The 121896-nt window shown below is 37.1% G+C and overlaps 1 protein-coding gene across 1 annotated transcript; it reads left to right on the top strand.

Moving 5' to 3' along the window:
- Positions 1–24605: 24605 nt before the first annotated feature.
- Positions 24606–105192, top strand: LOC126367309 (trissin receptor). Its single transcript, XM_050010776.1, has 6 exons — positions 24606–24908; positions 34729–34873; positions 41138–41297; positions 51705–51902; positions 102075–102245; positions 103910–105192. Exons 1-6 carry the CDS (start codon positions 24674–24676, stop codon positions 104402–104404), a joined length of 1404 nt encoding a protein of 467 aa, XP_049866733.1. The 5' UTR covers positions 24606–24673; the 3' UTR covers positions 104405–105192.
- Positions 105193–121896: the final 16704 nt, after the last annotated feature.

Raw genomic sequence — 121896 nt, forward strand, 5'->3', positions numbered from 1 at the left:
AGAATGCTACACCGACAAGGGCGTGACTCTTAAATTAGTATTTTACCTACCTAACTTAACGTAATCTTAACAGTGGTTGTTCTTGTCTAGCGTGTGTTGAATGGAAGGGCGATGACCGACCACACCAACCGTGGTGTCAGGGTTATTATTTAACAGCCAGAAGCCTCTAACATGGCTCCGGTATTTTATAAAGTAAATAGTATAGCCGGAAACAACGGAATCATGTTACTTTCGTATAATGAGGCAAATAGCTCTTTAGCCAACGCCCGGAGTCGAGGTTTGCGCTCAAGGTCACCTTCAAGAGGAGGTGGGCACCCTCAAGTCTGTCGTCTTAAATTTTGTACCTGGTGAAAGCGCTCAGCGCTCCGCAATTCCGCCCAAATAATTAATGCCATCTGCGGCAAATCTACAATAAGTTACGTCAAAATGAAGAGTAAATAGCCTGCAATGTCATCATTAGGTAAATATTCGTATAAGTCCATTGAACTTATAAAAAGGTACTTAAGCAATGCCTTCCGATAGAGCTTTCCGTCATGCCATTTTCCTCGATACTTATGTCAATCGAACCTGTGTACACAATGGTGAAAAAAAATCAACACAAGTTTTGTAGGAAAATGTCATCATCATCATCATCATCAGCCGTATGACGCCTTCACAATAGTTAAACAGTGGGATTTGAATTTTAGAAGGACATTTTACGACTTTACAGTAATAATGACATTACATAGCATTACAGCCGTATCTCCGAAAGGGTAGGCAGAGATGAATAGTATTTATAATACAACCACTCCACGTCAGCAAATAGGTATAGTATTTAAGTTCCGTGTAGGTAATAGGAGGCATAGTCTAGGGGCGAGCCTATTGCCATTAACCGGTACAAATCCTGGAAACCACGTGATATATCAATTATACAAAATATATTTGTCTATAGTCCAAACATAAATTAAAGTCGAATTCAGTGGGTACGTAACTCAGTCAGTGACACTACGGTCATTTTTCTAAACGTCCGATAATAAAGCTTAAGTTGTTTTTTGATCGCCGTATATTGGCCAATAAATTCCACAGGGATTTTCCATCCTACCTTGCAATCACGTGGCTTGGTTTTATGCTTTTTAATATAAGACCATTTGGAGGACTTTCCTAAAAAACGCTTGATTGAATTCTTGCTCACAGATGGGATATGACTTGAATAGAAATGTCCAAAGATATTTATGAAAATGTACTTATATTTTCTCGAACTCTTACCATAATTTTAAATTTGACGCGGTTGATGGAGCACGGTGAGTGAACCGTGGTAGCCCAGTTGATAGAACGCTTGCTTCTCACTTTGAGGTCGCAGGTTTGAATCCGGCACATACCTAAATTAATGATTGTCGAATTTGTTTTCGACTTCATGTTTGTATCATAAATGATTATACGTGCTGATAGACTTTCAATACATCTCTGTGGTCACACACCCAAACGCAACATACACACACCTCTCTTAAATTGTGCCTTGTTTGATTAATAAAGAGTTTTATTATTATTATTATTTATTAAGGTATAAACACGTGTTTTTTAAATAATATTATGATATGACTTTCCTCTCTAATTGTTTTAAGACTTCTTGAATCCAATAATAATCCCGGTTTTGTGAGGTCGGTCATTGACCTTACATCCGTGACTAATGAAGAAGAATAACTTGCAACTGGTCAGAGACGAAAACGAGAATGAGAACGCATAGAAACGAGACACATACACCTCAAGTACATATTTTGAGCAAGTATTTCACAAAAACAAAAACAAGTGAGCGCAGAAATAGAAAAGTAACAACAAAAAGTAACAATTGTAAAAAAATACCGGCAGGTATCGCTAGCGGAAAAGAAATGATAAAAACAATCAGACACAACTTCAAAGAACAGTCTGTTTCCTTTCGTAACTCATTAAGTAAATTTATTTCTAGAAATTACTTGTTTACGTGGGTTGGTAATTTTTTCATTACAATATGAATAATCTCACTCGACGACCTGATTAGAGACAACCAATCAGGCCATGAAAGCAAACACTAGCTGCCCGATTACGCCACCTCAGGCATATTTTTTTGAGCCAGAAGCGCTGCCCATTTTCCCGGCCATTTGGCATTTTTACTTCAATCGGAATAAAGGAAAAAATTGTTCACAATAAAGGAGTGTGATGGTTAAACAAGTACCTAGGTAATATCCTCGTGCTCCCTGTGACAAGTTACTCTTAAAACTTTATGATATCACAAATAACAACAAATAAAAAACAAACTAAATAAATATAATTAAATAACAAATGTAGGTATAAGTATGAAGTTCTCGGAAGCTAATATGTGGAGCCAATGAAGGGTTTCACTTCTAACCCAAAGACAGGTCCGATTTTGATGATTTGATAAAGAAAAAAAACAAAATCGGACCTGTCCCTGGCAAATTAGTTCCGGTAGGTTAGTTTAAGCTCTGGCTTAATTAACTCCACCAATAACGGCTGTTTATTCTCCTAATAAGGAGTGTCTGTCCTTTGAATTTCACCATAAATGTTTATAGCCGGCTGGCCGACTCATTTGAATATAGAAACTGTAGATACTGATAGAAGTCAGGAGTCATCGTGAGGAAATCCACATTCTTGAGAAATTTATTTCGGAGGTATGTGACCTCACCTTTATTGGGCTGGTTTTCTCTTCGCGGGTTGGTAGGTCAGATAGGCAGTAGCTTCTGTGAAAAACCGGACCCCCTGAAAAAACGGGATGACGATAGGGAGATACTGATAGAAGTTCGTAATACTTTTTTATTAAAAAAGCTGAGACCATAGAATGACTTCAAAAGTTAACATGCCTACATCCGAAATATTTGAAACGTGGCGTGCTACACAAGTGAAATTTAATTTCAGTTTCGAATTCACGTATAGAACTTATATTTTCATGCACGTACTGCAACAATTTTCTTGTTTTCAAAAACATTCAACAACATTGAAATTCTCCAACAACTTGGTATTTAACATCAGAACGGCGAAGTATGCTCTTTGTGTTTATCAGTTTACAGTTGATGAGAGTTTAACAGTGCCCAGTAATAAAATATAATAATAAAATAAAAATTGATTATTTACAGATAATTGATATAACGCCTCCAAAGTCTATATTAAGTATTACCACACCCTGGAAATTTAATGATATCTGCGGCAAATCTACAATAAGTCACGTCAAAACAAAAAACCCGCCATAATACACTCTAGGTCTTGCTTTCGTCGCAAAAGTATGGAACTGAAAATATTAAAAAAACACTAAAATTTTCATACATTTTCAGACAGGAAAAACCATTTGATATTAACTCAAAATCATGGTCTGAATCATGCCCCTTAGTATTTGTTACGATGTTACTAGCACTATACAGATAGTAGGTATAGTTCTATGGTATTGCTTAAGTTAATAGTTTTCAGCACGCTCAACCTCAGGCTCACAAAAATAATATTTGGATAGACTTTCCTTACAAATATAATTGCACTGTACTGGTTCTGTGCCCACGTCCACAAACCTAACTACTACCCCACAAAAGAGACAGATAATTATAGCGCCATGTTTACAAAAGCCGACGTTCAAAATGTTTTAATGATGCCCACACTATTTCATCTTTTTAGATGTGAACTTGTTAACTTTGCTTCGTTGTAAATATTGAAAAAACCTTTAATATGTGTTGGATTTGTGCAGAGTAAGTACTGTGCAACCACGCAACACTTAATTGACGTTCTCATAAAAAATGCATGTTAGGACCTTTCCAACCACTTTCTTCTATTCCGTGGCACACCGGCCAACTCAGAACAGTCCTGTTTTGTAGTTGGAGGTTAAAAACCGCATCAAATTCAATCAGTGCTTTTTCGAGATTAGTCCGAACATACAGGGGACTGATTTCATTTATGTACTATTGATTGATTTGTTTTATGCACAATAGGTATTAGAAAGTAACTGATATGTTATGAGGCGCGTGACGTTTTGCCAATTCCTTAGCAAATATGCAGGAAATTGTTACTCGCATGTCAGTCACTCGGCGGTAAGTATACACAACAAAGTCACGTTTTCAAAATGCCCTCTTGTACTATAATAGGCTACTTGACAACCTAGTTAAATTAAATGCTTTTTGCGAAACGTCAAAACGAAAGTTTTCTTCGTAGTTTGTATGGAAATACTGTCCTCTGACGTCATCAATGAAAGCGGTCAAACGTCGTACTCATTGTTGCTAGATTCATAAATAAAATAAGAAAATAACTCGAAAAGTAAAATGGGATTGTTATTTGATCAACTTAGATTAGCTTCTATTTCTAGATTAGCATTTTATAATTTATCTTTGACCCAGTCAAATACCCTATTACGTGCAGAAGTCGCAGTGATCTTGTAAATTCCAAAAATATTCTGGTATTTTATGTGTTATTCTAATTATATAATAATAACTTAGTTGTTATTATCATAATTTATGTGTAGTTATAATAAAACTCAATAGACCTACGTTGGTACCACCTATACAATGGAAACTAAGTAACATTGGGTCAACCTTTTCAGTTACATATATAAGGCTTCAAACGTCTTTTCAATATGATGTAGGTATAAAATAAGGTAATAGTAAAAGGAAACTATAAATGTAAAGGTACAATTTATAAAGGTACTTACTTATAAAAATGTTAACGAATGGAAATTTTCTACGAAAATTGATTTCACTTTATTCCTTATTTGTATTTAAATTAAGCTTCTACATTTTTAATACACCTTAGATAATGTTCATCATCATCAATTGAAGAGCCATGCTCTTGTCGGTGCAGCATTTTCCACGCTACTTTTTTAGGGAAAAATAGGGCAGTGGTTTCTCTCTTGCCTTCCGCCCCGCAGTACTCTGTCTGACGCAAGTGGGATAATGTTAAGCATGAGAATATTGGTTATCCTTCAGACAAAACCATCGGCTCGTTGTTTCATTCCTTGAAAGGCTCAAAGGTAAACAAAGCCCTTTATGTGTCATTCTAATAACTTGAATAGAGAATAAGATATGTAGGTACATATTGGTGCTGATTCTAGTAACCACCGAAAAGGATAGGGACCGGTGATCGACAGGCATAAATTTTATGGAACACACGTCAATTTTACATTGGCCAATAACCCAACAGAATTAAGTTGACAGCACACGTCAAACGGATTGCCTATCAGCGAGATGCCTATTCTTTCCCCCGGAGTATTCATTCCTTCACATATTCATTTTAAAATTAACTGTTATCAATCCTTCGTCCCTTTCCTGTCGGCGGATAAGAAAATAACGGGTTTGACTTAAAATAAAATTAGGAGGCGTCTGCAGGAATCAGGGCCATTATTAATATTTTGATTACATTGACCAAATTGAACATATCCTTAGAAACGGTTGAGTATGATCTACTCTGAATCGGCGTGCATCTATGAAACGATTGATGCATGTGGAGGAAGCAAGAGAAATACCTATGTCATGATCGAAACAAATGGAATTCCATAGTCTCTGCTTACCCCGGTGGGAAATAGGTGTGAGTATGTATGTAATGTATGTATGTTGATTATTATGTCAATAATTTTACACGTGACACATTTGGAATGGTACCTAGTTATCCCTTATTCTATGGTGGCGGTACTAGATTTAAGGTAGTACTAGATGCAAGTTACAGATTTAGAAGTGAACTAAAATATTTAAATAATGTGTTCTCTGATGATCCTGCATCGAACATAAACTTTTTTTTTCGTGTTTCGCTTGTGACAATCTTTTCTTTTTAGCGTGACTTATTTAAGTTTTGGCCGGACGCTGAGGGCTCTCACCCGGTACAACAATTTAAGACAGCAACTAACCAAGAAAACATGGTAGCATGTTAGCTATTTGAAGATAATGGTGGCTGGGTGGCCATTGAGTTGTAACATAAACACCAATAATACCAATAATTTCCATGAAAGGCTACTCCCATCGAAATATGACAAATGTTTCTCCATTCACCTCTCCCTTGTGAGCCTTGTCCCGTTTCGATTACGAAAAATATACCCTTTTTGAGGAAGCGGTTCCTAAAAGGTGTCAACTACTGTTACAATAATAACAAACATCTATTTTATAATATATAGAAATGTTAGTATTATCGTCATCATCATCAGCTGTACGACGCCCACTGGGCATAGGCCTCCCCCAAGTTAATATTAACTAATATATAACTGTATGTATATTTATTATATCTGTATCTGGGGCCCCAAAAAGCATATTTATCTTATATATAATTTATTTCATATATCAACCCCATATTAGGCTGTCCATTGCAATGGTATTCGAAGTACCCATGCCTACTGTATGTTCGAATATATTGACTAGTCTGCGAGATTATAATACCGTTATGGAGGTTACACACGCCAGCTGTGACATCATGAATTTCATACTAATATAATACTGGTACAGTTCTAAATAAAATACAATACAAATTCTTTATTGCTCTAACGCACAAGAAAAATATCAATTACAAATATTTATTAATATTAAGAACAAAAGAATATATATCACACATACCTACCATTGCGGAGAATGTCGTAATTAGGATGTGCCTGAATATTCTTGGAACTGCTATACCAAGATGTCAGCCTGTAATGCATTCAAAAGTTTTTTTCTTTGTGAAATTATTATAGCCATTATGAACCGCAGAGTTTTATCACACGTACCACAAAATATATTCATATACCTATTAAAAATGCACACAGCTAACTTCCGCGTACTTTGTCAGGTAAACAAATTAGTCTCGTGTTTCTAGTAAAGTGAAAGAGAAAGAAGGCCAAAATTAACTTAAGTACAATTTAAGTTTCTGTAGAGCGTAATAATTTGAACCTATGTCATCGAGTAACCCTTAGCCTATGTACCATGTTGATTGGATTCGATCTACAAAGTTAAACAATTTCGGGCGTACGCAAGGTTTACGATCTCAGCCACTGGCTCAGGTTAGCAGCTACTAAAGCTAATAAAGGCCGTAGAAACTGCTGCTAAACTGCAGTGCAGTAACGTGGTTGTCAAAAATTATATGCCCGTGCAGTTCATGGGACAGCTTAAGTTTATAGACCGTTAGATGTACCTTCTAATACGAACTGCTTTTAGCTCTGTAATAGTACGCTACTGTTATAACATAAACTCACGAATATTTCCCAATTGGTATAGTCTGACAGAAGTAGACTGATGAACTAAGTACCTAACCACGCCTCAACGAGCTTTCTATTAACTATCGGCGTCTATAATGGTCGAGTCAAGTGTGTTAGTGACAACTGCATAATAAATTAATAACTCATTGGTCATATAAGGTATGGCAATTTTGGCACCGGGCTGGATCCGGCGTTCCCCGTTTCAACCACAGGACCACAGTGAACCACGTGACTATTGTGAATGTTTATTTGATGAATGCTGTAATTATTATAAATGTTTGTATAACATGCGAGTACATGAGCAGAGCGGATGGGCTGCCCGAGATTGTTTCCGCAATTAGCGCCCACTGCCCTCTCAACGTGTTTATTTACGGGACGCATCCATTCCACTTCACAATGGTAATTTCTCTGCAGAAACCATCACAATAAGTTCGTATAATATCCTCAATAACTTTTACCCTTCAAGGGCTAATCATTAGTAAATTACCACACACATTTTTCTCGACTACGGCGAAACACAAAGGTATATAAATAAAGGTAAAAAAAATAAAATAATTATAGGTAGGTCATTAGATGTACTTAAAAACCTACCACCTACATTATTTTTTGTTTGTAAATAAGTAATATAAGTAACAAATAAGTATTTTCTTGTTCCGTACTTTTTAGAGCGCGATATCGATTTTTCTGGAGTCAGGTTTTAATATCTATTTTTATTTTATTATCTTCTGTTTAAACGACTCAAAAAACGTTTCCTAAACTGTTGAAAATGATTATAATACTTATTTGAAGTTGACTGATTTCAGAGTCCAAGCATTCGATTACTTCAAAATGTAATTTTGATCACAAGTAGAATGTGGAAAGACGCCGTTACATTTCCGTGTTATTAACCTTTTCTCGTAAGTACGTTGGTGTAGCCATAGCAATCAGACAAGTTATTGTCAAATGCCTCTTGTTACTGAGAACTTGAGGATAAATTTCGGCAAATATTATGGCTTGTGTTGTGGCTTGTGTGTTCGGCACGCAAATAATTATGTCGTCTTCCTGGTGAGTGTCGAGAGAAGATTTTAACGTTACCATGCCAGAAATTAATTACAAGAGTATTTTACAATTAAGAAAGCATTAAAGCTTTGTTCCACTCCCTTTATTACATTTAGGTAACGTGATAATATTATAAATTCTGACGATGAATTTGTCTGCTTAGTTTCTTAGCTCGTAACTGACTTTATTTTAATTTTATAGCACGTTACAAATGATTTACTCAAGAATAAATTATCATTAGCGCACAATCAAATGGAACTAATCTTATGATTATTCGATAAGTCTATCTACATATCCTTTTATTTTTCAAGAACAGCTGTTGATATTGCGTACAACATACACATCTTCTTATCGTGTGAGGTGGAATACCAACCTCATCAACCAGGGTAATAACTCTGACACCAGGGTGTCAGAGTTATTACTGAGCCGCCAAAGGCCCCTGACATGGCTCAACATACACTAATACATGATACAGACACCATGGAATTCCACTTAACGCGATCCTCACACATCGCTTTCGCTTCTTCCATTCTCATCAAAGATTTCATGCATGCTCGCCGGTTTAGAGAACCTTTGACCTGACCTTTCTTAAACTTTCTTAAATCTTCCTGGATAATATGCCTAGCCTTCCTCTTTCAACGCTACCACTTACGCCCGTATCATAAATCTTTTCGTAAGTCTACTTCTCTACGTGTTCGAACCATAAGAGCCTTCTTCAGTTCCCATCCCTTTTTCAGTTCTCGTCACACATATTCGTCGACATATTCACATTCTCATCTATCATCTTTAGATAAAGAATGTGAATATGTCGATTAGACAATCAACAAATCTTTGTTGATCTTTGTTTGTCTTTGTCGACATATTTTAAGGTATACTAGTTAGTGTATTCTTGAGAAGGTTTATGTACATTATGAAACATAAAAGTCGTTTCATAACACGTTACTCTACTTTGGTGAAATTGCCTTTGAACCTTTTGTAATTTTTCCTCTTTTGACGAAGTTAGAAATAGTTGTCAGAAGCGAAAGCTAGTTACAATATTGTTGACGACTTTTAAAGTACCTACGAACTCGATATCAGTAATCTACCTCCTATTATAGGTATTTGATAAGCTTCTCTATTTATGTGCCGATCTATTTAAGTATTATGCAATCGTATCAAAGTTTATTATTAATTAAGTACTTTATTACCTTTAATATCAGCAATCTACATAAACCAAAAATATTCACATCACAAACCGGTAAATTAACATACTTACATTTAAACGAATTATTTACCTGTGGGATGAATTTTTTATATACTTATATAAAAGGAATCGTCAAAAGCTTGGCATTTGAAGAGACGAAATACATATTTTTTCTATTACTTCACTGAAGGCAATCCATATTCGATATGTTACATTTACCTTTCAACATAAAATTACACCGGATGTTTTTTTATACCAACATCAAACGTTTTGTGCCAAAAAGCCTGTAATATTATCTGTACATGTGGATAACTTTTAGATATTTGTGGAAAACGTTAATTATATCCAGTAACGAGTTTTACGCTCGTAATGAAATCAGTTTGATGGTAGCCACTTGTAAAAATAGCAAAAGTTGCGTTTTCCTACTGAACATTGGGTTTAAATAAACTATGTTAGAAACTACACCTGTTCTTAGAAGTACAACTGAAACAGGTGGTATTTCAGAATAACGATAGCTGTAAATACGAGTACCATAAAATAGTTAGGTTGTTAAAAACAAACGTGCTCCGTAAATACGTTTCTAACACTCTTCCGTAAGTGAGTTCGTTGAATTTCAAACTTTCTGTATACGCGTATCACAAGAAACTAAGTTAATGATTTCCGATAAGTTTTTTTTTTTTGATAATAGTTCGCTCGATATATTGAAAATAAGAATAAACAACTTATCTACATTATTATACAAGATTGTAGGTACCTAAGAGCCTATTAGAAAGTGTAGAAACATACCAACTCTCTGTCTGAGGGTTACTGCTTAAATATTGATAAAGAACTTCTTTACTTTCGGCCCTGACTTGCGTCAATCTTGCGGCAGGACAAGAGAAGTAGTTTTTTTTATTATTTATTCGTAGGATTTTTCACATTTCAGCAATTATTAGTTTTACAGGTGAAGGGCATAAAAATAATTGACCTCATCACACAAATAAAGTGAATGCGTAATATTTTCGTTATTTAAACGCTATAATATTGAAACAATGACGTTACATGTATAAATAAGTACATGTATTTTCGGGTATTTATTGCCAATGTGGTTTCATTTATTTATCTCTTGTTTAGCCTGAGGTGGCCTACTGCTAGGCAAAGACCTCCCTCCTTTTCTTCCAGGCTTCTCTCTCCAGTGCTTCCTCCGGCCAGCCTTCCAGGAAAGCATCCAAGTTGTCATCTCCGCTTGGGTCTGCCACGCCATCTCCGTCTCGATCCGCCACGTCTGCGTCTGTCTCTACTCGGTTGGTTTTTACAGGTCCTTAGGTCGTGATGTGTTATTTATCTACAAAGTCGTTATCACTACATAGTATAAGACAAAGTCGCTTTTTCTGTCTCTATATCCTTAAATCTATGTACGCTTAAATCTTTAAAATGACGCAACGGATTTTCATGCGGTTTTCTTTGATAGATAGAGTGATTGTTTAAGAGGAAGGTTTATAATAATATGTATTCATTAAATAGAGGAGAAATACTGTTATTTTTGAGGCTTTTAATGTGATTTTGTAAATAATTTCATTATTTTTCTCAGCATTGCACTCGGGCGAAGCCGGGGCGGGTCGCTAGTTAATAATAAACAGGACAACCAGCTTTCATGTTTTTGAAATACCTTAATACTTACTGTAAATGCTGCGACCTGTAACCCCTCTAGTGACTGTACCAACAGATAGGAAAAACATTATTTTCGGGCCAACACTCGACATTTATCAAGACAGTCCAGCGGAAGTAATCGAATATGAAATATACTTATTTAATATTCACCTACATATTCATTGATTTCTTGTCTACAATACCTTTAGGTACTATTGTATCAGACTTTAATCTAAGCATGAATATGAATATGACTTTATGGTTTAAATAATGACTATAATTAATAAAAGACATGTAAGATTATTTGATAGACAGAGTTCAGAAAAATTGATAAAATTAAATACGTAGGGTACTTGCACTGTATATGGACCTTCCGGCCAAGTAGTTAATGCCATCTGCGGCAAATCTACAATAAGTCACGTCAAAAAAAAATATGTATATGGACCACCTTTATTAGAATCGTTATAGAGATAAATTGAAATGATAAAGACATTTCTACTTAAAATCTTTAAAATAATAAATTTAATTTTATGAAGAATCTAGCCAAATACTTGCACAAACTTTTATGTTTAGCTATCGAAAAAGCGTCCTAAAAAAGTCTGTGTTTGGCTAAATTAGGAACCCGGGTTGCTAATAAGGGCTGTTATAAAATTATAGTATTTAAATTATTTTACTATTAAGTATACCATTATTACTTTAACAGAATTATTTAAATATAACTAATTAGTTTATATTACACACGAATATTCACCAAAAGAGCAGAAATTTTAAAGTGGGCTTCATTGGGTATATGAAACGGATAAAGAATAAATCGAATTTTATTGCAATAATAAAAAAAATATTCTTTTTAAACAATATTTAAACGTTTTTAGTCATTTACTATATTTTTTTTTAAAAAAACACCCATATAATTTTGATCAGTAGTATCAATACTCATGCTGGTTCATATTATGGTTAAAAGTATTAAAGATACATTTTTAAATTGTTCTGACATTTGAGTAGAAAATTACATTTTGTAGCAAAAATTGTTAACACAGTAGTTTCTTGGCAAAACTTTTTTAGAACAAAAAACTTTATTTTATTATTAATACTATTACCAAAACGCAGGTATTTTCACCAAAATAAACAAAAGAAGGCGCATCAATTTCCTAGAACGGTCGAAAGACCGTTCGAGCAGCTGATTGAAAAATCAGCTGCTTTGCACAAAACCCAAAGCTACTGTCAAATTGGTGGTGCTTAACCAAAATACCGCGACTGCATTTTTGCAACGGGTGGTTTAGGATATTGCGAGGGAAATTTGATGCAGTTTTGAAAATGGGAAGTGTGAGTTTTCGCTCATGGTCCTTATTAGAAGCCGGCCCTTATATGGTGCAAGCACCTTATAACGAAATAAGACCTTATTGTATCTTGAAAAAGATTTTTTAAATTGACCATAAAATTTAGGTACATAATTGATTCTTTTCCCAGAATTCGACTGGGAAAGTTTTATAACTCCTCCGGGGTTGCTCATTAAATTAAATAATTCCTGGATGTCTATCTTTAAGTTTGAAGGGGTACTTAATTATGCTTGTCGATGTTTCGAGTTGGATGTTTCCATTTACAGAACTAATTCAATTTAAATGGCGTACTAATTAACTCAAATTAATTTTGTTTTGCTTAAATAGTTAGAAACGGTAAAAAAATTAAAGGGACGTTGGTATGGCAAAGTGATGCTGAGGGAAAATGGTTATGTGACGAAATGTTTTTCTTGTACATGAACAATTAGCGGGCTTTTTATTTTTGCGCGTGCGGCTCATTTTACGTCTTCTTGTTCTCGAGATTTTGCGCGAGATTGACATTGAATATAGTGAGTTGATAGTCTTGTGACCTTATCATCTATTTTATACAGGTGTTAGTGATTCCGTAGGTACTTACCGAATACGCAGGGACATGATTCAGCTGATCATTCTGAGTTAATATCAAGTGGAATTTTCCGTCGCAAAAGTATGGAATAAAGTATTAAAGGTTATTGGTATAAAAAATTCCAGTCAATTGCGAGTCGCGCACTGAGGGTTTAGAGGCTTTGACTAAGTAATTTAACAACAAAGTGATCCAACCTTTAAGAATTCCGTTTTTCCTTTTGAGTTTCGGAACCCTAAATATATAAAATGTGAAATTGTCCACAAAATCATTTTTTTACCCAAATAAAAATAGGAGAAATATGGTTCATTTGTGTTTATTTACACTCTCCTCACGTATAAGATGCTTTCGTGATTCAAATAGGACTTCCTTCCAGCGGTTAGATAGTTTCCCGGATAAAACGGGAGTTTTATATTTGAGAGAGCTTAGATAAACGTCCGAGCTGGCGACAGTTGCATGTCAAGGAATAAAATACCTAAGTAGAATGCCACTGCATCTGATTGAAGTTTCTTCGTGAAATATATTTTTCTATAAGATAAAATTTTGCTTCACGTTTTATGATTATTGTTAGATGAAGCAAAATCGATCTACTAGGTATAACGCTTCATAAGTAGGTTTGTCCGGCCAAGTTGTGAATGCCGTCCGAAGTTGATCTTATAAGATATACATAAAAATTTCGTTGAACTATGGTACTTCCAATGCTAAATTTTACAATGCGGCTAAACGTGGGCGCTATGATATATCTGGCTAATTGTAGGGTAGCCAAAATAACCCTGTTTCTGAAAACGGCTAGCGGCGGCTATGTAACAATCAGGGTTATAGGGGTAGGCAGAGGAGTATAATATATACACCCACTCTTCGCTAGCCAAGGGCGGATCCAGGGGGGGGCTGTCATTGGGTCCCTGGGTGACAGGTTGGGTTATGGGTGGCAACTGCAATTTTATCTAATTCTCTACGAAGATAAGCTGTCTGCGACCTGGTGACACACCCCTCCTCTGACAGACATAAAAGCTGGATCCGCTCCTGTCGCTAGCTATGTTTAAGTCCCATGGAGTGTGAGACTATTGTCATTGTAACAGGGCACCTGGGAATCACGTGATATCAATTACTTATTATCCAAACATGAATTCAAACTTATAAAGTCAAATTCAAGCACATAATAACAGGTTCTTAGCGCGTTTAAATCAGGGATATGAGACTCCCAATCTCGTATCCGATTTAAACGCGGTAAGAACTCGTTATTATGTGTTTCAATTATGATAATAACCGCGTTAACCTAAAACAATCAAATTCAAGCGTTTTCCGAATACGGCTATCGGGAATTTTCACCGACATTATAACAATGAATATTTCAAAATAACTTACCTTAGTCCAACCTGTCTTGACTTGCCGGCTTTTCTATTTGTGTTCATGTATTTTTAGAACTCACTCAAAATTAGACATCGACCGCGTTCTTGTTCGTTAGTGGGTTTTGAAGTTTTGTATTCATTCTTTACAATAACTAGTCGAAACTAGATTTATATTTAAGTATGTAAAACTATCCAATATTCAAACGAACCCATTAATATAGTATTCTATATATAGTTTTGAATAATGAGACCAATGAATCTGTTTTATGAAATTACGAGGATAGTTTTGAGAACATGGGAAATCATTTAAGAGTAAAGTTGATACCGCTAGGAAATTACTTTCAGGGGCGTTAAAAACGCCACATCGAAGCAATTAATCTAAAAAAGCAATATTGTAGTTTGACATTTGCGCATATAAAGTGCGCAATGCAAACAAATGTCAAATAGCACTAATGCTTTTTTTAGATTATTGATTTGATGTGGCCCTTTTAACACCCCTGGTACTGTTTACACGCACAAATAAAGCCATTGAAAAACGGTAGTCGGCGATTAAAACGAATTTGGGAAACGATTGAGTCTATAGAGACGTGATTGGGATAATAAGAGGACGTGAAAGTGTTGAAAATGACCAAAAAGTGACCAAATCGGATTCCGGCTGAATTCAATTTACTCAATAGATTCAGGCGTTATTATGCAGAAGTCCATTTTAAGTATATATATCTCTATTTACATAAATAGCATTAAAAATTTATAGGATTAATACACCTTATAATAATAATGCTTATAGTCACTTATATTATATTAAAATATAAATGGTGCCAAATCGTTACAAAACGCATTAGGTAGGTAAGTAAGGTTTCTCGTTAACTGTTATAAATATGTATATATTTATTGGGTATATTAGTCTAAACAAAAATTACTTTAGCAATAACATTATTTGATGAAGAATTGATGACAGATGATCAGTCCATTACTTACTAAAATTTGTTTATTTATATCTAACAGTACAAACACATCAACATTACAGGCGCACCCAATGCGTTGAGTGAAAAACAAGGTTCATTTGAATAACCTAATAAACATTAATACAAAATAAACAAAAATGAATAAAAAAAAAATAGAAATTATCAACTTTAAAAAGAATATTAATAAAATATATACAATCACTCCAAAAACATATATAACATAACATACATAAAACAAACACATATCACAAACACCAAAAACATATCATTAAAAATAAGGAAACGGTTTATTAAATCATATATTTGGAGCATTGCACTCTATGGAAGTGAAACGTGGACTATGACACAGAGAGACAGAGAGAGGTTGGAAGCGATTGAGATGTGGTGTTGGCGAAGGATGGAGGGTATAAGCTGGACTGAAATGGTGTCAAATGAAAAAGTGCTGGAAAGAGTTGAAGAAAAGAGAACCATATTGAAGACTATAGAGAACCGGAGAGGAAATATGATTGGCCACCTGATACGACACGATTCATTTATAACAAACATTATAGAAGGAAAAATTGAAGGGAAGAGAGGAAGGGGTAGACCTAGGATAACATTTATAAACAAATAAAAGAGAAGGTGCAGGTCGTGTCGTATCGGGAGGTGAAGGTTTTGGCGGGAAGAAGAGAGGAATGGCGGTTACTCCACCGACAAGAGCGCAGCTCTTAAATAGAGAGAGAGAGATATACAATCAAAGATTATTTAAAATTATTTAAAGTAGAATTAAGAAAAATTGAAAATCTAAAATATTTTTTCTAAAGAAAGTTTGATCTCAGATTTACAAGTTTGTCTCAGACGTATCGATTTTTTTATTACAATCCATTATTCAGCAAATACGAACACCCCTGAAAGAAAATTTACATGCGGTTGAGAAAATTCAAAATAAATTCAGGATTCGCGAGGATTTTACTACTGTGCAGCTCTACTGCAAAGTGAAGGATAAAATGTATCCCCTCTGTTAATTGCGTGATTAATATTTACTCACTCACGCAAATAATAATTAATAACTATTTATTACAAGACAGGACGAATATTAATCCTAATAAATATCCTATCGATCCTAGTCACAGTAGTGGGGTGTTTCCGGTTCGTCGGATCTCGATAATATTTATAAAGCAGTAAGATAATATTAAAAATATACAGGGTGTTAGTGACATCGAAAGCATCTCAAGAATAAGGTCCGATGTCACTTGAATTTTGATGTAAGGATTCGGTCAAGAAAGTAGTGATTTTCAACCGTGGCCAAACTACATTGTTACATGGTGTCCAAATGTACAATGTTACGTCAAAAATAAATGTAAGAAGAATAACATTAACGATCACATTGCGTGTTTGAAAGCGATACAAAGGAAGACAAAAATAACATATTTTCGTTTCCGTCGAAGGTTTACTACTAACTCTCATAGCGCAAAGAAAGTGGACATGACAGGTCATATTTCGATAACATTGTGAGAGGCCACTATATTCAAAATTCAAATTCAAAAATATCTTAATTCAGTAGGTAGCATAGTTACACTTTGAATCGTTATGATTATCTACTTAATTGTTTTGAAATCCGATCAAAAATAAATTAAAATTCACAAATCCATGAACACACAAGAAGTTGTTATGATTATGACTAAATATACCATTGAGAGAAACGGTATAGTAGGTATACCGGGTTAGAGCCTTCAGCGCTCCCCATTTGTCGGACCAAGTAGTTAATGCCATCTGCGGCAAATGTAGAATAAGTCACGTCAAAAAAAAAGTATACCTTACGACATAATGATCCTATCACGTGATAACGTGAAGCACCGTCATCGTAGATGGGAAGACAATTTAATTATGGACGTGTCCGACTCGCACTTGGCCACTTTTTCCTATAATCTGATGTACCATTACATTTATTTCAGTAGACATATGAGGTCATGATACCTATGATATTTTATAATTTAATTAGGTAAGTATGTAGGTACTTAGGTAGATATATAATTATGCTTACATAACAATATGTTATTATTGGATCTCATGCCGTTTTGTTTTGATCACCATTTTATCATAATGGTGTTAAAAGCGAAATTTTTATTTTATTTATATAATATACTTATCAACGGAAATACGGATGGCGAAAATTGTAAGGATCGAGGAAAATGGGTATGTGCAGTGGAACAGATTGAGATAAACGTCGACACTAATTCGATGGGCATATTACAAGCGATGGCTTGGTTATCTACTAGATATAAACCCCATAAATCATATTTATCGCTGGGCGCCTGTGTCGATAGGTACTAAAAATAGCTCGTTATGTTTTATGATGAATATGGCTCCAACGCATTTAAAGTTGCGGCACGCTCCGATGGCCGTTTTGACATAATGTAGTAAATATAGCAACTCGCTCCGTCACTATAGTTTTTAATAGAAAACTTGATGAACACAATAAAGTACCGCTATGCTCCTTCAATGTTTTAATACGAAAAGTTACGTACCGCTAGTTTAGGTAATAAATAGTTACTACGTAAGTTCAAACTGTAATACTTAGGTAATTACATGTAAGAGAGAAATGTGCGGAGCTGCACCTAACGAGTAGTCCTTGACATAGTCCAGAGAGCACGTGACACTGCTTTTGCAAGTATTTTAGGGTCACATCACAAACTTGCGGAATTGTTCGAACTATTTTATTATCTCGTTAACTTGTTGATGAGGGATTATTCAGATCTCTCGACCGCGCCGACGTTATTTTATATACCTATTCTCATCAAAATAAAGTGAAGTAATATAGGTAGCAACATAATTCTATACACATCTGATCGAAATATCAAGCAACAATATTTTTTATACAGGATATTAGTGACATCATCCTAACGAAAACTTTGAGGGATGATTCAGACCATGATTCTGAGTTCTTATCAAATTTTCATGAATTATCCGACAAGAAATTCCACTTGATATCAACCCAGAATCATGGTCTGAATCATCCCCCTCAGTATTCGTTACGGTGTCACTAACACCCATAAGTACTTGTATGTCTACCTATACGTAGGTACTTGTACGAGGTGTAAGTGACATCGTTACGAATACTGAGCGCGCCATCTATATTATTTTTGGGGATCGTAGCCTGCAAAGTCCCTCATTATAAGAGCGCGTCTACGCCATGCATTATGGTCAGAAATGAAGGAAAAAATATCCGTAAAGAACATGTCTAACTTCAAATTAATTAGTAGTTTTAGGCCGGACAAATGGGGAGCGCCGAAGGCTCTCGCCCGGTACAACGTTAGAGACTACAGGCCTGAGGGTGCCCAGTTGGGCGCGAACCTCAGCTCAGGGCGTCGCCTGAGAGGAGGAGCTCGGTGGCGCAGCGGTTAACGCGCTCGGTCTGCGATTGTTGAAGTAAAGCAACATTCGCAAAGGCCGGTCATAGGATGGGTGACCACAAAAAAAAAGTTTTCATCTCGAGCTCCTCCGTGCTTCGGAAGGCATGTTAAGCCGTTGGTCCCGGCTGCATTAGCAGTCATTAATAACCATCAATCCGCACTGGGCCCGCGTGATGGTTTAAGGCCCGATCTCCCTATCCATCCATAGGGAAGGCCCGTGCCCCAGCAGTGGGGACGTTAATGGGCTGATGATGATGAGTGGGTCGATAGCGATAAACGCTGATTGAGGGAAATCGTCGACCACGCCAGCGGGGTCTGTATCGGGATCCTGAAGTGTTTGGTGTCGCAAGCTAGAGTAATCGGGTCGTCGAGAAAACTAGCAGTTCCCTTAAGTTATTAGCTTAACTAGGTAGTTCCCTTAAGTTATTAGCTTAAGTAGATACGTAGATAGTATTCCCTGCGTTGATTGGTCGGAACCCTCGATACAATTCACGGCGTGCGCGGCGCGATTGTCGTGCCGACCCTGCTAGTCGTAACTCAATGCGACCCTCATTCTTAACGCAGCTTTAATTGCAGTCAATTAAAATTTTCACTAAGTAATATAACTTGGTAAAAGTTAAATAGGCAATGGAACGTTTCATAATCATTTATTAAATAAAAGCGTAAGTATAATAATAATTGATGGCGTATAAAAGGAGTTTTCAGCATAAAATTAAGTGAAGTTTTGATATATTACATTACAATTTTGTTTTGTTGACATTCTTATGAAATTTACCGGCAAAGTTTTGTAGTAGAATACTTGCCAAGAGAAAGTCTACGAGATAATTTCACACAATTTCACTAAAACCTCTTACGAAATCCACGGTGACTCCACTGTCACCACGCGCAAATTGGAATTGTAGCGTTGACAGCGACTTTCCGAACGGCGACCCGCGCTACGGCGACTCTCTTTACGGCGAGTGGCCTTATTTTCCCTTTACGTCGAGCGAGTTTTGACGTTTTTGTACAGTTATGGTAAAAACTGTTTTGCTGTTTTCTTATACTTTTCAGTTCGTTGTTTTTATATAAGTAGTAGTATTAGACCTATTCTTTTTATTTATGATTTGGTTTAAATAGACAAATACTTACAATTAATTTTCCTCTTATTATTTTCCTAGCTACTTACCTTTTAAGAAACATAATAATTATAGGTACTTATGTGGAGAAAATGGCTGCAACTAATGAAACTCCATTTTGATATAATAATATATTTTTATAAACATTGTTTTAAAAAGACCTATACCTTCTTTATATTGTGAAATAATACAATGGTTCTACGGTAGAACTGATCAGTTAGAACTACAGGGAATAAAGGACATAACATAGCATCACGTCTGTATCCTCGAAGGGATAGAATATTGAAAAAAAAATAATAAGTACATTTATCATGTATATACAGGCTGGCGCAAACATAGGCCTCGTTAAGTTAAATTCTGCTTTAAAAATTTTGTAATGGATATTTCGAAGGATGAAACTTCCTGCTTAGCCTCTGTGTGGGGATGAGCCCACCCTACCTCTAGGACGCCGTCGGCAGGGCATTGAGAAAGGGTTGGTCCCAGGGCATGGGTGTTAGTTGCCGAACTCAGAGAATAAAAGGGATCTTAATAGAGTGCAAAAAATAGAGAGTAGGATTGGGCGCCTTGAACATGATACTCTCCTATTGCAAGCAAAGCAAAGGGGATGGAATTAAAAATTTCACTTTTAAAAAATGTATATTAACATTACTTCTTCTTATACAGCAAAGAGTTTAGCATGTCTAGGTTATTTCATGATAACACAAATTTAGGAATAATCCTGTTATTACAATCAAGCAAAGCTTAGTCAAACCACTTAAACGCTAAAGTTTCACCCAAAAAGTGATATATTAAGTGCCTGGACGGCAGGTCTTAGGCAAAATCATGAAGCAAACCGCTGGATAGCAGGTCCTAGACGAACAGCATGATGTAGATGTAGAAGACAATTACTCCGAGTGTAAGCACAACATTATCTTAATGGGGAACTCCCCAGGTAGCCCTTGAAGATAGACATCCAAGTTGGACTTTGAACCCTGCAACAAAACGACATATTACAGGTCTGTCTACCCCGTTAAGTCGCGGAAACATAGGTAAACCACATTACGTGTGACGGTATAACAGCATAATCGATAGTCAATGTACTAAGCCAATAATTTTTAGGTGGTTTTACAGTTATTATTATTCTGAGGGTTTTACACTGAAAGAAAGATAGTGAGATTAAGCCATTGTCATGGACATGTGGAACTTATTTTAGCCAAAGTTCAGAGATAATAATCACAAAAAAACTCACCAAAAGATTTTAACATCATTTCAACATCATTGACGTGGCACACCACTTTAAAAATAAGGCATGCAAAGGGAGCTTAACCCATACAGCCTAGTCTTTGGTCATCTTAATCTTTTTTAAGTTGCCATCGTCATTCGATAAATGTTAATTTGACACAACTTTTTCCAAGCGCGGAGGCACACACTCGCATGCGATTACCGGGTGAGAGCCTTCAGCGCTCCCCATTTGTCCGGCCAAGTAGTTAATGCCATCTGCGGCAAATCTACAATAAGTCACGTCAAAAAAAAAACTTGCATGCGATTCAGCCTTGTCGGAAGTCTAAAAACAGGTGTTACAAGAATACCAAACATAACTATTATGTTTAAGTAGGTACCGTGATTATAATCATTAAACCCGTTGCCTGAATAATATAAAATGAATTTTGATTTAGATAAGTAATAGGTACCTAATAAGTACCTAAAATATTTGTCCCTGGCTCCAAACGCGTGGAGAGTGTTTTCTATAGGTAGTACTATTTATTAGTTATTGCTGTGCTGTAACGTAACACACAATCAAACTCACATTCGAATTTATTCTGTTCTATTTATTAGTTAGGATCAAATAAAATTGAACAATTTTAATAAATTATCATAGCATGTAATCTTCTTTCAATCTAATTTACAGTTTTTGGTATGTATGTTTTGACTGTTTAGTATATTATAAGTAATAAAATTACAAATAATAAATAATGTTCCTGTCATGTCAAGCATTTGTCATGTCTATTGTTATTTTTATAGAATAAATTTCAATTTCATTGTAAAAATTCAATAAAGGTATCAAAAAATTGTGAAACAAGGATGAAACAAAGTACTCCTATTGTGTGGTTATCAGTGTTTGGAATTATTCGTTGATAAATTTTGCCAAATAATCAAGAAAAAGATTGGTCGATACTGGACTGGGCGAGTTACCTATAGGCTAAGGTTGAACTAAATTCATAGAACGTTACTCTCTGATGTGAAAGTTACCTATACATAAAACAGTTTTTCAAAAATTTTCGAAAGTTGGAAGACAACGAATATCGTTTACCAATTTCAGAGTTGATCAGAAGGAAAGGTTTGTCAACAAGGTAATTCGGCTATACTTACCTTTGCTATTAAAATATAATTATGTAAATACCTAGGTATCCACTTTCATTTATTTTTACATAAAAATACTCGAATAATCGAAATAATCGAATCATTGCTGCTTATCATCGTTATGTATCATAAAGAGTGTCACTCTTCCCTAGTAACACAAGTTGCTATTGATCTGTTAAAAGCCACCAAGATTGCTCATGATCCAACTTAGTGCGAACCAGTGCGAACTTACTTGTATGCTGAGGTAGTGAGGTGAAAAGTCTTAGTCCGGGATAAGAATTTAGGCAATGCCTGAGAGTAACCACGTGGGCGCAGGATGATGTTGAAGCGATATCGGGCCTGAGTGGACCTATAGCAGCAAGCACCTAACAAGTACGGTAAAGTCGTCTGTTTGAGGAGTGCTTCAGGTGGGATTCATCTATTTTTACGTGTATAAGTAATTAACGAGGTGATGTTCTCCCAGCGAACCCGCTGCAGAGTTTATAGGTTCTTCGAGTACTAGAGAGATATGAGAACACGCCACACAGTGTACGAGAAGAACGCGAAAGGACGTCGAAGCTTATGTGTGTGCGCCTGTTCTATAGACACAGATATTGTACTAAGAATTATTAAAAACATAAAACGTTATATGTATAAATAAGAGTCTATTGGTGACAATGTGTTTTATTAGTTTAAACCTCTCCACATCGGTTCTTAAAAGTTATCACATCATCATCCATCATTGCTGCTACTAAAACTATCATTTATATATTATTTGATAAACTTAATTATATTCTTAATTATACCTAACAGTATAAAGTTCTAGCTACGCAATAAGGCCGCTTTTGTAACAACTATTACTCTGAGATTGTTAAAATAATGTGTTTCTTCAGTATCCAATAAGCACTTTGTATTGTATTGATGACAGACTTAAATGAGGTTGGGCCGGACATGCTTGTCGCATGCACGCTGAGCGGTACGCACGGATCGTCACGCGTTGTGTCTTATGATGGCGCAACGACATGGACGCTTGCCGGAGGGACTGGCTGGAATGCGCTCAGGATCGCGATGATGGGAAGAGGAAGAGGAGACCTTTGCTCAGCAGTCGGATCTTGTAGGCTAGATTAGACAAGATTGTATTGATAATTGAGAGTAGGTGCCAGTAACCAGCCATCCGAAAAGATATAAGTATATATTAAAAAAAATATCGAGATAAGATGTAAATATATATACCTAGTAGCTTTGTATCACATATTTAATCCCATAAGATTACTGCATTTATAAAACAGGCTGGAAGGTTTTCAATATTATGAAACAAAAATGAACCAAAAATGCAATTATATCAGTGGAAAAAAATATTGTATGTAGCGTGATTAAAATTGTGTTTTGAACTGTACATGTAAATGACAGATGTGATGTCAAGCAGTCGCCGTTCCGGGAACCGCTGTCCACGCTACAATTCCGGCCCGGAACAAGGGTGGATTATAAGAAATATTTGTACTTAATCATAGTTTAGTTATGATTACCATTCTTTTTATTTAGAAGGAATTTTAATGTTTCTCTTTTTATATTGTCACCAGGTGTTAATATTTAAGTGTGAAGGAGTGATGTGTATCCGGGTATCCTCACCGCAAATATTCATAGCCAGTAATAAACTAGCTTCCTTACTAACCGGACGTTTCATTGCGCTCACATACATCTATCTCATTTTGCCGTACGCGTGTTTTTAAGATAATAATAATGTGAACGATAAATCATCAAAATCAAATATAGATCTATTATAAGCTTCGGAACAATCAGTTCGGAACTTCTAACAATCAGTGTGGCGTATGTTTCTATAACCACCTTCCAGCGAATTCTGAGTCTATCTCAACTCTCAAGCAAGTCATTCTGAAAGTTGCGAGCATTGCATTAATAATACATTTTGAATTCGTACTCGAAATGGGCTGTGATCGATATAATTACAACTTTAGAACTCTTAAACCTAAACAGGACAACAGGGAACTCACGCTGTAAGGCTGAAGATAAAAGTATCTCGTCTCCGTATTATAATGGAAATCATTTCCATCCTGAACACTGCCTTGGTCTCGTTTCGTAGCACGGTTCTCCAAGACAATAGTGTATTATAGCTCAATTTGCATAGCTTCTCTGTTACTGCACAAAGTACAAATGGCTTGAACATAAACTTGTTACAAACAAGTCTACTATATACTTAAAACTATTATAAAACGTGCGACCGCCATGCGCCATTTAACAGATTATTGTTAATTACATAATCGATTGAAGTCGTATTTTAAACTTAATTATAATCAGAAAGAAACTTAAATACTACACGAGTAGGTAAATAAGTATTTTTTTAATTATTTATTATAGGTACCCATATTACTTATGTTTACAGCGTACCTATCTATCTCTAATAATTTTATCTGTCTGCCGAGTACTGAACTAAGCGTCTTCAAAATTAACGAATTTAGGACGTCATATCTCAAGTTGAATTTTACATACCTATGTTGTTGTGTGGGAATGAACGTGTAATTATTATTTGTTTCAGGAGATGGGCGAGATACACGAAAAAGTTGTCAAGAACGCCTTGAGGTTGGTTCGAAAATAGTTGATGAGGTTGTTAAGATGACGTCGCCAAATATGGACGTAATGAACTATTTAGTGGCTACAAATGTGAAGACGAACAGCGTATGGGATGCTGTCAATAAGTCGGAGCCTGGCACTGAAGACAATCTCAATGTCTCCAAGACAAATATCACTAATTACCTGTTACAAGATGACGAGTACATTTTTGACAGAACCGACGTCAGAGCCATATTCATTACCCTGTATACTCTTGTGTTCTGCTGCTGCTTTTTTGGTAAGTACAAACTCATAAAGTAAAACCTCTATTTATGTTATACTCGTTCTTGCTTACTCACATATTCCATTTGCGAGATAAAGTCCCGTCACATTTACTTTAGTGAAAATAGAATGTCACTTTAGAAAGTAGGGTACCTATTACAGAAAATTAAGGTGTCTGTTCTAAATATGTAAGAGCGGTGGAAATGTGTGGATAATCGGTATTACTAGTACATTATATCGCACACGTTTTATCTGCTTATCTACGAAATTTAAGTACTATATGGATAGAAGACACATGAGGGTACCGGAGTACTCTCAAATAAATTAAAGACAACACGCCCGATGTGGGCGGAAACCACGCATAAACCTCGATTTGAGAGAAACGGCCTGAAGTCAGTCGGCTGCTATAAGCACAGAAGGAGGTGCTTTCGGGCATATTTTACGAACTGGCTGAAAGCAATTCTGCAGAGCACAACTCTAGTGCCTTCCATCTCTATAGAATTAAAGTTCTTTGGCTTAATAATCATAAAGGAAGATTCGCAAAATAATAATAGAATCAAGTCTTATCTGTTATAAAGCTGTATTCTGTTTGTTAACGTTCGGTTTAGCAGACTTAATAGGACTTAAGTAGCCGGTGGAACTTCAGAGTTTGATCCTACTTCGCAGTTGACTTTAACAAGACTTTAAAAACAAAGAGCTTGTCGCATGGACAGTGACAGGAGGCGAGCAGCAGCAGCTTATATAAAATTAATTTGTACATGTGTGCCATTATGACTAGTTATAATTACGGCCTGGTACAATATGAAAACAGTATAATGTTTTATAATAGAACTGATCACTGCTTTACAACGTTCTAAAATCAGTTGATTTATTTAAACTGTTAACGTACATTGATGCACTTAACATATACAGCGCTTGATTCTGCTGTGTCGATTTGCGGGGCTGTTCTACCTCCTGTTCGGGAGTTTAAATCAATATAAGTACGAAAAATTTGGCTTAAGTTATTACCTTGAGGTTTTAGGTCGCAGAAATGTACATTTAAATTCGTTATTTTTGTGCCTACTAAGTAGATATCTGTTGATTTAATTTGGTTAGTCCGTCTGAGACCTAGTTTGAGTAACGGATGATTATAATATTGTATACACTATACTAATACTTACAATACGATTATTATACAGAAATAGTAACAGACGACAAAAAGGCCACAATCTGTCAGTCTCCGTGATTAATTATAAGATTGTTACAGTATAGACGCGTGGGTAGGTATAAATGTGATAATGTATTTCACGGACCGTATCATCTATATTAGATGTCCATGACATAATGGACACATAGACATATTTCTACGTAATGTCTAGACTACGTAATATTTATAGTTGAACTGTTCCGATTTCAAAAATTTTTCGCAGTCGAGATAAAACTAGAACAGATTAGGTACCTGTATATCGTAGCCTTATACCTAGTGAAAATCACGGAATAGAAGAAAGAGGTTGGAAGGGCCAAGTGAGCGCGAAACGCGCGCCGTACAAGTATGAGCAAATATTTCTTCAACTTTGAAAAAGAAAAATAAAAAGAAAAAGAAAAAGAGAAAGAGAAAGAGAAAGAGAAAGAGAAAGAGAAAGAGAAAGAGAAAGAAAAAGAAAAAGAAAAAGAAAAAGAAAAAGAAAAAGAAAAAGAAAAAGAAAGAAAGTATTTATTATTAGAGGACGCCACAGTAGTATAATATAAGGTATATTATAAGGTCGTTTTATGTATTATAATATAACCTATAGGACAATAAATCGAATATCGACTATCATGCAAGGAGATCCCTCTTTATCACAGGAAAGCTAAAAACCCTAGTAACAAAACAATAATTTTGTATGCAGTATCTTACGAAAAATAATGATAAAATTGCAGCCTATCACATAAAATATACATTGCCGGTAAAGTGGCTATGGAATTTGAATTTAGTAATCTGTTTGCGGGAGTAGTAGTAAAAGAGTGTGGGGTTGATCCGGCGACAGCGATCTTCATACAAAATGCGCGTTAGGGTCTTTCCAACTTCTTTCTTCTATTCCGTAGTGAAAACATACATACATACATAAACTCACGCATATTTCCCACCGGGGTAAGCAGAGACTATCGAATTCCATCCTGACACACTTCTCTTGCTTCCTCCACACTCATCAATCGTCCCAAACACGCACGCCGCGCCGGTTCAGAGAAAACATCGCAAGAGCCTTTTTTTAAATCACATTATGATGTCATTTTCTTCACAAAAACCTCGTTTTCATTCAATTAATTTCAATCCGGCTTTTTATACTTAAAGTTATTCAAAGTAACAATATAACATTTCACAAAAAAAATATGGTTTCTCAAACTTATCTACAGGTTTTTTTAGCACCGTAACTGTCTGTCATTACATTTTGTAGACAGATACAATAAACAATATAATATTAAGGATAGATAAGTAAACAAGGTAAGTGAAAATGTAGGTAGTTCGCTCGTGGCAGGTATAACTTAAAAAAAATAGGATGTGTCTGCAGGAATCGTGAATATACAGATACGAAGGTCGAAATATCCACCTGAAACGTGTGTTACCTAAAAGTTAAATTAAAATTGAATATGCATATTTTCCTTTACAGAACTTGTAATCGGATATTACACATGAAAACACCTAATTAATCCAACCAAATTCGAATGGATACCAACTTGCCTCTATAAAATTTTGTAGTATTATTAGATACCAATTAGGTAATATGGTCGTAAGGCCCAAAGTCCTTTTAAAATCCAAATCCCATTATTTAACTATTGTGTCTGGAAATCCGGGCCTTACAAGGATATGGAAAAAAAGCTCTCTGAAATTAAAAAGTATTTCTTTTTATGTTTACCTACTATAATGATGTTAAGCATATATTCAAATATAAAAAAATGACCTTTTTTACTGGAAACAATCTGACACATGCCTACATAAAAGCTCCACAGCTTTTTTGTTTTCATTTTGGCTATTCCGCATAATAGAAGTCCGCTTTGTAGCCCATTGTCACTGCGAACCCAGAAATGTTGGAGTAGGCACTTGTACATTTTTTATCCGTTCAGCTAGCTTTTTTACTTACTTGCTGCTAATAAATTTGTAGTTCAATCCTAAAATTCTTCAGGGAGATTGCGATATAGAACAAAAAATAAACGTAATTAATTTCCAGGTCGTAATATTTCATTTTAATTGTATTGGGATTTATGTAATGAGATTTTACTTGCAATTTGTTTACCGCATTTATGAATTCTTATTAAAAGTTACAAATTAACAATATAACTGTCAGTCAGTGACAAATATTCCGATAAGAACGTAATAAAATATCGATCATGCGATAAAACGTGCAATTTGTAAAGATTTCTCTGGAAATTTCCCGATGATCGCACACATGTCTTGGCTGAAAGGAAAAGGATTACGCATTTCAAAGTATCTATGGTTGTCAATCTGTCAGGCGCAATACTATTATGTGCTCATCTGGCGATGCACGGACTAATGCATTGTGCCGTCAGCAATTTAGGGCATGCAAATACACCGCTGTTGCTCCATATGCCGGCTCATTCTCCACGCCTCATTCGTAACATTTCTATTTAGTCTAGAAGCTGCCCTACAATGTTCCTCAGACACACACTCATTCAGATGCATGCTTTTTTTTTTTTTTTTTTTTTTTTTTTTTTTTTTTTTTTTTTTTTTTTTTTTGACGTGACTTATTGTAGATTTGCCGCAGATGGCATTAACTACTTGGCCGGACAAATGGGGAGCGCTGAAGGCTCTCACCCGGTACAACGTTTAAGACAACAGGCCTGAGGGTGCCCAGTTGGGCGCGAACCTCGGCTCAGGGCGTCGTCTGAGAGGAAAAATATTTGAAGGGATTAATCGACCCTAGTGGGTCGATAGCGATAAGCGCTGAATGAGGGAAATCGTCGACCACGCCGGCGGGGTCGGTATCGGGGACCTGAAGTGTTTGGTGTCGCGAGCTGATTGGCTGCCTCTATGGCTAGAGTGATCGGGTCGTCGGGATCGTATATTACGTCCTTCGGACGCCGATACTTTTCAGTACCGTCCCTAAGCGGAATGTACTCGGAAGCCGCAACTACCAGGGGATTTGGGTGGTGCGGAGCAGAATCGAAAAAACGTTTGGAAGCTAATTTGAGCCATTGGGCAATGGTTGGCAGACCTAGGTCAATGTGCAGATTTTCATTGCGAAGGAACCACGGAGCTCCCGTGGCTTTCCGCATGAAACGATTTTGTATTACCTGTAGACGGTGAATTTGAGAGGGACTCGCGTGAGCGAAAACTACCCCTGCATAGGTCATGATCGGACGGATGCAAGTCGTGTAGATTTTCACCTTATTCCTAAGGGACAATTTACTTCGCTTGTTAAGGAGACAGTGAAGACGGCCCATTACAAACGCGGCGCGATCGCGCACACGTTTGATATGGGCCTTGAAAGTAAGACGTCTATCTAAGACTACGCCGAGATATTTGACTTGCTCCTCCCAAGGGATCGGCTTGCCAAACATCGTGATGACTTTAAGTTGACGGCGTGACCGTGGCGTGTTATAATAGCCCTTTGAAAAGTACACCGCTGCACTTTTCTCCGGGTTTACCTCGATTCTCCATTTGCGAAACCACTTGCCCAGGCATTGGCCGCGCGTTGGAGGATTCCGGTCATCATAACTCGACCACGACACGAAGAATAGATGGCTGTATCATCCGCAAATAAAGCTAATTCGGTATTAGGGGATTTGGGAATGTCACTAGTATATAATGAAAATAGTAAAGGGGAGAGGACGGAGCCTTGTGGGACTCCGGCATGTATCGGGTGCGGTGACGAGAGCGTCCCCTCCACGCGGTAGCGAAAGGTTCGATTTGAGAGGAAGTCTCGTATGATGTGCACGAGACGGTCTGGCACTCCCAGTGAATAAAGCTTGTAGATCAAGCCGTTGTGCCAGACTTTGTCGAACGCTTTCGCCACATCGAAGAAGAGCGCTCCCGTAGCGACAGGTTTTTTTAAGTTTAATTTACTAGATATATGTTCAACAATACGGTGCACTTGTTGAACGCAGGAGTGTTTGGTTCTAAAACCAAACTGCTCTGGTGGAATAAGACTATTGGATTCGGCGTAGTCCCGTAATCTAGCAAATATGAGCCGCTCATAAACCTTCCCCATGGAATTGAGGAGACTTATGGGGCGGTAACTCGAAGGTTCGTTTTTAGGTTTCCCAGGCTTTGGTATACCAATTACAATTGCTTCTTTCCACTGCTGTGGAAAGACGCAGTTGCTCAAGGCGACGTTGAATATTGCCGTTAGTAAGCAGATGAGGGGAGCACCGAAGTTTTTAAGGACACGATTCGTGATACCGTCTGAGCCAGGGGCTTTTCGGGTATGAAATCTTTTGATAATACCTAGTACCTCTTCGTCAGTTACCTGTGGAAGAGGAGGATCGGTGGGAGGTACAGAAGCCCTACGCTGAACTTCACAGTTCACCGTCGAGAGGTGCCTACGATCGATAGGGAGAGTGCTGGGCGAGCATTGGGCTTCGAGACTGTCGGCAAGGCATTCGGCTTTTTCGTCATCGTCGAAAGCGGGGGGTTGGTTAGGCCTATTGAGAGGGGGAGTAGGAACAACCGTATCCTTTTGAAGAGACCTAGACAGCTGCCAGATGGCCTGGTGGTGGGGCTCAATGCCGCTCAAAAGATTATCCCACCGATTCTGTCGCATGTCATTTATACGTTTTCTTACAGTATGCTGCAAGAGACGCAAATGACGGCGACATTCCTCGTTGCGATTGGAATCATATGCGCGGGTGGCTGCGTTTTTCTCCGTTAGCAGATCACGGATGTCGGTAGGCAGTTTCCAGCGATGGTCTTCCATCTCCGGAACCTGTTTTGAACTTTCGTTCAAAACCGACCTCACGTGATCCGTGAGGGAGTTAATAGCTGTCGAGGCCTCCTCTAAGGAGGTTATTTCTACTGGGATACTATCTAAGTATACTGAACTGGAAGTCTGGAGGCCTTCGGCCACCTTCTCCCAGTCCAGCACTGTCTTAGGGGGTGCTGGATTATCAGGGGCGTCTAAACGGGAGCCTAGTTTTAATATAACAGGTCGGTGGTCGGATTGTAACTCGTGTAGTACTTCTATAGAACATAAACGTAAGTTTATGTTCTTTAGGAGCGCCAAGTCGAGTATTTCTGGTCTGTGGTTCAAGTCAGGGGGATATCTAGTGGGCTGCAATGGTGTTATTATATCATAATAGAGGGGCTCGGCTAGAGTTTCTAATACCCTGCCTCTTGTGTTTGTTGTTAAGCAACTCCAAGAAAGATGTTTAGCGTTAAGATCGCCTGCAACTATGACTGAATTACTGAGATTAAAGAGGGCTTCGAGGTCACTTCTAAGTAACCTCTTAGAGTTATTAGGAGATAGATAAGCCGACACTAGTGTGATTGGCTGATGTCCTGTCATGCCTACTCGACAGATCGAAGCCTCAATGTCAGTGAGGGCAGGCGGGTCTATGGGTATACAGTGAAGTGACTTTCTATAGTAAATGAGAGTGCCCCCTTTGGGCGCAAAGATCCTGTCGTTTCGCACTAAATTATAATTCGCCATCTTGGGGTCGCGATTAGAGGGTTTGAGGAAAGATTCCTGCACTAATAAAATATCTACCTGATGATGTTTTACAAACTCGTGAATCTCTGCACGTTGACCTAAGATGCCATCAGCATTGAAAAAACCTATTGTAAGGGAACGCGGTTTGACTCTACTTTTATTCGTACAATCCATTATTAGGCTTTAAATTGGGACAGGGAGTCTACTAAACTGTCGAGTCGACTAAGGACCGACTTAAAGAGAATACTAAATTCCCTAAACTCGTTGACAGGAAACGCAGAGGCCTGAGGGGCCATCGTAGGAACCGAATGAGGCGCAAGGGTGGCTGCAGGAATACCTAAGTTGCTACTAGGTTGGGCGCGGGGAGTATTTGTGGGTCGGACGATTGCCGGGGGACGAATCCATGCGGATGGACGCTGCGGCGAGAGTTTGGTCTGCGTGAGTGGCAGAGCCGGGAAATCGCGAGTAGAGTGCGAGGAAGGGGCCATATGGGCCTTAGTGGGACCGGGTTGGGAAGCTGCAGCGCGGGCTGCCCTTCGGTGGGCTACCTTGTGGTGGGTGCGTGGAGCCTTGGTGCATCCGCGATAGTTCGCAGGATGACCTTGCTGACCACACAGCACACAGCTAGGGGGTTCCACCTCGTTTTTGCCTCTAAGGCAATCCGAGGTAGCGTGATCACCTAGGCACTTTACGCACCTAGGCTTAGCATGGCAATGCCTACTAGAATGTCCGTAAAGTTGGCATCTATGACATTGTGTTGGGGGGCCTCCCTTATGGGGAGTTTCGACTTTGAGGCCAGATAGACCGCAACAAGTCTTCAGGTTGAAGATCTTCTTGCCCTCATCCGTCCTTTCTAATATGACCGTGACCATGTCGTACGGGACCTGGCCACGACCGCGATGCATACGGTGCACCTCGAGTACCGGAAAACCGTTATTAACAAGGTTCTCCTTAACAAGAGTGGTTTCCCACTCCTTAAGGATTCCCTTTATTATGATACGGAGGATACGTTCCTCCGGGAGGGCGTAGGTATGGAATTGTATTCCTCTACCTTTCAGAATTGTAGTGAGCTTTCTATGCTCAGAAGATGACGGGACTTGGATTTTGATCCCATCTTGAGTCGTGCGGGCGCTGGTGATGACGATGTTTTCCTCTTTCGCCCGAAGGGAGACTTCGTTCCACCTATTTTTTTCCCTCATATACAAGGGCGGAGGGGTAGGACCTTTTGGTACTTCAGTGCCGCTGGTGGCACTTTTACTATTGACAGCCTTAGAAGGGCTGGAAAGGGCCTTAGGGGCCTCGGTGATGGAAGAGGGAATCGACGTTCCCGAGGATGTCTTCTGAACCTTAGCAGGCTCAGATTCGCGGTGACGGCGGGCTCGTTTTCCCTTACGGCCCTCCACGAGCGTGAATATGTCCTCCGAAGAAGACGACTCCACACACTCCGACGACGAATCGGACTCGGCAACGTCCATAAGGACATTGCACGATTCCTCATCGTCACCGGCGAGGAGGGAAGCAGGGGAAGGGGATGACGCGCGCGACTGAGACGAAGCAAGAGACGCGGCGGGGCGGGCAGACGCGGTAGGCCGGGCGGGGCCGGGATACGACGTGAGGGACGCGGCTGGGTCGGAGGTTGCGGGGAGACAGGGTGACGACGCGCGGTCGGCACGAGGACTACCAACGCGGGGCGCGGAAGGCAAGTTTACCGCTGCAACTTGCGGTATTAATCTGCATAACTTAGCGTAGTTCGCGCTATCCGCTGCGATATGCGTCAAAATGATGTCACCGAGTATGGCCTTCAGCTCGGCGCTGTCGGCCATTTTTACGGGACGGCCAATCTGCTATAGAATAATTACCACCGCTTCGCAAAAGCGTTCCTCAGAGAATAAGCGGCACAAGAAACTCTGAGGCGATCGCTCACTAACTTTCGCAACTCGAGTGGGATTGCTCGAGGGTGTGTGAGAGTGAGTTTTGCCTCTTTGGTTGGGGTTAACAAAGAGGATGTGTGCTTATGGTGTGCCCTAAGCTGGTATCCCTTTGCCGATCTTATTGTGCAAGAGGGTTCCTATGCTCTAAGTGCGGAGGGTTTTTACACCCCGAAACACGAAGAGAAAAGAATAAGGGGTAGAGATTGGTCACTCTACCCCGGGTGACAGCTAGGGTCGACTAGGGTAGACCCCAAGGCCGGTGGTTCTAGCCCCGTCCGGGTAATATGCCTGCCTCAAAGTGAGGCAAGCGGACGCCCCAGGGCCACGTCCCACTCAGCTTAGTTAACACCGCAAGGTATCCACTGAGGACCACGAAACTGTGGTTTTAGTTAAAATCGATGCAACTGTAAAATAACAGTCGTTATTTTATCCTTGAAATTTAGATAAGCCAGCAAGTTCTGAGAAGAACTATTGTTGACTCAATGAATGGCGGCAGGGTCACGCCAGCAGGTAGCCGGCAGACAATGGCGGCACGGGGCGCGGGGCGCGCGGCGGGGGGCTGCGGGGCGCAGCGCGGGGGGCTGCGGGACGCAGCGCAGGACCTCTGAACAAACGACCGTTCGGAACGGCCGCTCGACGCAGAGTAACAGATGCATGCAAAAGCGTTGATGTATATATGTATGTATGCAACGAGTTTGCGACGTGATTTGCTTTGGTAAAGACTACCTGTTTATTGGTCACCCCAAATGCATTCAGCCAACAAGCAGCCAAGCACCCAATTAACTGTTTATTTGTCACATTTTGTTGAAAAAAAAAAATGCAATTTTAGACTAGGAACGTAAAGCCGCATGTGGAGATAAGGTTTTTACGAGCAACGGAAAAAAATACCTACAAAAAAATAATAATAAAAGAGTTAAGTACCTACAAAAAGTGAAGTGGGTATGTGTTTACGCGGCACAGATTCATTTATGCTGAAGTTTAATAAGTACTCTACCGTAGCATCAATATTTTTTTGGCTTTGTTTACGCTTGTGTCATTCATTTTTTTTTTTTTTTTTCGCAGGTATGTAAAATACTGTACTGCTGGATTACTTATCTTCTTGGGTATGTCGGTAAACAGTGCTCCCCATTTGTCCGGCCAAGTAGTTAATGCCATCTGCGGCACATCTACAATAAGTCACGTCAAAAAAAAGGTTAACTCGTAAAATGTGGGCTAAGGGATAAATTACCATTACTACTTATAGTGTTTTGTCGTGTATTTGAGAATGTTATTCTGATTTCAGGGAACCTGCTCGTGATCCTGGTGGTGACGTTGTCGAGGCGGCTCCGGTCAATAACCAACTTCTTTCTGGCGAACTTGGCGGTGGCAGATTTATGTGTCGGAGTGTTTTGTGTCTTCCAAAATTTAACCATATATCTTATACCCAGGTGAGTAAATTTCAACAACCGGTAAACATTTTTGTTTTACTTTATAAATAGCCTCTTTGTGAATATAAACATTAGAGTATATCGTCGTATCGTGGACGTTTCCGTTCATTGTATTAAGCATTACAAGGGAGGGAAAAAGGAGAAGTAGATTGTTGCAGTCAGATCCATTCTGAGTAAATGTATCCCAGAGGCAATCGGGAAACCGGTTACTGTTTTTCTCATGTCTGACTGAATCTATTCCGTTGGGTTGTTTTCTCTGAGTGTACCTATGTACACTTGTCATGGCAGGGATAGTGGTTCTTGTTTCATTTCCCAAAAGGAAAAAGTCTGTTAATACAACATTTCAAGCAGAAATATCTTTGTTGTGTTTCTTAGAATTGATTTTCTAATTGGAGTAGGCGGTTTTATTATTCCCAATTGCTTGTCTTTGGGAAATATTATTCTGAGTTTTTTTTTCTGGTCGTTATTAAAACTTTTCCCGAAGATCCATATTATTATGAACCATTGTGATGTTGAAAAACCTTTTATTGTTTATACATATTATTTACATAATATTGTTCTTGTTTGTAGCACCCTACACGCGCCTTTGATGATATTCAACTGTTTAGGGTTAATACAAGATACAATACCGTATTGCGAGGTGAGGTCGACATATTTTAATATTTTGCCCCATAATTATCTCGAGCATGTCCATAATGATGTGTTGTAGTAACAAGGGCAAAATAATGCTGATCACGTGTTTGTTTGATCAATCCCAAATGAGCGTTGTGTTTACATTCGTTAATGGTACCTTCGATCTATAACATTCCATCAATATCGTTCGGAATGCCGAGAAAATTAAAATAAACACTGTTGGAAAATATTTCTTCATTCACGTCCGAGAGAAATACTTCTTCGATCGGGGGAATCTATTATTGGGAAATGTGTCGTTGGAATGTGTTGGAGCGTATTTTAGTGCTGCATTATAGTGTGGCACCTACATGTAATCTGAGCCTTGAATCCCGATGAGTACGTGAGTACACTATCGATGCTTTACGTACTAATTTACTGAATTTTCCCACTGGGGCTGTGCTATGACGTTCGTTTTGTCGCATTTGCGGACTAAATCCCCGATGTTCATTAGCTCGGTAAAGCATTCCAAACATTAAATATGTTTTAACCTATAATATGGGTCACATTAATATGTGCCTGCAAATGTCCTTTACAAAGTGATAGACTTTCGAGCGATGGGTCCGTTTGTCGTGCGGTCATCATATCCACCTAAATAAAGACTTTAAAGCGAATATTACTTGAAGCAAAATTAATGTTTTTTTATGTTTATTTTTTTAAATTATTTTCAATTCTATACTTGTGCGATAGCAAATTCCACTTGATATTAACTCAGAATAATTACTTGAATCACCCCCCTCAGTATTCTCTACGATGGCACTTACAGCCCGAACAAGTACGTGTAGCTGTTAGTGACACCGTAAATGGCGGAATTTTCTTGTCAGAAAATTAATGAACATAGTGTTTTGCTATTATTTTTAGTTCCGTACTTTTGCGACGGAAAATTCTACTTGATATCAACTCAGAATAAGGTCTGAATCATTTATTTATTTATTTTTCGTTACCATGTCACTAACAGCCTGTATATATTTACCTCATAAATCAATTTCGTTAATCTTGAATTGTCATCATAAATGTTCTATTACGCGGAATTTATGTTAGTGTTTGGCGCTTTAAGTACTTTTATTACAGTGCTTGTTCAGTAACGATAACATTTGTGTTTGAAAATTTGCAGCTGGCGCTTGTTACTAAGTACATCCGATATTATAACGTCGCCAAAGGAAAACCTAGCAAAACACCAAATTTATTTCATGTCGATAACGTATTGACGTACGAATCGAAATACAAAAAATATTCCACAGCTTTCTCTCTTCAGAAGCGATAATCGCTATCTGGCCATTACTCTGTATTTTTCCTCCATTTCTCTGTTATTTTATCGAAAGATTCATATTTTTAAAGTGAATCGTTTTAGGGGCAGACACAGTTCAAGTTTGAATTTCAGGCAGATCTGGACCCTATCCAATTTTATTCGCATTTTTGGTAGACGACATAACACCTACGTCGAATATATGTGATGCTGCACCAATGCGGAGTTATATAACATTAGGTAGAGGAAAGTTTCATAATAAAAGTGACACGGTTCTATTATTTTCTAAGCTTTTCAACATTTGTGTTATTCGGCTTGCATAAAAAGTGTTTTGCTGGCACATTTCCAAACATAATAGCGCGGGTATTGCACGTGTCAGTTTGTGTTTCGGCCGAGGTTTTAGGCACAGGCACTCGTCACAGAGCACCGAAACGGGCTTTTTCCTGACGTTCTGCTTGTGCTTAGATTAAAGAGAAAAGTAGCTAAAAGGCGTAAGAAAAATATGACGTTTGTCACCATTTAGAAGTTTGTTGCCGAGTTACAAGAAGTTTTAGCGCCTGTTTAGACCGATTTTTTTTTAATTTGGCCTCCCTTTGACGTATTCTTGTTGGTCTTCGAAACTTATATGTTCCAAATTAAAATTATTGTCGTGATGCAATATGCTAATGTTCGCGTAACATTTTCGCAATTTGCTCAAGGTGCGTCGGTTTTAAAGGAGAGTAAAAATACTTTTAGGGGGTATACGTAGGTAGCAATAAGAATATAGATAATGAGAAATAAAGGAAGTAATCACATACAGAATGCGAATACGCAGTCGCATACCAAAATTTACATTTAGCTTTGACATTGTTTTAAACAATTACAGTATTCCAGGAAGGAAATAAAAGGCTTCGAACAGTGACGTGGTTTCGAGAGCAGGGCAGGCAATCGAAAAATATGGGAAAAAGAGACAAAGATTGTACTGTTTTCATGTGTTATGTCTGATTATTTTAGTTCTGTGCAATAAAGTATATTTGATTTGATTTGATTTGAAAGATAAAACGTAATACCTACATATTTCAAATGAGTGGAAATAATTATTTTTGACCTTATATCTATTTAGAATCTATCGATTCAATAAAATGTAATAATAAACAAATAACCTAAGACCCTTGTAATATTTTCCACATTATTACGTGTCAATGCTAGTATACTAATATTTACACAAGCAAGAGCCATATTCACAATGACGTTAACAGTCATGACCAATATCATGTACCCACTTTAGAACGCTGTCGTACTATCATATTTGACATTTAATGAGATTTACGGTTTAATTTGCCAAAAAAGTTAATGTCACATGGTTTCAAAGTGTATACATATAAGTGTTCGTGACTGTACAACGAATACACACTACTATAGAAAAGCCATGTGTAACCATGGTAACCGTAAATGAAATTTCGTAATCCCTATTCACGTTAGATAGCGTACCGAAAGCTTTTTAGTTTAAAGTGTTTAATAATAAAAATAAATACAAATGCCAAAAATGTACGCTAGATGGCGTAACGAGTATAATATATTATTTTTTTGTTGTAAGATTTATTTTTGTATAATTAGAATTAAATTCTCTAATAGACAGTGATTTAATGCCTACGTACCTATATGAGATGCACCGTGGACGCCACTGGCCTCGAAGTAGTATGGGTGGGTACAGTCATGACCAATATAATGTACCCACTTTAGGACTCTGTCGCACTAACATATTTGACATTTAGTGAGACTTACAGTTCCATTTGTCAAAAAGTTAATGTGACATGGTACCAAAGTGTACACATATTAATGCTCGTGACCGTACATAGGTTATGTTTGAGAATGACGTGGGACTTTCCAAGCTACGTTCACAAAAAGCAATACCTATAGATGACGTTGTACATACATACATACATAAACTCACGCCCGTTATCCCTAATGGGGTGGGCAGAGCCACAAGTAATCAAAGACAACTTGCAGCCACTGTTGATACGATGTCGTAAGCTGGATATGATGAACCTTATGGTGATAAGGGATCAGCCTATCGCCCATAACATTAGTCCATCATGTTAGAGGACACAATCCCTCTGTCGGTTGACGTATTACAGCTTCAGATTTACGTATTTTCTCATTACTTGAGTACATAATTCTTCCAAAATACAATGTAAGGCAGAAGCATACAATATAAAAAAGAATTGTTGCTTAATATTTGGATCACATTGTGTATAGAATTATTTTGCTGCCTATATTGTTTCTCTTTGTTTTGATCAGAAAAATAAGGGATGGAAAATGTAATTGTGCCTGGGTGTACGTAATAAAAAGGGTCAACATTTATACCCAAAACAAAGATAAAAGATGCGTATGTCCATCCATAAAATTACAAGGTTAAACGATGGAATTTCTATACAGCGCCATCTTTACTGTTTTTTGAGGAACGTAGCCTGAAAAGTTCCTCGTTAGATTAACAAGCTGCCTAACGATAAAATAATAAGATTCATAATACACAAACACACAAAAAAGCAAACTTATTAAGCATACTTATTTGTTATTTTACCATATTAGGCCTTATTAGGCATTGTTCCTGTACCTAATGGCTTGTTACATAAAGTAAAATGTTCGTATACTTTTACTTAGTTACGCAATTGGCCGTTTGAAGTAAAAGTATTAAAAAAAAGCGGCCAAGTGCGAGTCGGACTCGCCCATGAAGGATTCCGTAACAGCAAGTAACATAATATAAAAGTTTTTTTTAGTTCGTAGTAACTATTGATGTTTTAACTATGAAATTAAATTACGGTTTACGATTTATGATGTATTAAAAAAAAACTATTTACTAGATCTGGTTCAAACCAATTTTCGTTGGTAGTTTGCATGCTAATCTATGAAAAAAATTTTTTTGAGTTTCAGTTATATGTATGGGGACCCCCAAAATTTATTGTTTATTTTTCTATCATTGCGTAAAAATCTTAATGCGGTTCACATAATACACATATTTATCAAGTTTCAACAGTATAGCTATTATAGTTTCGGATAAAAGTGGCTGTGACATACGGACTGACGGACAGACGGACGGACAGACATGACGAATCTATAAGGGTTCCGTTTTTTGCCATTAGGCTACGGAACCCTAAAAAGCCGTCAACTTGAACCGAGTTACGAAAATTTGGATTTATATTTTTAACAGCCAAGGAAACTTTTCATTTAGTATTTTAATGTATTTTTGGGTAAAAATATTTTTACCACTGTAGACTTACCAGCGAAAAGGCAAAATATCGAATAACAGGCTCCTTGTTCTTGCTTTTAGATGTTTGTCTCATTTTCCTTGTATAATTTTGGGGGTTAATGTTATTCGCGACGGTAGGCAAAGCCCTTGGGCTTCAGACTCTAGTTACCCTACACGTGATCCCTGGGTGGTGCTAAATGTGCGACACGTTCTCCGGTGGTAGGCTTCGGCCCTGGCTGGTTACCAGCCTTTAGATATGATGCACGTCCTTTCACTCAAACTGCACCTCACCAATATCCGAGGTCTGGCCTCCTTATTCTATGATTGTGGTCAAACGCAAGCCTATATTATTTATAAGAAAAGGATAGTAACTAAGTACTAGAGTTGCCACGAATAGTGACTTGGCCTAAAATATAATTCAGCCGCCGAATATTCGGCACAAAATACATGCGTCGAGCGCGTGAACAAGAATAAGACAGGCAGTGTAGGAAAGGAAGGTAGTGAACCCCAACATGAATTCCTCAGGCGACGAAACATTGCAGTATGATGAAATATTGTGAAATAGATATAAGTACACTAAGGTCGCAACCTGTCTACTCATTGCGGGGCATAAGTTTCCATGGTTTGGTAACTTATTGTAGGTTTGCCTCAGATAACGTTACGTAATTACCTATATGTATAGTGTAATTACGTTTCGTAAAAATATTTTTTGACTTTGAGTTTGCTATTTTTAGGGTCAGAACCTTAAAAAGGAAAACGGAACCCTTAAAGGGTCACTTTGTTATCTGTCCGTCTGTCTGTCACATTATCGCAGCAGCAGCAGTCTTACAGGAAAATCATAATTTTGATGTTGCGTACTTTTTTTGGTATGCGTACCGAATTCCGAATAATAGCCGAACATCGTGGCATTTATAGTAATTATCTATTTTTGAAATTATAAAAGAATTTACTTGCAATAAACACAAAGAAAATCACTACCAACCGAATTCAAAGAGAAAATTCTTAAAAGCGAACCGCTAACCTAGGTACAATACTATATTTTTACACTTGAAGTTCGGTTGAAAGCCGAAGTGATAAGTCAAAAGTTGCACGTCTTCAATATTAAACTGGTTGGTTCCAGCTGGGTGTTCGGCGACTTCTTGTGCAAAATGTACCAGTTCGTACATTCGCTGAGCTACACGGCATCCATCTTTATTCTGGTGGTCATCTGCACCGAGAGGTACTTTGCCATCATACACCCCATCACCTGCAAGCAGATCCTTACTTCCACCCGACTAAGGGTAAGTGTGTTCATATTTTGTGTACTTAAAAACTTCTTAATAGACACTAAGTCAAGAGAATGTTCTTCAAATTAGGAGCTCACTTTTTTTTAATGTAACTTATTGTATGTTGGCCTCAGATAACGTTACGTATAGTGAAATTACGTTTCGTAAAAATATTTTTTGACTTTGAGTTTGCTATTTTTAGGGTCCGAACCTTAAAAGGGAAAACGGAACCCTTAAAGGGTCACTTTGTTATCTGTGCGTCTGTCTGTCACATTTTCGCAGCAGTAGCAGTCTTACAGGAAAATCATAATTTTGTTGTTGCGTAACAAAAAATATGGTTTCCGACCAGAAACTTATTTGCAGTTAGTAAACTAATCGCCCCCTCTGGTTGATTGAGGGGAGGCCTGTGCCCAGCAGTGGGACGTATATAGGCTGTTTATGTATGTATGTAAACTAATCGCAACCTACCTGTTGCATGTCTATGCATGGAGACAATAGTTTTTCATTGGCAAAAAACCAGTTTCTGCGATTTAAAAATTATATGCAGTTGGTAAACAAATCGCGACCTACGTCAATGTATGGGGGCAATACTTTTTCAAACGCAAAGTCAAAGCCTCCCTTAGATTATTTTTGGTAATTTACGGCAGTTTGTACGGAACTCTCGGTGCGCGAGTCGGACACGCACTTGACCGGCATTTTTAAAAAATTCACACCTCTGTTCCGCCAACCTAAACAAAAACACGTGGTAAATACGAAAATCGTGCTTTGCTTCGTTTCTTTCCGTCACTAATCACAGCATGCACCTTTATGGTGGAAAATGTCGTCTCTCTTTGTCTCTAAACCTCGGTTGAAACACACAGAAAGAAATGTGTCATTTATTATTATTTACCGGCTTGTACTACGACCTCTCTCGCGTTGACATTAACCTAATATTCATTTCCGTGCTGTCTTTAGGGAGATAGAACTGGCTTCTATTTGTAGGTGTTCATTTATTTAGTTTCCACTTGCGACGTCACCCTTCCTTTACCCACTACTTGAACGTCTCTCTTTGTAAATCAAGCAGGTTTGCAAGATAGTCAAGAACGTAGGTGAGAGTTTACATTAAAAGGTGAGAGTTATTCAATAAAATATTTTGACTTTGACTTTACAGCAAGATTTTTGCGTCATTATTCTCATTATCCTCGTAAAACAATAACTTACGGTATATAGGTAGTGAGAATTATACATAAAATCATCATCATTTATCGGATGAAAGTAGGTAGGTATGTTAATTATCCAGCTTCGGGATCAAGAAGATTCAGGTAGCTACTACTCTAGATTTTTCTTTTATTTTTTGCTACGAAAATGTACTTAACTTATAATCAAACAGAAAGCTGGTAAAATTATGGACTACCGTCGCATTTCGTCTATATAAGAGCTGAATAAAATGTACTGAGCGTGCTGAAAAAATAGGGATTATTCAGATGAAAAAAATAGGTTCGCCAGCAGTTTGTAAAGGCATTAGCGAACCTTTTTTTCATCTGCAGGGAAATGTTGTCTGAATGGTGCGTAGCCTAACATCATTAAATGTTTTTGGGAGCTCTAAACGAAAATTTGTAAGTTTCTATACAAATGAGTTTTGCAAGTGGAGGGCATAATTTATTACATCACCTATATACTACTTGTTTATGGGTACTCCGTGTAAAAGAGCGGCAAATCGTTAGAAGACAACATAACAGTTATCTTATGTAAGTACCTAAGTAGACATGATAATCTCTACACTGCTAGGTTATTATAGTCCTTTGCCTATAATTTTAGTCCACTATTTCATCATTTCTACAATGCTGGAAACAGTTCTGGATTCCTCGTACGTTCTGTCATGAAAATTATCATGTAGGTACCCACTTTAGAACCCTGTCGCAGTAACATATTTGACAATTAGTGAGACTTACAGTTTAATTTGTCAAAAAAGTTAATGTGACATGGTACCAAATTGTATACATATTAAATGGTCGTGACCGTACCAGAAATTTCAGTTTTGTATGGAATTATAATCACTAATACAGAATAGATAACGATAATTTATTTTGACAAATTTGACGCGTATAGTCTAGCACCGCACACTGGCTGACATCCTATTTTTTTCTAAACAAAACTTAAATCGACTCTATATTCCATCAAAAATGAAAATTCTGGCAACGCGGACGATTCGGTCTCCTTCTTGAGTAATGCAATGCTTAAGTATTCTAAGTTATTTTAATATACTACAGCTGCTGCTATCGTGTAGGTTGTGAGATGAATGACCGACTCATCAACCTTGGTGTCCGGGTTCTATTGAGCCGCCAAAGGCCCCATAAATGTGTCATATTCCTTTTTTATGTGTCATAGTCATAAATCAATCGGTGAAACAGCAGAACCAACGTAATACCGTGAAATAAACGGGTTGGCTCTCAAGACTTTATGGTAATTTGGTAGGGTTCACACAAAATATTCTACTTTACCGCAGTCATCTTTAGAGAAACGATCGGAGAAATGTGTTATGTAACTAAAGGTTCTATGCGTCGTTATTCGCATAAAGCTTGAAAGAGTGTTATTTACAGGTGCAAATTATTTACCTTTATCCGCTTATCTACTACGAATTTTACTTGACACCTCTCGTTTTGTTTGTCGATTTTTTTTAAATATATACCTCCCTCCCCCTTCACATGATTGAGAGGAGTGTGAACACCAGTGGGACTTCATCATCATCATCATCAGCCCATTAACGTCCCCACTGCTAGGGCACGGGCCTTCCCTATGGATGGTTAGGGAGAACGGGCCTTAAACCATCACGCGGGCCCAGTGCGGATTGATGGTTATTAACGACTGCTAATGTAGCCGGGACCAACGGCTTAACGTGCCTTCCGAAGCACGGAGGACCTCGAGGTGAAAACTTTTTTTTGTGGTCACCCATCCTATGACCGGCCTTTGCGAAAGTTGCTTAACTTCAACAATCGCAGACCGAGCGCGTTTACCGCTGCGCCACCGAGCTCCTCAGTGGGACTTATAGGCAGTTTATACAGGGTGTTAGTGACATCGTAACGAATACTGATAGGGATTATTCACACCATGATTCTGAATTAATATCAAGTGGAATTTCCTGTTGTAAAATTCATGAAAATTTTAGTGTTTTTTTTATTTCCAATGCCATACTTTTGTGACGAAAAATTCCGTCAGTCAGGATTATGGTCTGAATCATACCTGTATATTTGTATGTTATATACAACATATGAGCTTCTTTACAATAATTAATTTTAACAACTTACGACTAGAATATTAATGTAATGTGTGTATATTTTAATGTTGTAAATGTATATGTGTGTCGTAGATTTTACCTAAATAAACTTTTTTATTATTATTATAACTAGAACTAAGCTAAATTTAATTCGCGGTTTGGGCAAAAGAAACCTGGAAAGTCGGGGGATAACCGGTACCTACTAGCTACCTTATAATTTTGTACGTTAGGCAATAATTAATGAGACCGATATTGGAGAGCACTTTTGCTTATTTGCCTTTTCAAAATTGCAGACCATCGCTGTCTTGAAGAGACATGTTGCAAGGGGTTTCTCTCTCTCTCTTTCTCTCTCTCTCTATTTAAGAGCTGCGCTCTTGTCGGTGAAGTAATCGCCATTCCTCTCTTCTTCCCGTCAAAACCTTCACCTTCCGATACGACACGACCTGCACCTTGCAAGGGATTTACTATACGAAATTTAAAAAAGTGCTGAATATTAACATCATTAAATGACACAATAGCTATAAAGCTATTGTGTGGATGTGCCTACTTAGTTGTTTCCGACGACGTTCTCACAATATAATATTCCTGTTAGTAACGATTGTTGGTAACGTTTTCATTATTTTTTTATGTGAATATAAGGCTGAGTGTCCAAAGATTGATGAGAACCAATCGAATCGCCTTTTTCAGTCGCGCTCACCGCAAATCCTGTGGATACGGCTTTGCAGAGGACTATTTATGTAAGGGTATACAAAACAAGTGGTGTGCGAGAGATGTGAAAAATGCCGTTACATATCCACGCTCCACTCATCTTCATACAGTTATGTTATGTTAGTGGACTCTGTTTTCCGCATGTAGACTCTAAGATGGCCCATTATGCGTGTAATTGTTGACTACGTAAGCCAACCTAACTCCTTCCAGAAGCTCAGAAGCGTCCTGGGGTGGTTTTCGAGTTTGTAACTAAATTTCTAAACACGCAATTTAGATTCACGTTTTCTCGAAAAATTTCGACTCACGAAATCTCGACACATAGTATATCGACAAACTAAATTTCTCACATGCTTCGCGGAGCGACCCCCTTCCTTTGAAGATTTTTACCCGTTGTGCTGACACTCCCGTGCATTCCAGGATTACATGGGGGGCAGTTTCTTCTGCATCCAGACAGCCTTTAAAAATGGGTTGTCCGTTATCCCTAAATTAAATAGGTGTTTCTTGAGTGGGCAGTGACCCGTAATTCTGCCCACTACTATTCGGAGGTCATTGCGGTTTAAGCGAAGTAGTCGGCGAGTGAAGCTCTTGGATATATAGCTCTTCATACAGTTTTACAGTGTCGCATTCCCGCTCTGTTAACTTGCCCCGTACATCTCTGGTGATAACGCTTGCTTCGGTTCTTAGTTTCGGTACGGTACGCACTTCGTTCTGGTGGAAACTCCGCCTTACTTTTGTATTTTATCGTGGGGCTATTTCATAGTATTTCACTTCCTTCAATATTTGATTGCTTTTCTGTGAATTTCGGTAAAGTTGATTCATTATGTCTCATTTGGGGAAATATTAAGTTACATTTTGTATTAACTCGAAATTATTTTTATCAGATAATAATTCTAACAAAACAGTTGAAACAGTTGTAGAATTCGAACATACCATCACACCTGTATTCCTGAAAGGGTATGCAGAGGTGTATAGTATTGGTGTCTGGTCAGACAGACTATTTATATTGGAGGGCTTACCTACAAGATTTTTTAATTCGTATTGTTTTCTTTATTTGTCTAGTCAAATATCATTTTATATAGGGTGCTAATGACACCGTAACGAATACTGAGGGGTATGAGTCAGACCATGATTCTGATTTGATATCAAGTGGAATTTGCTGTCGGAAAATTCATGAAAAATTTTGTGTTTTTTAAATTATTTTCATTTCCATACTTTTGCGACGGAAAAATCCACTTGATATCAACTCAGAATTATGGTCTGAATCATTCTTCAAAGATTTCGTTACGATCTCACTAACACCCTGTATGTATGTATAATATCTGTAACTGCAGGTAAAAATCCTTAGATCTACGAACAAATTTGTAAGTAGATATACTACGTACAAGTTCATTAAAACTTAGCAGTCGAGACGTCCAAAAGTCAGGCCGTTGATTTCATTTTCGTTTTGTGAACTCAACAATTTATAAAGCTCAGGCGTCGCTGTAATTCATTGATTTTGTTATCTCAACTTTATTCGACATAAGAAAGAAGTGATTAGGCGTAAGAATACATGAGAACCATTTCAAAGCGAAGCTGTCTTACTCCCATTAAGCATTAAGTTGCGAAAGTCGCAGAAATGTGGTTGTTCTGTTAAATCTCGCTAAAGGAATTTATTTGTTTGTTCTTTGTCTAGGGAAAGTAAACCCGAGATGGGTATCCCGCTCAAGGAAAATAGTCAACGCCACGTCGGCAGTTCTCAGGAACTCTGTGATGTGAGACACGCAAACTATGGCATTCTTTTCACTGTTTCTGTAAAAATATGCAACGGAAGCAAAGGTGATTCCTCTTTTTGAGATTATAATATTTTAAATAAGTAAAACATCGCAAATATTCTTGGATTGTTTTTCGAATCTCTCTAATTGGTAACCAAAAGGCAAAACGGGTCGGGCAAAACGGTTAGCTACCTATCTTGCCCTGAATTTTTTTCTAGTTTATGTAGTAAGTCACCCACTTAATTTCTGGCCTGCGGGCGAGTTTACACTTTTTTTTTAGTGTGCTCGCCTGAGTTATTTCATGAGACCAGTCCAGTTTACTCCGAATTTTTATTAAGAGGTAATTTGGTCCTAAAATGTTATAAATGATATGTTTTATGTGGGAAGACCAAATTACCTCTTCATTCTTCGTTCGGAGTAAACCCGCTCGCAGGCCAGATATTCAGTAAGCGACTTGCCACCCATGTTTTTTATGGACTACGGATATTTATTGTTTGCCTTTTTTCACAATTATTTAAGATATCACAATTATATTTTTTTCACAATTATATAAGATCTACTTACTCGAAATTATTTAAGATATAATATTACATTTATTGATAAAGTAAGTAAAATTATCCACTTATATTAACATTAATTAAAACATTAAATTAATGCACAAACAATGCAGGTCAATCTAAAATGGGCGGTATTTTAGATCTTGCCAAAGAAACCTGTTGAACCAGGAACGAGCCGGCGCAGGGTTCACTACGGCGGTCCTCAAGCGCCTCTCCAACAAGTGAATGTAATCCTTGGCCGCCGAGCACCACACACCCTTAGTCTCGACGGAAAAAGAGACAAAATCGTGGAATTATAAGACAATAAAGATAAATGACATGTTTGCAAGGAAACAATCAGCGTACCTCCAGGAAAAATTCATTTCCTTCATCTAAATAGAAGTCGCTTTTTAACAGGTAATTAACTAACTGTTATGAAGACTGACTATGGCCTAATTCTATTTCTCTTTTGTTTTGTATTTTGTTTTTTCCTGTTTGTGCAATAAAGTATTTGTTATGTTATGTTATAACTATACTCAATAAATATATTCATAAATTCAGCTGAAAAATGTATTATGTTTTACGAGTAGTAATTACCCGTTTTGTACAAACTACATAAAATTTCGTTTGGACTGATGCAACACGACAAAGGAAATTATATTTTTAAAGAAGTGAAAACATTACATTTAGTTAGGGTACCCGTATTGGGATTACTTCCCCTAACAGAAGCTCTTTTAAAACATTATACATATTTACCGCTTAGGATTATAATATATTTTGTTTTGAACTATCAAAATAATTACTAAGTTGATGTTTGTTTAGGATTCATGAAATTTAAAAGCCGATAGTGTATTTAATCTACTAGCAGAGTGAGGACGTGACATTTAAAGTATGGCAAGTATGGTTTATGGTTTTATTCCAATCTATGAAGCCAATGGGGTCACGTAGCAAATGATATCAGGGGAAATTTGTTTCGCGAAGCTCAACCATTCTATAGGTTATAACATTCTACCAAAATGATATTGCCAATATCATAATAAAGATTATGACATAAGTAGAACCTAATTAACGAGAACCTATCGGTAACAATATGGTTCATAATTATGTATTGATTAAATATTACACGTCCAACGTGAGGACATATTAAGTAGGTACTTATTTAATGGATTATGTAACTATTGTTGACGCCACAATGGAAAAATATTTTATGGGTTATAGAAAATAATAAATAAGACTCAGACAAGAGTATTTACCAGCATACCTGTATTATTAGATTCTTTCCTTTAGTGTATACGCAAAAGTTGTGTCAGGTTTGCGGAATGGCGATATGATAGCGATAGATTTAATTTTCCAATTTGTATGTGTAGGTGAACCGACGATCTGGTGAAGGTCGCGGGAAGCCGCTAGATGCGGGCAGCGCAGGACCGATCGTCGTGGAGATCCTTGGCATAGGCCTCCCTATGCCCAGCAGTGGGCGTCGCACGGCTGATGATGATGTGTGTAGGAAAGTGAAAATGCTATGTAAGGATAATGAATGGGAATTTGATTGTTTATGGTATGGAAGGAGGATGGTTAATGAATGGGACATAAGGCAGTTTTAAAAAGTAAGAAAGGAGAGTCTTTGGTGCGATGTCGGTCGGGTGAGAGGATTTTGGTTTTAATATAAGGTGTGTGTAAAATAAAAGGAGTAAAATATATCCTGTGTTATTTCTATATCCCACATGTGTACTAACTTGTGAAAAAGAGGCGGACTGGCAATCTTGGCCGCCCTAGGACATTTAGTACCAATCGTCCCCTTCACAGCTCATCATTACCTATGATATGGATTGCGTCGTTCCCGCACTATGATGCAACCACGCGTGCGCATCATAGACAGCAAGTTTTTTAGAATGTGACATAGGCTAAATACCGTGTTACAAATACTATCTTAGAAAGTACAAAGTTGCAGGCGTCTGCTAGGAGGCAAAATACTGGTTTGCTTTTGTGTGATGTTATTTATCTGCTTTCGTTTAAATGTTCGCTTTAGTAGTATGTGTTTTGCCACCACCCGCCGCTAATATTTGGTCGCCCTACACCCGGGTCTATTCGGCCTACCCATCTCTGGCCGCTTCTTCTTGTTATTGTGTGGATTGTGAGGTGGAATCAACCGCTAAATACTGTTTTATTTGAAATGAAAAACAGCACGAGGCCCCAAACCAATTACTCATATTTATTACAAAGTAATACAAAGAACCCGCAGTGGAGCAGCGTGGTGGAGTATGCTCCATACCCCCTCCGGGTGATTGAAATCGTACTAGAAATTCTGTTATTAGTACGCAAATAAATACGTGAAACTTGGCTACAAATTTTGTTTGAGCAAGAAACCTTATTTATGGACCCAACTCAGATACTAATTTACAAGATTTCATCCCAAAAACTTTACTCTTGAGAACTAAAATTGCTATGTGCAACGAAAATGCCAATAAGCTCTTTCCCTATTACACCGGACTTTAACATAGCTGGTGAGGTGAGAAGTGGGCGTTATATACCTACTATTCACCTCAACCTACCCTTTCGGAGATAGAGGCGTGATGTTATGTTACGTTATGTAGAAAGATAAGTTAATAGTAAAAAATGTAAAAGCAAGGTAAAATTTCCTTTATAGCAATTTATTAAACGTATTTTTAGTAGTGGCTGCTATTTTGTAACGAACTTTAATATAAAGACCACCTAGACAAAATGTATTCGCTTGCGTGTGAGTTTTGACAGAAGCTAACGAGGTGTCACGTAATTCGTGAAATATTAATTTCGTCTAAGCTGAAGCTCTCTGTAATAGATATTTATTACGCATTATGATGTGATGATTCGCGTTGAAGGCAGAATAACCGTTTATTCATATTTTGCGTGGTAGAGATAATGAGTAAGTAATACTTAATATAAAACGATCAATGTTCTTATTTTTATCCCAGCATGTGCGTATAACTTCGTGTTCCACAGCTTGGAATTAGTTTACATGACTTTACACTTAGCGTCTAAAGTTATTACATCACTTCAAGGACATTTAACTTCAATGCGGTAAATTGCTTCACATGCTAAAGTTTAATATGCATAGTTTACAGCACACATTTATTCAAATGACTTCTATAAGGAGAATTTGTAGCGTGTATGCATCTTACTCTAGGTCATAGTCAAGATGTTTTCCGTTTTAAGAAATTGAATAATGTCAATCCATATTCTTTCCTTCTCATTTAACACACACATATACTATTATTATGCCAATAAATAGACAGGGTAAGGCCATATTTACCCTTTATCGTTCTTGAAATGAGAAGAATTCAGAAGAGTGAAATCGTTCTGTTGTGAATGATTGCAGTCAATTTAGGGTATTTCATAAAACGGCGCTCGAAATACGCGAAAGCCCTCACGCCACGTTCTATCCTTCATCATCTCCCTAGCATTATCCCGTTTTTCACCTGAAGATTTGACAGGTCCGGTTTTTTACGAAAGCAACTACCTGTCTCACCTTCCAAACCGCGAAGGGAAAACCAGCCCAATACAGGTTAGGTCACATACCTCCGAAAATGCATTTCTCGGGAATGTGCCTTTCCTCACGATGTTTTCCTTCACCGCTGAGCACGAATAATCCATTAATGATCCAAACATGAATTCGAAAACAAATTCGACAATCATTGGTTTATTGTGCTGGATTCGAACCTGCGGCCTCAAAGTAAGAGGCAAGCGTTCTACCAACTGGGCTATCACGGTTCTATCCTTCCTACTCTCAAATGGTAGTACTTTCATAGATTTCGGCTGACTAGTTTAATATTTCTATTTGAGGAATGAAATCAGGAGCTATCCAATTATTGCGGATGCTGCACAGACTGTTTAGAGAAAGTTCCTTCATCTTAAATTGAATCGAGTTTAGGTATTTTGGAGCTTCCTGACACAGGTCTCTGAATGAGGCTTTGAACACTGACAAATTTTAATAACGGTTTAGGAGGTTAATGTAGGTACTTGTACTATAAGTATATCCAATGCTGATTATTTAACTTTTTTTATAAATTCTTCTCTTTCTATTTAATTTCGTTAGTGTACGCGTTAATTAATCTTCTTCTACCTCTATTTTCTTTTCCCTTCCCTTGTATCGTTTTTAAATAATTTCTTGAGTTTCAATAATGATAATTATCTCTTCCAGCTGGTGATACTAGGCGTGTGGATAACCAGCGCAGCGTACAGCGCCCCCAAGTTCATCTGGGTGGAGACAATCACCAACAACCTCGGGGACGGCCATATGGAAACCATCTGCATCCAACATCGGATGAAGTACAACTCGGAGATCTTCGACATGGTCAACTTTGGGCTTCTCTATGTGACGCCTTTGTGCGTGATGACGGTGAGTAGTTGATTTATTACTTTTTTGTCTATCAGAAAGTCTTTTCAACGTTACCAATGAGTCAATCACCAACAAGGTTCCAAAAAAGCCCATAGAAAAGACGTTATGTAAACGAATTGTAACGTAGCTTCGCTAGCATTGTGCCGATGCGTATTGTGTTATAAAACATACAAATACGAGTAATATTCAGTTGTATTTCCTTTCTATACAGTATTTGATATTGAAATGAGACATCTTAAAAAACATAATTACTTATTGAAACATTACCGTTATTTATTCCAAACCTTAATAAAACTAATCCACTTAAAAGTAAAAGCTACAGAGCTATATTTATAAAGTATTTTTTCGATGAATCCCAGAATTTGGGTATTAAGTCTTTAGTCTCTATCTTTGCCTAGCTGCTTTCTTTAAATATTTAAAAAACTGAATACAAACAGTTTTGAACAAATTAATTTACATTTAGAAACTCTAGCTTAAAAACAAAATGGGTAGGTGTCTAATGTTATTTCAATTTTAATATTGTATATGAATATGCAGTAAGTACTGAATTGACTTGATATACTTATAATCACCACTGCTAATGTGGGTAATTATGCATTCTTTACCAGAAAGTGTTAAATTTTCAGTTTTGGTGACAGAATGTTACGCCCCAGCGTGTAAATGATTTATACTCGTATGCGTGTAATAGCGTATAAATGATTTATATAGCTAAACATAAATCTATCTCTTTACCCGGTTCTCTTCCTCGTTCTCAAGATTACCATGTCTGCATTTAACGACATACCTTTAACAAAAGAGAAAGGCCATGTGTACGACGGATAATTGAAATAGACTACTCCAAAGAATAGTTTCTATGACACCTTTCAGTTTAGGCTAGGGCCTGAGAACTATTCTGATTTCAAGATGTCCTTTGATCTTCGGCACTTGCTTTCGTGATAAAAGTATTCAGCAATCTACAGGGTATGAAATCAGAAATCAGAATCATTTATTCAACGTAATTATCATGGATAAACTTGTTGAAGGTCAATGTAACATTTTTTGAATTTACGTCATTTCGTAAGGTGGTGGTGTGCGGCTGAGGAGAAACTGCAACAGCAACACATCTTTTAAAAACCAATGAGGGTATACATTACAAGTTATTTAATAACTAGAGGAACACATTCAATACCAGACATTTTTATCATTTAGGTAGTCATTAATCTTATAATAAACTTTTTTACATAAAGTAAGCTTCATATGAGCTTTAAATTTATTATCTAACAAATTTAAATATTATCTGGTATTTTATTGTACTAACGTATATACGATGTTGTCGTAGATTGACCAAAATACGCGGATGAATATACATACATACATTAGCTCACCCCTTAGTCCCTAATGGAGTGGTCTTAGCCACTAGTACTCAAAGGCCACTGATCAATATAACGCCCATAACAATGCCACAAAAGGACACAAACTCTCTGTGTTATTTTACGAAATGTTCGGGAAAAGCAGCTGAAAATCAACGTGTTCTGATTTCAGTCGCTCCCAGTTCTGCGGACTGCCAATCAGCTCGTGACACCAAACACTTTAGGACCCCGATACCGACCCCGCCGGCGTGGTCGACGATTTCCTTCAATCGCGCTTCTTTGCGCTTATCGCTATCGACCCGCTAGGGTCGATTAATCCTTTCAAATATTTTTCCTCTCAGACGACGCCCTGAGCCGAGGTTCGCGCCCAACTGGGCACCCTCAGGCCTGTTGTCTTAAACGTGTCTCCCCTTTTGTCCGGCCAAGTAGTCAATGCTATCTGCGGCAAATCTACAATTAAAAAAACTGGAATGAACTGGTAGAAGCAAACGAATTTCTTAAAGACGTAAGACCGAATGTTCTTATAACAAAATTCAAACCCCATTGTGAAACTATTTTCTGGAAATTTCGGCGTTAGGTCTGCAAAACTAATTACTACTACACTTAAAAATAAAATATTTTTTTAAGTACACAAGTAAATATAAATATATTATTATTTGACATGTAACATACAATATATGAATAAATTAATAAATATATTTTAGAGATGTTACTGATGTAATATAGTTTAATAGTTACAAAGTATGCTGATAAAATAATTAATAAAACGATTTTTATTTTAAATCTACGTCAATTTTTATTTGTAGTGTAAAAATTAACAATTAAAAGTGCAGTAAGTACTTAGTTTTGCTGGCCAGTAGTGTAAAATGTCACTCAATACATTATTCTGGCATCCGAAATTAAGATAAAGAACCCATATTTTTTTGACGTACCGTAAGTATTGTAAATTGTAAATCGCGGATATATTTTACTTTCATAATAAATTGTTCTTGGATATATTGTTCTTTCATAATAAACCCACCACCATCCGACCAAATCGTTACTACTACCCGAGACAAATCAACAAATAATGGAAATATTTCCATCAATTTGTTTATAAGAATTGAAACATGAACGAGTTTGCTACTTATCAACTGCAAATTAATTTTACAGCGAAACCTTTAAAGAACTTTGCAACTAATTAGAGATACTACAAGCATTCTTAACTAATAATTTTAAACTTGAGAGTGTCATATTGTAACTAAATTGAATGAAACGAAGGGTGAATTTTCGAAATTATGATATTATATTTTATACCAAGAGTACTGAGAGGTACTAGATTAGATTTGAATACAATCTACCTAATCGCTTAGAAGTTTAGAACACTTGACTCCAGAGAGTCAAGAAGCTCTATCGCATACAAATTCAATTATTACTAGCTATCACATGGAAACTGAATATACAGGGTGTTAGGGACATCGTAACGAAAAAAAAAATGGAACGCCTATTTGATTGTACTAAAAACGATGGTGGGTGTTTTTCTTGTCGCAAATGTTTAATTAAGATTTTGAATTTTTACTGTGCCGCAATGTAAGTCGAACAACGCGGCACACAGACGTTAAACCTACGCACGGCTACGTTACGCGTGCGTGCGTGATACGATGTTGTATCTAGGTAGGAGTTTTCATTCTCTTGTATTTAGATGCTTAGTGGTGCAGTGCAACGTTTAAAAATGTTGAGTTTGTTGAAGTAGAACACCTACTGCCACGATTTTTCACGCACGGTACCTACCTACTATTAAAACGTTCCTAACTTATTAACAATAAAAACCCTACTCTTGCCTTACCTTAATTGTTATTCCTTCGGATGAAGTACCTAGGTAGGTACCCTAGAACATGTCACGTCACGTAGGTATGCAACATCGCGTTTCCTCCGCGGTAGGTAGGTATCACACGCACTCACAAACACAACACCTTGCTCTTTAATAAACATCAACAATCTTCCATACTTTTGTGCAGTAAATGGTCTATGATCTATCATCATAGTCGACACTACTCATTTACAGAATAAAACAAACACAAAACACTCACAAACACGAAAAAAATATCCTCGAAAAACATCACGCGATTCGGGTCAAGCTTAGTATTCGACTGAGCGGAAGCGCGCGGCGGCGTTAGCGCAAAGCATCAAAGGCGCGCCGACGACGCGCCGGCCGCGGCCGAGTCGAGCCGACGACTAGACAGAGAGAGAGAAGTATGTTTATGGTGCAAGTGACAGAGAAAGAAATAGTATCTGTTCGTATGCCTACTTTATTGGCGAGCGTTGCCCTTGACCCGTGCGCCGGCTATTCACCTGCGCATAGCTGAAGTTGTAGATACGTTATTATTATTATTGATGACATTGATAAAATTTAATAATTAGTAATTTTTATTTGTTTATTTTAAATGTGCGTTCTATGCAGCTTAAAACACAATATGGGACTGAAAAAAATCTAACTTTTTTATGAATTTTGCGACAGGAAACTTCACTTGATACCTATCAACTCAAAGAAATACCTAGTATCTGTTCGTAATGCCTACTTTATTGGCGCGCGTTGCCCTTGATCCGTGAGGCTATTCACGTCCGAGTATCCATCAAGACAGATCAAACAAGCCCTAACTCGGAGGTCTTGCGTCCCAGGATCCTTTAATTATGTCTTAGAACCTTCTTGGCCTATGTGGTCCAGTGGTTGAGCGATGGGATGCGGAGGATCCGGGTTCGTATTCCGGTGGGGACATATCACAAAAATCTGTTTATAAGGCCTTTGGTTGGGACGTTACAGGCTGATCACCTGATTGTCCGAAAGTAAAATGATCCGTGCTTCGGAAGGTACGTTAAGTCGTTGCTCCCGTCTACTAGGTACTTATGTAAGCACGTAGCCGTTACATGAATATTGTACACAGAACGGGATAGGTTTAATTAGTTCTTTACTGATGATTTAACAATGAGATTTAAAACACGAATAACTTAGTATGTACTTAGTACCTCGGTACCAACATGTAACAAGAAAAATAAGATCACTCCTCTCGGACAATTTTTTTCTTTGAACATGCCGACATTGCCTACGCGGCGGAGTTGCCGAACTATCGATAGGTAGATTATCAATTGTTGAACTTGAAAATTGTCTAAACTATCGAAAGTAGTGATAGTACATTTAGATCGATACTAGCGATAGTACCGATAGGTCTTGCTTTGTAACAATAATGGGTATTGATCTAAAAGATCTATCGATAGGTACCTACTATTGGTTTTTTTTTAACTAGGTATCGATAGAATATCGATAGGCAACACTCTGGCGGAGTGTCCGCCCAATTCTAGACGCGATCTCGCTCGATTTTTGTGTAGCGAGGTTTTGCGTAGGTACTTACATACTAAGTTGGTGGATGGTTGACATAGTAGGTAACTAATTATCTAATCTGTGGTGGTTGTGTTAGTTGGTTGTTAGTTATTCTAATGACAACAAAGAATACAATTATTTACTGTTTCAACTGTTTTAGGTAGATAATGGCCCGGATTCCTATGAGTAAATGAATGAATAACCCGGTCGAATCAAAAAGGTATCTCGCTGGTATGCAAACCGTTTGACGTGTGCTGTCAACTTAATTCTGTCGGTTGTTTTAGATTTCTGCTTAAAATTGACGTGTATTCCATAAATTTTATGCCTGTTGATTATCCGTCCATTTAAGAATAAGAATAAAATAAATTTATAATTTACGATAGATAGAGAAAGAAATAGGATCGGTTCGTAGTGCCTACTTAGTAGGCCGCGCCGCCGCCGCGCCGCCGCCGGCGTGCGGCGCGGGGCGCGCGGAGCGGGGCGTGCGGAGCGGGGCGTGCGGAGCGGGGCGTGCGGAGCGGGGCGCGCGGCGCGCGGTGCGTGTGGCCGTTGACCCGTTCGAGCAGCTGTTGTCTCCATTACATCGAAAATTTTCGATAATTTGTCATTATTGTTTTTTTTATTGAAATTTGGGTTCTATGCAGCTAAAAGCACAATATGGAATTGAAAATAATTAAAAACAAAACTCAAAATTTCATGAATTTTGCGACGGAAAATTCCACTAGATATTAACTCAGAATCATGGTCTGAATCATCCCTCTCAGTATTCGTTACGATGTCACTAACACCCAGTATATATATTTAAGTTGGATTTTTAAAATCTATATATCTCCCTAGCGTTATCCTGTATTTCACAGGGTCCACTTACCCCATCTGACTTTCTAACTGGAAGGGAAAACCAGCCCAATTACAGGTTAGGTCACATACTGCCGGTAGGTACGTGGGTTTGCTCACGATGCTTTCCTTCACCGCAGCTAAGCTCGTGATAAACGTATAAGATCCAACAAATTCGAAAAGCCCCGTGTTAGGATTCGAACCTGCGACCTCACAGTGAGGGTCAAGCGTTCTTCCATCAGGGCTAACACGGGTCTATGGGTTCGGTACAAAATTGTAATACATGTAGGATGACTGGGACGATGGAATGAACGTTACAGATTATGTGAGTGAGATGGCATGAGAGGGGAAAGAGAAGAAGGAAGGGGGTTAATGGCGAATGGTGTGCAACGACGTATGTGAGGTGGTGAACATTTTTGTGAAAATAGTTTAAATAGTGGAAAACAATAATAAACTCAGTGTCTCAGTGAACATAACGGATTTTATTTGCGATACCCAACCTCAATTTCTACATACATAATTCTTGTAAAACCTCAGGAAACTATTTATTACAAACTCACAATAGATACTGAATAGATATGCCTCAAATAGCATTCAGTTGACCGGATAAAAGAGGAGCGCCCCTGGGCTTTCACCCAGAAAAAGGGACTAAAAATATTGAAATTTTTATAGACCACAAAGTGGCTAACAAGAGTTAGCATTTGAAACTATAAGGAACAAAAAATAGAACCCGACGAATTGAGAACCTCCTCCTTTATTTGAAGTCGGTTAAAAATTATGGATATTGCAGATGAGAATCTGCAATAAATTCTGTCGCGATAAATTTACACTTAAACATCGTCATGTCTAGTCGTCATCAACCTTAGCTGTCCTTGAATATTTATATAGGTACATTAAAAGTATCTAAAAGTTTATTTTCTGGCAACTTCTCTTTCTCTCTCTGTGTTTTCATAAAAGATTATACAGACTTAAGGTGATGCGTTTTAGTCAGCTAGGTAACGCTGCGTCAGTAGATGGCGTTACTTCTGCAGTTTTCGTATTTTTTTCCATTTATTCGTTTAGTGTTGAGTTCTGACCCAGTGAAATGTTAGGTGGCGAAATCTTACATACATTATCTTTAAGTTAAGCTACAATTTTGAAGTATTTACTGAAGATATCATATTGAAACATTGCATCAAAAGTTGGTGTCATTTCAATTTGTGTACAAACACGAAGCTGTCACACACACATGCAAACTAGGTTAGCTATTAAAAGAGATGCATAATTTGAAGTCTACTTCTAACTTCTAAATGGCGCATTTGGTAAAGCAGTCGCCGCCATTCTTAAGTTTCACGGTTCAAACCCAAGTGCATGTTTTAATTGTTTTTACTTTTTGTATTTTTTTTTACAATTGAATTTGGCGAACCCGTCTATTTGTTACGGAATTTTCAAAAAGTATCACTTTTACCAATAATATTATAATTATACAATAATGTACTTTGCACTAAAGTACCTTCCGTAATTTCCGTATTTTTTATTTTGAAAAATTCTAACAGGCATTAATCGCATCAGTGAACATGCGGCTAACTAAAAAACTACTGAACGGATTTTCATACGGTTTTCACCAATGAGTAGAGTGATTCATGGGCGTGCTTTAGGGTATATAATTTATACAAGTATTTTTTTTGTATAAAATGGTTCAAAAATGATGATGAATGTCAAACATAATTATCGTTACAAATATAGCCGACTTGGAGCTTTCGGCGAAAACGCTGCCTGAGCCCATTGAGATATAACAAAACAACGTACTTATGGTTGAATTGTTCCTTTTTTGTAGGTCTACCGAAAAGTCCACAATATGTCATAATAATTATATTGTGTATAAAGAATTGTGTATATGTATTGTATGATTTTACAAATAACGATCACAGTACAGTAATAATAAGGTAGATTTTTCCTAAATTGCGTCGGTTCAAACTTTGTCGCATCGCGTTTGAAAGATGTAATAGCGCTTCAGGACGTCCCGCAAGCACGGCGCTGATGTCGCAGTATCCGCCTATAATTATTATGACTTGTCATTTAGTTCCAATAAAATCCGCGGGACTTCATACGTATGTCAGTGACAGCTGGTGATAGCATGCGGGACACTTAGCAGCTAATCGAATTCTATGTTGTTTTCGCGCCCAGTCCAGACGACTTGCAGCGCATTTCTGGACATATATTTACGCGTGGTGTTTATTGTTAGGTTAGTTAGTTCAGGTTAGGACGTCTTTTTTTAACGAGGACGTTAAAAAAAGACGAGGTTGGGACGTATTGAAGTAGTATTTCCATATATACGCGGCCTGAAATGGGCTGTTTCGGGGACCTGAACTGGTTGCTGTCGAACTTATTATCACGTTTTCTTGATTAAAATTCATAAATAAGTCAAATAGAAAAAAGAAAAAAGATTTTCGTTAGTTTTAGATCTGTCATGATGTCTGTGATATTTGTTTATTATACTTACATAAGAATTTCAAAATTTATCTTTTTTTTTTCCCAAAGGGCAAGGCAAAGGGAACTATGCCCATACAGCCATGTCTTGTGTTTTTTTATCTTGATGATGATTAATGAAATGATGAAACCTAAGCCCCCACCCTCGGAGCAGACTCCTACTCCGAACCCCAAACGAAGTAAGCGGCTTGTTGGCGCAAAGCGAAAATAGATAGGTACACTTTGTTTATTGAATATTCCGATTTAATAATACTATCGGGAATGTTTTCCGACTAACTTAATGTGATCATAACCACAAAACAATACTTCGTATTGATTATTTAGATTATTCAATGAAGAAAGCAACCTTCCCGTTCCCGGTCCCACCAAAAAGTCCGCGGCAAAGAGAATATAAATAAATCTGTATGTTGGATGGAAAAACAATTAATTATAAATGACTACTATTGGACTACTATTTAGGCCGGCAAATGCAACAACTTCTTTTTTGATTTGGTTTTTCCCGAAGGGTAAGGCAAAGGGAACTATGCCCATACAGCCATTTCATTTTATGTATTGATTTTTTATTATAATATATGTCCTCTTTTAAAACACGGTACTTACCCATTATTTAAAAATGTTTAAATAATATGCGTTATTACAAAAATATTTTTCCAATATTCCTTTTCTCAGATTGTAGTATTTTTAGTTTTTTATTTATATTTATTCTCTTCATACAAAATCTCTTTATAAATTGTCACTGACATTCTATTACACTTGTCAAGTAGTCAAAGCCTTTAGAGAAAAAAAAACTATCACGCACACAAACTAACATTGACACCTCTACACGCTCAGCAAATACACTGTAATCTGCACCACTACAAATGTAGAATTGATCAAAATTGAGGGTCTGAAATATGGTACTTCTCGTATTCGGACCCTAAATTTTTGTTAGTTTGCGAAAATAATACACCAAAATATTACTATTTATCGGTTTTATAACAATATTCCTCTAACCGTTTTCCTGTAGCACTGCATCAACTTTTGTATGGAAAACGAATCACCTTAACTGTACATTTTCTGTCTACAAAGATAAAAGTTATTTTATCACTTTAATTTCAATTAGTTATCTTCTCATAAATTGTTTTTCAGCTTATCCTGTTCAAGATCTAGACGAGTAACAAACTTGTTTGTAGAAATCCTCTAAAATAACGACCAGGTTTAATGAACCCAGTCTAGTAGTTACTAAGTATTATGTCGCGTCTATCAGTTAGAAAAAATATTACAGAAGTAAGTTTTAGGTTGTGTGTTTCAAGTCAGAACACATTCTCCAAAGAAATGGTTCAAATCATAGACAAAACATAAATAAATGTAAATGGTCCAAATAGCCTTCGTTTACTGGATTCGAATCCAGTCAAACGCTAACCACTAGACCACAGAGACTGCTAAAAGTGTTAAATGTTGAATTGACCCTAAACTGCAAGTTATGTTCCTAAACTATCGTTCCCTTTAATTAAGTTTTAACATCTGTCCCTACTTTTGATGCAAATAGTCATTGTGGTACAGAATTAATTATATAAATTGCGCTAGAGTGTTTAATCGGTCCTCTGACGAAAAATAATTACCCAACCCACATTTGACAACAGGATAACTTTTGTGAGATAACTCAATTTTCTTCGCCCACCAATCTTCCGAAACAAATATTTCAGAAGTTAAATTTTACATATATGAAAAAGTAATGTTTCTTTAATAAAATGGGAATTACTTAGCGGCAATCTTACACAATAAATAAATGTTATTACCTATTAAATCCATTATGACGTAGGTATCACAAAAAGCTTGGTTTACCGTGGGTACGTAATGTACCTATTTCACCATGCGATGTATATTCATCTGTCTACCCCAATTTGGAAATATAGTTTATGTTTGTTATTCCATTAATATAATTAAAGATATTACTGTAACTACATAATATACTCGTATTTCCGCAATAAAATGAGTAGTGATGCATTAATTTGGCTCATCGCTCATGCCCACAATGCATAAATAAGACCACTCACCAACATCATCTCCCAAGCCTTATCCCGTTTTTCACAGGGTCCGCTTACCTAACCTGAAGATTTGACAGGTCCGGTTCTTTGCATAAGCGACTGCCTGTCTGACCTTCCAACCCGCGAAGGGAAACCAGCCCAATACAGGTTAGGTCACATACCTCCGAAAATGCATTTCTCGGGAATGTGGGTTTCCTCGCGATGTTTATCTTCACCGCTGAGCATGTGATAATCATTTATGATCCTAACATGAATTCGAAAACAAATTCGACAATCGTTGGTTTATTGTACTGGATTCGAACCTGCGACCTCAAAGTGAGAGGCAAGCTTTCTACCAACTGGGCCAGCACAGCTCTCCCGCCAACCCACCAACGTAAATTCTTATTGAACTGTGTTTTGCCCCTTCACGAAGTATCCTCAGGATAAGGATATGTGATCCGCCGACATGAGTCGCAATAAATGATTATTTCTGTCTTCTCTGCACCGAATGAACTGTTTCAATCATGTTGCCTTTATTGGACACGGTTTAGCCCTAAAACATTACTCTACCAGCCCTGCAGATTAACCCCAAATACAGTCTTGGCACGTAACTACGGTACTATGTAACTAACCTAGTTGTCAAAGTCGTTCACGTGATATCAATACCTAACAGCCGCCATATATCAGAAGCTTGGACCAAAAGCCACTGCAAATGACACATAGAAGCTCAAAACAAAAACTAGAAACTGAAAGACTGTATTAAGTACTTACCCAACAATGACTGACCTCCCCAATTGGCAACTTGACAGTTAAAACAACAACCTAGGAAATATGTCAAATATGGTAGGTAGTTTATCATTTAACGATAATTATCTAATAGTAATTTTTATTAAAATCATTTTTAAATATTTTATTTTTACAAAATAAGAATGCAATTTTTTTGCGTATAAAATAAGCGTTTGTAATTTTTTTTATTAATTCTTTCAAATATTTTTCTCTCAGACGACGCCCTGAGCCGAGGTTCGCGCCCAACTGGGCACCCTCAGGCCTGTTGTCTTAAAACGTTGTACCGGGTGAGAGCCTTCAGCGCTCCCCATTTGTCCGGCCAAGTAATTAATGCCACCTGGGGCAAATCTACGATAAGTCACGCCAAAAAAAAAAACAAAAGTAATTTTTAAATACTTACTTATCCAAAAACTGTAAAGTAGCCAATTGTGTTTTATAAAAAAGCACAAAATCTCGTTCTTCTTCTATCGTGTGGATTGTGAAGTGGATTACCAAACCCATCAACCCTGGTGTCAGGGTTATTACTTAGCCGCTATAGGCCCCTGACATGACTCATGTAACGACTACATACTTACAGTAAGTAATAACCTTTCAGTAAGTAGGTAATAACCGGGACCAACGGCTTAACGTGCCTTCCGAAGCACAGATCATCTTACTTTTGGACAATCAGGTGATCAGCCTGTAATGTCCTAACCAAACTAGGGATCACAAAGTGATTTTTGTGATATGTCCCCACCGGGATTCGAACCCGGGACCTGAGCCCTCTGGATCGTGAGCCCAACGCTCAACCACTGGACCACGGAGGCCGTGGATCTTGCCGAGAATCTTGTTGACCGTCAGTCAATAATGTCCCACTCACATGCTAGTTCGTATTATCTATTAAAGTGTAGAGAATAAATACAATCAAGCGAATGCGGACGATAACAGCTCTCCTACTGGGCGACAATAGGAGATAATTGTTTGCCAATACCACTTCAACCAGGACTCTTAACTTCCTGCACTTGTTCGTTGACTTACCTACTTGAACCGACTACGATAATGGCATTATGACATTCCTTAATTACACTGATCTGAAAAACTAAATAGGTACTACACTTTTTAAATTATAATAACTTTTTAATACCGACGACGTGACTTGTTTACTTGACTTGACTTGTTGTTGTTGTGTGTTATGCTGTGTTCCAACTTATTAAGTTCGACATGTATTTTGTACACAACACGTTCGAAACAAAAATGACTCAAAATGTGTAGTTGAGGCTTTGAACACTCTGCGATCATGCCAGCCTCGTTAATGTAGGTGTATAGTTTAATAATTAGAAAGAAAGATGATTAAATTATCTATACAACGTTCTTTATTTTAAATCACTAATTTTTATAGTGTAGATTTTTTTTATTATTATAAGTGTAGTATTTATTTTTGCAGGCTGGTGTATTTCAAAAACTTCTAAAAAGCGTTTATTTAATCCAGAATGTGCTTATCTAGATTATAAACCTTATTTCTTTTAGAAAGCTTTAAACGTGTCTGATATTTTTTGATATTGCTATCCTAACTATACAGGGTGTTAGTGACATCGTAACGAATATTGAGGGGGATGATTCAGACCATGATTCTGAGTTAATATTAAGTGGAATTTCCCGTCGCAAAATTCATGTTTCTTTTTTAGCTTTCTTTAAATTATTTTCAATTTTATACTTTTGCGATAGAAAATTAATATCAACTCAGAATCATGGTCTGAATAATCCCTCAAAGTTTTCGTTACGATGTCACTTAATACAGGGGTATTAAAATGAGAAAGAGTACTCTTTCACGGCTTAAAGTATTTAATCGATGATGTACATTTTTTAATAAAGAACAAAATTATTTCCTTAACCAAAGTCCGCGCAGCAGAATTCAGACAATTAGTGTGATTAGTGTAGAATGTTATCTGTGGATTTTGCGTATTGCTGCTTCCTTTTTACGTAGGTACCTACCTATTACAATAATATCCTCCAATATATTACTTACCTCTTGACTTTGTTATATATTTATTTTACTTACAGGGAAAGTTTTTATCCCATTTTTACTAAAATATACACATACTATAAACTCACGCTCGTAATTCCTAATGAGGTGAGCAGAGCCACAAGTAATCAAAGACAACTTACAGACACCAAAATATAATTTCTTTGAATAGGATTTTAAGTTCAATATAATTCCGTTTATAATATTTTTCTATAAAGCTGGCATACGGTAATTTCTAAACACGACAAATGCGGAACAAAATGTTTACAAACGCCTACATTTTAAATTTCCTTCCCCATTATTTCCCTAATGGGTTTTACAACTTCGTAATAACGTGTATCATAAAAGCGAATTATCTCAATATCAATATTCATTTCACCATTGACTTCAGGAGTACGAATGCCTTTCATAATAGTACTTAATAAAGTTATATGGACTGATCAAACCAACCGATGCGATTCGGTGATGGTAAGTATGGTATTATTTTCCACAGAAATGGAAGCACGTTTCGCCAATTTTGCCGTAAAAGGCGTATAAACAGGTATTATTGAAGTAGGTGAAACGAACAAAATAGGTTATGCCCTGAAGCTGGCAGGAGTATTGGTAAGAATGTCTGAAAAACGTATCTGAATAATTTGTGTTCAGATGCTTTTGAGCCCAAAATTATTTCTGAAGTGAGCCAACGGCACACCCAATTGTAGTTATCGATATCGTACACGAGGCCAGGTGAGGTAAGATAAGATAAGATATTTATTGCATTCCTGATGTTTTACAAAGGTCTTATGAATAAAAGAAAGTACAAACAGGAACCCTGTAAGGGCACTACAACAGCTTAAAATTTAAAGAAAAAAAAATTAGTAGAGATTATGTTAAGAAAAAAATAAGAATAAAAGATAGCTACATTTACAATTATCAGTATTTCATAGATTCGTTAAAAAACTCATGCAGCGTATAGAATGCTTTTTCAGTTAAGTATTTTTTAACGACAATCTAGCTCAGCCGCTGGTAGGGATCGGAGAGTTCTATATGTAGTATCAAAAATGAACATTATTATTAAACATGCACCACTTTTAGCCATCCGGTGCAAATCAAAAATCAAAAAATTGTATAAGTATATCTGTGAATATTTCAGCAGCTCGTGTATCATTTTCGTCTTTGTGAAAACTGTGATAATACGAACTCGCCCCTATCTGTTTTGACGACTACACAATGCACGTGGTTTATGCATCCTTTAAATAATTAATTATTGTTACATTCGGTTGAGTAGCTCGGTGGCGCAGCGGTAAACGCGCTCGGTCTGCGATTGTTGAAGTTAAGCAACTTTCGCAAAGGCCGGTCATAGGATGGGTGACCACAAAAAAAAATGTTTTCATCTCGAGCTCCCTCGTGCTTCGGAAGGCACGTTAAGTCGTTGGTCCCGGCTGCATTAGCAGTCGTTAATAACCATCAATCCGCACTGGGCCCGCGAGATGGTTTAAGGCCGATCTCCCTATCCATCCATAGGGAAGGCCCGTGCCCCAGCAGTGGGGACGTTTATGCGCTGATGATGATGATATTCGGTTGACTTTCAAGTAGCAAAGACATGCATAAGTCTGTTTGTGTTTTATTTTATGAATTATTCAAACATAGAGCTTAGATAGATATGATAAATAATAGAAAGTTGTTAATAAAAATCAAATGAACGATATCCGTGACAAAATTGTTATTACTTATTACTAAAAATAATTAATTTATACAGAAGGATTCATTGATTTGGAAACAAATTGTTCCCATTTAAAACGTTAACGAACTCTTCAGAAAATACGTTTTAAAATAAGTAATTCGAGTTGGTATATTTATTTTTAAAACGTTAGGTACGATGTCCTGCTTAAATACCTCATCTAATCTAGCCTACAAGATCCTACTGCTGGGCAAAGGCCTCCTCTTCCTCTTTCCATTTTTCGCGGTCCTGTGCGTAGGTACTCCGGCCAGTCCCTCCGGCAAGCGTCCAAGTCACGCCATCTCTTTCGAGGTCTACCACGACGCCTGTACCCGTCATGAGGCACCCAATGTGTGACGATCCATGCCCACCGCTCAGGGTGCATGGGGCAAACATGTCCGGCTCACTCACATTTGAGTCTGATTTTTTGAACGTAGTGTTGTGTTTCGGACTCGATCAATTCGTTTGACACCTAACACACTACGCTCAATCGCTCTTTGGTAGACCTTGAACCTGGACTTTTGACGTTCGATCAATGACCAGGTCTGGGCACCGTAGGTAAGGATCGGCAGAATACACATGTTGATGAGCTTTCGCTTTAATGAAATAGGAAGATCCCCTTTCATTAGGTGTTTCATCGACCAGTAGCTCTTCCACGCATTTTCGATACGGCGATCAATCTTTTTTTCTTGCCAGTTTTGGAAAGAGACTGTCTGGCCCAAGTAGATGTATTCATCGACATAATGTATTTCCTGCCCATCAACCTTGACCCTACGTTTTGTGCTGTTGGTCATAACCTCAGTCTTCGATCTGTCTATCGCAAGCCCAACCTCAAGACCTGCTGTGCTAAGGTCTTGAAGCATCTGTTCGAGCTCAACTGATGTAGGCGCAAAGAGTACTATGTCATCGGCAAACCGAAGATTGGTTAGTCTCTTCCCTTGGATGACAATTCCTCTCGTCTCCCACAAATCTGCCAGCTTTCTGAATCTGTCGATCCTTATACACCATTTTCGCTTAATCCACTTTCATCAAAATCTTCCAATTACCATGTGACATAATGAACTTACAAAATAATTATTGAACAATTATTAATAATTTGTTCAGTGAAATGTTACAGAAGTGGATGAGGTACGCAATGGCGTACCTACCCACCTTTATTAAGGCACGTCAAAAACAAAGCTAGTCTTTATTGGAACTTCAAACTTAATTTAAGATTACATTTCGTGGGATCGTCGATTTATGAAATATTATAAAAAAGGTGATGCGCCCGAATTTACTACCGTGGGTGTAGCCACATGTAATCAGAAGAAAATCCAGCATAATACGCTACGAAATTCCATTATCTAAATTCAATAGAAAAGCTCAAAAATGTATAGTCGCTTTATTTTCCGGAATTGTGGAGATGTAGGTAGGTACATATTACGTATATACCATAGCAATGATGATGATGTGATCCAGCCGATTCCGGCTAAGGCGACTACTTCAACTCCGACGTTCATGTGGTCGCATGTGGCTTATATAGCCAATCTTATTGGAAAAGATCCTCGCACATAGTGGGCATGTGAGTACACCATTTAAGGTTTGAAATGTCATCATCATCCACCGGTCCTTACTCCACTCTAGGTGGGGTCGTGTGTGTGTATTCCTCTTCCATTCATTTCTGTCAGTCGTTATCTCGGTACTCACACCTTTCACACACATATCCTTCTTTACACAATCCATCCACACCTTGGGTCGTCCCCTACCCCTATATCTATCCCCATTCATACATACATACATACATAAACTCACGCCCGTAATCCCTAATGGGGTGGGCAGAGCCACAAGTAATCAAAGACAACTTGCAGCCACTGTTGATACGAAGTCCAAAGATGGATATGATGAACCTTATGGTGATAAGGGATCAGCCTATCGCCCATAACATTAGTCCATCATGTTAGATGACACAATCCCTCTGTCGGTTTTTACGACATGCCCGGGAAGAGAAGCAGCTGAACGTGTTCTATGTTTTTTATATGCTCCCAGAACAGCATAGAAGCAATTCCCATTCATACTTCCCCACAAAAATCCCCATTCATACTTATGACTTTCCTCGTTATATGCCTTTCATCCCTCCACATTACATGCATATACCATGCTAACCTGTTGTTCCTCAATTTCTCAGTGACCGGCGCTACTTTCAGACTTCCTCTTATATTTTCATTCCTAATTTTATCCTTTCTGGTCCCACCACACATCCATATGAATATTCGCATCTCTGCCTCATGTACCTACTCTTATTTCATCCGTCTGCTCTGTCCCCCAACACTCGGAACCATACAACACGACAGGTCTTATGACCGTCTTACAACAAACCAATATAAAATAAGAAAAAAGATCTTGGAGTTCTCCAAAATTATTTGCCTTTTTCTACGATTTCCTCATAATTTTGTTTGATGTCAGCACAAAACTGAACTCAATTTCTAATCTGTCAACGATTCATCCAAATTGCTTGTTGAATTGTGACCCGTGAAAGAACAAAGCTAGAAAGAAAACAAGAAAAATGAAAAAGAAAAAACGCTATAAATAGCACGTTTGACTGTCCAAGTCATTGGTCTGGGTAGAATTTAGGGGAATTAATAAACTTAATAACTGAACTGGATTCACTCTATTTTCATTTAAGGTAGATTTTTCTATAAATGGATAAGTAATTAAAGCACATAATAACGGGTTCTTACCGCTTTTAAATGGGGATATGAGACTCCCGATATTAAACGCGGTAAGAACCCGTTATTTATGTGCTTTAATTATGATAATAACCGCGTAAACTTAAAACAATGTAATGGATAAGTAAATTAATTTCAAAGCAAAATTTTGTATGATAAAGTGAAAAGAAAACATTTTTCTACGAATAGATACTATCTGACTCGAGAAATCGGCCCTTAACATACCTAGCATAAGCTCACGGCTATATCCTAATTGCGTTAGTGAGTGGTACATTCATAGCTAGATGAATTAAGTATCCACCTTACAGAGCTTGAAGTTGGCCTTTAGTGTTTAAAATAGGTACCTACCACCTGCTGAAATAAAAAATGTGTTGATAAATCTGTTTTGATTAGAATATAGAATGTAAGAAAAAAAAAGATCTAAGTAAGTAAAACAATTGGTATGTTCATTTGATAAGACAATGGTACTAATGATTGTGAACACTAGGCGGCGCTACCGTCGTCCACATTCTGAAATGTAGATTTCCTTTTCCACGGCGTCGTGTAACAGGATTATATTTTAAAAAATAAGGATTTAATCGACCCTAGACTCGACGTTAGCGATAAGTGCTGAATGAGGGAAATCGTCGACCATGCCGGCGGGGTCGGTATCTGGGTTTAGCTTGTTGTCGAGAGCTGATTGGCCGCGTCTATGGCTAGAGAAATCGGGTCATCGGGATCGTATTACGTATTTCGGGCACCAGTACCGTCCCTCATCGAGATGTATTCGGAAACCGCAACTACCAGGGGTGAACTGTAGACACTGACTGCGGCAAGTAGATCTAACTTACATAATTATTTTTCTAATAAGAACACAATTATAGGGCTCACTTTAATTGCAACTCTTCGAGTAACAAAACTACATAACTCTAATTCTAATAATCAACAAGCATTATTATGTTACAGTTTTCTAATTGTTAATTTATAATTGTATAATACAGATTGTTTTGTGATTTTTGTTTGACATTGTTTTGTAAAGTAATTATTGATTTCATTTTATTGTATTTTAATTTTGATTTTGATAAACAATATACCTTTTAATAATATAGAAAATCATTTTTCATTTAATGTTTCATTATCAGAGAATACAAACATACTTAATTGTTACATGAGCCATGTCAGGGGCCTTTGGTGGCTCAATGGTAACCCTGACACCAGGGTTGATGAGGCTGGTATTCCACCTCACAACCCACACGATAAGAAGAAGAATATTAAAATCAATTTTAGAAAGTCTTTTCTTACATTCGTTATATTAAAATTGATGAACAATAAACTTTGTAATTTCGTATGATACAATAAATCTACTTGTATACTCCTCAATTTCGTTTGAGATACCGACCATAAGCAAATTACCTACTTAATCAATATCTCCTCCACAAGTTATTGGATTTTAAAAACAGAAGCTTTTCACTTACGAAACGAAAATTGCTTTTATGCCCGCGTGGCTCGCGTTTGCTCACAATATTATTGTTTTATTTTAATATAATACTTGCACTGTCCCTAACAGTTAACTAGATGCCAATAAGTACCAAGATTATATTGCATGTGATTGACGATAAAGTATAGTGTAGTGTATTTGTATTCGCTTGTTTAAAAACTGGACATGCCGATACCTTCAGGTTAAGTAAACGGAGCTCTGAGGAAGTCATCCATCACAGTATCATTATGTGATGATCTTCATTGTATTACAAGTATTATAATACTCTCTGTTTCTCTTTTGTTTCTGTAACTTTCTATTTAGTACTTTATTTAATACACACAGATAAATAAAGTACTTATTTGTTATGTTACGTTAGTTATTAAGAAGTGGACAGACCGAGTTTTTTACACAAGCGACTGCCAATCTCACCTTCCGAACTGAACGGTAAAACAGCCCAATTACAGGTACAGGTCACATGCCTCCGCAAAATCCACTTTCGCGGGTATCGCTATTTTCTTTTTGATGTTTTCCTTTGCCGTTAGGTGAGCACGCAATGTTAATGATTTATGATCCGAACATATTCGAGAACAAATTCAGATCAAGTAAGTTTAGGACCCGACCCAGGATTGATCCCGTGATCCTGCACGTCACGCGTTATTATAACTATGCTATCATAGTTTTTTTTTATGTAACATCTATGACGTTTCCTTTCATTATTGTTTATTTGAGAGATGATTTCATCGATTAGATGTACTCGTATAATAATAGAGTTAATTTCTCTAAGTTCTCTATCCGTTATATTTAATTCTAATGTTTCAAGCCGCCTCTTGAATAAAACATGCAGCTATTGGGTTCCGAAATCCCGAAAAAAAATTATACTACTGTTATTCTTTGCCTAAGTTTTTAAGCAGGAAAGTTCCAATACCCAATTTAGTAATACGGGTCCCACTTCGCATTCGCTTTGCTAAGTTTTGTATTTCAATGAAATTCATTTGTATAATATTAATGTTAATTTCAAATCAAGTACGCCCATAGAAATGAAATTGATTGGTAATTTCAATAAAACATAATATGATCAATGAAGCGTTTCATTTCTTCTTGTCCGATTTTGGCGTTTTTTTTCTCACAAACATCTTCCTTGTACTGAAAAACGAAATTATCTTTGTATAAGAAGGAGTGTTGTAATAAAAAAAAAACTTGGTAAACAAGGCAGAATATATTGTTTGCGATAAATTTGTAGCCTTAGTAATTAGACCGGGCATAAGTACTGTTATTATCTGGATCACTGCAATTATGACCATCTGTGGTTATAAATAACAGAGCTGTGACATAGGCTGGTGCTCGTGCTAAGTGAGGTATTTTATTAAAGTAAATAGTCCCTTATAGCCACGTCATGGTTAAGAAACAGTAGTGTTGAAATACATGTGCTTTGATCGTAGCAAAATCCAATAACTATCCAATTACTTTCACCACTCGTAGACTGTAATAAAACGCCGGTTGTTTTGCCACTTCGCATATATTATTTATTATAGGTAGTTACAAAAGATTACAAGCGTCAATAACAGATAGACCGATGAGCACAAAATATGAAAAAGTAATAAATTATTAAAATTATTTTAACCTTTTCTTAAAAGGTATTTTTATGTTGCAATTGTCAACAAGTATTGCAGCCACAGAAGGAGTTTTAAAGAAATTAGTACAGATGATCAGATGATTTATATTATTATTGCTCCCAAATTGCTCTATTCTATGATTAATGATGTCATAAATCGTTTCAAGAGACGTGTGAGGTTTATGATGATAATGAATATTATATTATCCATTTTATTACCGCATAGTAACGCATGAAAGAGAAATATCTCATGCTGCTAATCATCCAGCCCATGTCCACTATAAATAAATGCCGATAACAAAATATGAACATACTTAGGTAATCATGTCAAAAAGTCTTCTAAAGGATATGTAAACCCCAAATAGTAACGAGTCTCAGAATGTATTGTAAGTACTTGAATTAAATAAAAATAGCATAAGTCATAATGCAGCACAAGTCAACCTTTGTTAGTAACTACTATAAATGAAGCAAGCAACATATTTGCGAACAATGCGAATTTTTTTGTTAAGCCTTATTGAGAGAAACGGAGCGTATAATTGAAAGATTTTATTGCATTACTATTAATGCGGCTATGTTTGTACTATTTTTCCCTCTCCATGTAAAAAGACGATTAAATACAATGATCATTATCTCCCTAGCATTATCCCGTTTTCACAGGCTCCGCCTAACCTCTAGATTTGACAGATCCGGTTTTTTACAGAAGCGACTGCCTGTCTGACCTTCCAACCCGCGAAGGCACTTAAACACATAATATGATTCCTTTTTAACAAATCGCTTTTAATAGTTTTAATTCTCGATTCGAATCTCCGTGGATTTTATTCGAATTTGTTTGAGAAGTTTACGGACGCCTTTGTGGTTATTAATTAATTAATATAAAGTAAAACCAAAGGAAAAATTACGTTGAAAACTAGAAAATTCCAAAGGGTGTCCAACGACACGTAACGGCGTCATCTACCTGTGTTTTCAATTTTGTTTATAGAAACCAAGCACATCTCGCCCGGGTGCGGTAGCTACCATTTATAACACTTCCATGTATACTTCAAAGGGCACTTAGTGCTATTGGCTATTCATGCCGTTTCAGGGAGTCGTTTTGAGCCAAATTGGAAGTCTTTTGGAAATTAAACATAAACTACTAGGTTTGTTCGCTATCGACGCGCCTCCACAAACCCGCTTCGAAGCTATTTTTTTTTGACTTGACTTATTGTAGATTTGCCGCAGATGGCATTAACTACTTGGCCGGACCGCTTCGAAGCAAGCAGCATACTTATCTACTGGACTACGTTGAATATAATCTCCGTTTAATAAGAGAATGAATAATGGAGATGATGATTTATTTTACAAGACAGTAAGGCGATTATCACATGACACCGCGCACTATTGCGGTTAGTGCCAATGCAATGCCATGGTGTTCGTATTTAGGCATCAGCGTACTACATTATAAGTCAATGCAACCTTAAGAATTGCTTCACCGCCAACCGCGTTGGTGCGTGTTATCGTCTGATAAATCGCCTTACTTAACAGGACTGCGTTTATCGTAATATGATTTTATGAACCACCTTCTTCAATATTCCCATAAAAGTAATGAATGGATTGGACAAATAAATTATACTTAATTATTCTTGCCACGGGGAAGCCTAGTGACTCAGGGTTATGAAGCGGACTCTTCTAAATTGCCCATTTTGATGGATTAAATACATTCGCGCCTTTGAATTTCGGCACGAACAGTTTTCCTCGCCGTGAGAACACATTTCATTATCGGAAAGTCAACTAATTGATGTCCCTTTCAGGAAAAAATAATGTGACTGTATCTTTAGTTACTCCATAGGTAGTAAAATGAAATTCAAAGTAATTAATTCAAGAAGCCCACCTCTTTTTGTAAAACTTCAAACCTGCCTTTCTTTTAATTCTTCACAATTTAAGTAATTTGTCTAAGTAAAAAGTGTCATAAAAAAGTGTTTTTAGTTGTTCATTCATTCATGACTATTAGAGGTAATTGTGAAGTAGACCCCCAGCTCACTGAACCCTCTGCCTATTATTTCTGTCAAAATGTAACTCCTACGCAACGTACTAGATCAACAGGCTATACCAATACATTTCACTCATGGGCTAGACCTTCCTTCATTAATCAGAGCGGTCTAGGCCAGCACTTCTGAAACTTTTTCAGCGACGAAAACCTTATGAATAAATAAAACTAATAGTAGTAGTAGGTAAGAGGGCGATAAAAGATCTCATGCTGTGAACAAGTAGCAAGCAGAAGGAGATAGCGGAGAAGGAATGGCAGGTCACCTCCGACAACACGATTTGCACCTTAAAGAGAACAAAAAGGGCGTATATTCAGATATACGCCCTTTTTGTTCTCTTTAGCGCGCGAAACTTCTGGTCCTTATGTCAGCATAAGGACTAGAAGTTTCGCGCGCTTATGCTACGATTGAAATTACCGCTGGGGCTGATGGGCTACTTAGTGTCGCGTACCCCTCTCTTTTGCCCTTCACGAGAATGTGACCAAACTGTGGGCAACACAAATTTCATTGGTAGGTCTTACTGTCTACCAGAGGGTTTTCTCAGATCCAGGATAATTTGAGTAAGGCTCGTCTAGGCGTACGGTCGGTTGTTGGTAGAGCTTCATGCATATATATTATCTTGTTTTAAACTAAAATAAACTTCGACAGGGAATTATATTATTATTTCATCTAACTTAAGCTCATAAGATACGTTTCGCCCGGGGATTTCCCTTATCGTGTAGTGACTCGAATAACCTTAAAATTACCCGTGCATAATTGGTTCGTAGAAGGAAGTTGATGCGATTACGAAAGTTTGATGTGGGATAATTTAGAACCTGAAAGAAAGATAGAAATTTTATGCTGTCGCCTGGTAACTGGCTGCATGTATGGCTAATAGAATAAACGGGTCGTCATATTGATTGCTATTGACATCGATTCTATGGAAAAAGAACGTCAAGATTATGCGTGTATAACACGGATTTTAGATTTTGGATAGCTATACCTACTTACTACTGATATGTCGTGCGATTAAGTACTCATCTAACAAGATTGCGTTAAAACGTTGCGTTCCTATAAACTTCACTATCCCGGAAGTTGTTTTGGCTTAGATGCAGCTTCATTTATTAGGTCAAGTATATTTTCTTTTTTTGTATATATAAGTATATTTTTAGTTCCTTACTTTATGGACGGAAAATTCCACTTGATAACTACTCAGAATCATGTTCTGAATCATCCCTCAATCTTTTCGTTACGATGTCACTGTCACCCTGTACGTATATGCAGACCCGGTGAAAAAACTGAAAACGCTAGGGGGATGATGATGTTTTATTTTTTATTCGCGCGCGTAAATTCGCATTTGACCGCTATCGTATTTAATGGAAAGTGACGGAGGGGTCCAGAGGCAAGGATTGGAGTAAATCGACATTTCTAGGCAAATAGAACTCATTTGAAATATACTATTTACCCAGCGAGAATGTGATTCTCAAGGATAATGGAACGTCAGCAAAGAATTCTACAAGTTATTTGCCGTTTTCACAATGAGAACGTCCATTGCTTTATGAATATTCGTATAAAATATTAGGAAGTTGAAGGGTGAAGCTTAGAATCAATTATAAAAGTTCCTTCGCGCAATTTATAAGAATCTTTATTTTGCGTTTATCGCGTAGTTATTCAGAGAATACCCGTTAGTATCATTATAAAAGTCACTTTTGGATATTGTAGAGGTATAGAATGTATTTTTACCCAACTGCGGCGAAGCAAAAAGGAGGGTTGTGTTTGACCGCTACGTATGTGTAATAAATGCACGTCTGTTCCAACCTAACTTCTAAACCATTTGTCAGAATTTAACAAATGAGGCGTCAGAAAAAGCGTCTAGATAGTCCGGTAGTTAAAGGCTATGTGACGTCACACTAAATCAAATGTGGCGCCCTCTAGAGGACATAAACTGGCGACGAAAAAAAATTTTTTTCGAATGGTTGTTGGGTATCAAGTGAAAGGACTTAATTTGTACATTACAAATATGTAAATATTATTAGCTTTTACTTGCGGGTGTGCTTGTGTTTACTCGATAAGTACCTTGAATTTATAATATAACGGCTTGAAACGCTACCGCGTGTCTAAATCTCCAAATCTTGCACAAGACTCGTATTGCATATACGTTATCTAAATAAATAAGATACCAAGATAATATAATTAAAAATATAAGTTAAACCCCGACTACGGAAAAGTCACGCTTTAAAAAGTATGAAACAAGAAAATAGGTGTACATATTCCTTTGAAATTCTTCCAAATAGTGATGTTCTGTAGATAGACGTGGTTGAATGCCAATCTGTCCTAAAAGTTACCCCGGCAGCCATCAAGGCTATACTAAAACTTTAACTTGTATAAGTTATGTACGCCGTAATTTTGTCATATATATTAGTCACAATACCGTAACCTTATAAATGTAAAATATTTTAATGTATTTTATAAATAAATAAATAAACTTTAATTATAAAATATCACAGCCTTGCACGAATGTTCGAGTCATAGTCGTCGTATGTCTACTTTTCCACGAAAATAGTATTTAATTCAACGGAAAAAAGCTTATTTGATATATAAACTTATTTCATTTAATGGAAGAAAACTTATTTGAATATTGGAAGGTTTTTGACCTCGAGGGCTTGTTTACTAATAAAAAGTTGTTAATATAAATTCGTTGCTTGTCGAGGTTTAAAGGTATGCCAACTTTTACAAAGTTTTTCATAACCAAAATTATAATGTCATCATACTATTGATCTTAAAAGGTCATATGTTATGTATGACTAATAATTAAATACATTAGATAGATGAAACCCAACATATATTGCAACTGTCTCAGCTCCTAGTAAATAAAGAGCTTTGATGTTTACAAGGATATAAATATTCGGCAAGTCTTATCTCTGCCGCACCATTAAAAAGTGGAACCTCTTCTTTACAAAATGGGGCCTTCAAGCGAAGCGTGAAGAAGCACGTAGTAGGCCAGTATGGTAGTCGCAACTGATTCGAAATTTACTCATTGCGTTACTTATCAGTTGCTACAGCAATTAGGGCTTCTCTTTACTTACCATTAGGCATAGTCGAGTAAAGTATTTTGACCGACTTAAGTGTATTTTTTTATCTGTTATATATAACTATAACCATCCAGCTGAGTACAAACATGAGCAATATAATGTACCCACTTTAGAACTCTGTCGCACTAACATATTTGACATTTAGTGAGACTTACAGTTCAATTTGTCATAAAAGTTAATGTGACATGGTACCAAAGTGTATACATAAATACTTACATACCTACCTTAACACTATTCCAGGCGAATCTGCTATAGCTCACGTCAAAAACAATGACCTGCTAGAATTTTCAGCAATAATAACGGTAACCAGCTTATTTGTAAATTCTTATGCAATTCGAAGCCATTATAGACCCCCCCCCCCCCCCCCGCCCACAGCGACCTGTTCTCTCTGAACATTTCACGCGCGGAACTTCCACCAAACAAACGACGTATTCATACAGAGTGCCTGTTTGTATTCCTTCCCATCAGAAAGTACTCGAACGTAACATTCATTTGCATAATGTTACTGCTGGTTGCCCGGAGAGCGATACAAAGTAAACTCCAAATTAGTTTGAACCAAACGTTCCAGTAGGTATTGTGGGAAAATGAGAATATTTGCAAAATGTAGAAGCTCCGTAGGCGGCAGCACTGTTTGAATGGTCCTGAATTTTGACAGTTCTCCAGCTAAAATTCGTAATAAATTGATATAAAATGTAGAGCAACGCGGAGTGTATCTCATCTTAAGGATGAGTTAAGTGTATAAGAAAAATAATCAGTTGGAAAAAGGAATTGATAATAAGTTTTTCGAAGTTTTCGTTTTTCCGATCTTTAAGGAATAAATAACACTAAGACTTTGCTGTTAAACGCTGCGCAAAGGGTAGTGTAATAATATTAGATAACTACGTAAAACAATATGTTTGTTTACTCAAATAGTAAGGTGAATTGACAAAATTTAAGAACATTCAACAGTAGCGACACCTGATGGAAGAAATAATGTAAGTATGTAATTTTGATCCTCATTTTCTTCCGGCGCGGCGTTTCGAAGTGGAAGGGTGAAATAATCTAAAATAATTATGGTAACTACCATTGTACTTCCTCAAAATTAAAATAAATATTTTCGTTTTTATTATATTTCTTTTTCTAACTTATACCCGGATTTTTGTCTTTATTTTTTTCCCCTGAAAAACTAAAAGCCGTATCGATTTCTGAGTTTTACTCTAACAATGTTTGTAATCATAATATCTATAGTATTTTGGAGAAAGAACAAGATAAAACAAAATCAGGGTTTATAAAACACTGTGCGCTGGAATTCCTACTATCATTATGTTTAATTATGAGATTAAACGAACTTACCTGTAAGTGAAGTTCTATCTCAATTATACGAAGCTCCTTGTTCGAGAGGGTTTTAACAGTGTAGTCTACGTCTTATGCTCCAGCATCGTCACAATTTTCAAAGCTCATATCCAAAGCTAAAAAAAAAAGTTAGTTTCCCGCTTCCTGAACGCAGCTGTCAACTAATGTCATTATGTTTAAAGCATGTTTCATGGACAACTCCATCACCTGTGGAAGCTTTAGGGCGGGATATTAAAATTGAAGGGAGGGAGTCCTCTCGAACAAGGAGCTTCGTATAATTGAGATAGAACTTCACTTACAGGTAAGTTCGTTTAATCTCATAATTATACTCGCTCCTTGTTCGAGAGGGTTTTAACAGTGTAGATGTTCAAAGTTTAGTTGGGAATGAAACATTTAAATTGAAACGAGTACCAATAATATGATTATTCATTAATGAATAAAGTACATTGTTATCACAAAAGCTAATTAAGCTGCCCATGACTTTAATCCCAATAAAGGCAGTCAGAGGCACAGCCGTCGCCTGATGAACTCAGCGCGGCGTTCCACCAAACGTTTTGATATTATCATGTAAAAAACAATAAGAATAATAACTGTTCGCTAAACAAGTTTCACCAGTTCTCAAGAATGGAATCGATATTATGTATGTTATATATGGTTATACTATACTGTACTAGAATAGATACATAGTTCTAAATAATAAAGTTGAAGTTGAGCAAGTACATTAAATACCTATTTTACATTACTATCAATTTCACAACAAAAGAACTACACAAGGACAAATTTCTGATGGAGCTCAACATCAAGATTGGCTATAAGAGCCTCACAGGGACCTCACCATAGAGCACATTTCCGAAGCTCTTGAACAACAACGATAGTTATAGTCGAAAGGACTGTGAGACTTCATCATATAGTATAACACTCATTTTTCATTGGCACACCAAGGGCTACAATAATTATCAAAGTTACACATTATTTGTTTACATACGTATACATAAAAGAAGAAGAAATACATAAAGAATAAAGGGTAATGACGAGGGCACCCAGACACAAGATTGATTGTAACATCCTGTGCTAAGTTGGCAATTGTTGTCGACATTGAGTAGTTAAATGAATCCTAAGACAACATGTCAAACTGATTAGAGAAAATACAAATATAAGTGCAAGTAAGAATTTCGATACATTTATTCAAATGACCTTTTTCATTAAAATATTCAGAACCACTGAACTAAACTTTCCTCTTTATTATAAGATATTGTTAAATGAGGCTGAAAGTATAAAGAGGGGAAGTGCATTTACATTATGTACTTGTGTGATAATTATCTTTGTAATAATTAAGATTTTGTTTTTATTAAAATAGATTACCTGAGCCCACATTATTGTGTATTACCTAATATCGACCATATGGGCTGGGTAATAATATTTAGTATATTTTTTTATGTGGTAATAATAAATATAACTTGTTGTGGAATTTTTTCCTATTCCTCTATGCAACCTTTCACCCACCAATCAGATGATAGAACAACGTACACACAACACATTAACACACGTAACATTGTTTACGCAGCTATCTCTTTAGTGTAATAATTTTTGAATTTGTTTTTAGGACAGTAATAGTAACGTCCTATTATTTACTGGAAAAAATAAATAAATGAATAAAACATATTTTACCCTTAGGTATGCAGTTACATATAAGGATAACATTAATTTATTAATTATCGGTCGTGTAGGTATATTATCATCGTTCATAAAAATCATCCTTTCCTTTAACCTAACTTAACATGATCCTGTTGTTTGCACAGGGATTCACTTCTCGTACCCATCCTGAAGATTTAAAATGTCAGGTTATTTAGTGAAGGGACCTGCCTGATTTACGTTACAACACTAACCGAAAAATAGGATAAACATATATTTATCATGAAAATATTATTGTTACTTCTCCACTGCAGTTTGGTTCCGATTGATTAAGTGGAGGGACATTATTGTTGTAATTTTTATATTAATTGTAAACTGTGTTTTGGGCTGATCAGCAACAACATAATAAATCTACAACAACATAATTTAGAGAAAACACTAATGGTGATGTAAGTTATATGTTACTAATGAACTATTTTTCCTTTCTTTTCACCTATGAGTTAATAATAAAAAGGGCAACTATTCTATCTAACCGAACTAGGTATCAATATTTTACAATTTCGAATGTAATACTTGAAGGAAATTTTCATTGAAGTTATAATATTATCAGGTAGGTACCTCAATTTATACTGAGATTAGTATTGTTATTCCTGATTAACAAAGACAGGATTTGAATCCCATGTCTTAATGATAATGCTAAAACTTTTAGTGATAGACATTCGGAATTAATTTTGCCAGAATTTTGAAAAAGTAAATATCATAAAGGTAGGTATATTTGCTTGTGCAAATTTTCCCATTATAACTTTATAGGGAATTCTTCCTCCTCATGAGGTACTATTCTTAAACGGCCTTGCTGCCTGGGCCAGTGTTGATACTAATGGCTGTGAGACTGCTAATACATCTGGTTGTAGCTCTGCTACTACTGCTGGCTTTAGGGCTGCTGGTACTGCTGGTTATGGCACTGCTGATCATGACTGGTTACATCACTGCTTTTATTGCTGGCTGTGGGGCGGCCTGCTGATACTGTTCCTTGTGGGCTTTCTGTTCATGCTGTTGGCTGTGGGGCTGCCTGCTGATACTGTTGTCTCTGTTCCACAGATCCTGTTGCTATCTCGTTTACTCACTCTTCGGGCAATGTTATTCATTATTATTTATGTGCTATTTGAATTTTATGATGTTGGTTGAAAGAATTTAATAGCAGTTTATGGTTCTCTAACCATGTCTTGTGTACAGTTATCTCTTTTGAAAGTAATCTCTGACATTACATACTATTAATACTTTGATTTCTAGCACAGTTGAGGTTGATTAATAGAACAGAGGCTTTTAGGTTTTGAATTGTCGGTTATTTCTTCAGAATTTGTACTCTCATTATTTTATAATAATCAATTTGATCAATTTGTAATCTATTGTTTCTCAGCATTAGTCTAATCTTGAGTTTCAACATGGGTAGGTAAGCCCCGACAATTCAATGGTTTATCTTCGATTCCTCAAGTGACAAACCAAACATGGAAATAAAAGTATAAAAAATAGTAGGTCTATGTTCTAGCTATCTACTAGCGTTTAGCAAAAGGCGATACTTGTAGTGGTAGCTTTATGTTATTTGAGTTGATACCATCAAGTCCATTGTCTATCCTTTAAGTGATAGCTCTAGGTATGGAAATGAGAAATAGGTATATAGCGCTTGCCAATGCCGACCATAATCGTGGTAGCTCTTATATTAATAGGGTTCATACCATATAGTCCATTGTCTATCCTCTAAGTGATAGCTCTAAGTATGGAAATGAGAAATAGGTATATAGCGCTTGCCAATGCCGACCATAATCGTGGTAGCTCTTATGTTAATAGGGTTCATACCATCAAGTCCATTGTCTATCCTCTACGTGATAGCTCTAAGTATGGAAATGACAAATAGGTATGTTAGCGCTTGTCAATGGCGACTTTCTTAGTGGTAGCTCTTACATTCATTGTGTTGATACCTTCAAGTCCATTGTCTATCCTCTAAGTGATAGCTCTAGGCATGGAAATGATAAATAGGTATATTAGCGCTTGGCAATGGCGACCTTCCTGGTGGTAGATCTTTTGTTAATTAGGTTGATACCATCAAGTCCATTGTCTATCCTCTAAGTGATAGCTCTAAGTATGGAAATGAGAAATAGGTATGTTAGCGCTTGTCAGTGGCGACCTTCCTAGTGGTAGCTCTTATGTTCATTGCATTGATACCTTCATCTCTAAAAGGAAACAAATAGTCTGTCTATTCTCTAGTCAGACAGTTCACTACTAGTGCTTAACTAGGTGACTCTCCAAGTGGTGTTCTCTTGTTGGTTAGGTTGGTACCAATAATCATCACCCATACGTTGGAAGCTTGAATTATAATAAGATTAGAGTAATTTGGAAGAAATTGCTTACTATAATAAGGCTATCTTTTGCCTGTACTCTCTTAACACTCTTTCTGTTTTTATTGTTAGGGTATATTATCATCATCTTATATTGTAAGTATCATTCGGAGAAGATAACATTATTAACACCACTTAACAGAGACTGTGAGAAGGGATTATGTACTGTTATAATATATATAATATCATTTTTAAGTATGGTTATCTTGTAGTAAACCAATTATAATCCTCTAAATGTTTTAAGTGTTATCTTGAATAAGTTATGTATCTTGTCTACCAATGGTGTAGATGACCTCTGTGATATCGAGTACTACTGTGTCATAGGTACTTCTTGATGAACAGGGTAAACATGAAGTGCTTCTGTCATCTAATTATCTGAACTTGTCAAATTATTTCCGAGTTAATTATTTACTTTTCTATGCCATTCTGCGGTTATATTTCACTGGTTCTCTTTGTTTTATAATAAAACTGCTCATTTCATTCGCTGATAGTAAGTTATCAACCGCAACATAAGCCAAGAACACGAATTACAAAAAGAAACAAAATTGTTTTTTTTTTTGACAGATGAAAATAAAAACGCGGCAATCAGGGACTGAAGTGATTTTCGAATATTAAATTACTAAAGTCAAGACTGTATAGTCCTCAGATCTTTGCCTGCCTTATATAAGGCGAATTTAAACAACATCAACATCGGAATAAAGTATAACTTTTAAATCACTGTTATAACACGAACACGATACAATTTTAATATTATTATTATTTCTGTTAATAAAACTAGTTACTTTTATTAGTAATAAGTACCAACTTAAGTTACTTCTTTGAATGTTAGGATTATAAAATTATAACCTCAAAAAAGTAATTTGTTTTCGACAATAAAAGGAATTAAATTGAATTGATCATAATTATATCTTCTCTTGTTTTAGTAGATAGATAATGTTAAGACTTACCAGTTTAATCCACATTTTGTTTTATCAAAAAGAACTTACGCTCGTCGTCATCCACATTTTTTCTTTGGTACTGTTTCTAGCTTTTTTAGAGAAAAAAGCACTTGATTATGTAAGTAACAGATTTTTCGCACTATATCAATCATGTTTTTGTATTAAATATTAGTTTTCAATAAGTTTATTTACGGAGGCGAAAAGACGCGCCGGTGCACAAAAACCGTAATGACATTAGTTGACAGCTGCGTTCAGGAAGCGGGAAACTAACTTTTTTTTTTAGCTTTGGATATGAGCTTTGAAAATTGTGACGATGCTGGAGCATAAGACGTAGACTACACTGTTAAAACCCTCTCGAACAAGGAGCGAGTATAATTTCATGCATAACTAACGAGTTTGGACAGGTTTGATATTTATTTTGATAATAAATAAATAATTGAAAGTCTGTTAGGACAATCGGGTTAAATATTAGATGTCTTTTGAATAAAGTTATTTATATCTATCTGATACCGTTACCCTTTTCCTCGAGTTTCCAATTAGGTTCATCGTTTTTTAAGCATGTATCATTACGAAATATGCGTTATCGTGTTTCTTAGAATGTAACTGTCACATGACATTCATTGTAAGAAAGAGTACAATCTCAAAACTAACTTTGATTTTACAAATATAATCCATTTTAAACTTTTAAATGCAAACTTTTATGCATTTAATTATAAATTAATCCCATGTTTTTTTTTTTCAATAGTCGAATTTAGTATTATAACCAGAGAAATGTTCATCGATCCCCAAAACGTATATACGCGAAAAGTACGTAAAGCAAATTTTCAATTATCTTATGCCTTTATATTTTATACAAAAACTGTTAAATGTGTGAGATGATCCTTATAACACATAAGGATCACGAAGCTACACTTGATTGCGTCCTGATCTTGACACACCCTTCTCTGTCCAAAAAGTGGATAAAGTGGTAGACAAACACTTTCATCAGTGTCTGCGCTCGAGTACCTACTTTTGACTTTCCTCCATTTTTATCGGAATCACTTTGTTAATAGGCTAGACCACGGAATAGAAGAAAGAGGTTAGAGGGGCCAAGTGAGCAAGAATCGCGCGCCATAGAAGTATGAGCATTCATACTTCCACTTCATACGTCCACAAACTTTACGATACACGGAGCTCCGCGATAGTAAATTAAAAGGTCGTCTTGTACATTATAACCTGCAAGGTAAAAAATCAAATATCGACTATCGTGTATGGAGATTCCTCCTTATCACAGGAATGCTAGACGGGCTATTTATCAAAAAATACTTTTACACGCAGTATCTTACGAAAAGTAACGATAAAATTGCAGCCTATCACATAAAATATGTATATTGCCGGTAAAGTTTTCGCCGGCAAATTCTATTTTCAGGAGTAGTAGTAAAAGAGAGTGGGATTGAACTGGCGACAGTGGTTTTCATACAAAATGTGCGTTAGGGCCTTTCCAACTCCTTTCTTCTATTTCGTGAGACGTCAAACTGGCAGGACACCGTGTGATATGGCGCGTTATAAAATGTGACAGCTCCGGCCAAGTAGTTAATGCCATCTGCGGCAAATCTACAATAAGTCACGTCAAAAAAAAAATGTGACAGCGTGTCTGAAAATAATACCTTGCGCCGCTTTTATACTCAGAATCAAACCGAAATTCTTTGTTTGTTGATATTATATTCTACTTTTAATTTATCGTTGGCTACTGTATTATCAACCGATCTATATTAAGCAATGATGTTCGTATTTTTTGCACGCATTGTCTCTGAAATTTAAATTACAAAAGTTTTATCTGATTGACAGGCAATCTTCCTACGCCTTGTGATTCCGGATATTACTGCTGATTTTGTTATTGTGGTCAAACATACACATCCGTAGCTGCGAATTTAATTCCTTATCATGATTGTTGTCTACTTTTTTTGTTATTTACATTAGGTACCTACTTATGTAGGTAACCTGAAGGCTCGGGAGTTGCTCTATGGTAGGTAATGAAAACAATAAAAATATGACTGTGATTCGAATCCTGATTACAACTACACATACGTAAACAACCTATATTTGCCCCACTGCTGGGTCCCCTCAATCAACCGGAGGGGGCTTACCCCCTCCGGTTGATACTCCATAGAGTATACTCTACCACGGCGAAACCACTACTACTACAGCGTATGGATGGTGGGCTACTGTGGATTACCACTAAAAAAATATTAATTTTCGGATTCATTTAATATGTAGCAACTAATACCGCGTGTGCAAACACTCAGGGAAAAAATTGGATGGAACGTCATGGTTCCGAGAAATATTTTTAGAAGCATGTGACTGATTTAATCTAGAATTGGTCTTGCTTCGCTTTAGCAGATATTACTTCATGTCGATAAGTCAGATACTAACAGTTGCCCCTGTTTACGCAGAAACATGCAGCTAAAAATGATAATAAAATCTATAAAACACCGCTTACTGACGAAGATAATAATATAAGTTTATAAACTAAAACCCGAGTACGGAAAAATATGAAACAATAAAATAGGTAGGTATATTTCTATAAAATTCTTCCAAATAGTGATGTTTAAAAGAAAGCCGTGGTCGTATATCGAGGTAAGCAAACTCTTACGACAAATTGGCATACGACCATCCATGGCATGTCATCTAAACAAGGTCTTCAGAACATCACTATTTGAAATTTTCCGTAGTCGGGTTTTAGTTTTTAAACTTATATTTTTTTATACTATTTTGAGTTCTTATTTATTAAGATTTGGAGATAAAACCTATCGGGAACGTGTCTGAGTGGTTATGTTATCAATTGAATAAATATATGGAAACCCGCAAGTATGTACCTATATTTAAAATGTGCAAATTAAGCCCTTTCATTTGATATCCAATAAAATACCGTTGAAAAAAAATGTTTTCGTCCACGTTTTATGTCCTCTTGGGGGCGCCACATTGAATTTAGCTTGACGTCACATAGCCTATAACCACCAGACAATCAAAACGCTTCTAGTGACACTTCATTTGTTAATTTCTGACAGGTGGTTTAAAAGTTACGCAAGAACAGACGAGTATACTTACATACATACATACAAACATGGGTATATACAAACATACTTATATAGCAGTCAAACACATAACCTTTCTTGTTGCTTTGCCGCAGTCGGGTACAAAGTAATTTAAAGAAATTTAACCGATTTAAAAGTCTGTCAAATAAAAATTAAGAAATAATATTTTGTTGAATACCTACATTGTTCGAATCTAAATTCTGCCCTCTGCCAAATACCTCATTAGTGGTTTAGAAGTTAGGAGGGAACAAACGTACATACATACATTGCGGTCAAACACATAACCATCTTTTGTTTCGCCGCAGTTGGGTAAAAATATAAGAGTGCTGTCATATGAAATGAGTGTCAAAGGAGACGGAAAACTACTAAACTATTTTACTTGTTAAACATGTCATGTTTAACAAGTAACATAGGTAACGGAAAAGGTATACCTCTGTACCATTAATGAAGAATATCTTATTAAACGGAAATGGTTCTCTTGCTGGAACTCAACTTTAATATTATTTTCCTCCCAAGATACCGGTACTTACGTGATTCTACGAATTCTCTTAGATTTCTTTTACGGCACTAATTTTTTCACATTTTATTAAATTTATTTCCATGATATTCAGTGGTTTATTATGTGTCCGTGAAGCTCCATTCCTACTATAGACCCATTTTATAACCACACAAAATAAATAAGGTTATTTTCAATATTAGATTTTCTCCTCAATCGGGTAAAAATTCAATCTGTAAACTAGTTAAGTACTTTGCTAATTGGCTATCAACCATTACAGACGACACGGTTCACCACTGATTACGTTAGTCTAATGAAGCTCGGTGAAATGCGGGTACTATGTTAATTACACCATAGCTGTAACCCAATTGAGAATATTATTTACTTGAAGGATATTTGCGGCTACACTTCGGTTGTAGTTCAAACATGAATCGAAAGTAAAATAAAGGACCTTTGCAGCCGTATTTGGGATTACTAAGTACTTATTTTACTTTCGATCATTTGGATTCTACAGTCGTCGCAGAATTCATAGACAGCTCTACATTAGTATTCCAAGTGACTTAAGTCCACAGAGATATTGAAACCTAAATTAAATAAAGGATTGTTTAGGTACAAAGCCACGAACCACTTTTATAGACAGTTATTAAGTAAATACCCTGTATTGTGGTTTGATTATTTAGGTACCTGAAATGAAATGGTAAATATTATATTTCCAATCGTTGTTTCCTAAATGTACGTATATTGGCGAATACATTTTCGGTCAAACAATGTGATACCTTGAGACCCTCATCAAAATATTCATAATTGCTCGTTTAGTTCATCTTGTGATACTTGTACCTCTGATTATCTCAATAAGAATACAGTCGTAAGCTTATGTTATGGTATGCTTGTCAATATGCTACTTGACAACCTAGTCAAATGAGATACTTTTTACGAAACGTCAAAACGAAAGTTTTCTTTGGAGTTTGTATGGAAATCCTTTCCTGTGACGTCATCAATAAAAGAGGTCAAACATCGTACTCATTGTTACTTAATTCGTAAATAAAATTCGAAAATACGTTGAATAGTAAAATGAGATTGATTTTTGATCATCTTATACTGGCTTCTATTTATAGATTTGCATTTTATAATTTATCTTTGACCCAGTCAAATGCCCTATTTTGGAGTACTTTTGACTTAGACTTTTATTTAATACATTATTTCACCTTTATGTACGCTTGGACATTTCTCTAGACTGTACCGACTAAAATGGAAAAATGAAATAAAAACATAGAGTCTTTTTGAATTGATTATGCTCGTATAAGCTCAACCTCCACGCCAAGTGGTTACTGAAGATTAAATATAACTGCTTCCACCCAGTTTCGCGCGATTATTGGATGAATTCCGGGAAATCCGCGAGAATGGACAATCGTACGAATGGACAATTGTAAATCTGAAGATTCCGGTATGAGTAAGTGAGTGACGGATAATAGGTGTGATATCAGATTCGTAGTGTGCGCTGGAACGAAATGAATAAATTACATCTACAGATAACTGGAGATCATCGTTAAACATTATAATGTCGATGGTCAACCAAACGGAATGAAACGTGTCATAATTAAAACACATAATAACGGGTTCTTACCGCGTTTAAATGGGGATATGAGACTCTCGATATTTCGACACTATTGCAAGTGCCATGATCACGGGATGATGTCATCCCGTGTCATCATCGCGATAAGAACCCGTTATTATGTGTTTAATTATGATAATAACCGCGTAAACTTAAAACAATGTATGAAACGTGTCGCTTCTAATTGGGATTGGAGTCACGCCTGTATGCCCGAAGAAATAGACGTATAGTAAATACACACATGCCATACCTCAAATCTATCATCACATAGTATAAAAATAACTTTAACGGCCAAATCTCGAGAACCAATGCATTTAAACAAGCAGATTTGCATGCAATTCTACTGTTATAATACAGGGTGTTAGTGCCATAGTAACGAAATATTTGAGGGATGATTGAGCCCATGATTCTGAGTCGATCAAGGGGAAATTTTCCGTCGCATAAGTATGGAACTGAAAATAATTAAAAAAAACACAATCAATTTCATTTTCCGAAAGGAAATCCCTCTTGATATCAACACAGAAACGTGGTCTGAATCATCCCCTTCAGTATTCGTTAAGGTATCACAAACACCCATCCGTACTTGTATAGCTACCTGTGCGTACTTGTAAGTGATATCGTAACGAAAATCAAGTGAAATTTTCCTTCGCCAGAGTGTAGAATTTAAAATAATTAAAAAAAACACAAACATGATTTTTTCGACTGGAAATTCCACTTGTTATCATGGTCTGAATGATCCCCGTCAGTATTCGTTACGATGTCACTAACACCCTATGCATTTCTCTAAAAATACTATAAAAATGGTAACCAGACATATACGTATAACTTTATGTGAAAATAAGTCTTTAAAATAGCTACGATGAAATTATGGACAACCAAATCCAAACGTTTAGATGAAAATAAATTGATTCTGGTCAAATCGTGACTTCGAATAATTCCGATTTATATCGCTCCCATGAGACTTAATCCTGGATTACAGTAAGTACCTATTTCTGTCCGCATAATCAGCAAGGGTCCATTTTCAAAGTAAAAGTTATGATTTAATAAAATATAAGATCGTTTTAATATTCGTTTACTTAAATTTTTCGCTGTAAACTACAGGGAAATTATTTTACTTACCTAAATCATAACTTAATAATCCTGTCGTGCCGGGCCGAGCATGTTATGAAAGTCGACTAAATGTTCGTTTTCTTAACCATGATAGACTTGTGTGATTGTGTCTGTATGTGGGTGATGAACTTCATAACTGATGACTCATGTGGTGGGGTGGATTATATTATCATAGGTACACTAGTGGACAAAAAAATCGGCACAAGTTCTGTTGCCGGGTTTTTCATAACTGTCTATAAAAAATAATGATTAATTGATAAGGTCAGTATCATTTTAATGGAAAAGGTATCCAGAAACAGAAAATGAAAGAAAATAATAATGATAAACAGTCGAGCAGAGTATTTTTCCAAACGCCCGGTAACATAACTTGAGTCGCTTTTTTTCCATCTATGTTTGTATCTTGGGATTTTAGTACCTTATGTGAATTTTGGGGTGTCAGTTGGCTGTGACTGCAAGTTGTCTTTTGAGGCGTCAATTATATATTTACATTATGACGGAACCTAAATACAGCTTTTCTTGTTGTGGAAGTGGGCTAACGTTGTTATCATCGTCTCTCTGGCATTTATTTTGTTTTTATTCCGGGCTCCGCTGACCCAACCTGAACGTGCCTATTGACAGCACTTTTTGCTGAAGCGACTCCCAATTTACCTTCCAACCTTGCATTCTGAAGGGAAAACCATTACTATTACAGGTTTGGTTAATACTGGCGTAGTTAATAAATAAAAGGAAATGTGCGGCCACATTCACTGCACGTCAGCACTTATCCAACAATCTTTTAGTAGATATACCTATACGTAGAATGGACATTGGTAGTCTGGCGTCGAGCTCATCGCAGTTTGAATCGATCTCCTCTTGGCGCTTCCTTTCCGAACTTTAGTGTTTGCATACTAATATTACAAATGGGGAAGTGTATGTGTGTGTTTGTCTGTTTGTTTATATGTCTTTCACGGCAAAAAGGAGCAACGAATTGACGTGTTTTTTTTAAGTCAAGACAGTTTAATAGGGTACTTTTTGTCTCTTTACAAATACACTGGGGTCAACTTAGAGAAGCCATGGTTCTCTCATGGATGATTGTATGTAGCATGTTCGCGTCTGTCCAATGCCCAGAATCTTTATATTCTATCTCCAAATGTAAAGACATATATAATATCGTCTACACTATTGTAGCCTATTAAAATCGTATTCTGTTCCGAGTTCTCTTCTGTGTTCTAAATCTAAATCGTGTCACCCCGAATTTAACGCGAGCGAAGCCTAAAAGTAAAGTATATTAATAAAGTAGATTTGCCGCAAATGGCATTAACTACTTAACCGGACAAATGGGGGCGCTGAAGGCTCTCACTCGGTACAACGTTTAAGACAGCAGGCCTGAGGGTGCTTAGTTGGACGCGAACCTCGGCTCAGGGCGTCGTCTGAAAGGAAAAATATTTGAAAGAATTCGCGACCCTACTAGGTCGATAGCTATAAGCGCTGATTGAGGGAAATAAAGGCGCACACTATTAACTATAAAAAACGTGCAAATATATAATTACACTATAAACTCTGATTCTTCATAATAACGGAATGGGCAGAACCGCATGACCTCAGAAAATTACTTTTAGCAACTGTCGTTAGTATTAGCGGCGACTTATTAATTAGGGTTACCGTGTAACAGGTAACCAAAACACTGTTTAGAAGATAGTACAGTACATCACATACAGGGCGGGGCGGGATCCCTTATTTGAGTTTAAATGTGTGTTTAGGTAGCAAAGGTAAACCTTTAGGGTACATTGGTGCTGATTCCAGTACACACTATCTAATTTTATATTAAGTTATACTTGTCATTTCCTTATTTCTTTCGAGTGCTGCGACAAATGCGACAGGCATGAAAATTATGGAACACATACATACATAAACTCACGCCCGTAATCCCAAATGGGGTGGGCAGAGCCACAAGTAATCAAAGACAACTTGCAGCCACTGTTGATACGAAGTCCTAAGATGGATATGATGAACCTTATGGTGATAAGGGATCAGCCTATCGCCCATAACATTAGTCCATCATGTTAGAGGACGCAATCCCTCTGTCGGTTTTTACGACATGCCCGGGAAGACAAGCAGCTGAACGTGTTCTATGTTTTTTATTTGCTCCCAGAACAGCATCGTATTTTATGGAACACACATCAATTTTAGGCAGAAATTTAAAAATCCCTCCCGAAATTTTATATTGGCCAATAAGTCGACAGCACACAATACAATACAAATACACTTTATTGCACCAAAATAAAAAGAAATAATTACAAAAAGTCACACACACACACACACACACACACACACACACACACACACACACACACACACATCAAACACACACATTTCAAATGGGTTGCATATCAGCAGATACCTATTTTATTCGCTCGGATTATCAATTCATTAATTCATTCATTTTATAAATTACCTGTTGTCAATGCTCCCTTTCCTTTTCGGTGAATGAGATAATGACGGGTAAGTATAACTTAAAATAAAATTAGGAGGTCATCATCATCATTTCATAACCTAACCTAACCTCAAGATTTGACAGGTTTTTTACAGTAGCGACTGCCTGTCTGACCTTCCGACCCGCGAAAGGAAAATACAGGTTTGGTCACATACCTCCGAAAATTAATATCTCGGGAATGTGGGTGTGTGTAAAATAAAATTAAGTCGTGGTTGGATGAATCGGGGCCATTGCGTATACAAAACTCACAATTACCAGAAACTAAATATAGCCGGCAGAGTTGTAAATAATTAGGAACTTTTTGAAGCCTATTTACATGTTTGTTAGCTAGGATAAAATATGACAAAGTGCACAATAGAGGACAGATTGCCAGTTACTGAAGCACGTAGGCGACTTTTACGACATGCCCGAAGCATGTGCAGAATAACGATAAACAAAATAAACAGAAGTACCTACATCCTAACCTTTGCATTTTTCTCTCAATAACAGGATACAGTACTCATCTTTTTTTTACTGTTGTACCTAATTAATTACCTTCGTTTTTACTTATTTCGTATCCCAAGTGCACCTTTTCGAAGACCCTCAAAACAAAAGCTCAACTGTTAATAGGCTTAAATAGCAATCCCGGATTAACTTGCCGAAGTGTTGATTGAGCCGATCCGTAAAACAAACATGTACATAACTCACTTTTTACTGAAATCTGAAACTAACGACTCGTTGTGTAACTTGTATTTTTACCCGACTGCGGCGAAGCAAAAAGCAGGGTTATGTGTTTGTCCGCTATGTATGTATGTATGTACGAGTATTTAATTTATGTGTGTATGCACGTCTGTTCCAATTTAATCATTTCTAAACCTGTTTTAGTTTAACAAATGAGGTGTCACTAGAAGCGTCTTGATTGGTTATAGGCTATGTAACGTTACGCTAAATTCAATGTGGCGCCACTAAAATAATAAAGTGAGTACGAAAACAAATTTTTAGAGAATGACTAATAGGTAGAATTTAGGTAGAATTAACGAAATTAGACATTTGGAAAACCGTTTTACCTATTCATCGAAAATGCTATTTACAAACAAAGTAAAGCACGACTAGGCGGTAAATAATCTTGCTGTATGAAAATCTTTTTATTATACAGAGTGTTAGTGACATCGTAACGAAAACTTTGAGGAATGATTCAGACTATGATTCTGAGTTGATTTATGATGTATGGAACTGAAAATAATTAAAAAAAAACACTAAAACTTTCATGAATTTTCCGACAGGAAATTCCACTTGATATGAACTCGGTCTAAGTGACATCGTAATGAATACTGAGGGGAATGATTCAGATCATTATTATGAATTGATATCAAACGAAAGGAATTTTCTGTCGCGAATGTATAGAATTGAAAGTAATAAAAAAAAACAAATATAAATGATTTTTGCGACGGACAAATCCACTTGATATTAACTCAGAATCATGCTCTGAATCATCCCCTCAGTATTCGTTACGGTGTCACTAACGGGTGTTAGTGTAGTTATAGGGTTGTAAAACCACCACGATTACAACGTAAACTAATTTACTAGACGTAATTCCTTCAGAAAACGTTGTAGTAAAAAGTTGGTTAGTTAACCAAACTGGGAATGAAAGTAGATATATCAGAAAGTAGATTAAGAAATATATTAAGGCGAAGGTTGTTGGTAGGGCTGTCAGAGGAAGACCTAGAAGGACGTGCATTGTTCAATTTGGGGATGTCCTTTAGAAAGGTTTGGTACTATCAACTCTGAACCGTCGCGTGTGTATGACACGATTGATGATCGTGCAGGAAGCAAAAGAAGTATGTCAGAATCGAAGCAAATGGAATTCCATAGCCCCGATGGGAAACCGGCGTGAGTTTATGTGTGTGTCTGTATGTATGTACTGACATCAAAAAGTGTCTAAGTAACTGGTTAATAAAATCCTCACTTAGCGAAGGATTACTGTATGAGATATATCTAAAATCTACTATTTATGGTTAGGCACATCACTAGCGCTAGTAAACTAGCATCTCAGCGTCTGTATCTTGTAATTTAATTTATTATCCTAAAAAGCAAAACATAGTTCATTCAAATGTGTATGTGGGTTTTTGTTTAAACAACCAGCGCTCCCTACAGCATCGTTTGTACAGTTATTTTCCTTACAGTTGAAACCTTGTAGCAAGAATTAGACTGGAGGGGACATGGTAGGTCATAATAATAGCAGAAGCGAGAGAGATGAACTTATGCAATAGTCCGAAGGAGTAACAAAGACGAAGAGAAGGGTACTGAATTCTGTTTCTTAAGTCCACGGTGGCGCCGCTGTTTATGCCGCAGATGTCAACAATACCATTCCATTCTAAACCGTTCGGACAATTTACAAATTAAGATGTTGAGACCTAATACATCGCTTAGAAATAAATTTAAAGAAATTAATATTGTACCTTTAGTAGTTTAACTTAAATATTTCAGCTTCAAGTTATCGAAACAACATCTCCACATCCAGCCGACGACCCGCCTTAACTTGCCAGTCCACACTTCCGGGTATCGGAGTTTCTACAGATCCATCACCAGCTACCTAAGCTGTCTGAACCTAGCACTCCACATACAAAGCGACATAGCATCCGAGGTCTACTGCCAGCCATACCACGTTGCCAAGCAACGTGTTTATGTGGCAGACCAAGTATTCCTATTGCACATAAAATATAGTTGGCGCATACCAATGTCTGAATCGCGCTAACGAAGTAGTCACAGCGCGGCGCTTATAAACAACTTCCTACGTAACAACATTGGATCGTCGATCCCTAACTTGTGACTACAACCTTTGCCGGGCGCCAAACTTTTTTACCGTTCGACCTTTTCTTTTCTGTGTTTTCTTACAAAAATATTTCCAATAACATTAACTTTACCTTCTTCTAGCCTATTTTAAAACCGTAGTAAAACAAAAACTTTGTAAAAAAGGTAATTAATTATAAGTTTCAATACTAATTAAAAGAGAGGAATGCTTGAGTGTAAGAGTCTGCGAAACAATATTAGACAGTCAGATTACTGAAATTTTATAGCAAAATACATAATGAGGGCTTTCCAGGCTATACGTTACCTTCGTTTAACCTTTTAATTTCATGGATAACAGACATTATGCATCTTTCATCTTTGTTTTTGAGTATAAATGATGACCCTTGTTATTACATCCAGGGACAACACATTTTCTACCCATTATTATTCTGACCGCGGAAGGCAAGAGGGAAACCACTGCCCTAATTGTCCCTAAAAAAGTAGCACGAGAATGCTACACCAACAAGAGCGTGGCTCTTAAATTAATGGCGATGATTGTTCTGATCAAAATAACGAGAAGCAATAAAAATAAATCAACAATTAGGTACTTATTTTTGAACAATTATCTACCCAAGGAATGAGAAAATAGGTAATTATCACGTTACAAATCTGTAAAACTGTACGTCGCCATTTAAATTGTTTTTGGAGAACGTAGCCTGGAAAATTTCTTTTTACAAATCATTATTAGTCGTCATTACTATATTATATTTTGGTATTAAAATTTTAAGAAAAGGCGTAAATTTTCACCTAGTGTCACCGCGTAATCGAAGTACTTTCTGTCCCTTACGGGTGTGGCACCGATTTCAACTCTACCTATCCGTTCTCTAAGGTTGAAATTCTGAGACATATCTTACTTTTCAGTTCTTTGCATCGTGATTTTTTATTAAGTACATAAATAAGAGAAAAACAGAAAAATACTTCGACTGACCTTTTTGGAGGACCTTGGTGGCGCAGCGGTAAACGCGCTCGGCCTGCAATTGTTGAAGTTAAGCAACTTTCGCCAAGGCCGGTCATAGAATGGGTGACCACAAAAAAAAAGTTTTCATCTCGAGCTCCTCCGTGCTTCGGAAGGCACGTTAAGCCGTTAGTCCCGGCTGCATTAGCAGTCGTTAATAACCATCAATCCGCACTGGGCCCGCGTGATGGTTTAAGGCCCGATCTCCCTATCCATCCATAGGGAAGGCCCGTGCCCCAGCGGTGGGGACGTTAATCGGCTGATGATGATGATGATGATGACCTTTAGTGATACCGCTAATATTCCAATTATTTAGTAGTTTTAAACCTGGAAATGTTACCAAAAACTTTAAAAAGATACAAAGTGACTATGTTTTCGGAAAGGGTGCCGTGTTTATCAAAACTTACGTCTGAAACGTTTACACGCTACAAGTTAGTCACAAGTACTTGTTAATTATGTTTATCAAAAAAGTAGAACGATTGTAATTGATTGACACCTTGTAACATGTGTAGTTTTGATACAGATTCTTGTAATAATGAATATTTTTACAAGAAAATTTCTTGTAATATAGGGCTTGTAAGTTTTGATAAACAGGACACTAAACATCATCATCTCCCTAAGATTATCCCGTTTTTCACAGGGTTCACTTACCTAACCTGAAGATTTAACAGGTCCGATGTTTTGCAGAAAGAGCCGATAAAAAGCTGTAAAATCCCCTATTCCTATAACTCCGCGAAGAACTACCAGGCAACCAGCTTAATATCGGCCAAATAAATCGACTATAATGTCTGAAAAACTTGTTCAATATAAAGACTGCCTAGCTTTTAATTTATATTTAAGTACTTTGTGGCTGTCGTAGAGATGAACTGTGTTTAAAGACATGCCTGAAGCATTATTGTCGAAACAACCAGGCGTTTTTATTCGTCTCAAAATACGATACCAAACGTAATCTGTACAGAAGCTATTGCCATTGAAATATAATTATTATTACAATCACACATAGCACGATATTTCTCTGCTAGTGTCTCTTTCACAAAAAACAATATGGCCTTTAACTGTTATAAGATCTCTTTTGAGATCCCTTTCTAAGATAAGAACCTCCGCATCTCGAAAAGTATATCCTACAAAGTACAGTCCATATTGCATAATCTTTTATTATCTATGTACCTACTTTATCTTTGTCCTTTGTTAGTTGATCATCCTGTTGGTACAATAACAATATCATATAAGAAAGGCCGTGGACAGGTGGATGTATTTTCTGACTTTTTTTCGTGAGACAACCTCCTTACCGAGTATTCCTAATTCGAAATCAATAAAAAAAACGGCCGGCCAAAATGACCCCTGATTATAGGACATTACCAGAAAAAAGTGGTAACTTTTCCGAAATGTTTGGCCCACGTGTCTAGTAAACGTTCGGATAAAGCGGCTTATTTTTTCTAAATGCTTTGAAAGTAAGTTTGCTTTTGAGCGGCTGTATGAAATATTGTTGATATTAATAAAAGATAGTTCTGTCATTTGACGATGAATAGATATAATAGGTACCTAATGTATTATTTAGATCGCGCAAAGATCAGGCTAGTTCGTCGTCAATTTATTTTGATATTTTCTTTATCTTGGTATTTCTTGAGCTCAAAGGGATTAAACGTCTAGTGCTTTTTCTACACAATAAAGGGATATTATCTTTAGTACTCCCACGGTTCAATTATCAAGGTACCTATAGGTGAAATTATTTATATTCCACACATTTACTATATAAAAAAAATGTTTTCATGCTGTCATGCTGTCAGAGAATCACCTTATTGATAGAAGAGATTCTATTTTAGTTTATCTTATAATCCTAACCTTTACTTACTTCTAAAGGACTTAGGTAGAGGTACTTAACCTCTCATATGCCGAGATACCAGACACAATAGATTTTACATTGTGTCTGGTCGAGATCTGCGTTCCGGCGTTCGAAAGGTTAATAGTGGAGTATAAAATAGCACAGAATACTGTGCTTTAGGATAATGTTTGGCCAGAAAATATGTTAATTCATAGCCATCTAAAGAATCGAGGATAGCTAAGTAATTGACTAGTAATCTTAATGAATTTACCTACTATTGTTTCAGCTTTGACTGCCTCCTAATTTTGTCTTTGCCTACCCCAGTAAGCATAGTTTCTTGAGTAGATATTTTGTTTGTACAATGAATTTTTCAAAGCACGATATAATTAGGGGTTTCTAAAGGCTGCCCATCTGCTATCGGAAGTCTACCAGAGCTTGTTTGTAAGACAGACAGATTTGCGTAGACAACTAAGAGGTACAATTTATTACGGGTAGTTTAAATAAATTTATACAATACAGGGTGTTAGTGACGTCGTAACGATTATTTTGAAAGATATTTCAGACCATAGATGATTCTGAGTTGATATCAAATCGAAAATAATTTAAATAAAATACAAAAGAAATCATGAATTTTGCGTTTGAAAATTCCACTGGATATTAACTCAAAATCATGGTCTGAATCATCTCCTAAAGTATTCGTTACGATGTCACTAACACCTTGTATATTATGAAATGTAGCTCTACATTTATGTATTTATGTAAAACAGGTTCAGTAATCAGACTTCTTTTATCGTGTGGGTTGTGAGGTGGATTATCAACCTCCCACCAGTTATGTTTAAATCCAATAACCCTAATAGGGGGAGAGCCAATTGCCATTAACTGGGCACAATTTGTGTAAACCACGTGATATCAATTATTTTTGATATGCGAAACTTTATCTTCTGGAACACACATTTACAAAAAATAGTTAAGTAGTTCGTGGACTTCAGACATTTATGATCCCACTTTGAAGAGTGACACTTTTAAAATCTGTCCGATAATTCGCACAAAACATAGTTACAACAAAGACGAAATAGTTCAGAATCTTAGCATCCATTCATCTTGCCTTATCTGGTAATTTGCGTAAAGCTAGCGCTATCCTATTCCCATTTCATTAACTCTATCTTGTTCTGTGACAAACTTCATTAAAATTCACAATCAGATTATATTTTTGCATAATTAAAGCACTAGCAACATAAGTAATTAATGAGTAAGTGTAGATCTGCAAATAACGAGGGCCACTTTGCTGAGCTTAATGAATGATGTAAATGGAAGCTACCAGGCACTTCGCTGCACTTTCGGAGCTACTACATTTAATTTTGTTTGCACAAATTTATATGCGCAGTTGGAAGTGTAAACCTCACAACTTCAGAAGTTAGTTTGATTTGATATTGTGTAGGATAATTATCAACTAACATGAAATTTCGCGAAAGGTTCTAATTTAAGTTTCTATTTTTCTCAATATATTTATTCCGTCCGCATAAGTTAATGTCGCGTCACTTATTTCAATAGAACATTTATGCTTCTGATAAATCCCGTTGTTCACAAGAGAAGTGAAGATTTGACAGTTCCGGTCTTTTACAGAAGCGACTGTCTATCTGACCTTCCAACCCGATGGAAAAACCAGCCCATTAAAGGTTAGGTCACATACCTCCAAAATGCATTTCTCTGACGTGTGTTTCCTCAGTCACTATTCTTATTGCGACATTAAAATTATGCATTACATTAGTTTCATTAGCTATATTGCGTTACATTAGTATTTATAAATGAAACTTGTGTCATGCAATTAGTGTTGTACCACTATAGTGTCGTAATGTACATCCAGCTTTGAAGACCTCATTAGTCGTAAGCTGGTTTTAAGCTCATAAGAGCTTTCTATAGTAGGTGTAAACAGATAGGTAATAGGTAACGATGTCTATTATAGCTTAGATATATTGTTTTTCCGTTCATATTGCTTTTGCCAATAGGAAAATAATACCTAGTAATTGACATTTATAAAACAACTATAGGTAAGTAAGTACGTACCGCTACTAAGTACCTGCTGAACCAGTTATTTGCAGACAAGTAATGGGTTAAAGAATATGGGTACAAGTAATAGGGTAGAGAATCACTTTGTGAGACTGTCCTTTGTTTGGTAAGGACTTTTCAGGCTTGAATCACCTGATTGTCCGAAAAAGTAAGATGATTCCGTGCTTCGGAGGAACATAAGTTATAATTTAGCAAGGTATACAAAATTTATCCTAATGATAATTACACGTAATAATCAATAGGCATAATTTTTAGATATAATATAATAAAGCCTAACTACACGAAGCGGTTCCTTTGCAATGAAAATCTGCACATTGACCTAGGTCTGCCTACCATTGCCCAATGGCTCAAATTAGCTTCAATTTTTTTTAGATTCAGCTCCGCACCACCCAAATCCCCTGGTAGTTGCGGCTTCCGAATACATCCCACTTAGGGACGGAACTGAAAAGTATCGGCGTCCGAAGGACGTAATATACGATCCCGACGATCCGATTACTTTAGCCATAGAGGCAGCCAATCTGCTCGCGACACCAAACACTTTAGGACCCCGATACCGACCCCGCCGCGCCGGCGTAGTCGACGATTTTCCTCAATCAGCGCTTATCGCTATCGACCCCCTAGAGTTGATTAATTCTTTCAAATATTTTCCCTCTCAGACGACGCTCTGAGCCGAGGTTCGCGCCCAACTGGGCACCTTCAGGCGTGTTGTCTTAAACGTTGTATCGGGTGAGAGCGTTCAGCGTTCCCCATTTGACCGGCCAAGTAGTTAATGCCATCTGCGACAAATCTACAATAAGTCAAGTCAAAAAAAACTACACTAATCACAGGTAATACTTGTGAGGCATATTATATATTATTATTTAAGCATAATTAATATTAACCATAATTGTTACTAAATAAACGTGTTGGCAGCCTAGGGGTGGCCTAAGAGCGACCCCACCGCACACTAATAAAAAATAAAACTCACCTTCTTTAATTTTATAACATATATATTTTCCTTTACTTTTGACAAACAAATATGCTTATCAGCATATAATACAAGTTTATAATTTTATGACAATCAAAATTACATCCACGTCTCTCTAAACAAAACCAGAAAACAAAAAACAATCTCCTGCATCCAAACATTTTTCTTTTTTCTCCTATTTTTAATTCCGGCCAGTGTTGCAATGTCTCGTAAACATTTTACTCAATTAGAATTGACCTTACACTAATTACCTATTGTTACACTATGTTGTCTAAGTTAAATCTGATATACCTAATACTTCCGTTTTGTTTTTTCAGATACCATCACTAATGCCTTAACAATTTAATACAAATACCTATTATGCGTTAAAACAATATACCTAATAACATTATGCTTAATAAAAATAGAAGCATTATGCTAAGTAACAGTAAGCCAAGTAACCATTATGCCAAGAGACGATTATGATTAAAAAATACGTCCAACCAGTCATGCCTAATTAAATTAGGATTATGCGTAAAAAGGGTCCCCTGATTACCCACGTCTCCGCGTAATTCATCATACTTCATTCTGTTACGGATAACAGTTTTAGGCAACTTTATATAAGTACTTACGTTACGTTACGTATATAGTAAATATATGTCATCACATCCCTAGCGTTACCCCGTTTTTCACAAGATCCGCTTAACTAACCTGAAGTTTTGACAGGACCGGTGTTTATAGAAGCGACAGGCTGTCTGACCTTTCAACCCGCGAAGGGAAAACTAGCCCAATAAAGATTAGGTCACATTACTCCGAACCACATTCCTCGGGAATGTGAGTTTCTTAGCTTTGTTTTCCTTCATTTATGATCCAAACGTGAATTCGTAATCAGTTTACTAAAATCATTAGTATAGGTATAGGTCCTTTTTCCGGCCAAGAAGTTAATGCCATCTGCGGCAAATCTACATAAGTCACGTCAAAAAAAAAAGGTATAGGTCCGAGAATCCGATAGCTAGATTCGAACCTGCGATCTCACAGTGAGTGTCGAGCATTCTTCCTACTAGCTAAGTATACGGTATGTGGTAAATAAATGTAACTAGAATGTACCCACGTTATTGTCCTCAGGTGTTATACACGCGCATCGCAGTGGGACTATGGCAAAGCTCGCATGGTCTGCAGCACCTGGGCCGGGTGCAGTGCTGTGCTGCTACTCAATGTCCTCGTGTGGAGAAGCTTGCCTCCACCGACCCCAACTACGAACCACAACGAACCTTCATCGGCAACACTGAAGCTAAGGTGATACTTCAGCATAAAGTAGTTCGTTGATTTGTCTGATAAGAATAAATTCAAATCCAGTTAATCTTTAAACCAAATAGGTATATGTTAACGAATAATTCTTTACTTATATGAATAATTCTTTATATGCTAGGTATTTCCCTGCTCGATCGAATCAGAAATGAGGAGATCCGCAGAAGAACTAAAGTCACCGATATAGCTCGGAGAATTGCAAAGCTGAAGTGGCAGTGGGCAGGACACATAGCGAGGAGAACCGATGACCGCTGGGGCGGAAGGGTTCTGGAGTGGCCACCACGTGTCGGACGACGCTCAGTGGGTAGGCCCGCTACAAGGTGGACCGACGATCTGGTGAAGGTCGCGGGAAGCCACTGGATGCGGGCAGCGCAGGACCGATCGTCGTGGAGATCCTTGGGGGAGGCCTATGCCCAGCAGTGGGCGTCGTACGGCTGATGATGATGAATAGTCACCCTTAGTTCCACCTACATCTAGTTCGCCTTTTTTTTTAATCGCAACATACGAAGTTTCTGCATCCGCATTTACAAGTTTATGTGAGATGTAAAGCAAGGTCCGGCGCGCATTTGTTATTCTAGTAACGTATCAGAAGTATAAAAGTTGCATAGGAATAAATACAAAGCAAACACTAACACTTGGTCCACTATGCTATTCCGGTCAAACGGACGCGTATAGTAGCTTTGCTTTTTCTCATTACAATCAGGAATGAATCTTTCGCCTGCAGATATACTATGTAGAGCTTTAGATTGCGAGGGTTACATTATGCTGGTCTGGGGTTCGGTCTTGGCTGGTTACGAGTCTTTAGACAAAGCTGCAAAAGAAATAAAACTGTGTACGAATGTGCTTGTATTTCTAAGTGTGACAGATTGAATGACACACATAGAACATCGAACTCTTAAGTTGAGACACACTAAAGTTCCGTGGAAGTTCATCTTGAACCTTACTCGTGGCAAAGTTCCGTTTATGCCGAGTTTTAGCTCAAAAACTTTCGAGGATGATCAGTTTGACATTCTCATATAGAGATTCTATTATTTTAGATTAAATTTGCTTAAACTTGTCTGTAGGCCAGGAGAATCAAAATTCAACCAGTAATTTTCATTAGACAGATAATAGAATAAAGGATATAAAGCAGAATTCTTGGAAATACTAAAGTATTGTGCTTAAGCCGTTTATTTATCATTATAATATAAGTACTTACCATCGAATCTGTATAACTGCCTGTCTCTTAATTATCGTCTCTCGCACCGCGCAGTTTGAAACTGATTTGTTATTGTTCCGCTTGCGAACAAGACATTGCGATGAATAGCAAGGATAGTACTACATAATGGCAAAAACTACATAAATTACCAACGTGGCGAATTTAGGTTTTGTTTAAATAAAAACATAAAATGGCATCTATCTAAACACAGGAGTTGTTATTTCGTTATAATAACAATTCAACTCGGCAGTGTCACAAATAAAACCGACAAATCTTTTTATAAGCCGCAGCTCATCTGACTAAGACATCTTTGAGGAGGTACACGGAGCTAATCCGTTTATGTACGCTCTCAGAAAAAATGGTCCTAGGCAAGTCGTATTTTACGGCAGAAATTGTTTGAAAATGGAATCCTATTCCTAGAAATTATTTATTTTTACCTATTTTTTTTTTTCAGGGTTTGCTGTCTCAGAAAGGAACTCCGGTAAACGCTGTAAAGACAAAGAAATTGTGTCGCACGCCGGGATCAAACTGCCATCACCTGAGTCACCTGTCTCGTAATGTGTTGCGCGCGCGACGAGGTGTCGTGCGCATGCTCATAGTGGTAGTGCTCACATTCGCCGTCTGCAACTTGCCGTTCCACGCGCGCAAGATGTGGCAGTACTGGTCCTCCGGCTACCAGGGCACCAGCGACTTCAGCGCGCTGCTCACTCCCCTCACGTTTCTTATCACTTACTTCAACTCCGGCATCAACCCATTACTCTACGCTTTTCTGTCTAAAAACTTTAGGAAAGGAATGAGGGAGCTGTTATTTTGTAATTTTTATGGGAAAAGGAAAAGTGAGAATCTAATAGTACTAAATGCGGTTGGCGGTGGGCTGAGGCGGAGTTCCACCCGCTCCACACGCGCCAACTGCAGCACGATCACGATGGCGCCCCACGGAGACTCATGAAACATGCGTCGGCGCAGGTTCGTGTACAAAGTGGAGAACGTGGACATTTCTTGATTAACGGAGAGCACAGACGAGGTGACCGACAGCAGCGGTCTCTATACTGTTTCCACTATCTCCAGAAAGGACCTCTATGACTAAAATGTTGAAAACTTAGTGTTAATTATTTAACAGTATTTTTTTTCCCTGGAACTTAGTGAAGCATCGCATTACTTAGGTACTTACGGTGATCTCATGAGCTTAAAACCTAAGTATTTATTATTGTGTAATACTTAAATGTAAATTAATAACTTATAACGTGAACATAATCGCAAATTACTGTTACTGTACATATCTGTATGGATCGTGGTTGTGGATGGAAATTGGATAGAGTGCAAAACATGTGTAAATACGTAAGTACTTAGATACGGAAATAAAAGAGTTAATTATTACTACTGAATATTATCGCGCAGGTGTAAAAAAGCTTTAATGATATTTATTCCAGCGCGTACCTACTAAGAATAAATAATGTGTTGGGCAGTTTATCTGTGGTATAATGGTCGTTATGAGTCACTCCTGTCCGTTTATGAAGAATAAAGTGATCGGTGAGTGTACGTCTATGACATTAATATTCCCGAATGTCAGCATTATCCTAGCTCCTATTCTGTTAGCTACCCCCACGCCGCAAGCTTCCGCGCCGCGTTCAAATTGAGTTTGAATTTTGACGGGAACTTCAAGCGCTGTAAACTGGTTCCAAACATAAATATTAAAAACTGTGCACTAACAGATTTGTGAATTTTGTTAAAGTTACTAATGTACAGCGCGAATAGGGTAATCTCTTATCTGTAACGTTAAATAACTACTTGTATTAATTATATATTCTATTTGAAATATTATATAGATTTCACATCATGTTGTCACATACTTACCAATACGGAAATGTGTTTATGCGTGTGTCTGTATGTTTGTGTAATTCATTGTATGACTACATGTCTGTTATCATAATATGTACGTAATGTTGTGTTGGTACCAAACTTTATAAGTAAGTAGTTAGGTAACTTTAAAATGTTTTAATTGTTTACCCCACTGACAATTTGGGCTTAATAAATTGAAGCCTTAGTGCGTTGTTGCATACTATGTTCCTCTTTTAAACGATCACTGAATCTAGTTTTATATACCTAAATAATACCTAAACGAGAAGTTACGAATGATCCTTTTGTAGAGATAATTAAACGCTCCGTCACTCGACGTGTTAAGCCCCGTCCACACAATAAAATATTACGTCGTGTGATCAACATTGCATGCGAAAGTGCCCATCCATCTCTGTTAAACGCGGGCCACGTATATATTGTGTATGTCTCGTTTGCAGTGAAGAGCAGGAATAACGTAATTATTATTGACGTAGATGTGCCTTAACGTCCACGTTCCCACATATTCATTTTGACATGTTTTATCTGGTTGAGTGCCCATTGTGCGGTGACCTCTGAAACGAGAAGAGGGTTTATTTGACCAGTAATTTTCACACCATTGTATATTTCGGGGAATATAACATGGAAACGAATATAACGTTGAATTGAGACGTAAAACTGTGATAACACATTGATTCGTTTTTACGCCGCTTTTTCGGCCCTTTAATTAAGTACCTACAGGGGTGCCAAAAATGGGTATATCAATTTCGTTTTATGCTACACTTACATGGAAATTGTATAATGTTACCTAAGTGTAAAAATATGGTGTGGGAGTACCTTTACAGTTATAAAATCGTAAGTTCTGCCCTTTAGTGTAATAGCGTAAATAGGTATATTTACTAAATTGAACGAATCTTGAAGATATATCTGCCATATCGTAACTTAGTAAAACAATCCGCCTACTTATAGCAAAATACCTAATTGACTCATGTTATTTCCTAACTATATATAAGCGTTTATAAACGACATAATATATTTTTATTTTAACAATAAATAGATCTGAAGTGAACATGATTATTACATTATTTATGAGACAATAAGATGCTCATGTATTTAGCATTTATACAGAATCTGAAGAGCTCGAAATTTATGTTTAATGAAGCGTTGGTTTCAGAAATTTCTTATTTAATAGGTGTTAAGCTTTGAACAAAATTTTGTTTCACGAGTAAACGTTATCAACTAAAATTTCTGAATTAAGTATGTATAATGTTATTAATGTTGGACCAGTAATTTTTAGATATCCCGTTACCTACGTAACTTTCCCCAATCTTTAACTTATCACCCCAGTTTATACAGGGTGTTAGTGACATCGTAACGAAAACTTTGAGGGACGATTGAGACCATGATTCTGAATTGATTTCAAGTGGAATTTTCCGTCGCAAAAGTAAGGAACTGATAATAAAAACAAAAAATTTTATAAATTTTCCGACTGAGTATCATGGTCATGTTCATCAACTCAGTATCATGGTTTGAACTATCCCCCACAGTATTTGTTACGATGTCACTAACACCCGTACTTACTTGTATGGCTACCTGTATGTATCTCTACTTGTACGGGGTGTTAGTGACATCGTAACGAATAATGAGAGTCACTAACACTATATACTTTTAAATTTATAAAGGATTCTAATTTTGAGTGGTTTATGATGTTGTTTAAATGGCAATTATTCCACTTAATCATAAGTACCCACCAAAATCAAATAAGAAAGAAAGAAAGAAAATATTTATTCGGCATACTTAACACTAATTAACAAAAAAAATAATAATAATTATACATAGTGCCGAAACGGCTTCAGCTCAGTAAATGTCACGGCCTAGCTGTAGCTAGACTATGACGCTGATTTTCAGCTGCAGCCGGTTGGGGAATGTTTACCTCTTTAAGTTGTTCGTCATCATCATCTCCCTACCAAAAGTTAACCCACTTTCACATGGTCCGCTTATCTAACCTGACTATTTGGCAGGTCCTATTTAAGTCGTTACTTTTATATTATAGGTTTTTTTAAAGTTGTTGTACATTTTCAAATCCAACTGCATAACATAAATTTCAGGAATTTTAAACTTCTTAAATAACGGCGTACCTAAGTACTTAGATCTTAATTGATAATAAGCTGTAGTAATAGATAAAAATGAGTTTTGTTATAAAATGTTTGGTAAGTACTACAGAAAATGTTAAGAACCACTGGAATTGAATGTATATTTACAAATGTTACGTGAAAGAGAAATAAAATTAAATTACGTAAATTGAGAAGGAAAACAGGCAACATTTTTTGTAGAAGAGATTGTCTTTATTTCGGACTGCCTGCCTAATTGACAACGTTACATTTTTTAACAGTTATTTTTTTTTATTGAATGTACGAAAAATATACTTACGTAAAACACTCTACATGTTTTTTTTTTATTTTCCATAATTTTAAAAGTTCTCCCCAGGATGCATGATGTCACTTTCCATAGTCTACACGGTATAAAAAAACTTGTAAAAAAAAAGTGGACCATCTATTGTCAAATTGTTTGGTGTTGGTTTATTATTATACTATTGATTGTTATTTCTCGACTTTCCTGGTAAATCATGAAGGTTGATGAAGGATATTTCATGATAATATTGCACCTCATGCGAGAAAATTACAATTATATCGTTGCACAAATTCTTCTTCTTCTTCTGTCGTGTGGGTTGTGAGGTGAATTACCAACCTCATCAACCCTGGTGTCGGGGTTATTAGTGAGCCACCAAAGACCCCTGATATGGCTCATATAATGATTACTCACTTGCTTGTACATCTGCTTTTTTATCTTACTTTCGGACAATCAGGTGGTCAGCCTGTAATGTCTTAACCAAACTAGGGATCACAAAGTGATTTTTGTCATATGTACCCACCGGGATTTGAACACCCAATTTGAATGCCCAACGCTCAACCACGGGACCACAGAGGCCGTTGCACAAATTGAAGAGACGATTATAGAAGCCAAATGCGAAGATTACACGGCGGATGTAAACATACGAATGTTTTCTGATGTGGTTGATAAAATAAACAGAAGACCGTAAATAGTAAGTACTTAGGTCAATGTTTCTATTCCTATGTTTCCCGGTACCGTGTTCCTCGTGCAGACATTCGGCCGTAGCACACGCAAAATTGACTAACAGTGAAATTGTGCCAATCAGTTGCCACATTTTTTCTTCTCCAAATATTTTATTTATATATTTCCTTATTTATTTATTACCTTGTTCTGATTACCTTAATAATTCCCCCGTGCGTTCGCTCTAAGAAAGCGTGTATCATAAAAGCCCTCTGTTCCCTGTGTCAATACCCGTTTCCTTTTTAACTCCTTCTCTGTCGACGCTGTTCAGTTGTGGAATTACACTTCCAGCTGATATTAGTTCATCAATGCTTCTTTCAATGCTAAATTAAAAGAACATTATCTATCACATAATGCCTAATATATAATGTATTTTGTAAATATAGAGGTATTATTATTCCGTTACACTTGTGTTATTTACATATGTATATACAGGGTGTAACGGAACGGGGGTATCAACCCGAAGTGTGCCTACTCTGTCACTATCTACAAATCACATGCGAGAGTATTGGCCGCCTAAATTCATATTTGCATTAGTTATGAGCAATTGAATTCCAGGTCTTCATGTAATAAATTCAAATTTGCACAACACTACGTAGCAATCAGCTGTTCAAGGTATTTAACTTTTGAGTGAACAGCTACCACCTCTTTTATTTATGCCTGCCCTAGTAAAGGGTAAACGTGCCAGTGATGGCCATATTAATCAATATTTTTTAAATTGTTTTGTTTCATCCTTGTGAGGCCAAGATTTCCAGACACAATAGTTAAAAAAACAATGGGCATTGGTCCCGGTTACTGCTTACTGATGTAATAAGTAGTCGTTACATGAGCCATGTCAGGGGCATTTGGCGGCTCAATAATAACCCTCGCACCAGGATTGACGAGGTTGGTTATCCACCTCACAACCAATAGGATAGAACAAGATGTGAACATACATAAATCACGGCTTTATCCCTAATGGACCAGACAGAGCTACAAGTAATTACACATATCTAATATCACACTTACTGGGCTACTGAGATGGGCAGAGTCACTTTGTTGTACAAGTTTTGTCCAAAAATGTAGTCGATTACCTACATTAATAGTTGATAAAGAAATGTACTTTACAATGCATCTCGTCTCCTTGTGTAGTATGCTTTATTTTATGATTACGTAATATCAGGCTCCCTTAACACCGTCATCCAGGTCAAATGGGCATCACACTAGCGGCGAATGCGTTCATGGCTAGCTAGGTACGGGACAGTTTCATTAGAATACTTTCAGAGTTTTGCAGGCCCTAAACAACTACTACTACTCATACACAGTTACCACCAATCACTGACTAAGGTGTGCAAATACTAACACCTCACTTTACAATGGATCAAAGGACACAGTGATTCAAGAGGTAACGACGCGGCGGACGAGTTGGCCAGAAGGGGAACGGGAGGTAACAGCCATCGGTCCGGAACCGATATTGCCGATCTCATTCGGACAGGTCCGCTCGCTGCTACGAACGAGAGCAGCCAACAAACACACCTTTTTTTGACGTGACTTATCGAAGTTTTGCCGCAAATGACATTAACTACTTGGCCGGACAAATGGGGAGCGCTGAAGGCTCTCACCCGGTACAACGTTTAAGACAACAGGCCTGAGGGTGCCCAGTTGGGCGCGAACCTCGGCTCAGGGCGTCGTCTGAGAGGAAAAATATTTGAAAGAATTAAACGACCCTAGTAAGTCGATAGCGATAAGCGCTGATTGAGGGAAGTCGTCGACCACGCCGGCGGTGTCGGTATCGGGGTCCTGAAATGTTTGTTGTCGCGAGCTGATTGGCTGATTCTATGGCTAGAGTAATCGGGTCGTCGGGATCGTATTACATACTTCGGACGCCGATGCTATTCAGTACCGTTCCTAAGCGGGATGTATTCGGAAGCCGCAACTACCAGGGGATTTGGTTGGTGCGGAGCAGAATCAAAAAAACTAATTTGAGCCATTGGGCAATGGTTGGCAGACTTAGGTCAATGTGCAGATTTTCATTGCGATGGAACCACGAACGATTTTGTATTTCCTGTAGACGGTGGATTTGAGAGAGACTCGCGTGAGCGAAAACTACCCCTGCATAGGTCATGATCGGACGGATGCAAGTCGTGTAGATTCCAAAGGGATAATTTACTACGCTTGTTAAGGAGACAATGAACACGGCCCATTACAAACGTGGCGCGATCGCGCACACGTTTGATATGGGCCTTGAAAGTAAGACGTCTATCTAAGACTACGCCGAGATATTTGACTTGCTCCTCCCAAGGGATCGGCTTGCCAGACATCTTGATGACTTAAGTTGACAGCGTGACCGTGACGTATTATAATAGCCCTTTGAAAAGTACACCGCTGCACTTTTCTCCGGGTTTACCTTGATTCTCCATTTGCGAAACTACTTGCCCAAGGCATTGGCGCGTTGGAGAATTCCGGTCATCATAACTCGACCACGGCACGAAGAATAGATGGCTGTATCATCCGCAAATAAAGCTAGTTCGGTATTAGGGTATTTGGGAATGAACAAACACACCAGACTATGAACCACCGTAAATAAATGCAGGCAGGCTAAGTTGGCACTACCCAACATCAATAGTTGTCTCTCCAAAAGAATTCTAAATGTGAAGAGGTCTCCACTAATACAGGTAACAGCTGCAGGTAGCAGGTGTAGCTGTGTGGTCACGGTGATATCAACAAACATCTGTTTACACTAGGTGTCACCGACAAGCCCCTGTGCAGAACCTGCATGGACGAGACAGCGGCCCATGTGCTACTGGAGTGTGAAGGAGCCGCCAACTACCGGGTCCGGCACCTTGGCCAGACGGGGTGCCTCCCTGAGGCGACCGGCAACGTCAGAGGCTTCTTAGAATTCCTTGGGGATTTACAACATAGTAAAAGCAAAATAAATTTCTCAAGTACCGTTGTGACTGCCTACCCCTTAGTGATACGGGCGTGATATTATGTTAGTATGTTCTGATTACTTATGGCTCTGCCCACCCCATTAGGGATACGAGCAGCTGCAAGTGATTGTGTATCTTATTAACGAGACATTAATGTTACGTTTACAACATAGTAAAGACAAAATCAATTTCTCAAGTAAAGTACCTACCTAACATAACTTTACTTTTACTATGACATGGTAAAAGTAATCTTAAAATAAGTACTTTCGTACAATACAATAATACTTTATTGCGTACAAGGAATTAAAAACACATAACAGTATTTTTTTAAATCTTTCTATCGTGTGGGTTGTGAGGTGGATTACCAACCTCATCAACCCTGGTGTCAGGGTAACTATTGAGCCGCCAGAGGCCCCTGACATGACTCATGTAATAACTACTTTCTTACATGAGTAAGTAGTCACCGGGACCAACCGTGCCTTCCGAAGCACGGAATTGCAAATTGCATTGGGACAGTTAATGGGATTTATACCCTGTACCAGGATGCCAGGGCTCGCGAATAGAAAAAGGCACGCTAGTGTTTCAAACTATCGATAGTTCAGTATCGATTATCGATCATAATCATTTTCTACTACGATTTTGATTGGTAGAAATAAAAAAATAGCTTTTCAAAAAATCTAAATCCATGGACTTTTGAGTTATTGAAATTCAGTTTAGACAATCAGCCCACTCAAAATAACCATACTATCGGAGTGTAGCAATACTACTGACTGAGGGCAAAATTATCGATAGTTTGTTATTAATCCGCAACGATACTATCGATTGTATTGCACTTAGGTAATAAAATCGAAAATGTTCCCACTTTCCGAGTTATCAATAGTCTTGCTATCGATCGACTCTCGGTCGGGATAGATTATCGATAGACATTTTTTGATCGGCAAGCCCTAGTGCACCCGAAATTCAAAATGGCGGTGCTGTTAAGGGGAAGTTATCATTAACCATGATAAAAAATATTTTTTTTTTTTGTATTTTTTTTCCTTCCTAAATTGTAGTCGTGTATTATCCAACAGTGAACAATAACATCACGCCTTTTTCCCATTGGAGTAGGCAGAGACTGCGGAATTTCACTTACCACTACACGCTCGTATCGCTACATGCCCGTACCAAACATACATACATAATATCACGCCTTTATCTCTTATGGGGCAGACAGAGCCACAAGTAATCATAACATAGGTACATAAATAATTATCATGCTCGTACCGCTAATGGGATGTTCTTGTGACTCTGCCCACCCCATTAGGGATACGGGCAGAGTGATAGTATGTCTTATTATTGACAGATTAATTTCGCCTTCTGCTATTGCGCGGGATATTTGCGAAGAAACGTGGCAATTCTGTGTTAGTGCCAGAGTGTGAGCGCGGGTGATCCTTATTAGATAAACGACTTTTTTACTTTTCTAGGTTCAAAGTAAAATACGTACCTACTTTCATAAAATACAATACATTCATTCATTCATTCAAACAATACCATAAAAATATTTTATTGCGCACAAAGAAATAACACACCCTTAAGTACCAGGATACTAGCATTCCAAAAGAGATAGAAACATGCACACGAAAGTAAACTGTCAAATTATTTGTCAGTGCTTGTTTACTATCTGTGGAGTGAAGTTCGAAATTTGGATTTGTTGTGATAACTGTGATCAGTGATAGTTCGAGGTGTCTTTGAGTAATGTAGGTTATTATGAAATGATGATGTGTGTGGGTGCCGGCGATGGCAACTTAAGTGAAGCACGGAACTTGTATCAGCGATTCATAGAAGGTAGACCAGCTGATGAAGCCAGGCAACTGCCTTCACTGCATTGCTTCAGGAAAATGGTCAATCGCCTACTGCATTTAACGGGCTCTTTCCACGCGTCATCCGAGACTGGCCGCTCGGCGACCCGTGATCCGGAGTTTGAAGAAGCCGTACTAGCCGTGCAGCCAACCCAAGGACTACCACGCGAACCTTACCACATGCAACGTACGCCCGAGCTAATTCCTGCTGATTATTTACCTCGTGTGGCATTCTGAGAATGGTACCGAGTTCAAGTGGAAAGCTCACCAGACTTTGCTTCGAAAGTGTTGTGGACAGATGAAGCGGCAGGTCTGTGCATCGAACGGGGATGACGACATTTCGAACCTTTCTTGTAAAACGTAAGTCTAATTATTAATTACCTACCTACTTACCCACACTTTCACACTTTTTTTCCTATTTACTATTAAATTAAATACCTTACCTAAACAAGTAGGTAATTTTAACTTATTTTACACGTCATAAAATAATGTGAGAATAGTTGTCAAAGCAAAATGACTCCAATTATTAGATGCTTTAGTGTCATTCTTGTTTGTTACAGTCGCCGACGTGCCGCCGACTCGGATTGTTCCAATCGGCCGCCGACTCCTTTTGACGTTGCCGCCAAAGCCGCCGCCCGCTCGAATTTCGTACCTATCGCGGCCGTGCGAGCGCCGCGAGTACCAGGCGACCAGGACGCGCTAGGAGATTTGTGTAGTGCCAATATTTGAGTGGATTAAGAACAGTGACCTCAATAGTGCTGTGCCGTGTTTTTTACATGCTGGAAATATTAAAATATTTTTTTAACTGAAATTGAAAAAAATATCAAAAGTGTTTTTTTTTAATTGAAATTTTGCAGATAAGATCTACATAAGGTATAGTTTTGTCCCCTTTCGGCTTGATACCCCCCTTCCGTTACACCCTGTATATATTTGTATGTATCTAAACAGTTCTTTTATTTATACTTTTTGTACCTTTCCACTTTTATTGACCTCTCAATAAAAACGGTTGGACGTAAGAGATCTCTTTTAGAGATAAGTCCACCTTTTATACATATTGTTATTATTATCTTTATTCATATTTACAATAAAGAGTTTAATTACTTCATACGGAATAGGCTACTTGACAACCTAGTTAATTGAGATACTTTTACGAAACGTCAAAACAAGTTTTCTTTAGGGTTTGTATGGAAATACTGTCCTGTGACGTCAGCAATAAAACGGTCATACGTCGTACTCATTTTTACTTAATTCATAAATCAAATTTGAAAATAAATCGAAAAGTAAAATGAGATTGATTTTAGATCTTAGAATGGCTTCTATTTCTAGATTGGCATTTTATAATTTAATTTCGACCCAATTAAATACCCTATTATGTTTCCAGATGCAATCAAGATTGCCTACTTGCGTGGAGACTAAAACCCATTATAACATAAGAAAAGGGTCAAAGAGAGGCAAGGTAAGTAGGTAAATAATTATTAAAGAGAGAATAAGAAGAAATTCTACGGGTAGAAAAAATATCAAATATACCGCTTTCAATTATTAAATGGTTTAAATCCCGATAATACTTTCTAGGTAATCTAGTTAACTTATTTAAGTTAGGAATGTTGTTATATTATTAATTAATTGTACCTTAACTTTTGAATTTAGAGGCGCGTGTAAGTAGATACATACAAAGATGTTGGGTGCTGGTTGTAATAGCCTTTCCTTTCCTCATGTCACCCTTCTCATATTCATCGTAAGTTCACACACGTGATCCCCAATACGCTAGGTAGAGGCACGCGTAATTAAAAGATAACTTAAGCTAATAGGGTATTTTACTGGGTCAAAGATAAATTATAAAATGCTAACCCAAAAATAGAAGCCAATCTAAAATTATCAAAAACCAATCACATTTTACTTTTCAACTTATTTTAGAAATTTTATTTATGAATAAAGTAACAATGAGTACGACGTTTGACAGTATTTCCATACAAATTCCAAGGAAAACTTTCGTATTGACGTTTCCTAAAAAAGTATCTCAATTGACTAGGTTGTCAAGTAGCTTGCAAGTAGCATATTCTGATTTGGCGGGAACGGAAACGGGACGGTTGCTTTCTTCATTGGATAATCTAAATAATCAATACAAAGTGGTGTTTTGTGGTTAGTGATCGCATTAAGTTAATCAGAAAACATTCGAGGTAGTGTTATCATATCGGAATATTCAATAAACAATGTGTAAGTACCTATCTATTTTTGCTTCGTGCCAACAAGTCGCTTCATAACTTGAAAGATTATGCGGACTTTTGAGTTAATTCGTTTGGGATTCGGAGTAGGAGTCTGCTCCGAGGGTGGGGGCTTAGGTTTCATCATTCATCGTCATCACCTTTCATCATTTTATTAATCGTCATTAAGAAAAAAATACATAAGACATGGCTGTATGGGCATAGTTCCCTTTGCCTTGCCCTTCGGGAAAAACCAAAACAAAATTATATCATAGATTAATAACTACGTACTTACAGAACGGTAATTCTCGGCCTCGCTTCTAGTCGTATCGGGCGCCGACATTTACCTCAGTCTCCCTTATATGAGCATAAATTTAATGGCCGTAAGCCGCTAAGGTATAAGTGGGAGCACGTGCGGACTGTCATTCTCGCTCGCACTAACGCGGTAGGGCGGCACACGATTGAAAATAAGATTTTTGTATGGAGTGACTGAGGTGGTTACTATAGTAACATATTATACATTAACACCGGGGTGTGATGAAGTTCTAACAGTCGACCGTAATAGATACGGCAGGCTACTTTCTTGCACCCTCGCAGAATATTATAAATCAACGCACAAATAAACACTTCGAAGAATGCTAGATTACAAACAAACTACAAACTTTATGCTATGCTTTTTTCTACTTTACTTTTTTTTTAGATTACAAACCTTATGTACATATATGTAGTGTCAATATTCACTGTGAATAACAAAGGATAACAAACATAATGACGAACCTAAAAGACTTCTACGTACTTACCTAACAATCCTAAGTAAACAAAAATTAAATTAAGCCTAACAAACATTTATAACAAGAAAACTTTACACGATTTGTAATGAAAACAGGAACTGTTTTATTTTTATTACTTAATCTTGTTAAGAAACTACTTATCTTAGTCTAAAAAATAATCATCTAATATTTATTCTGAAACTGCCTTAAATTAGTTAGATTTTCTTTAGTGTAAAATCAACTCTGTGAAGTTCTAATTTACTTAAGCTCTCTCGCTTAATCATTCTGCTGTAGTAATAATAAAACTGTCTAATCTAGGATTACAAATTCTAGGATTGAAGTAGATTAAGAAAAATAAATTTAACCTTCAACCTTCATGGTAGGCAATTAGACATTTAAGTACATAACAATGAGTAAGCAACGCAAACTACAGTTGTTTTTAAAATTTCCACAGTATGCTCTTCCAAAGGTATGTTAAAAAAAGTAGGTAGGTATACAATTCTGGATTTGGGATGCAAACCGTTCCGACAAATAAAACTTTTGACTTTGAAACATCAGCAAAAACAACGTTCCGATAATCCATGCCAAAAAGGTCGAAAAGGCAAAACAGATTATAATACTGACGAGCAAAAATACCCAAAAAATTATCTTTTGTAAGCAACCGATGCCTATCATTTTTTAGGTAGGTACCTGGTAGACAGAATAAACGGAATAAGCGATAGAGCAAACAATATTAAAGTGTCCATGCTTAAAGGATTTATATGAGTAATATATCGAAAAATACACAGACACAAGTTACACATACACAAGTCACTAGATAAACCCGTTGCCCATTATACATATACAAAGTTTTAGTGACATCGTAACGAATAATGAGGGGGATAATTCAGACCGTGATTCTGAGTTAATATCAAGTGGAATTTTCCGTCGCAAAATTCATGTTCTTTTTAGTTGTTTTAAATTATTTTCGATTCTATACTTTTGCGATAGAAAATTCCACATGATATAAACTCAGAATAATGACCTGCATCATCCCTCTCAGTATTCGTTACGATGGCACCTACACCCTGTACAAGTACATACAGGTAGCCATACAAGTAGGTAGGTATTTAGTGTCACCGTAACGAATACCGAAGGGGATGATTCAGACCATGATTCATCATGATTGAGTTGATATCAAGTGGAATTTCCTGTCGGAAAATTCATAAAAATTTTAGAGTTTTTAAAATTAAGATTTGCAGTTCCATATTTTTGCACTTGATTTCAACTCAGAATCATCGCCTGAATCATCCCTCAAAGTTTTCGTTACGATGTCACTAACACCCTGTATATAGCCTACCATGTTAGAGTGGATATAAAAACATAACGGAAAAAAATCTTACAGTTAAAATTAATGAAAATGTTACAAAGAATAATAATAGAAAAACACAATTTAAAAAATATAAAGGAAAAAGTATAACAGGCTAATATCTTTTATTTTTTGACGTGTTTAATTGTGGGTTTGCTCAATATTTTACCGGAAAAGGTAATATTTATTAAACTACCCTGAGCAGTGCAGACAAAGATTATTAAAGAAATAGAAAAAGTCGAAAAAATACAGATTGATTTTTTTTTTGACGTGACTTTTTGTAGATTTGCCGCAGATGGCATTAACTACTTGGCCGGAAAAAAAAAATACAGAGAAGAACACACAAATATATAGTTTTAGGCAAGATCCCAAGGGGTTAAAGTACGCAAACTTTCTTTGATGCAAGTAAGAAAGGTTGTGATGTCACAGATTACATCCTACAGATACCGTATCAATATGATATAATTTACTACTGTATCTGCGTAGGTAGTCTACGAAATACATATGATTTCCGTGTACCGCATATTGATTTAGCAGGAAATCCGTCACCGACATTCTGGTTAGGCAGCAAATGATCATTATTATTTTATATATTACTTATTTTATTTAACAATTTATTGTACAGAGGATAACACAGAAACATAATATCACAACATGAAGAGAGACAAAAGGCACAACTTATTTCTAACAGGAATGTCTTCCAGTAGCCCTCTGAAAGTGAAATATTAACGAGGAGAGGGCAGACAAGCATACTTATTAATATATACTCTCATAAAAAATAAATATCTCCCTAGCATTATCCCATTTAACACAGGGTCCGTTTACCTAACCTAAAAGTAGATTTGTCGCGCCTGTCTGTCCTTTTAACCAGCGAAGGGAAAACCAGCCCATTACATGTTAGGAGGTCACACACCTCCGAAAATGCTTTTCTCGGGAATATGGGCTGAGTACGTGATTATCGGTTACGATGAGTTTATGATCCAAACATGAATTAAAAAACAGACATATATTTGTTTAGGATTCGAACCTGCGACCTCACCTCAGTGAGAGGGGAGCGTTCTACCAACTGGACTACCACGGCTAATATCTTATCTAGCCTGTAAAGTGTCCCACTGCTGGGCAAAGGCCTCCCACACCACAGAATGGTCTCCGAATAGAGACAGACGCAGGCGTGGCAGACCGAGGCGGAGGTGGCGCGACGACTTGGATGCTTTTCTGGAAGGCTGGCCGTAGGAAGCACTGGAGAGAGTCCTGGAAGAAATGGAAGGCTAATATACTTACTTACATTAATTAAAATATCTAGTGTCTTAGGTGCGCAGGGGCACAAGAACACAAAAACATAATGACCGCTAATGGTGCGGTCATTAAATATTGGTGATGTTTTATCATTTATTTATTTATTTATTTATTTAGATAGGTATACCAACAGTACACATATTGTAAAGTTATACAATACAAGTCTTAAATTAGTTTTTGTATATGTGCTCCAATTACAGGTACACACAACATTCGTAATTACAACAACAAACTTATATATCTAAGTGTATATATATTTATATATAATTAAATATGTATAAAACTTAAACAGAAATTAACTTCTAAATTAAAATCATCATCATAATATCATCATCATCGTTGCCCACAACATCTTGACAGATGTTGGTAACAGTGCAATGACAAGCCGCCATTACAAGCCCATTGATGACGTAATTGGTAACATTAAATTGGTATCTCCAACATTCCAAGGACGTAAATTTTGTTACTATTACTATTACTTGTCACAACAGTAGGAAAGCGGACCCCGGCGCAAGACGGCGGGATTCACGCTAGGAAGAAGACTATTACTTGTCACATTATATAAAAATAATTAAAACTGTAAGTAAATCTTTTACTAAACGTTCAAAATTGCATTGCAAAGTAAATTATAAACATTTGTCGTGGGTAATTTATTTTTTACGAAATGGCAACGCAGGGCGGGATGACGTCAGCTGGGCTAACCATGAAATGTTAGCTGTCACTTTTGAGCATAGCTGGTTTTTTTATAGCATGAGTGGCGTAACTTTTGCTGCAGGATCTCCTGTGACAATCAAGCCACGGAGGGTCCCTGGCTTTGACTCCAAGCGGAAAATCTGGACACGACTAAACCGGTGTAGGACCAACCATGGAAAGTCAAACCATCACCTATGTAAATGGGGCTTAAAGGAGTCACCATACTGTGAATGTGGTCACCCGGACCAAACCATATCCCACATAGTGAACGAGTGCCCTCTGCACCGGTTCCCAGGTGGTATAGCCGAACTGCATTGTGTGACGGATGCAGCGGAGACTTGGTTAGGGGAGCTTAAGCTGGATATTTGATCCAAGCAGGATATTTGTGTGCCATACGCAATAATAATAATAATCAAGCCAATAGCAGTACGGTATAATAACTATTGTACTTCTACTAGAGGGTGATCTGTGCACTTGGTCTCGTAGGATTAATACCAGCCTGGCTTAGTAAATATTGACTTACTTAGTAAGTTGTTTTAGATTCCTAATAGATTTTCATGTGATGAACAAGTGAGATGTAAACAACGCAAGTTGGTGTCAACAAACTTTGGCAAGACGTCCCTTGATAAGGTTAACATGAAGTTGCAGACTTAAGCTGAGAGTTATAACTGACTTGGTTGATTCCAAGAAGGAAAAGGAAAGTTGATAAAGTGACTAAATAAGAATTTACAAACAATCTTTCCCCAAAAATATACCTACCTACCTTTATAGGCGCACTTTGAAACTTGTGAGATTTCCTTACAGAGTAAATTACTTTAATATTCCTTCTATTATGATTGATGAAATTTTAAGAGGCTATTAAGATTTTGATCCGGTATCAAAACGGTTCGGGGTTCGGTTCGGGGGTTTTTGTTCGGTAGTTGGATTCGGTAGGTGAAATCGTATTTTCCTGCATAATGGACTTACTAGCCCAAATGGAAATTGCCTAGATTTTTTAAGCATATATGAGTGGCTTCTTAGATATTTATTTGGTGAACAAATAAACAACTTTAATAATTGTACTGGACATAACAAATAGCTGTCAGTGGAATGATTATTATTAAAAATGATTTCTTGTCTGAAAATGGACTAGTAAGGTAGGCAAGAAGGTATACTTATGGCGTAAAAGGTGAATGTAAGCAAAGATTACGTACATCGAAGTTAGGTCACCATAACCAAAACAAGAGAGCAGCTTTAGGTTTAAAATTGCTCTACTGATCGGGTACATCCCTATTACTAGGAGTGCCTACTCCTGCCTTACCTACTACTTAAACCAACTTATTCCCTAATTCTAAGTGAAACTATTTGTCCAGTAACCTCTGAAAAATTTATGATGACAGGCAGAAAATCATTCTTAATTTTTCAAAGTACGAATACTTTTCCATTCGTTCTTTTCCTAAGCTATAAAGCTGGATTTAACTGAGTCAATCACAAAAGTTGGCACGTTTATGGCGCCACAAGCCATCTTACATCCGACTCCTTAAACAGAAACTCTAACCATTTAATATAACAACAGTGCTTTTTATGGTACTTAGCAAGGAAGGAAAATTAGGGAAACTTTGTGATTGTATTTATTATGCACAAACACAATCTGTACTGACTGCGAAGCCAGCCGGCGCTCTTTGGGCCAGAGTTCAGTAAAGCTAAGTAAGTAAGTAAGTACTTAGTAAGTTAATTTGTTTTGAAGTTGTATACGCACCGTTAAAATAACGGGTTTAAAGAAAGAAAGGAGTAAATCTATGCATTCGAATGTCCGCAAAATGTGAATCTTTTTTGACCCTAATTGGCTGAATGACTTTCTTAATCTTGCGTTTTCCGATATATCACATTAATAAGGAATGCGGTAAGCAATTCGCGGCTGAATATGATATCTTCAGTAAATACTTCAAAATTGTAGCTTAACTTAAAGATAATGTATGTAAGATTTCGCCACCTAACATTTCACTGGGTCAGAACTCAACACTAAACGAATAAATGGAAAAAAATACGAAAACTGCAGAAGTAACGCCATCTACTGACGCAGCGTTACCTAGCTGACTGAAACGCATCACCTTAACACTATTCTGTCAAAGAATAGGAAGGTCGGGGAAAAGTCGTAAATCGTACCAAAAGTCACCGCGCTGAACCTTTTATTTCACAGGACTGTTAATCTTTACCTTTTTTGTGTTTATCTTATAGTGTTTATTATAGTCAGGTAAGCGGACCCTGTGAAAAACGGGATAAAGCTAGGAGATGATGAATGTGAAAAATAATTCATAAACGGTAATTACTCGCAATAAAAGACAATAATAGCAGATTCCATAGAAGGATAACAAAAGTAATTTAAAAATATTGTTGTTTCGAAAAAGAAATTTCATTAAAAAAAAATAATTAAGATATTTG

The sequence above is a fragment of the Pectinophora gossypiella genome, chromosome 1 (assembly GCF_024362695.1).
Source record: "Pectinophora gossypiella chromosome 1, ilPecGoss1.1, whole genome shotgun sequence".
Lineage (NCBI taxonomy): Eukaryota > Metazoa > Arthropoda > Insecta > Lepidoptera > Gelechiidae > Pectinophora > Pectinophora gossypiella.

What these genes read in the sequence shown, in the direction of transcription:
- LOC126367309 (XM_050010776.1), top strand. Translation starts at nt 24,674, where the DNA reads ATGACGTCGCCAAATATGGACGTAATGAACTATTTAGTGGCTACAAAT. An exon ending in GTTCTGCTGCTGCTTTTTTG is followed by an intron (nt 24,909 to 34,728) that starts GTAAGTACAAAC and finishes TTCTGATTTCAG; the next exon opens with GGAACCTGCTCGTGATCCTG. An exon ending in TTACTTCCACCCGACTAAGG is followed by an intron (nt 41,298 to 51,704) that starts GTAAGTGTGTTC and finishes TATCTCTTCCAG; the next exon opens with CTGGTGATACTAGGCGTGTG.